The sequence below is a fragment of the Melospiza melodia genome, chromosome 3 (genome assembly GCF_035770615.1).
Source record: "Melospiza melodia melodia isolate bMelMel2 chromosome 3, bMelMel2.pri, whole genome shotgun sequence".
In the NCBI taxonomy this organism is placed as follows: Eukaryota; Metazoa; Chordata; class Aves; order Passeriformes; family Passerellidae; genus Melospiza; species Melospiza melodia.
Window position 1 is genome coordinate 1,337,888 of NC_086196.1, and position 144,179 is coordinate 1,482,066.

Here is a 144,179-nt window from a genome sequence, read left to right on the forward strand (position 1 = left end):
ATGGCCCAGCAGGTCTACTTTTTATTAACAACTCATCAGTAAGCAGGTTGTAATTCATAACAAAGAATTTACCCCAAGGAACACCACAGGACTGTGAGCTTTTTAGTTTCCTAAGAAAATACATATGTTGTTCCACTTGGTTTCCTTTCAATAAAACCCACCAGTTAGCACTTCATTTTCGAGCTGTTCTGACAAATCAGGTGAGTTAGCTTTGTAGAAAAAACAGAAGCCAACTTTTCAGCTGAGAATTTTAGGGAATTTTTTAATAACTTAAATAAATTTCCCAAACGGCAAGGAAGTATGATAAAAGGCTGTGAAATGAGTTTGTTTGGAACAGCTTGAAAGAATTTTTCTTTTAATTTGCTTCATTAATTTTTCCTGAGGAAATATTTAGGGATACATCCCTTACTGCTAAGGTATGTGCTTGAGACAAAAGGAATTTTTATGATTTTTGTTGTGTTTTTATAGTGTCTTGAAACCTGATTAAAGATACTGATGAAAACCTGCCCACTGGTTTGCAGCTATGTGCAAGGCCTGAAGGAGACTGAGGCGCCAAGAAATCGGTTTTGTGGAGGTCACTTGAATTACGATGGATCTCTTACAGGACACAGAATCCTGGGTTGTTTCCTTCAGCTGGTCCAGAAGGTTGTTTCCTTCACATAGAAATGCCCTCTTGAAGGAAGAAAATAATCAAGAAGGCAAGTAGGAAACCAGAGAGAATTATATCAAATTAAAAGAAATGAAAAGGAACCGAGGTGCAAAATTGGTACAGATCTAAGTAAATCACTCAAGTTTAAATTACTACGGGGCAGTGCTGGTAATGACATGCAGCATGTCCAGCCTGGCTTCAGTAACAGACCTGCCACAAGTGCCAGGGCCTGCCAGTTGCACCAGTTCTGTTATACCCGAACAGAATTGTCCATTCAGTCATTCTTCAGAAGCAAAAGAGCAGCTTTCACACTATCAGCCTTTCTGCATGGTTTGGGAGAGCAGAGTTCTAGTGCAAGGCTCCAAGAGACCACTGAGACCTTTCCCATCAACTTATCAGTTCATATACACTGCTTATCAAATACCACTGAAGGAGAAGGAACTACCTACTCCACTATTTCCAAGCATTATACTGAAATATAATTTGAGATGCAGAGGAGACTGTGTTCCTAGTTATTTATTATTCTAGAGTTGATGGGAGAAGCACTGAAAAAGCAAGGACTACTGAGGAACACAGATCTTACATGCAAAGACTGCCTACAGCCAACAGCACATTTACACTGAGGAAATGCAACTGGAAATTCTAAACCTTCTCCAGAAGAAGATATAATTGTATTTGAGAGTCAACTGTTTCTCTTGTATCTGCTGCGTCTCTGATGACCATCACTCCCCTGGGGGCAAAGTTCTCTCTGTAAGAGATGTGCAAAATTACAGAAATAGTGAGATGTGAGAGTGTGCTGGTCCATGAGTCACTACTGTAACTATGTGTGTTCCAAAAGCACCTACATCAAGTGGCAAAAGTCTCTGTGACACACATGTAGGTTATAAAGCTCACATGAATAAACCCAGTAAGACTCTCAGGCCCAACTGTAACCTTGTAGCAGGACTGACTCTCCATACAGCTGTTTAAAGAAAATATAAAGTTGTTAAGACTGTGCCTGGAGATAATACTAGAATTGTCTAAGGTGGTGTTCTTAGGTCTTTGCCTCCAGACCCACTTTGCAGGATCCAGCTGCAGAGAAGGACCAGCCCATCTTGTCAAAACCTATTTTGTGACTGCTGGGCTGGAGCAGAACATGGACATTGAGGTTTCCAAAGCACTTCATCTGAGAAATGCTGGTCAGGCGAGTGGTTAATGCTCAGAGACCTCTGCAGTGACCTGCGAATGGAAACAACCAACTCCCTCTTCCATTTCAACAGAAACAGACCAAGGTATCCTCCGTAATTAGAGACACTTTAAGTGCTTAAGGATGCAGTTCATAGCTTGGAAAGTGTAGGCAGCTGAAGCATTTAGGCACATGAAATCACTGCAAGATTAAAATACTTATTGTGTTCATCTGCTTTCAGCCAACCTCCAATTTGTAATCTGTCCAGAAAAAAATGAGATCATATATCTGCTACTCAAATTATTTTGCTATCTGCCAAAGAATGCTTCTGGGAAGGGTTTTTCTTCCCAGCAGAAATGTAGGAAATAAGTTGGAAAACATTAATTCATATTAATAAAAAAGGCCTGTGAAGACAACAGCTGTTTGATCCTTAGATAAACTGTAGACAGTTTTCACTATTTAAGTCATCATGAGTGATGTACTGTAGGCTTAGAGAGAAAAATGAGGCCAAGAAAAAGAGGAGAGAAAAGAAAAAAGTCTGGAGAAAATATTTACTCGCATACTTTTCCTAGGAAAATAGAAATGTAGCTAATGACACAGAGTTGTTTAGATACTCCGTAGCACTCCCCGAGGGATGTGCAGGGGATACTTCCCACCTACTGCCGAACTCGCCTCAGCAGGCGTGGCTGGGGTGCAGAGGCGAGACCCTCGTGGGCAGGGGCTTTGCAGAAAGCTGTATTTGGGGCCCTGACGGTGCCTTTGGGGCTGCAGGATGGCGACGTGGCAGCCGCTGGTGTTTGACAGGGCAGCTGCTCAGCCGGGAATCCAGCCCAGGGGAACCCTGCCTGGGGCAGCCGGGAGCTGCAGGGAGCCGGTGGGGATGGGGTGTCCACACCCAAACACAGCTACAGCACGAAGGGCGATCCAAAGCATGAATTAGTTTCCGTTGTCCTGCCACCTGAGAGGGGCTGCTGGTGCCTTTCAAGGTGGGCAGTGCTCTTGGGCAAACATTCACACTCTTTCCTCTGCTGCAGCATCTTTCCCTGTTCCCAGAGCACAGTCCTCAGTAGCTACAATTCAGATGTAGGTGACTTTAAATCAGGAAGTATACTGAAAAAGAAAACAGAAACTAGCGCATGGTTTCTGCTCCAGAGGCAAGCAGACACGTGTGTGACAATGAGGATTGACATGGCCCTTAGCTGCTCTCCACCGCGCTTTGTCCAGGGAAGGGACCTTCTCCCTGGTGTGGAGTAGCCAGAGACAGAAGGGAAGGCACTTTCCCCAGGTCCCAGCTAGGAAAGAAGGTGGCCCAATGCTGTGGTTTCCTCCAGCCTAAGCTCCAGAAGGAATAGCTGGGCAGCAGGAAAGCTTCCTCACTCTCAATCCTAACCTCTGCTTCTGCTGGTGAAATCAGTCTGGGTAATCTCTTTGTGGTTTTGTTACTGATTGCTCTGGATACCACATTGGCTGGATGTCTCATACATCCTAAGTTTATATTAAATGAAAAAATTCCAGCTTGGGGGTTGTTTTTCCCCATAATTAATATTTATTCCCTGAGGTCCCATGCAACTCCCTTTCCTGAGTGCTTGGCAGATGCTGGGGTTCACTGCAGATGCTCACACAGGGGTGGACCAGGTGATGTGAGGAAGCTTTGGGAGGCCTGTTGATAAATGTTTGTCAGTGGAACAGACAGCTCACTGTGGCTCCCATTTACAAGCTTCTTAAACTAGCTTCTAAACTAGCTTTTAACAAAGAAAATGTGTCAAAGTACCAATAAAACTGCTCTAATAAGCCCTCCATAGCAAACTCCTAATTGAAGCTCATAAAGAGAGCTCTAAACAGTATTTAAAGTGCAAAGAAAACATATTGGTCCTCAAGGCAAACAAGTAGATGTGGTGCTGATGCTTTTTATTTGACCAACATGAAAGCTGCAGAGCACAAAAATGTAGGTGTGGGATGTGTGTGGTTAGAAAGCTGATTATTGGACTTAGAGGCAGGTCTAAAACTTCTCCTTCAACAAACAGGCAGTTCAGCTCCAGTGCATTTAACCTGCCCAGAAAGTTGAACAAATGCCCATTTCACTTGTACCCTTTCCCACACACATGGATGTACCCGCAAATGCGGGACAGAGCATGCATGCATTTCATTGACTACTTGCTGATTTACTTTTGTATTTCAGCTACTGCAAATTATGCTTCACCTCTCCGTGCTCTTGTGCCACAGTTTAGGCTCTCCATATCAGCATGGAAACTGGAATTACTCTGCATCCCACCGAGGTCATGCAGTGACTCTGTGGCTCCTGCTGAAAGCATCTGGAGGGCTTCTAAACAGTCCCCTTTGAGAGCTCCCCATGAGTTACAATGGTAAACCTCCTCCAAATCCACAGGTTTTTCTGCAGCCTAAGGAAAAGAAGCACACACAGATGTTAAAGAGGAGGGAGAAGGAAAGGAAAATATGCCTGAGAACGGTGTTGTTTGGGAGAGAACATAGCATTCATGGCAACCCATCCAGGCCTCACTGCAACTCCTGCCCCATGAAGAAGCAAAACTAAAACACATTTTCCTCCTGGTTGTCTATCCAGCTATGAGCTCTACAGAATGATCTTCCCAACAAAGAGTTATTTCTTTGCTCTTCCAGCTGTTGCAGCGCTTGCTCCCACTGAAGGCAATGAGATTGTGATGGCAGGGTTATCAAATGTCCCGCTGGACAGGACGCAGCCCAGGGTGTGCAGGTGCCACTAAAGCACCTCAGGGAGCTCCAGCCATGCTCCAGCATGGCCCGTGGTCCCCCTGGCTGGTGGTGGGAGGCAGACGGAGCAGCTGGGCAGCCACGTGTGGAGGGGACTGGGGATGGGAGTCGGGGGGGGCCGGGAGAGCTAAAAATACCATGGGATGAAATTTTGGGATCAAAGGAGAGGAAATAACAGACTTTGACGATGAGGAAGGAGAGAAAGGAAGACTTAGAAGACACCATTAAAGTCTTTGAACAAGCACTCAGACCTTGAACAGCACATTGGGGCTGTGAGGCCAATACACCTGGTGGTGGCATCTCCTCACCTCTGCCTTCCTCAAGCTCTTTTCAAGGAGGAGCTGCATTAAAATCCATTGTGCTGCTGATGAAACACTGTGGTTTTGCCTCAAGTAATTCACTGGTTTCCACAAAACTAAAGGCATTTTTTATAGGTAAAAGCTGTCATTTCACTGTGCTAAGCTGTTTCTGCCATAAAAAAGGTGTGATTTCACTTCCTGCACATGTGTGAAAATTTAGGATGTGTTCCAGTATAAAAGAACTTGTTGCCACATGAAAAGCTGTGTTTTTAACAGCATTTGCAAAATCTCACCCTTGACCAAATCTGTCAGTTCTCACAGAATCTTGAAGACCAGACCATGACTTGGTTTTCTGTGAGTGCACAGAAGTGTTAAAATACTGCAGGATAGGAAAAACAAAGAAGATGGAAAAGAAGAAGAAAAATAAGAAGAAAACAAAACAATAAGAAGGAAAAGAAGGAAAAGGAAAAGGAAAAGGAAAAGGAAAAGGAAAAGGAAAAGGAAAAGGAAAAGGAAAAGGAAAAGGAAAAGGAAAAGGAAAAGGAAAAGGAAAAGGAAAAGGAAAAGGAAAAGGAAAAGGAAACCATATATGCAGGGACGTGACACAATTTTAAGGGTGAAATTTACAAAGAATTTCAGTGGTATGAAGAGCATCTACCTCAGATAAGGCAGTTTTCCTGGAAGATTAAGATTCTCTTACCCTTCATTCAGGAGGCAATGGGAGCCTGGACACCTCATGGGACTGGTATGCTAGAGAAGGAGGGGAGGAGTCCTTCCCTGAGGCACTCTGCCCACCTTAGGGATGCTGCAGGCTTCCTGTTGCACCCAGAACCTGGAGGACAGAACAGCAGGTTCAAGTGGATGATGTAAGACAAACAAATCTGAGTTTCCTTAAAATCAGCCACGTACTTCTGGTGAGGATGGACTCAAAAGTCTCTCCACGTACTGAGAATCCACAGACTGGGATGCATCATGTGGAATAAGGTTAAGAGAATAAATGTTTGGTGAAAGCTCTCAGGCCATCAGCACATCCTCTGAAATCATCATAAGACCGAAATAGTTTCTCATTTTCAGCTACAAGTCTAGAAATACTAAAACACAAAAGGCTGATAAAATTATTTGGTTACTGCAAACTGAACACTTCTGAAGCAGAGAATGGAATGCAGCTGTTTCTCCACATTGAGGGGGAAAAAAAGTAAAATGGGAATTTTAGACATTTATTTACTTCAAAGTAGCCTTGTTCTCTGTGATACCCATGTTGTACATATGGCCTACAGTATATTCTTCAGTGTCTTGCTAATACTCAGATGTACTCAATAATGCTTTATAATGCTTCACTGGGAAGTTTAAGAAATTATTTAAAACACTATGAAACAGCCAAGGCACTGTAATGGAATTCACCAAAATCAGCAAGAAGTTCTCCTTTTCAGTTGCAATTGTGAGTCCTAATAAAAAGTAAAATCAATAGAGAGCTTTGGATGAAGCTGTGAATCAGCTCTTCAAAACAGGTGCAGAACAGTGAGTTAGTCTAGGGCTGAAGTCAATTAGACCCACTCAGACTTGGTCAATTAGTCATTCTTTTGATCTGTCAATCTATCAGAAAAGAAAAAAAAATGCTCATTTTTACACAGTTCTTTAGCTCCAGGGAAGGGGGGTCCTCTCTTAGTGCTGAAGCAGAAAAACTTGTCTGGATTTCTTTATCTTTTCTGTCTCACACATTCTTGGGCTTCCTGCAGGAGGACAGGCTTGCAGATGCTCAGATGGAATACTGAGGAACAGGTTCCTGGAAGGCACTGGGGGCAGAGCTTCAGGATATTAAAGGAGAGTAATCTGATGTTAAAGCAGCATCAGCATCAGTGATGAGGCACCTAAACTTCCACACACTGCAGCCAGTGAGCTTGCTTCCTCAGCAAATGCACCCGGGGAATGAGCTGGGATGTGTCATATAAAAAGCCCCCACAAAAAAATGCTGCATAAACAGACTGGGCTTTATAACTGGAAATGACACAGGGAAGAGCATGGAGAAGTGGGCCCAAAGGAAAGGTATAGAATTGCCCTAATGAGTTCCCTGGGGTTCCTGTCTCCAGGTACAAGCAAGAAAATCACCCCAGCTTCCCTCCCCATCACTCCCTTCCTGGAGCTGCCTGGCATGGCAATTTCCAGCTCCTCAGGGAAACTCTCTCTGCCAAAGAAAAAGTAATAAACTCCAACTTTGCATGTTGAATATTCATTTTTTTAAACTTTTTTTTTAAGTTGTACTTATCTTGCAAGGTAAGTAGTTGTATCCTATAAGTTAGTATTTATCCTCTGAGAGAATAAAGGAGTTTCCCTGCTACTGTTAAATTAATGGAAGCGCCCAAGCAGAACTGCTATTTTAGACTAGCCAATTCTGCATGCTTAGACAAAGCCTAAGACTTTTAATAGATAAAATAATCATAAATGTGTTTCCCAAAGTAGACCCAAAGCAGATTCAAGGATTATTTATGGTAATGCACATAGAATTTTGCATTTGAACACAAAGTACAGTCTGCCTCACTGAAACTATTGGTAGAACTGTGGATTAATTTCCTGCGCCTTGGCATAGTAATGTGTACTCGAAACCACACGGACCTGTAACTTCAGACCACAGCTATTCCTGTGAAGAACAAAGCACTGGATGCCTTGAGGATGGCATCAACACAATAGTGAAGGCCTGAGCTGCTGGAGACAAGCCAAAGAACATAAATTGAGAGACATTTTACTGTCCTAATATGTTGGAACCTGTATGCAGAGCTGACCCTTTCTAGGGTGATTTGAAAAGCACGTGGCTTTGGATTATTTTGGTGGATTAGGTATTTCACTGAACTGTCTGTTTTAGCAGGTTCTAATTAAATATCAAAGAATAAAATTCTACCATGTTTTTAAATATTTTAAATATTTGTGTATTGTGGGATAAATGAAACAACTTGTAGAGTGAAAACTTGTTCCTACTGAAATGAGTAGGAGTTTTCCTTTTGCAATTTCATATTGACTTCTAAAACGGCAGAATTTCATCCTTGAGAAAATATCTCAAGACATAAATACCTTGAGAAAATACCTTTTTTCATCCTTGAAAAAGTACAGTGTGACCTTTCTTCCTACTAAAGGACTCTGGAACAAAAAAAAACCATTATACCTTTTTAGCAATAAATATATTTCATATGGGGTCCTTTAGAACTGAGGAGACAGAAGCCACATTACCACAATAAGGTTTCCGTATTTGTTCCCCATACAATTTGTAGGAAAGCTGCCACACAGTGTCTGTTGAACCTGACTGTCTCATCATTTGGTTTTTATCTCTGCGTGGACCCAGCCCTGACAGACCCAACGTGTAATACAGATGACCCTAATAAACTGCAGTTAGCGTATCAATTTTTGGGTAAGCAAGAGCTGGTATAGTTGCAGTGGGCTGGTTCCTAGTGCAAATGAGCAGCCTTCAAACATGTTCTTGTGCTTCTTCGCTGACAAGGAACACCTTGCCATAAGCCAAACAGAAAGGAGAGGAGGGCACAGGCGCAGGAAAGTGGTGGAACCACTTTGTGACAGCAAATTGGCCATGGCCCTGCTACCCCTCCAGCTGTGCCCACCTGCCCTGCAGGATGGGGTGGGCCAGGTGAAGGGGTGGCTGGCCGCCAGCTGGAGTGGCCCCCTCGTCCTTTCCCCCATTCTGTGGCAGTCACAGGGGCCAGCCGTGCACAGGATAAAACATGCCACCTTCCCTGCTGAGTCAGCAGTCACTTGTGCCCTTGTCACCTGCCCTTTACCACTCCAGAAAGAAATTTTCCAGGTCAGTTGTGATTTGCCAACAGATGAGAGGCCAGTGAGATTGTCTAAGGGCACTCTGCCCGAATTCATCGGCAGATATATTCCTTTATGTTGAAGAAGTCTTGTGTCTCCTGACTTGTGTGCCAAGAGTGGCTGGTCAGTTATCTCTCTGGGATAACTTTGGAATGCTATCAGGAAAGTGCTGGGCCTCCTGGGATCTGACCTGATGCCACAGGATGTGACTGCACAATTCCCCTTGGCTTTGGTCAAACCCTCATGACTCTGCTGAGGTCAGGAAACCCACAGGCACATCTCTAGTGGTTCTAGGACTGGCATGTTTTTATGTGCAAATGCACAGAAAGGCCAGAGCCACACAACAGATTTTAAGTACACAACCATCCTACTATTTGCTTCTGGAGGTCTGAGCCCAAAATTCCTTTCCTGTGAACTGCACTTGACTGCCCATCCATCCCCTCAGAGATGGGAAGTCCGTGTGTCCCAGTATTTCCTGCACTTAAAATCCCTGGGCATCCAAGAGCGTGCTGCTAAAGGTAGTGGGAAGTAAGAACAGTCCCAAATCTGTCCCCATCCATAAAGGATTTCTCACCCACCTGTGTTGGGGGATGCAGATGTCCCCCTCAAAGCTGTTGTATGACTAGAAGGCAGGAACGTTTCTCACTAATGTGAGATCCTGGCAGGCAGAGTGTGTAGCACCTACACCAGAAGCAAACAAAGATCTGCTAACTGTGCTGAGCAGCTGAACCTGCAGCTCCTGAGTCTTCTCACCATAAGGGGCAGAAGTGGTCAAGCTTCTCATCTGAAAACAGGACGGCTATCTCCAGCACTGCTCCAGGGAAAATGTAGTGTTGCATATTTCAATATTAAGCTGGAGATTTTCAGTGCCCCCACAAAATTGAATAGTGGTGGAAATAATTAGTTAAAATCTGCAACAATTATTGAAAACCTGAGAGAAGGCAGATTGCCTTTTTGCTCTCTCTACTTCTACTACTCTAAATCCTGAATTGCTTATGAGCTTATAATAGTGTATAAACTGGTGGCAGACACAGCTGTTAGCACTATTGGGGCAGCTGCCACTTTGCAGACGACCCCATTTACAGGAGTTAGTGCAGAAACATCTCCCCACTCCTGATCTTATAGTTGTTCTGGAAGGTGGAATAAGAAAGCAGTCTACAACATTTGCAAAACAAATGTCTCTCTTTGCAGTTGCAAGCTGTAGTTCCACTGAGGGTTTTATCAATATACACATTTCCTAAAGGCTACCATACTGCACACTGACATTTCAGCATCAGCAGAAGTCTCTGCACAGAGTCAGTCTCAGAAGCAGCAGAAGTGGGAACTCGCTTTTGCCAGCCCCTGGGGAGGGAGCTGTTCCATGAATTTTGTACATATAGAAGTTGTTGATAAGCCCTCTTGCAACATCAATGCCTTTCCCATAGGCACTGGAGTAACCACTTCCTTTCTTCTAGTTTGCAGCTGCCTGTTTAACTCAAGACAGAGAGCAGAGATTAAGACCAGCTTAATAGGAGAGAACACCTGGAGCAGAGCCTGTTAGCAGCTCCTGCATCCCCAGGAACAGCTCTGTGAAATGAAAAAGTCATGGCAAGGTCCATTCCTTTGACAGGGAACAGTGACATGATCCTAATTGCTATGGGGAATGGAGTGAGCCTCCTGGTCTCTCCACAGAGAGCTTGACCACTATAAATTTTTATTCTTGTGGCATTTTACTTTCCTGTGCTCACAAAGTTCTGCATTTGTTGACTCTGTGTCAGCTGATTAATTGGGTATTAGCAATGCTTTGGGTGAAATCCTGGTCCTGCCAAGCGGGAGGGGAATTACGCCAATGAATAAACTCAGGGCTTTAAATTGAATTCTCAAACTTTTACTTTATATATGACAGAGAGTGGGACAGGATCTCATGGTAATTCACAAACAGGAATGTACTTCCTAATTGTTGCGCCCATCTATGGATATGCTAGATATATTTCACATATTTAAAAAAGAGGAATAATTTGAGGAATAATTTTCCTTGGATTTGAAGATTATATGACAATGTGCAATGCAGTGTGGAAAAGTCCTTGGCTACCTCCTGTAGGAAGTATGTGTTATGTTATTTATTTCTCAGGGATATGAAAAGAGAGCCCAGCCAGGGAGAGCCAGGGCTGCTGCCTTTGTTTGTGCCTGAGTCAGACCTGGCGAGCGCGCTGCGAGGACTTGCTCTGTCTAATTTCAGTAGCCAGGCTGATGCATGATACACTTCCTTTGGCAGTCAAGTCTCATTTTTCCTGCTCCCCTCTACGTGCAACTGTTCATTTCTGCATGCTGTTTGCCAGCCCTTACCTGAGGAGGCAAGTATGCATGTGGGGACTATGCGTGTTTTAGACTGAAAACAAAAATGACCTTCTCCTGGAAAAGATGTGTTGGTACTTTTTTTAAGCTGGATTGTTATTGTTATTTTGGTTACAGCATGGCTCCCCAGGCCAGCCCCAGCGCCAGGGCAAGGAGTTGCGAATGGGGAGCAGAAGAGAGCAGCCAGGAACTGCTTTTGTTGCCTCTTCCTGCCAGAGAAAATGTATCCTGAACTGCCTGCAGGCAGGGAAACACCTCATCACTACCTGCTGCAGAGCAGGGACTGGAGATGAGAAGCTGCATTTAGTGAAGGCAGAGATGGTGTGGGATAAAACATCCCTGGCTTTCCTGAGTACAGAAAATACAGAGTGAGCCTTAACACTCCCGACCCCATTCAGGTATCCCCCAATTACATCTTCAGGTAATGAAGCCACATGCCTCCAGTTTGCTCCTCCACAATTCACTTTTGTTTCTATTTTTCAGGGCCTGAGGCTGTAGGGTACCCTTGAATCTCAGGCCTAGAGGGATTGTCTTGTCTGACCAAAATGTGAAGACAGGTAACTAACATTCTATATGGAGTTTGGAGTTAAACACTGATGCAATGCAGGATTTGAAAAATATAAAAGCTAAAATCCTAAAAAGCTTCAGCAGAAGTGACTGAGAGCCACTTCAAGGGCTGAGAAGAGCACTGATGTTCACCTGACAGGTTACAAATGAATAATGTCAGTATTCCCAGCAAGACACTGGCAAGGGAAACACCAGACCACGCTTGTTTTGTCAGCTTTCCTGATCAGACCAATAAACACACTACCTTCCAATAAAGTTTCTGTGAGAGCAACTCTCCCACTCAGAAAGATGCAGTTGTTTAGGGTGGCATGGAAGCAGTAAAAACAGAGTCATCAGGGAGCCCTTCAGCTCTACCCACTAGTTAAACCCCAGTGATGCAACATTAAGCACATGCCTAAAGGATATCTTAAAGAGTAGGTCCCCATAATATTTGCATTTATTTCTTTAAGCCAGATAAATCTTCATCACTCTAAAAATTACTACTCAGCTAGGCTCCAGAATTGTACACAGTTTCTTCTAATTGCCTTCCTTCATTGCTTCTTAAAGTAATCACATCTACATTTTCAATCAATGACCTGTGATTTTATTTTGACCAGGTTTCTTCTTTCACCCAATGATTTCTTTTTGCTGTTGTGTTCCAAGATACCTTCCCACTGGAGTTGGAAATTATGGGACTGTTCTTCCAATTACTGTGTGAATTTAGGTTTTTAAAATATTCAAAAATATTTGTACTCTATGAGTTTGACAGGCAAGAAAAACCTGGGGAAAAAAAAAGGAAACAAAAAAAGAAGAAAATAAGAAAAAAAGAGTGAAATAACAGCAACACAACAGTTTCATAAATTTGGAAAGACTTGGAAAGACGGTTTCTTGCCAGTGTGTTTTTATTAACTGTTATATAGGAAATGAGGCTCAAAGTATTGAAAAGATGGTGGGAGAGCAGGATCAGGTAAACAGATTGCAAAGCCACTCCAGACAAGTTTAAATTGGTCCATTGAAGAATCAGGCTTCACATGCCTGAGAATCAATAACCGAGAATCACCACTGGCTATAAAAATCCTCACAACTAACCAGTAATAACCAGTAATGACCATTTGATTCTTTTTTTTTTCTTCCCACCATAAAACACACTGAAAGAAACAAAGAAAACACACATATGAGTTCATGCTGTCAGCAGCCTGCAGGAGTTTCTGCCTGTCAGACCAGCGCTTTGCTGGCTTTCCCCTGGGATGCCAGGCCTGTTGGCATAAGCAGACTTGCAAGGACTCCCAGAGCAACAAGTGCAGGAGATTCTGAAGGGTACTACTGCCTCTGACAACTCTATAAACAACACGCTTGAAAGTAAAACAGACCTGAGGTGGTTTGGGAGGGAGAAGCCATTGGTGAAATCTGTCTTTCTGTTTGGGTTTTGTTACTATGGTTTTAGGACTAGTTACAGTAGTTGGTCATCTAATATCTTTCACAGAAAGTGCTTATTTTCCAGTTAAATTTTCCCTTTGATTTCCTTGTAAACCATCCTCGGCCCTTCCAATCAAACCCTAGTAATTTTGCATCATTTGCATATTAATCCTTCTTTCTGTACTTATTCCACAGATTTTTCATTTGAAATTAAAAGTGATTATTTTGTTGCTCTGTCATTTTCACCTGAAAAAAACCCCTATATTAATTTTTATATGCTATAAATAACAAAACATATTCTTGGATTCAATAGCAGAATTATTATTCAATCTTGGAATTTTTCTGCCATTCAAGAAGCCTCAAGTTGTACCCTGGTGGTTCCCCCTATCAGAAGAAGATTGTGATTGCATTCTACCCATGTAGTTGATAAGGGACCACATATTACTCAGGGTATTTCTATAAACAGCAGGTTTTGAATGCCCTGAAATACAGTGATAGAGGAATAGGATGTGAGTCATAATGAAGATTCTTTTTTACATGTTTAATTAGACTGTTGCATGGCTTGTTGTTTTTCTTTTTTCCTTTTCTTCTTGGGGAAGTAAATTATGACCTGCACATACAGAAATCATATGTAGATAAGAAAATGCTTCTCAGTTTACTGTCAAGGAAGGAATTAGCAGAGAAAGGAAGAAAAGAATGAAGGAAGGAAGGAAGGAGGGAGGGAAGAAGGAAAAATTAGCAATTGAGATGTGAATTAATCTCTAGTTTTCTGTTACAAAAAACCTCAGTAGAATTAGGAACAGGAGGGCCCTGAGCTGCCTGTTTATTGTTCAAGGTGACAAACATTTTTGCACATCTTTCTGCTTTTACTGGCTGCTCTGTGCTGAGTGCCCATGTCAGCAGGCAGATTTCAGGGGCACAATATATGTAACGGGCAGTCGCAGAGGGAACTGGTGGAGCGCTGTCAGATATTTCACAGAGTCACAGGGAGTGCTGAGTTGGAAGGGACCCACAAGGATCATCGAACCCAGCTCCTGGCCCTGCACAGCGCCGTGCCCGAGAGTCACACCAGGTGCCTGGGAGCGTTGTCCAAGGGCCTCCTGAACTGTGTCATGGCTGGTGCTGCGACCCCTTCCCTGGGGAACCTGTTCAGTCCCCAGCCACTCTCTGGGAGAAGAAACTTTCGCTAAAATCCAAACTAAACCTTCCTGACACAACCTCAGGCCACTCCCTTGGGTCCTGTCACTGATTACCAAGGACAGGAGATCGGTGCCTGCCCCTCCTGTTCCCCTCAGGTGGAAGCTGTAACTGCGTGAGGTGTCCCCTCAGTCTCCTGAAAGCATGAGCATGTGCTGTGATGCACAGGTGGGTCCATCACTGGAACTTCAAACGCTTTATAGAAGCACCTCAATGATTCACAGCCACGTGGGCTTTCATTTGAAAGCCCTCCTTATTTTTATAGTGGCAAAGAAGAGTCACAGTTGTGTTGGGGTAGGGCTGTTTTTAAGAGACTCACTGGAAGATTGTCAGATGATTCTTTGAAATATAATCTGAGACGTGTTTCTGGGAGCGGAGCTATTGCACTCTTGCTATGTAGCAACCTAGCTTCAATTTGGTATTGTGATAGAAAGACACATTCCTTTGGTTTTTGTTAGTTTGCCCAGGAAAAAAAAAATTGTACTCTTTCTGCGGCCTTCAGAAGTGACCTAGTCCTTTTTCAGGATATAATAAAGGAAATAATTAAAGTCCTGGGAAAGGTTTGTTATGGAATTGCTGTTTCTCTAGAGCCAGATCAAGTAATAAAGTATTTTACTAGGATACAAAAGGCTCTGGTAATTTAAGAGAGGAGCAAAGTTTTTTCCAATATAATTTCAGATTATATCATCTCTCAGGAATCCTTTGTGACTGGTCTTCTATTTAAAGAGAAATAGCCCCAAACTAATAGGATACTTGACCCCCAATTATAAATTGTTCTACTGTCATAGTCAGTACTATTTTTTATTACTGCTCATGTTTTTTTAATTTCTCTTTCAAATAAATCTAGTCTTTCCACTGTTTTCACCAAACGTGGGCCAAAAGAATCATTTTTTGATTCCAAATTCTGAAAACCTAATGTCTCAGGAGCTGGTTCCACAAACTCTTCCTCTGTGTTATTTTTAATCTTGGGAAAAAGGATCTGTGGCAACAGCCAAATCTTCTGTTTCCTGGGGTAAGTATCCACCGTCAATAGATCCCTACCCCTGCAGAGAACCTTCAGTTACTTTCCTGTGTTTATGAAAAGGATTGTGGCGGATTTTTTTTGTTTATTTCTGAGCGCCCTGTCGAAACTGTAAGATTTGTCCTGAGGCAATAGCTCTACTAGCACGTGGATGCATGTATTTATTTGTCTGACATTGCTGACCATATTTGTGAGAAAGGCAGCAAGAATAATGTCACAAGAAGTTTGTGAGAGCTCTTTGCCTGGGGCCACCCATCCCCTGCAGCTCCCTCCCAGTTACACACACTTTCCATACAGCAACACAGATGCAGGCCTCAAAATAGGTATTGTGGGGAGGGGCTTGCCTTAAATGTGGTGATTTTTCCTAGCTCTTTGGCTTATTTCTTGCAGCATTAACATTTGAAATAATCTGTTTGTTAGATTTCTGAGCCAATGATGATATTAAAGTTGTAATCATGATGTGCACCTAAACCTGACATAGCAGCGCATTCTAAATACCAGCTAAGCCAGCTTCAGCTGCTAAATAGGATCAATTCAGTGCAGCACAGTATTAACTGAACAATTATTGCTTGTGGTCCGGGTATTATTCTATGTAGTTCCCTTATTCAACAGCATAATTGTGTGTCCTGCATTATGGACCGGCTGCTTCTGTTTCTGCAATGCCCATAAAATGTCAAGGAATTTCCAAATGTAGAAGATAGGCACAGACTTTTTTCCCCAAATCTGGATGTTGTAAAATAATCATATTTGTTTAATTTTACCTACTGCCTTCTTCACCACCAAAAGAAGAGATGTATGTTTCTGTTCTCAGGTCTAAGCAGAGGGCTGAACCAAGGCAGCTGGGGAAGTGCTCAGTTTGGGAAAAACCCACATTGGTCCTCCTCAAGAAAGGTCAGAGAGTAAATCCTGTGTCCTGTAAACCAATTCTGAACCTGGACATCACCAAGTAAAGCAGCTCAGAGCATGCTGTCTTTTAAGGAAAAAAATTGTAGATTCTCATATTTAGTTGCCTTTCCATGTAAACCCAAATTTGACTCTTTTAACCCCATCTTCCCATTTCAACCCATTTAAGCTACTTTGGAGGTTGTTTTTTCAAGATTAACTTGCTAGAGTCTCTGCCATATTACAAAAATACAAAGTGGCATCTCACACTCCCTGCGAAGGGAATTGATGGGCCTGTCAAGGATTTTTTTCTGCTGGGTTAAAAATATTGTAATTTGAGAATTAGTACAGACTATTATATACCAATAGTCTGATTTTTTTTAATGTAATTGGTTTCGGTGGTGGTTAAAGGAGACTCACAGCTATGCAAGAATAGGTGCTAAATCTACTTTGCCTACAGAAAATTTATTCTGCTTTGGAAAGTCCCAGTTGAATTTTGAAATTACTTTACAAGTTCACAGGCTGCTTTTGTCAGTCTAATATCTGCAGTGCTTTGCAGAGAAATCTGTTTCTTGTGTCAGTTTCCTACAATTGCAATCTCATCTCCTCTAGCACCACTAATGCCCTTGATATTAACTATAACAAGTGAAGAAGTAGCTGCAGCTGCACTTCATCCCCATTGTACTTCATAATGGCTCACTTTACCTACAACCCTCCAAAGCTTTTCCATGAAAAAAATTTGGGTAAAATGTTAAAAAAAAAACCAGACTGTTTAAAACCAACCTTGTGTTGTTGTACCACATCCAAAACTGAGAACAGCCATTAGCTGGCCTGTCAACCAGACCTTTGTTTGGGCAGAGTTGTTCTGGACAGTCTGGAGTGCTCCTCTGATATTTTTGCATGACAGTGTCTGTGATTACACCTCTGTCTTGTCCACAGAAGTTATCTGAGGTGAGGTACTCTAAACTGCTGTTAAGACTGCATATTCATCATATTCATAGAGCTTTGCAGATTTAAATGAACTTATCAACACCTATGTCAGCTGGGAAAAAATCCTTTTATTACCATCAACATCTCAGAGGTGGCAGAGGTGAAGCCAGAGATGCTAAGACCTGCATTTCTAACACATCTGTCTGAAATTGCAGAACAAGACACACAAACAGAATTTTTAACAACCTTATATATAAATGGCAAAATAGTGTTGCCATTATGTATCTCCCCTAATTTCAATAAGCGTTTGAATAGTGTCTGTGAGATGAAGGACTCTCTCTGCCTCTGGCATTTGTTATAAAAAATAAAAATACTTTTGCAAGGGGCTTTTAGAAATTATCAAGAAATATCCCAAATCTCTTTCTAAATAAGAAAAATAAAGTCATAGTATTACAATTTTTTAAACAAATACAAATATTTCAAAAAAAGTTTTCAAGAAAATTTTTATTCTCTGGGATAGAATTACTCTGTGAGAAAACCACCTTTGTAAAGCCAAGATCCCCCATCTCACCTTGGATGGGGAGATGTCGGGTCAAGTTCCTCATCTGAACCATTGCCCTACCCAACTAGACTACTAAGCTTCTTTTTAATATGCCTATTGTTTTATTTTCTCCTCTCTCCCTTGAAAAAAAAAAAAAAGGAAGAAAGATCTCATATTCTTTCTACACTGGAATGAAAACAAATTTTGAAACCGCAACATTTTTCACAAAACAGAATTCTTGTTTTCTGGCCAGCCCTATTACTTATTATTGTTGACCTTTCAGAGACTCCAGTTTGAAACTTTTAGCTAAGTTTCAGAGGGAATCAGTGCCAGAGCTGCAGTCAGCTCTTCAAAATCCCCAACTGCCCATTCTGCTAGCTCTCTCACACCAAAGATGCCTCCCCTCCCCAGAAACAGCCCAGGAAGAAAAACCACTAATGATCTTCACTCTTGCAAAGAAAGCCATCTGAGTTTTGCATTTGGGCAACAAGAACTTCTTCTGTCCTTTCCCATAATAACCTGCTCAGATATTTTTTAAGCAGCTGTAACCAATGCCGTCCTCAATAAAGCAAATGAAGGAGAGGAAAAACGCGCCACGGCACATTTGACAGTCAGACACCTAGAAGAGAAGTTGGTTCAGGCCCCAGGGGACACAACATCAGTGCTCTGCTGCCTGGAGCTCCCCACTCTGACTGGAGTTGGAAAGTGTCATGTTTTTTACACCTTTCTCTCACAAGTGCTCCCCCGAGGCAGATGCTGCTGTGTTTAACATTAGGGAAGCTCAGGATGAGCATGACATCATTGTGATGTCATTTCTCCTGTCCCTGGGGCACGGGGAAGCAGAATTTCCACACACACTGCAGTACCCAGGAGCATCCTAAGGCAGCGACGCTTTTAAAGCGTCTCTCGTCCTCTCACATCCACAAGGCTGGCGTGAGCATCCAGGCCAGATTTACACTCCCCATTTTATTAGCACATCAGGCTGGGACATACCCTGTAGCAGAGATGTATGGAATTTAAGTGACTGTGTTACTTGGCAAAAGGAAATTTCTCTGAGAAGCTAAAGATCTGAGGGTTTTTACAGAAAGCATTTTTTTTCCCCCCTGAAGAAAGGTCAGAATTGAAGCATTTGGAATGGTCTAACACATTTCCCAGATCTGTCTGACACACAGTCCTGTTCCCATCTTGCTAACCACTAGTCCTCCTCCACCTCATCCTTTGTTGGAAGCTTAAGAACATCTTGTGCATGTACACATAGCTAGAAAGATGCTGAAGCCTTCAAAATAGTCTGTTGACTTGGAAAGGAATAGGGCAGGCAGTGCTTTTTTTCTTGGATCCTCTCCATAACGAGCATTTGATTAAAATGTTCTTGGCACCTCCCTTTTTTTCCATCCAGCAAATAAAGTCTCTTTGAATAAGTGTAGTTCTCCTGTATCAAAACTCAGCACCTTTTAGAGAAAACTTTGTTTGCTCCAGCAAAATGGGTCAGGATAATGAAGCACACTAAGGATTGAGTGAACAGTGAAATTAGGGGTCATGCCCATTCCTGATGGAATGCAATTACCTGAACCAACAGTCAAGGGCTGAATTCAACCTCTTAAAACATATAGGACTGGATCACTCTTAGGCAAGAGCCCAGAAAATTTCTGCCCTGCCAACTGAAAGCAAAATCGGAGCATGATCTTGTTCTTACTGCATATGCCTAAACATACAGTGAAAAATACTTGGGGCCCTCTTGAGCTGGCCCCAGGTAAGACAGACCTGATGGGTTTTTAAAACTTTAGGGGGAAGCATTTTGTGAACAACAGCAACAAAAAAACAACTAGAAAACCTGCCTGCAGTCAGTCTCCAGGAAACTGAGTCCTGGACATTCAGAACCAAATACAGATCACTTGTACATGGCCAGAACTCCACTGGTGTTGGTCATTTACCTTGGGTCTGACTGTGTCCCTGTAGGATCCTTGCATGTAAATGTGGGGCTCAAGACCTGGATGGTTTTAAGTCATTTGCCCCTTCTGTAAATTATAAATTCTGTAAGAGAGATTTCTTCTTTCTAACAGAGTGGCTTTCATATCAAAGGACTACTTTTGCTGTGTCATGCTTTTTAGTCAACTCAGAGGACACTACATGTCTGGCTTATATTTGGCATGTCCTCCTTGCAAAAGAAAGGTAATTCCCTGTGACTCACCACAGCTTAGAAAAAGTGTGCTGTGAACTGGCTTTGTCTTAGAAAAGACAAAACATTTCAGTGAGCAATGGTCTGTTAAAAAGACCTATCCTCTGGAGAATAGCTTTTCCATAAAGAGAAGGTGGCCACTGGAGAGGAAAAGTAGGAGGAGAGGTGCAGAGCATTGTCAGATGTTGAAACCACATGCTGGTTATAAATCACAGAGATATCCTTGGCTGTGATGAGGCTTGGACTCAGAACAATTCCCAACAAGGGGTTCTAGATGCGTGTTATTTCAGGATCTTATCTTGATGAATGGATGATGGCACTTCAGTGGATATTGCATTAGCCATTCTGCACTTTTACTGCTAATTGGCTGTAGGGTAAAGACAAATTGTCTCCTTTCCCCTCTGAACAGTGTCAAGATTAAACAGTGAAAGGACATGGAAAGAATAATTGCTTAAGGCTCTGGCGTGATGTTTTCTCCTGTACAAACATACAATTAGGCTGTCTTAACCTCCCAATGTAGCAATAAACACCACTTCACAAACTAATTTACAGGCAAAAGTCAGAGACGGGGCTGGAGCTGCGCTCTGGAAGGCGAGGGCCCTGTCATTCAGCCAAAGGGGCAGTTCCGCTAATTTAAGCCAGCAAAAATCTTTGTGTGCTTTCCTCCAACTCAAATGAGACTGAAATAAAGTCTATACATTTGAATCATTGAGCAAACTAGCTAATAAAAACTGCTTTTCTGACTGGTCATAAAAAAAGAATGTAATTGGTCATACTCAAGAATCTACTCAGAACAGGGAAGCAAGGGGAGCAAGGTCTTAATAATATTGACTTTTCTAACACTTTGACATTTTTCTGCCTCCATCACTATCTGTCAGTCAGTAACACGTATGGACAGGAACTGCCAGCACACATTTCTTCAGCCAGGCTGACAGCAGGCCTGGGCTTGCACGAGAGACACTGCACTGTTCATGCACCCCACGCTGCCCTCCTCTCACTGAGGGGTCACTCAAACCACATTCAGTGCTCTGTTTGCAAAGACAGGACCAGCTTTTAGTCCCTAAGTGCAAAGAGCAGTACAAACTGTGGAATAGGAATGGGCAAACCGTGGCATGGGTTCAGAAGGAAAGCTACCCCAGGTACCCTCCAGACTGGGGTCCCACACCCATCCCTGGGTCACACTGGGCACCTCTTGCAGCCACAGGCATTGCCTTGACTGAACAGCCACTGAGCCACATACAACTGGACAAAATTCTAAAGAGGTCCTACAAGGTTCCTGGACCCTAAAGCTTTCTGCTCCATTTTCCCTGACTTAGGTGAAAAAAGCCCCAAAGCCACCACAGCCTGAGTGAGCTGCTCCAGTCTCCTGTATAAACCTGGTGTTAGGACACAGGCATTGCCTAAAACCCAAGTCATGTTGTTTTCCCAGTGAATTCAGATTGAAAGAGCAAAGCTGGGTTATCTAGCCAGGGTTAGGAATGTACTTTATTTGGCAATGCTGGACCATCTGTGCTAGATCAAACCTGTGCTAGACCAAGAAATCCACCATGTAAACTTTGAAGACGTAAATAATCCCAGCTGTTACCTATGAGCCCTGTGGCGCAGATTCTCTGTGAACCTGACTGGAATCATAGTGTCACTGGTTACACTGGAAGGAATCCTGTCCATCCAGTCCTTTGGATTCTGACTTCAAATATGTCCTAGTTTCAGGTTTCAGTTCCTGTCTCAGGTAGCAGATGGAGCTCCCCTCATCCCCACTGCATCTCTGTGCTTGGATTCTGCTCAGGTGAAGCTGAGGCTCTTCTCCAATCACCTCTGAGTCACAACAGACTTCTGGGATGGTGTGTGTGGGGAGATGAGCATCCTGTTCCCAGAACTGGTATTTCTGGCCATGAACATTCGTTTCTCTGGCATCCATCCTAAGGGGGGAAGAACCTAGGGAATTCAGCTTCCTGTGAAGTTGGAAAAGTGGCTGGACTAAACTCTTTAGGTCTTAGGTTCTCTATTCAGGAGAAACAAATCATACACTGTATAAAGAAGCAACACAAAAATACTGCCTTCCTCAAGGGGATCTGCTCACTGGCTTAGGCAACGTGCATCACGTGTTATTCACCACATTCATCACTGACCATTCACTGCAGTATCATCTCTCTTTTCATCTCAGCCTGCACCATAGGTATTTTCACTTTCCATGACAAGTCAGGACAACCAATAGTTTTGCCACTTGCAAAGCCATAAAGTAATGACCTTTGTCAGCCCTCTTTGTGTCAGCTTCACAAAAGTATGGGCAGCTTTATTTCTTTCGTTTATTTCCTCCCATAAACTGTCAGTGTGGCCCACTGTCCATTGTCTTTTCTAATGTGTCCCCTACGGGTAAATATGACTCCAGATGAAAATAACATTTTGCTGAGACTCCTAACCAGCCCTTTCTGTAAGGCTCTGCCTGGTTTTGTCAAAACCGGTATCACTTTCTTCACTAAAGTACCTTTGAAAAGCAACAGCACCTTTATTCTCGAAGGTGAGCCAGCTCTAGCTGTGCTGCTGAGAGACCACAGTCTTTCCATTCTTTCACAGCCTCCAACAGTATAACAAACAATAAGGTTACCAGAGGGTATGCAGCTTAGCATGTAAAAAAACCCCTAATCAGATATCTTTATTTCCCATAAACACTTACAGCTGCAGCTTCTCTGCCAAAAATGAAGGGTGGGTTTTCCAATAGGGTTGCTAAATTCAGCATCTCACTGGGAAATTTCAGTGGAAAGGAGGGTAAAAGAGTGTGTGGCTAATGAAGGCAAATCCCAGGAGGAGTGAAGACCTATCCCAAAGTAAAGGCTACCTGTGCTCTGAATTGGGGTTCTACCATTGGAATAAAACAATGGGGTGAGCAAGCACTCATCCAGCAGCAAAGACATAACCTAAGAACAAATTTGTTTCTAAGAGTTATAAAACTGGTGCAGAGGTCTTTTTCTCTGAAATGTGAGCAAAGGTCATAGGTGATGTTGCATCATCAAGGTGGGACAGACCAACTTACCGATTTTCTCTTTTAAAGACAGCTCCCATATTCTGGGAATTACTGCTCATCATCAGCTTCCTGGGACTGAAGAGGTTCACCCAAATCACATTTGTGAGGGGTTTCAAGTTTTCATCTCTACTTGTGATAATCAGACGTGTATTTTCTGTTTGTTCTCATGGCAAAAGCCTCCTGGTGGAGTCTATATGAAAGGAGCTCTGCAGGTAAACTGTGCGAGGACACAGGCAGCCAGAGAGAGCGGAGAGCTGTAAGACCTCTGGGAGGACAATCCAGTCAATATTTTATCCCTGGTGCAAGTGCTGGACACATGGTCTTTCTGAAGAATAGAGCAATTTCCAAAGGGAAACCACAAAGGGACTCAGCTCCCTTGTCTGCCTCCTGCACCCATCTCACCCCACCCAAGCATCAGCCATCTGGATGAAGCCATAATGCAGTTGCCTGTATAAAATCATTGACTCAGAGGGTCTGCAGGTTGTTTGAGGTCCTTTGCTGAGCTGCTGTGGGAGATCCAGTCACTCAGCTTCCACTGTCTTCCCAGGCTTTGAATTGGGGGGGACTGCATCTTGTTCTGGGAATCAGCTTTGCCTGGAAGCATGCGCCCTCAGTCCCCGCAGGGCTAGCAAGCTGTTCACAGCACACAGTTTCAAAAGCATATGGGCCAAAAGTCAATGAGACTTCTTTCCTGAGTAATAAGACTGGGTTATCCAATATCAACATGCAGCTATTTCTGCAAATGTGTGACAACATGCCACAAACGTACAGAGCAGTCTTCCCAAGAAATGCCACCAATGCATTAGGCTGACTGCCATGATATTCTGGGCTAATGAACAGCAGCAAGGCAGCCTGGGATCAATGCAAGGGCTGAAGCAAGAGCAGGGGTTTTCCTGTGAGAGGCATTCTTCTCCAAATTAAAACTCTGATATTTTATACTGTGGAAGTCAGTCTTGGAAAATTGAGGATTCGTCAAGGTAAGGAACATTTTAATAGTTTAATTATGAGCCCTTTAATGTCTTTTCATAATCAGTTAATAAATACCTTAACAATAAAATTGAATTTAAGCTTTTAATAGGCTGTGTTGGATTGAACCTAAACAAAAGAATTAGCAGCTCCAGGCATTGTGCAATAACTTCTCACTGCTTGGTGCCAGGAGAAACAAAGCATTTCAAGTACATTTTTTTGTACCTCACTATAATAAACGCTTGTAATATTCCCCAATTTCTGGAGTGCAAGATGCAGATCTTATTTATCGCAGTATGTGACACATCTGGCACATGGATCAGGAAACAACTGTTTTACTTCATTTCTGTCATCACCTTCCAACAGATTTCTTTCACATTCCAATTTGGACGAGAGAACTTGGACTTTCTCTCCATAAGTTCTCCATTAACAGTTTCACAGCAACGAGCACCATTGGTTCTTTCTCCTTCCACAGCAATTAGTTACACCAAGCTGCATATTTTGACTTTTACTACAAGCGAACACGTAAAAATCGCTGGTGTTGACTCGGATCTGCTCGCAGTGCCTCCGAGGCAGGCAGGGCAGGGATGTTTGCTGACTGTCACTGCCTCTCTCCAGTGCCTCCTTCAAGTGGCATCGGTGCCTGGGTGTGCCTGGGCTGTCCCTGCAGGCAGCGTGTGCTGCATTGACAGCGTGGCTCTGGCTGTGTGGCTGAGCCTTTCCCGGCTGGAGGCAGCGCTCCGTGCCCTGCTCCGTATCAAACTGGCCAAGATGGGAGCCTTGCAAGCTGCACAAGCGACTCTGCGCTAATAAAGCTTGAAAAGCTTGAATTACACTGGAACCCACAAAAATTTTCAAATTAAAATTCCATATTTAGAGGCCCCCTGTGGGCCGTGATTTTATTTAGTTTAATCCCCTCTTGAGGCCAATTAGGTAGACACTCTTCTGCACATGCACACACTAGCACAAAAAAAATAAATATATAAGACTAGTTAAAAAGGACAGGGTAGTATATCACTCATCCGTTCAAAGACTAGAATTCTTTTCCCTTCTGTTGTCCCTGAAAATAGCATGGCTGTCAGAAATCAATAAAAGTACATGCAAACAGTCCTCATTTTTTATTTCTAGGCTGTGCTTTAACTTTTCCTTACTTCTTTCTGCAACATCTAGTAAATTTTCACTGTCGCATACTGTTTCACCAAATGTATAATAAATGCAAAACCTCCAGTGTTACTGGCAGAGAAGGGCTGGATGCCTTGTTTCTGAGCCTGGGAAGTAAAGAGGTGCTGTGAAAATAAATCCCTCAGGCAACTGATTGAAATTTATCATCGCTGCATAAAGAGCATGCAGAGGGTGGGATGGCGATGCACTGCACTCTCATAGCTGAATCCCATTAAGTCCAATAGGTTTGTTCCAGCAGGAAGCCCAAAGAAAATCTCGCTGTGTATGCACAGATTGAATTCGCCCACTCCCACAATGTTTTAGGGTGTTTTGTGTAAACAGTTGGGAAGGATCCAGCTTTCCCACTGTCACTCTTCGCATCTGAAGTGCAAACTTTGTCTTCTTTTTATCAAGTGGCAGACACCACATGCCCCATGTGAAAAGGGAGCTAATAAAATGCATGCTGAAAGTATGAAAGAAGGTCAGAGGTGATGTTTAGGTAACGAGGATTTCTCCAAGTGGGGAAAACAAAAGAACAAAGTTGATATAACTGTTACAGCTGTCTACAGCAAGGGAAAATAACAACTTGTGCTTTCACTAACCAAGTAGGTTCAGAGTCCAAAATTTTAAGCTCTCTGATCTTTGTCAGATATTTAGCAACAAAAGCACCTTTCCTGGAGGTAACACCATTGTGTTGAAGTGCTTTCAGGAGAAGGTCTGTCCTGTCTGGATGAGACAGCCACTGCAGTGTGCTCTGGATTGAGCAGACTCCTGGCATGGCTGGGGGGCTCAGGACAGAGGCAGCATGGGGGTCTGCAGAGTCTCCTGGCATATTTTGGGAGCAAACATGAGCTATGGCTGGGGGCTGCTGAGCTTCTACCGTGCTATAAGGAAAGCAACTCCTGGTATGGAAAAGGAAAAGCCAGTTTGTGAAATTCAGCAGCTCAACTGAATTTTCAGGATAAGCATCTTTCTGATTATCCAAGGGACTGCATGGAGTCTGTGCTCAGATACAGTGGCTTAAATCTTCGAGAACAACATAATGAAAGCAAGAGTTAAGGAAATGTGCCTGAAATAAATGCAATTTTATGGCACTTGGAAAGAGATCAGGGCAAAAAGTCTATTTTGTTTTACAGAGGCTCTCATCCTGTGCTCATTGCTGCAGCGTTGGAGCAGCATTTCGCTGCTCCCACATGTTGATTATTCTCTCATCTGCCACACAGGGGCAATGCATCTGCAACAACAGTCGTGTCTGGGGAGGCTCCCACTTTGCCTTTTTGGAGAGCTGCAGAGACACATGGAGGGGAGCACTTCTGCCTTCATGCTTGGTTTGGGATTTATGTTTGAGAATGTCAGGTGCAAAAAAGAAAGCTTATTAAACAAAAAAACCCAAACAAACAAACAAAAAAAAAATCCCCCACAACAAAACAAAATGAAACAAAACAAAACGAAACAAAACAAAAAACCAATAATGAATCAAATTCAACCTTTTCTTCCAGACCAAGGCTGAAGCTGCATGGGAGAAGCCTTATTCAATATATGCATTGGGTAAAAAAAAACCTCACCTAAAGGGAATAAGCTAAAAATAATAAGGTTACCATAACTTTGTGGATACTTTAAGGTATTCAACAGACATACACAGAAAATGTATATACCCATCTCTGGATCTGATTCAAATTCTGGGCAAAAATGTCTAAGAGACAAACCGAGATATGGGAAGAAATTTTGCTGCAAAAAATGGCATTTGGGAACTCAGTCACTGTATTGTAGCACAATTTTATCCTGGTCTTTCAGGAATCCATCTTTGCAGAGGGAGGAGGAGAGGGTAGAAAGCATCACCCCCACACACATACACCTGAAATCAGAGAGAAAACCATGGACTGAATTGTCAGTCTTCTCCTTTTCCCCCCACAGAGCCAGCATCTGCCTCCCATCAGACACTTTTATGCGCACAGGGATGGGTCTGGGACAGTCCCCAAACTCAGTTCGTGGGCTGAAAGAGGGAGATGATGCTGTAGTGAGATGAAGCAACAAATGCCACTAAACCTGCACCAGATTAACAGGTTTCTTTAGCTACTTGAGAGAAATTACACATCCCCTGTCTTTGTATATCTTCTCTATACATGCATAAAGTACACATAATATCAGGAGCATTAAACCTATCTGGCATAACTTTATGGCAAGAATGCAATTTCATTTTATTCAAAAACACAGCAGACCTCACACTGCCTGCTAGGACTGCAAGAACTCAAAGGTTGCAATTTACATCCAAACACTGTGCTGGTGTGAAGGTCTGCCAGGGTGCCTGGAGCGCTGCATGGACACAGAGCTGCCACCCCTCCTGTGCTAATGGTGACACTGGGACACTGAGCTCATTTGCCTGATGTTTTCTGAGGGGCATCTAATGGTGGCTGCAAAAGCAGGACAATTAACTGGAAAAGATGTTCCATCTGCAAGTTAGGGAGGCATATATTTAATTTGTTCCAAGGAGAATGCATGCACTAAGTCCTTACCCATCCCCCTCTCATGGAGAAATGAGCAGGAAGCTGCATGCTGAAATTCATTGAGTTTCCTCTACCCTGCATGTGTTATTCCCCTGGAGGGGAGAATGGGGCCCTTTAAACCTCCATAGCTCTGGGCTCTTTGAGTAATGAAGGGAACACATTTATTGGTACAAGGTTTGGTGTTTATTGATGCTACCCATTTTTCACCAGATTTAGCACTCTGTGGGGAAGGCACATGGACTTTCCAAAACACATTTTATAATCAAGCCATTTCAAGGTTTATGTGGTATAATACGTTTAACTGTTAAATTGTAAATAAAAGTCACTGCCCAATACTAAACTCCCTTCAAGACATTATAGTCAGCTACATCTTTAATTATCTGATTTATAAGCAACTCTGTTGCATGTGTTACATGCATGTGTTGTTTGTCTGACAGAGGTAGTGTGCAAAATTATCCTCCTAGAAAAGGTTGTGAGCTTAACATGCCTCTGCCTCACTGAAAAAGAGATGCCCTCAGCTGTGGAGTGTGCTCTGTGCGTCCCCATTCCCTCCCCAGCCACTGCCCTCCCTCTTGTGACAGCACAGACCCCAAGGAAGCCCCACAGCACAGGGGATTTACTCCAGAGAGCAGCCAGGAATACAGCACAGCTCTGGATGCATGGAGGAAAGGTGTTCCAGGAGGCAAAACCACGTGCATGTGCATGAAAGCACCCCCACCTCGCCCAGACATTTCCCAGACTGGATTCCTGATATAAATCAGTGGGGAATTGCCTTGCTGTGTGTAAAAACCTTGTGCTGTAGTTTAACAAAGGAGAGCCTCCTGCCCATGGCCCGGCAGGGAGCCCCCTGCACACCCAGTGGAGCTCCCCAGCTCTCCTTGAGGCCGTGCAGAGGGGTCCGTGAGGAGAATTAACCATTTCCACAATCCTGCATCCAGTGCTGATGTGGCAGTCTGGGCCTGGCACTCCCCAGCTCTCCTTGAGGCCATGCAGAGGGGTCCGTGAGGAGAATTAACCATTTCCACAATCCTGCATCCAGTGCTGATGTGGCAGTCTGGGCCTGGCACTCCCCAGCTCTCCTTGAGGCCGTGCAGAGGGGTCCGTGAGGAGAATTAACCATTTCCACAATCCTGCATCCAGTGCTGATGTGGCAATCTGGGCCTGGCACTCCCCAGCTCTCCTTGAGGCCATGCAGAGGGCTCCGTGAGGAGAATTAACCATTTCCACAATCCTGCATCCAGTGTTGATGTAGCAATCTGGGCCTGGCACTCCCCAACTCTCCTTGAGGCCATGCAGAGGGGTTCATGAGGAGAATTAACCATTTCCACAATCCTGCATCCAGTGCTGATGTAGCAATCTGGGCCTGGCAAACACTGCTAGCACAAGGAAGGCTCACAGGAGTTATTGCTCTGCCCTCATCTACCTTTTGCCTGCCAGCTTAGCACTGCCTGCTCAGAGACAGTCAAGAACTCCAACTATTTACTTGTGTGTTATTTATTCTCCACCTGAAAGCAAACCCTCTAATGGAGGAATAAATTAATAAAAACAAACCATCTCAGATTAAGGCTGAGAAACAGGTATCCCATCTGTTTTATCTAGTAAATCAAAAATCCCCAAAGACAATGAAATAGATATTTTTTTTTGCTCCTGACAGCACACCCAGATCAAGAACTTCTCATGGCAAGACAGAAACCCACAGTGGGAAGCTGTCCTTTGAAGAGATTCATTTCCTATCTGGTATTGATGTGCTCCTTAATTTATTGAACCACAGAGGAATGAGAACCTGAAGGCGGTACAAACTTTGTTCTGCTCAGGTTCTTTTGAAGAAAAGGGTTTTAGCTCCTCTTCTTTCTTGTAACTATTTCTGAAAATGGGCATCTCTGTCATGTTGTCACTGTATTGTCATGGTATAAAAGGTTCCAGGTCAGTTTAAATCTGACAGCTTGTCAATAGGTTTGCACAATAGACCTTACTCTGCTGCCCATTCCTGTTGTTCACTTTGTAGTACAAAATCTGCAGATGTTCATTTAAAGAAATAAATCAAATAACTTACTTGTAAGCATGGTCTGTGGTCCTTATTATTACTTTAAAAATCCAAAACCCAATCAATTTAATGGCAAAGCATTAAGGGGATAACCCATATAAAACATAGAGAATGGTTTAATATTTTCCCTTTTTTTTACCATTTTAGTGTTGTTCAGAGATTACAAATCTGTGCATGTGATGCTTAGAGCACAGTACAAAGGATCTTGCAAAATAAGGAAAAGGATCCTGCAAAACAGTTGAAGAAGTGAGAGGATGGAGGATGGAGGATGGAGAGTTCCACTAAGGCTTTGTCTTTCACAACATTCATAAAACTTAGTCTTATGCTGCTATTTGGGGTATTATGTTTTCCCCTAACCACCCAGGCAGTATTGACATCTTTTATCATCTGGGACCAAGGGCAGGTGTAACAATGAGTTGTCTCCCTCAGGAATGATTAACCCCTCAGAAAGAAGAAAACACAAAAGATGCTCGCTCTTTTCCCATTGCAGGAACCTTGAAAGATCAAGGGATACAGGGATACATCCTTTCTCCTATCTTCTTACCCTTCAGCCAGGTAAAAGGGAATAGACTCCAGCTGGGTTGAAAAATCATACCTCTGCAGAAGCCTGGCTATCACCTGAGCATGATCTCTTAATGTGCAAGGTCACAGCAGGGAGCTCACCCTGGCAGAAGCTGTGGAGCTTGCAAAGGCAAGGATCTCTGCAGCTTTCATCTTTCCCTGCTCTCAATGACCACGAATGTGGTGGCCATCTGGCCTCAAAACGATGCTGCTGTAGAAAAGCAACCTGTAAACAGCATATCACATTTCTTACCAACTACAATTCAACAAACAGAAGATGCAATTCAATACAGAACTCAGCAGCAGCTGGACAGCCAAGAACATGGATACTGTAATGTAATTCTTTGTATTGTTGGCATCACAAAAACATGCATTGATCTTGTACAATTTGGTACCTTTACATGTCAGTAATCTTGGGTGCTGGGCAGAGGGCATCACTACTACTCCTGCATGCCTGAAATCTCTGGATGGTGAGGACTCAGAGAGAAGGAAACCAAGGAGAAATCTCACAAATGTATGGACTTAATGCCTCCCATTTGCCTCTTTTCTGCCAGCAAGATATTAAACCTCTGAACATAAACAAAATATCTAAGAATTTTTTTAAAATTGTCCACCCTCCTCTTGCTCTCCAATGACCATTATTAATTGAAAGTCCAACATATGTTTGCATTAAAGTCTATCAGGAAGTGGTATGATCTCCACCCATCTTCAGTGGGATTTCATGGCTTTTTATCACCATGATTCTGCTCCCATTTCAGTGAGAAGTAGTTTTTCTTTTACTTGATCAAGGACAATGTTAGGTCTATACTGAGAGTTTTAAGGGAGAAAAAAAAAAAATAGCTGATTACAACAGGCTCCAGACAATAATAGTATCACTTTCTTATATTCAGAGAAGTAAAGCAAATATAAAACAAGCAACAAAAAAACTGACAAATAAAGGGGAGTTCATTCTAAGTTCAGTTCATTAAGAGTTACAACTTGATACTGTTGATTTCCCCTGAGTTCAATAAAGACAAACTCAAGAAAAAAAAGAACATAGCTATCTTTTTCCAAAAGACATGAATGAAGAAAGGTAATAATGAGATCTGACTTTATCTAATCAGTGAATAAATAGCCCCAGCCGTGCAACTTCATCCCCTGAAGTCATCAAGCTGCTGACAATCATAATGTTGCACGTAAAATTTCACGATGCTGCAGTGATGAAAACCACCTTTAAATTAGCAGGTTATCAACAGCAAGGGATTATCTTGACACACACACACACACACACACACACACACACACACACACACACACACACACACACTTAGTACACTGTGGACACTAACCACTGAGGAGTGATTACTGTCTGAGATCAAATTTCCTACATGGAGATTCCTACATGCAAGAAGAGGCTCAGAGTTTGTGCTGTATCCCATGGAGATCCCAGTACAGCTGGAGAAGCCCCAGCAGTGATTAATCTCATCCTTATCTTGGCACTGAAAGATCAGTCCCATTGTCTAACACAGCTGTCTAGCTCCACTTAAGACACTGCATGGTACCCAAGACACCCCCTGGGGCTGGCAGCTGTGACATGGGACCCTGGGGACAGCCATGTCTGCCTTAAGCAGAATCTGAAAGCTGGCAGGATGGATATCTGTGGGCAATTCAAGCACCTCAAGTGACTAAAGTTAACCAACAGACCCCCTTTACTGGTGTCCATGAGGACACATAACTGTAAATGATCAAGTTAAGCTGTCTTATTCTTGAACTTTTTCCATCAAAGTTAGATGGAATTACCATAGATCTAAAAGTCAATAATCTTAGCCAATAACTAGGGTTATCAGGGTTATTAATAACTAAATAACCCCATTTCTGAGTGCGTAACAATTGGTCCTTCCCTTCATCAGGTAAACAAGTAAAACAACCCAGATGCTATAGTATTTGCAGCCACCTTGGTATCTTGTCCCAGTCACAAAAAAGCCTCGACAGACCCAGCTCTTCACAATCTTCACTAAATGCTTATTATTTGGGGAGTAGAAATAAATTCATATAACAGGAAAAAATTGATACAGCTGAAAAAAAAAATCTCTTCCAGTTTCAGCAAAATCTTTGATACTCTCTACTTCTATCAGCAATCTGAGTCCACCTTATGCCTCTGACCACACATTCTTAATACCTTAGTGAAAAGAGCAGAATGTCTCAGTTCAGTTTCCAAAAGATTAATATAAACATAATCTATGGGCACTTTTGGTGGCAGACGCCAAACACAATTTGAGTTTATTTGGGAATTTGGGAAAATTACTCTTGTCTCTACTACTACTGTTCCCTTCAAACCAAATTGGAAGTAGATTGCAGAGATACTTTTGCCATATCTGGTCCACACACAAATGGAGGACAAGCACTTCTCATCATAGCATAACATTGAAGAATATGTTGAATTTAAGGATAAAAGGTTTTGGGTTTGAAAGGGGTTTAAAGATACCGTTGTAAACAGTGTTGCAAATAATCCACAGAACTCACCTTTGGCACACGAAGCCCTTGAGTGGCAAGTGGTTGGTGAGGTGACACATAGGCTTGAGAGGTGACACTCAGGCTTCACCTGACATACTCAATTCCAGGTACCTGGTTTTGGCCTTACTCAAAGGCTTAGGAATGCTTTTTGTATTTCATATTCATGCACACATGCAAGAGCCTGACAATACTGAAACACGAAAGAAAATGCAAGGTTATCTCAAGGAATAAAGTGAGGATTACTAGACCAAAGTTGCCAATATGTTTGGAAAACAGACACCCACACTTGGAGAAAATACATGTCTGACATAAATAGTTCATCTAAAATATACCATGAGCCAGTACTCAAGGGCAATTAATGAAACGTGCAAGATTTCTTTCCTAGAAATGGAAAATGATCTTAAAAGAAATACCAACATGCATGACAACATTTTTGTAAAGCTGGTAGGCATATACTGCATTGCAGATGACAAAGACTATCTGCAAAGCACACCTATTCATCTTTAAATTTAACCACTACCCTAAGGAATCCATGCAGAATCAGATGTAAATTTAGTAGTGGTATGGATGGTGTGAGTGAAATATGTTCACAAGTGACATCTTGGAAATACATGAAGTAAAATTTAATATATTATGGAGAATAAAGTCTTTTGCACTTTAGCAACCTGATCCAAGCCCTGAAGACAAAAGAAATATTCCCATTCACTTGTGTGAATGCTGGACCAGATTGATACTGAGAAAATAACAGACCATATGTTTCTGATTCCACTGGTCTTTGGGTGGTGAAGAACAGACACTTCTTTGACTGAGAAAGTACTAGGACTCTCAAAGAGAGCAATCCCTGATTTACTCCATTCTGGGGAGAGTGTGACCTGCCCTTGAGTGCATGCTTTCTTAACTCCTTAACACATGGCACTAAGTAAATCCTGCAGAAAAGCTGCTGAACTTGCACATGCAGTAACTTCTAAAGTAAACTCCATGGCTGCCAAAAAGTGTATGAGAAGTCAGGAATAACTTACAATATGGCAGGTGTTACAGTGCAATAAGGGCATATCTTAGGTACATTATAAAACACAGACTGAAGTGGTTCCAGGATACAAGAGTTATTACAATACAGACTGTGTGGTTGCTATTTAGATTAAATTCCTCCTACCATGTCTTCAAACCAATTTTTTCCCCTTTATTTGCTCCATTCACCACATTTAGGTGCCACCATCTTGGATTTCCTTCTCAGTAGAGGAAATCCCCACTTCTCAGCACGAAACCTGAAAAGCTTTCAGTCTTAGAAGGAGCTGCTGAGCTGACATCCTACAGGCAGGTAACCTAAGCCACATGGAAATACGAACCATTCACAGCCTTCAAGACCTTCACAGTGGGCCAAGCTCAAAACCTGAGCCAGCACCATTAATACCTCAAGCAGCAGACAGCACCAGTTAGTGGGGAAGTAGGAAGTCAAGGAAGTGGGGAGCATTGACAAAGCACCAAAGAATTGGTGTGCATTAAAGCACCACTCTTGGAAAAGAGATGCTCACATTAGTTCTGCACATGCTGGTACATCTCCACAACAGTGTTGATCCAGGAGATGCTGACTTTGTCCTGAGAGCAGGGTGCTGCCTCCCAGTTAATCAGACCTGTCTCCTGTAGGATGCTGCCCCTGACTAATGAACCTTGTTTCCCAGCCCCCTGCAGCATCACTCCTGTGCAGCAACACAGACTCCACCAAGTTGGCACACCTCAGTATGTGTGGATAGCACATCTCTATGTAGGGCATATGCTCTGCCATCCCCAAAGTCCAGGTTTTGGGGGAACTCTTGAATCAATTCAGAAGGACTTCACAGCTTTAAGAATCTGACTTTTAGGCCCTTTCAAAAAATCTCACACTAGATCTTACAAAACTGACAGTATTCACATATGCATTAGGACTTCAAAAAGAATTCCTTCAAGAAATAAACCCCAACCTTTCATCAAGCCAAGGCTCCATCCTGCAACAGCAAAATCCATAAGCCAGGACCACTTTTTCTCATCTCTAATGTAAACGAAGAAGAGATTTGGAAAGAGCTGCAGGCAGGATTTTGCTTCGCAGGAGGAAATCCAAGATGGTGGCTGCAAAGTGACAGATTCCTGCTTGTGCTGTTTAATTTCTGCTGAACCAAATGATCCTGTTTAACAAGCCTGGCATTAACATAAAGTGGCCTCTTGCACCCAGATGGCCTCATGTTTTTGGATCCGTAGCACAGGTATCATGAGAATCACTCTTCAGTTTCTGTAAAAGGTAGAAAGGATGTGGAATTATAAAGCACAAGTTTTCTTCTTAAACATGGAGCTAGTCTCCAATTTATAAAAAAATTCGATTTTTTCCATTTATTGATAGCAAAACTGCAGATCTGCAGATCTGCAGGTTTGTTGTCTTTATTTGTTTTATTTCTCAAGGAAGCAGAACTCTTTCCCCTCCCACCACACCCCTAAATGAATGCAAGGATGTGACTCCACGGGGCTTGTTTGGGGAGGAAGGCTGCTTGTTTATTGAAGCCACTGAGGTGGTCATTCCTTCTGTGGTCATTCCTTCAGAAGGTCATTCCTTCCTTTTTCCTTCTCCTTGTTGGAGATTATTCCTCATTGGCACCTTTCTTCTGTCAGAGATCTGTTCTGTTTGGCGTCTCCTCACACATTTTTCACTTTGCATTGCAGCACATCACATAACAGCTGAACCACAGAGCAGAGACACAATCAGCTCTGGAGGGTGGCTCCCTTCTCATCCAGCATTTCAGCTTCACTTGGCTTGTGATCAGTAGCCATTGACTCTCTAACAGAGAGATGGACTCTCTTATGCTCTTTCTGCCCTACTCCCCTTTTTTAAATCTTCCATTGTGCCAAAAAAAACCCCAAACTTTGAAAGGTATTTGGAAGCTTTTTGATTTCAACATTTTTAAAGGTGTTGGGCTGGGACTTTCCCCAAAAATAGCAATAGTTAAGTTAGCTAGCTATCATGTTTTAAATGTTTGTTATATTTTTTAAGAGGTTTTTTCCCTTCCTTCTGAAATGTGCCAGAAATATGGGGTTTCTGTTCTAAACAGTGGTTCCCTTCACTTTTATTGTCCTGTTTTCAGTAGGAACAGTAATTTAGGAAGACAGGAAAGAGGCAGAGTAAATAGTAAGCACAATCAGGGATGATTTCCTTTGTCTTCCCTTAAAAAATAAGTCTTATTTATTTCTGACTTTCTGTAACGAATAGCTAAAAGCATCCTATACAACAGATATATGCTAAAAGCATATATCCAACAGATATATCTTGAAGTGTGACAACCTGTTCAACCTAGTGGGACTTTATCTTTTAGTTAGGCACTAGAAGACAAGTGTCAGTGCCTGCAAGCAGCTGTGTACAGATGGTGATGCACTGAACCCACCCAGGACAGTTTGAGCTGCAAAGCAAACAGTGAATCCATTTGGGAGTATAAACACTTTTTTTTTTTTAAATTCCTTCTAATTTTCACTCATCCTGGGAAATTTTAGCCCTCAGTGAGCTTCAAAAGTCAAATCAGGCAAGCAGGACACTGCTTATTTTTCAACTCAAAGTGATGAAGGGTGGAGAAAGGATTTGTCATCGCACTAAGTTCTGGGAAGGGCTTTGGGTCCCAAACATTGTAGTCAGTGAAGAGGGATGGCAACTCCCATCTCAAATTGCAGGTATGTGAAAGCGTTCTTTGGAAAAGATCTCTTCTCTCTCCATGACTTTGGAAAGAACCCAGGTGATGAAGACAGATATAGATAGACAACAGCTGTAGGGGAAAAAAATCCTGGTTTTTTTTTTTTCATCTTTTTTATCAATCATTGCTGTACAGGGGAAAAAGCTCACACACACATGTACACACAGACACACAGAGTCCCCGCTGGACACAGAACAAGAATTATATCCCATGAAACACATAAGACCTCTGTGTGACCCGGACCAGAACTTAAATGTGCTACAAGTGCATAAATAGTTATATGTTTTACACAGAAAATATATAAGTGTTTGACAGCATCAGGTACATAACTCAGCTTTGCAGCTTTTCATTCATGCTACCACTGTGTTTTTAGAGCAAACTGGTGTCCTTGCACGCCAGCCATATGCGTGTCAGGAAAATTGTGACTCAGTTTAGCTTGGTGCAACTTGCACTGAATATGTGTTTAGGGAGCTGTTGCAGGAGGAAGAGAGCCTCATACTCCAGGCTAAGGCTGGGATTGTGTGTCATCTGACTTGGCAGCTCTGGGGCATTAACTGGCATCACATATCAGGTTAGATTAATAATCCACCACTGGGTTCTGCTTGAGCAGATCTGTGCGCCCAAGCTAGGGATCAGTTGACAAACCTGGAGTCCCAGGGGAAAAGGAATAGTTGCTTTGTGATCAGCAGGATGGCACTTGCACCACGAGATGTTCAGACCTAATGCCTGGATCTACCGTGAATTAGAAGCTACATCTGGAAAACAGCAGTACAAGTCCAGCTCTCCAGGGATGCCCATGGCAATGAAAGCAGGCTTGGATGACAAAATGACAGATACTGGCAACTGGGATGAGATATTACCAAAATGGGAGAAAAACTTAAAGGATATAAAAATACCTGCTTTTTTTAACAAGATACTCCAAGAGACTGGGAAAACTTTCCCTCACTCCAAACAAGTCGGGAATTACCTAGTAGGCAAAATGATCAACAAGGGCTCCTTTGCCAAGGTGATGGAGGGACTGCACATCCCCACGGGGGAGAAGGTAAGCTTGTAAGGAGAGGGGAACGGAATCACAAGTAACCTCACACTAATTTATGGCAGAAAACTTCAGATTGCTTAATCTGAAAACCACAATCTACTCAGTGAATTATCCTCTGAACCTTATCCTCATAAATTAACCTCATAAATTCAGTTTATTGAGTATAATCAATCACATGTGTGAATATGTACTGAGTGCAACTATTTTCACAATTATAAAATATAGACAACAAAGATATCCTCCTGCTGAAAGAGAAAAGGATGCTGGCATAAAGACAATTTCAAATCTGCTTTGCCTAATACTCCTCATTCAGCAATTAGTGCCATGCGTCTTTAAAGTTATGGAAGTTATGGACAACACTGACTGAAAAGCCAACCACTACAACAGCAAATACTTATATATGGCAGGACATGGATAGCATTAGTTATCTCCAGATATCTCAGTTGGTCTAAAATAACACACCACTAGACCCAGTGTGGAAAGGTGGGTTACTCTCAAGTGACTTTTTGGCTTTTACTTTTCTTGTGTCTTCAGTAGCTACACTGTCTGACTAGCTCCCCAAACTGCAATGAGTTCAACCCCAGCCCATAATAGCCAGTACCTGGAATGGCTTTTAGACTAAGAAGGGAGCATGTTAGGAAAAAAAGGTGGTATGTTTCTGATGCAGTTACAAGTCAAATATGAAGGGATTTTAATTTTTCAGAATATTTCATATATCCATCTTTATTAATGCAATGAGAATGACAGATATGACAGACTTCAGCCTTCTTGTTTTGGCCTTAAAGAGAAATAAAAAGAACATTTTTCCATCAGGGATATCTCCCTCTGTGATTCTGATTATCAACACCATGTCCAAAAAAGCCTTTCCCCCATGTCATCCTATTCCATATCCTCCTGAAAACCAATCCTTGTTGCAAAGCTTGCTGCTAATTTGCAAATATCCTGCCATTTAGGTAGCTATAAAAGTCATTGACAAGAGGAAAGCCAAGCAGGATTACTACGTTTCAAAAAACATGAAGCGTGAGCCGCGGATACACCAGATGATTCAGCACCCCAACATTGTTCAGCTCTATGAGACCCTGGAGACCGACAACTCCTATTACATGGTGATGGAGCTGTGCCTCGGTGGGGACCTCCTGGACAAAATTTGTGACAAAAAGAGGCTGGTGGAACAGGAAGTAAGGAGATACACCAGGCAAATTCTGTCTGCAGTAGAGCACCTGCATTGCCAGGGGATTGTTCACAGGTAAGATGTTTCTCTTCTTTCCGACAGTAAGAAAAGGAAGCTTGCAAGAACATGGAGTGCTTTTCTTCACCAAGAGCATTTCTTTATTTTTTCATCATTAAAACAGGGATTAGAAAGAAGACTATGTTCTCTCAGCTCATATTAACAAAATATTTTATTCTCAGCAGTGGTTAGTACTGTTATGAGTTGTTATGAACTCCTTGGGCAGTAAAGTAGAAAAGATTCTTATCCCAGGGACAAGAACTGATGAGCACAACAAACCAATACTTTGTCACAATTATCTTGGAATTAGTTAATGACAAATGTGTATCTAATTCAAATATTTCAGTGTGGCTAGGCATATAAATATTGTTGTTCTTTGGTTAGCCACAACATATCGAAATAACCATACATCAGTCAGAAGTGAAATCCAAGCAATCACAGCCCACTGCTTGTCACGAGGACACGTCCTGCAGATCCGGGTCTGTGACAGGCTGATGACTCTCCCTGTTGGCTTTTGCATTACGAGGACAGATCATGACTTCAGTCACTGCTAGAGAAACCTGAGCAGCCCACACAAGGAGAGCTGATCTTCCCCCCTGTCAGGGATCTTGGCACATGAGCCAAGAGCAGCAGAATGAGACTTCCATTTTAGCTGGAAGAATAGGCAAGACACAGTTATTTTCCCACCGTTTTTCTGTTTTACTTAATGATTCACAGTCAATCAGATTCTTAATTTTAAATGGTAAAGGCACTCACCAAGAAAGCCCAGAGGATCTAAAAAGTAATCCAGTTGACTGCATCGTTACAGCAACCATGAAACAAATACACTGTAAATGTGATGTCTCAGCATTTACAAGTGCTTTGTGACTCGAAATGCTTGCAATCCAGCACTTCATTACACTGGGTTTGTCAATTAACAAGGAATGGTCAAGAAAGAAATAGTCAGTATCTGACCTAGAGAATTTAAAGGAACAACAAAAACCCCCAGAAAACAAGCCCAAGGAGCTTCACCCATTTAGTCCTGGCTGACATCTCTGACTTGCTGGTTCCCTTACTAATCTATTTTACAGCAGTTCTTCAATGCTCACGATCATAACATTTATGTTCTTTCCATGATGACATTCACCATTAATTTCTCAAATCCTGTTCCCATCTTTTTGTTTGGAATAATTCTTGACAGAGAGCTGGAGACTAAGCCTGACTTCTTGCCCTACTTCTTCCTTTTTCTGTTGTTCAGGCTTTGTTGGAAAAGCTTCGTGAGAGAGAAGAACTTTGCTGTGTACCCTGAGAGTAGGCAGGTACAATGTAGCGTGGGCTCCTCCGGTGACTTGATTTACTATCAAACTGCCCTTACCAAAGGAAAATTCATCCCTGGCTCTCCAGCACTTTGTCATAGGGTTTATGAATTTCCATGGTCTGCCAGGAGCCCAGTCACAGGTGTAGGTTCAGTCAGCTTTACTGCAACTCCTGACCTGCTGCTAGCTTTGAGATTCAGAGCTGTGGCCTTGACCTCTTACCAGAAGCAGGTTGGGAAGGATCTGGAAGGGCTTCCCTGCTCAGCTCCAGCTGCAGTGATTTATTGCAATTTGCTGCAGAGGTTAAACCAGCAAGGATAATTTTGAGTGTATCCTCTTCTGAAAAGAAGGCATCAATGTTTCCAGAAAGATGAGTGAAGAAGTAGGAAAGTTACCCAGTCTGGTTTTCCTATCTAAGCATTGAGCAAAGCTCAACTCCTTGCACTGCTTTAACACAAGGAAAGGAGGAAACAGCTGCTGATCCATGGGGAGGGTCCTGGTAGAATGACACCAGTTATGAGTTCATGAGGTGGATAATTGTGTGCCAATTCTTGGGTCTATGCCGATAACTGAGGTGTCTGCTGATTGTAGGGCCTCATCCCTAAACTCATCACTTCGGAATGTGCTAATTTAATTCACTTTTCTCAAAAGTGTCTTGTGGGCATTCCTAATTTTTAACTCTGCATGTATCTCAGAAAAACTATGTTTTCTACTGTCTTAACAATATACCTGATGAAAAATTGGCCAAATTCGTAGCTGTTTTTAGTCCAAATTGATATCTCAACAGAAATTTGACACTGTATTCAGACAGCTATTTGGTTTCTTAACCTTTGCTTCTCCAATTCATCACTTAAATCAGCACTGATGCAACAAATCCTTACAGGTTAAATCGAGGTAAATTTCAGAGTAAGGGTAGTAACCTTTCTTGTCCATACAAGATCATGGCTGATCTTTTCTCACAGTCGCCAAAATGACCCAGAGGACAGAGCATCAACCCCCAGCATTTTCCTGTGCCAGATATAAGAAGTCTCAGGCACAAGATCTGGCTCAACAGCTCCACAAGCTAACACTCATCAGCTGAGCTCTGCTTACTATCCCTGTGCCTGCTCTGGACACGGCCAAGTGGTGAGGTAATGCATCAGAGCTTAGAAACCTCAAATAAAGATGTGTAAGCTGAATCCCACTGCCTTGCAACCGGACTGGGGCAGGGCGTGCGCAGGCAGCCACCAGCCCCTGCAGCTGGCGCGCGCGAGGTGACAGCAACTCGCTTGTTTGTACAGCTCCTCATTTTTCCTGGCTGCTTTTCCTGGATATTTTCCCTTCCCTCATATAAAAATGTCATGTATCCCTTTGAATCCCTACTGAACCAAAGTCCTGGAGAAACATCACAAGCTGCCCTCTAGGCTCTCTCTCTCTCCGAAGTCCCCATGGGAATGAGGAGGAAAGAAATCATGGTGTTGCTTAAATTTACAGCATTCCTTGGAAAGTTTCCTTTCGGAAAAAAAAGAGAACATGATGTATCTTTCATGTAAGATAACTTCTGACATTACGTAAGCTTTCATAGTGACCATTATCAGGATTTTCAGGCGAGAAAATCTACATTTTTATTAACACTGTGAGCAGTCAGCTCAGCCTATAGAACAGCAGTTGTAGCAGTCCAACATAACATTATTTAATGGCAGTGAGTAAAAGTCATCAGAGTGCACTGTAGGGTGATAAATCTGATAGAGATTTCAGATTTGCAGAAGCCTGAAACACAAATAGTTTTAAACTGCAGCATTTCAGTGCATAGAGTTGTGACACAGGTAGGCTACGAACAAATTTACTTTAATTCTACATCCCAGCTTTTGGGGACTGGCTAATTTGCCACTCCAGAAAACATGCTATTCAAATTAAAAATATTAAAGAAACATCACTAAAACCATCCCCATTCTCAGCCTGGGGCAGCAGAGGGTTTTGAATGCAATGCTGTCCCATCCAGAGTTAAAAGGATGCTGCCCTAAACCCACCCATCCTGACCTCCTCCAGGCTTGATCCCCTCCAGCAATGCAGTGCTGATCATGCAGCACCAGGCCATCCAGCCCTTGTTCCTTGTTCCCATCACTTCTTTTGCTTTGTCCTCCAAGGTCTTTCCCAGAGCTCACAAAAGCACTTCACAACTTCAGAGCAGGTGGGAGGCAAATCCAGGACTTAGCAAAGCATCACAGGCTCTTTGACTGGCTCCCTGCTCTGAAATTACACTGGCTGAGGACTCCTCCATGATGAAAAATATTTCATTTACCACTGCAGGCACTCCCCACAGCGAGGCACTATTCTGGTTTTTGCTTTTAATTTGGAAATATGTAAATGTTCACACAAGTACCTGAGCCAGCATTTTTCTTGCAGCTTGAATTACATCCTCCTGGTGGGGTGGCTGATACTGGTTGATCCCGTTTACACAAACAGCACTGAAGATGTCTCCACTTTCAGGGTAGCTGTCTCCATCACAGCTTTGGTACATCTCCCTTCTTCTTCAAGCCAGGCGAACCTCACTTTCCAGTTCCTCTCTCATCCTTCACATTTCCCAGGCACGATTTGCTTGCAAAGAAACAGAGAAATATTCAGCAGTGCCATGTACTTGAAAAAGCCAAAAGAACTGTGGTCCAATATGTGCAACTTTTTTACTCAAAAGAAGAAATAAATTCAATTCATTTTAAGAAAAGTCTAAATCAATAGAACAGATGTTTCCTAAACTTAATACTTTATTTAAAATATATATTCATAAAATATGCCCTGAAATACAGACGCAGTTTCCATTTTTCTGACTGAAACCTTCAGGAAGGAATAAGGAACTTGTTACAATTGTAGGCAGAGCTTTGCAGAACTACTGTTATAATTTCGATCAAATTTTTCCCAAAACTATCTGCAAATGTTTATCTGGGAAATCAGGCATCCTAAAGTTTGTTTCTGTCTTAATTTCAGGGACCTAAAAATTGAAAATTTTCTTCTTGATGAGAACAACAACATCAAAATCATTGGTACGTGCACCATTATCTTTGAGGGTTGTTTTCTGCTTTTTTTGTGTGCACAGCTTCAGCTACTGTTCAAACACCATACTTGATGAGTGAGCTTGTGATTATTCAGTAAACAATATTTGAGCTTTTAGAATGAATTCAAGTTATGAAGTATACCTAAACATTTGGTTATTTGAAGTTTGGGTGAAATGTATTTTTAGGAGAACGAGGAAAACAATTTTGCCTATTGTTCTCCCTTGTGTATTGTTGGTAAACCAAGAAACAATTACAGCTTTTATGTGTAGAAAGCTGTTCCTAGCAGAAGTGATTTGTGGACAAAGAAGTAAATCTTCTGGGGTGAAACACAGGTATGGACACATTAGTTTCTGTTTAGTCTTACTTCAGCTATAGACCTCATCATTTGGTATGTGTTAAAAAAAAAAAAAGTTTGGTCACTAACAAAAATCTTGCTAGGCCTGTGAAGCAAACATTTATAAAAATGAGAGAATTTGCACCAAGCAGTTAACACAGCTCAGAGAAACATTAATTTTATTCTATGGAAACCTCACAGAAAAATCCCTACAAGGGATGCTAAATCTTAGAGAAGCCACATGTTTAAGCCAGTGTTTCCCAAACTTTTAAAAGCTTAACACCTCTGAGAAAAAAAGGCACCAACTCTTCACCCCTGTTTTATAGCCAGCCAGTCCTCTACAATCACACCTTTCTCTTTCCTCCCCCTTGCACACATGCACATACACAGAGAAAAACACTTAAGTTAGCACTTTTCCCCCCACATTTACCATGGGCTAAAGCACACAGAGCTGAGCCCAATGTCATAGCTCATTAAGCCATGCTAATGTGCCTGTGTTCTTAAGCTCATGCAGTCAACAGAGCTCATGCAGTCAAACCAAAATAATTTAATTAAAACCAAAATAATTAAACCAAGATCAACCAAAACAGGTCCATGGATGGGTAACTCCACTGCAAGGCCCCTGCTAATTCATGGCATGTTTATTCAAACTCAAATTCACATCTGTGGCTGAGACATCATTAGATGCTACAACTAGCTGCTGGTTTTGTCTTTCTCCTATCTTTGGATAACTGGTAAAGTTAAAGTAATTTGAAAAGAGACCAAAACTTATTTGCCTTTGGCTTTGTTACCATCAGATTTTGGACTGAGCAATACTGCAAGATTTGAGGGTCTCTCCCAGGAGCTGTTACATACCCAGTGTGGAAGTCCAGCTTATGCTGCCCCAGAACTCCTTGCTCATAAGAAATATGGTCCAAAGGTAGATGTCTGGTCCATGTAAGTAGATGTAAAAATGTACTTATTGAAACGCTCTCAGCACAGATTGGTTTAGACAAGACTGATACAAATAGGTTGTTGGCATTCTGTTTTGGGGCATTAAAGGCAAAAGCAGAGATATGTCAGGGAAAGGTTGCCAGCAAAAAACCAAACAGAGTATCCTGAATTGTGCCTCCATTGCAAAACACTGGAGAAAAAAATGAATGGTCAATACACATGCTATTCTGGAGAAACCGTGTGCCTCAAGAAGCCAGCAGAAGGTAGGGTATATCTGCATGTGTAGATAGGAACCTGTGCAGAAAAATCAGAGAAAGAATTTTACATATCAGCCCCCTTCCCTACCCTCCTGTCCTGGCAGGTGGTATCAGCCGAGAGCTGAGCAACTTCTGTCAAAATCAGACTCCTTGAAAGCCCGGGACTGACAAATGGGCATTTTCTGTCCAAGGTGTATTTTGCCTAAAAAAAGAAATCTGTACAGAAAAATTGAGTCTCAGGGACACACAGGCCAAAGATGTGGCTATAACAGAGCTATGAGATCTTCATCCATGTGTTAGTGAGGTCCTTCATACTGAATTATGATAATAAAGTGGAGTTATTTTCTGTCACAGATGACACATACCTTTATGGACTCTATTGTCCTTTTTTTATTACATCTACAGGATACGTCTCCTGTAATAAGCAAGAATGCAGAAGGTGCCAGGAGAAGAGCAGTTTTTCACACAAAGTGTCTTAGACTTTTCACATGCACTTGAAGTTTGTAGTTCTAGTAGGCAAATTATGGGGGTTTTTACTTTTTTTCCCTAGGTGGAGCTGGGAAAATGATGATTTATTAAGTTGATTAGTTGATTTTTATATTCTTTAATCTTCATGGATCTGGACAGGAGAACAGCTCTCCATGTCCATCATTTTGCCAAAGGCAGTTCATGTTTATCTGTATATACATGTGTGTATGTGTGTGTATACCTACATATATATTGTTTCAGGGCATGGCAAATGAGCATGAGTAATAGACTAAATCAAAGCTTTGCTTAGAGCATTAAGATGAAAAAAAATTGGCCTGTCAAATGCACCTTCATCTAGCCTCATCTAGCCTCCTCCCACTTATTTACAATCATGGCCATAACTCCTTACAGTTTCCTGACTAACAAGTGTTAGGATAAAAATCCAGCTATTGAAGCCTGCGATAAAATCCCATGGATTTCAAATAGCTCACAAGGCTTTTAAGAGTGATAGCACTTTTTGGTTTAGAAATGCCCCCTCCCATCCCAGCCCACAAGCCTATTGATTTAAAGGATGCAATGTTATGCTTCTGGAGCAGGTTGCCTAAAGAAGTTGTGGATGCCCCATCCCTGGAAGTGTTCAAGGCCAGGCTGGATGGGCCCTGGTCAGCCTGCTCTAGTGGGAGGTGAACCTGCCCATGGGCAGGAATGAGATGATGTTTAAGGTCACTTCCAACCCAAACCATTCCATGATTGTGTTTAACACACAGTGCTGCATTTGATCTGAACCACTTCATTCAGGACACCTGCAAAAAAGGAAAGGAGGGCCTGGATGTACACAGCTGCTCTGAACTGGGGTGTCACACTTGCCTGTCCATCTGCAAGGACATGGAGGCTCCTTGAGGAGTTCTCAGTAAAGAGTGTAAAGAACAGTAAACACTGAACTGTGTGTTCACAAAGGACAAAGTGTTTTAATTTGCTCTAAAGGGTTGCTGGTACTACATACAGGCATCTGGTTCAGGTGCCTAAACCAGAAGATTAGTTTGCCTATGTGCTCAAAAGGTAAAAAGGATTTACATACATGTATAAAGTATGTTATTCCTCTCAAGACCTGCTTTGCCAGACATACTATATATTTTGGGTTTTATATAACCATGATTCCTATATGTCAGCTTCTTCTAAATGCACAGGGTATGAATGGAACACAATGTTATGGATGAAGGAACACACACTATGAAACTGCTTCAATATATGTCTGGTATTCAAGAGTGCTACTCTGAATTTATGTAAGCATAGCACAGATTAATCAGGTATAGAGGAGGCTGTCAGTACTTAAATAGGGTAATACTGACTTCACATTTCAGATATCTGAATGAGGGCAAAGCAGTAACCTTAGAACAATTTACTGATCTTACTCTGTTAATAAACAGTAAAAAACAGGTAAAGGTGCATATAAAACATCTAAATGGCCCTTGGTGTTTAACTCAGACAGGTTCTGCACCTCAGGCATAAAGTATATTTAAAATTTAAATTGGAATTCTTCACATTATCATACTGGGAAAGGGAATTCTGATGGACTAAAATATTAGTTGAAAAGATAAGTTGCTACTATTGCCACAAAATAGGCAAAGGACTACAAACTCGTGGGGCTCTAGAATCAAAATATTTCAGTATAATGCAGAAGGACTGACTTTATGCAGCAGAACTTACAAGGAGTCATTACAACAGGAACCAGAAAGCCAGTCAGTCAAAAGCACACTCTCAACCACACAGAACCCAACCAGATCCAGCTGCAGCACAGCCAAGGCTCCTGAGCTGCAGCACTGAACTGCAGCGCCTGTTTGCCTAGCCATGATTTTTGTGCAGAAGATTTTGGAGATTCTTTGGAGACTGCAAAGTGATTGGCTTTCATGCAACAGCTGAATTGAGGAAACAGCTGTTGTATTCAAAGAAATCCAGATAGTTCAATAGGACAGAGGAGAAGCAGTTTGTTATGGCTGATAAACCTTCATGTTTAACATGCCATCAGATTCCATCTACAAGTAACTACCAAGTGTGCTAGTGTTTACTAGCTGTAACTGTGTGTAACATTTTAAAAGATATTTTAGATGGCAGCTCCATCTCATGTTTTTCTATTGCTTGAACACATTAATAAAAATTATAGTTGAGCACATCACAGATTTGTTTTACAGATATCATCTGCACTAGTGTACCAACAAGTCAATTAAATTAGAATTGCCTGAATTCCTAAAATTATTGTCTCTGCTGAGCTCAGTAGAGAAATAGTAAAGGACAATTGGAGGGAGGTCTGAGCAACCTGGTCCAGAGGAAAGTGTCACTGTCCTCAGCAGAGGGATAGGAACTGCATGACCTTCAAGATTCCTTCCAGCCCAGGCCATTCTATGGTTCAATGGTTCACTCCATGGTGCAGAGCAGTGCTGTTGGGGTGGTGCAGCTCAGCTGGAGCAAGGAAGCACCATGGAGAGTGTTCAGGGAAGCCTCCCTGTTCACAGACTCAGGACAGCTGAGCAAGTTTTCCAAATGTTGGTACTTTTCCAGAGTGAATGGCAAACCTTCACAAAGCTTGCTGATTGCTGCTAGCAGACTGTTAGTCTTTTGCAAGAGTTAAAGATTTAAGTCTTTAGCCAACAGCAAGCTGTTACCAAACAAAAGCCTTCTAGGCATAAGTCACACCTAATTTAGCAATCTGAGCAAAGCAAGAGAACTGAATTACTATTTGGAACAAGATCTATTGCATCAGTCCTAGCTCTGTGTTGTCACTCAGCCTCCAAACCAAAATGCTTTATTCTGATGGGCTGGGTACATTACACTGTCACTCCAATTAGCTTATTTTTAAAATAAACACCAGGTCTCCACTTTCAACACCGCAGGCTTTCCCATCACTCACTGTACACTCTATTTCATGCACACTTCCCACAACATTCTTTTCTAGATAAAATGGCATTTACACAAAGAAAAAAAGGCGTAAGATGTGTAGTCAGTACAAATTTCTGCTTGGGGGTAATTTGTAAGCTCATTTGTGGTGCTGAAGGCAACTCTAAAAACTGACTCATAGCTTTGTGAGATTTTTAAATAAGTGTTTATTAGCATTATATGGAGCTCTGATGTTTTTCTTGTCTTTTGCAGAGGTGTGAGCATGTTTGCTATGCTAACTGGCACATTGCCCTTTACAGTGGAACCTTTTAATATCAAGAAACTACATCAAAAGATGTTAATTGGAGAAATCAGCCCTATTCCATCAGATATATCCCCTGGTAAAGCACTTCAGTTTTTATAAAAAATACCAATGCAAGAAAGTTTTAATCTGTGTAATTATGTGAATTTAGCAATAACAAAGCCTTCTGGAAATCAAGATGTACCTTTTCCAGTTGCTTTGTTTGCATTTAGAAATAGCTTTCTTGAGGTTGTGGCAATATCATTTTATCTCAGGCTACAAGAAAAATAACATTGTTGTCTTTTGAACAGACCATTATTCTTGGTTCTTATTTACAGGGGAATAAAATGTACATTGCTTTTACATGAGTGGATCAGCTTTGTAATAAATGAGAATAAATGAGAACACTGCCATGTTTAGTATGTTCCATGCTGTGTGTCACAGCCAGGCATTCTTTCCTGGTTTTCCCACAAATAAGTTATCTAAACCTTAGATATTTTTTCCTGGAGACCTTATCTTTTGGCTACTGACAGACCCTGCAACTCTGAGATTATTAAAGACATGGGAAGACTATTTTTGTGAAGAGCCTGTTCATATTTTTCATGAGAAAAAACTGAAAACTAGCATTTTTCAGTTAGTTTTACTGGCAGTCTTTAATGAGGTACAGTCAATGAAGTATTTTTGGGACAACTGAGAAAGATAATTCTGGAAAATTCTAGCCTGAATTACAATCCATGTCTCTAAACCCCAGAATTCCCATTGGTGTGCATTCACTCTCAGTCAGCAGTACAAGGTTTGCTCCCTCAAAGGTCAAAATCCTGCTGCTTTACAGTGATTCTTATCCACCTCTGGCTTTAATCCCTATTTTCTCTCCACCTGGAGTAGCATCCTCTCTGTTGACCACCACAGGCTCAGGCCCCTTCCCACAGCTGTTACCTGCACCGCCCAGGTGGGACACCCGAGCAGAGTGAGACGTGTCCTGCCCAGGTATCCACCAGCAGGTGCTCACATCTCCCCACGGGTCTGAGCACCAGGGCTGTGATGTGAGGCAGGAACGATCCTAGGAGCCAGGATTAGCTCCAGTGGCTGCTGCTTCGGGCACTGGCAAGCAGCACAGCAGGCAGCTCCAGAGCAAGCTAGCTGGATCTAGTCTGGAGTATGAAGAAAATGTGATGATTCAATTTCTCTCTCTCCCCTAGTAGATGGAATAAGGATATCTATCCATAGCTGTCAAGAATGTCTGTGCATTAGTCTCTCATTTCTCTTTCTTTGGAGATCAGTTGCCAGATAGCAGCTTCACTTCTGTAGAATCCCTCCATAGTTACAGTTATTTTATTTCTAATTTTTCTTGTTTATGTTATTGTTATAGTTTCTACTAATAAATGCATTATCTCTGCTTTTCTACAAAGCGCACACAGTTAGCAGAAGATTGTGGATAACTCCATTGTTCTCTTACCCACTGGGAATTCAGTGAGAGAGCAGTAATAAACTGGCATTGCATACTTTAGATCTAAGTTCTTCTGAAGGAGATTACAAGGGAAAGGAGCAGTATGTTCCCAGTTTAATGGTCACTTTGTCCCTTTCAAAACTTCCCCAAGGAATATGGAAGAATTCAGTAAAGTTTTCACAAGAAGGACAAAAAAAAAAAGAGAGAGGGACTGCATGACTGTATGCAATGTTGGAGTGATTGACATACAGGAATGTCTGAGCTCTCTCTGCCCCAGCTCCAGGGAGCCAAAGCACATCCTCTGGGCACAGGAGTCCATCTCCATCCCTCCTTACAGAGAGTTTTATCCATGCAATTGGCTTCTCTGGGTGAGGAACACAACTCCCGTGCAGTCAGCTGGCACAGAAGTGCCTTCTCAGAGGCTGATCAGATGCTGAGCGAGCACAATGCTGAGATTACTGCTGGTATCATTGGCTGCATTCACTGGGGTAAATCGACAAAAGTAGGAACTGAATTCCAGTACTGTGTCTACAGCAGCATCCAAAGGTCCCTCACAGGCATCCCAACGTGGTTGGGCCACTGCTGCCCACCCTGCTCTTGGGGGAAAAGGGTCACCCTATGGGACCACAGCAGACTCAAAGGAAAGCCCTAGAGACTGAATATTGCCTGAGGCTCTTGCAATGTGGAGAAGCAGGGCAAGTGCCCCATTTCTGAAACAGAAAAAGGTCAGATAGTGAAATATTTCTGGCAAACAAACCATTTTCTTGGAATACTGCACAGGAGCTGTACACTTCATGCAGTCTCTACTTGAGCCAGACCCTGCTAAGAGGCCTGGAGTCAAAGAAGCAATAAAAGACAAATGGTTGAATGAAGGTTTCACCAGGAAAATGCTGAATGCTGCTGCCTGCAAGAACAGGTAACCGTTTTGACATCTGTCCTCTACCCTGGGATTTCAGGAGTAGGGATTTGGGAGGGAAGGTTTTTTAGGATTGGTTTGTTTGTTTGTTTTAGAAGATTTTTGTTATCTACTGTGTGCTGTTCCAAAATGACAGTTTTACTTCAGAAAACACCACATCAACACTTCTAACTGTGGGCAAATTTTATTTAAGAGGAAACATCCTTATAGAAAGGTTTATATACATTGTATTAAGAATTTTGTTTTTAACATGCTTCACAGCTGCTACTAATTTCAGTGTGCTTCTAATTCTTTCCTACAAAACTAGGTCTCACATGCCCACCTGAGGAAATAGTTTCATATTACACCCAAGTTCTTGTTATTCTAATAATTTTTATTCTCATCCATCTTTGTAACTGGTTTTAACTAGTCTCCATTTTTTTCTTAAAGCAAAACTTTATGGTTTAAGACTATTATAAAAGTTTGAAGATAAGCACAATGTAACACTTCACATAAATGTTGCCAGCTTTCAAGATGTTATTAATCTTTCATATTGGGAGGCTGCAAAGCATACTTTTTGTGTCTTTAAATGCCTTAATTCAATGATGGACCTTTTACATCATACTCACAGCTGAAAGTAGCCAGTAATGGGTCACATCTTTTATTCCCAAACTGTTCTCTAAAGGTCAGTATTTCACAGTAATTGGAAAAGAGAGCAATTTGGCCTGTGTTATCTGCACCATCTGCACTGGTGTCTAGAGGACACTTAGCAGGTTTCCCTACCATGGTGATCCACTGCCAGTCACAGCCAGAACTGTTAGAAATCTATGTGCAGTTTCTGTGAGAATTGCCACTGCTCCTGCCTTTGCCCTCCTTTCTTCCCTCACCTGGCTGTTCTCATTCACACTGAAATTTGAAAAAACGTTTCAGGACTCTTATAATCTAAGGATGATTTCTAGAATTCCTTTGCTAGACTTTGCTACTCACAGAAGCCCATGAGTAAAACAATTATCCTTATAATGAAACGCTTCATTTCACAATCTGATTTATGTAAACATTAGAATCCTTCTGTACTTTCTTTCATTCTCTTTTGTCCTTCCAAGTTTTCCTGCCTTTGCTACTACATACACACACACACACACACACACACACTCTCTCCCTTTTTATCCATGTGAGGCTACTGTACTGAGAACTGAAAAACACACACTTGATTAAAATGAGAAAATGCTGTTTTCCATGTTTTAATTTTCCAAGCTTAATCCTGGTGGGTGTCCTTTCAGAGTAATCAATTATATCAACAATAGGATGTTTAATGATGCAGTAACAGAGCCCCAGCCCAGCAGTGAAGTTAGCACAGCCAGACAAGAAGATTATTGCACAACTGTGTATCATAATTTGCCTGTAAAAGCAACTTAGCCAACTCCAGCTGCACCACAAGGAGTCTATTGTCTGCTTACTCTAAATTCTGATATTGTACCTGGTTGCATCATTTGTATTAAAATACTTTTTCCTAATATTTTAGATTTTGCCCCAGTGGATTGAATCCTGTCGTTTTAAACTACATGACAAATGTTATGGAGTTCAGTCTTTCAGAAGTTATCAGCAGTTTAATAAATAACAGACCCTCTCCTGCCATGTCTTCTTATTGCTTGTTGCTGAAGAAACTGCTCAGGTACCAGAAAGACTGCAAAAGAGTTCAGGTAAGATATTACTGTCATAAGAGGCATAAAGTGCTCCCTGGATTTTTATAAGGAACAAAGCAGCAGCTATGTAGCACACATGAAAAAGGTGATCATCCAAGGAATGGGGGAAAATTAATCAAAAAATAGTTATGAAATTGCCGATCCAAGTGCAGTCTTAAGAAACTTACATTCTGGCATTCTCAGAGGTGATTAATTTATGAGATTTTTTTAATTCCCAGAGATAAATACATCTTTTTTATGACTAATGAATTTTTTAAATAAGCTGCTGGTTGTAATGGGATTGAGAATTATTTTGTTTTACATATAAGATTACTTTTCCATTGGGAAAAAGAGCATTAGCATCTCAGTGACCTTGCCATCCCTTTCCCTTCTGACTGGTCTGGGGAGGTGAGTGGGAAGCTGTGAAAGTTGTAAAAACTTTTCCCAGCATCTTTTTTTTTTCATATTTTTTACCTATATACTTTATTCTCACACTTCAGCTCCAGCTCACTCAGGAACATGGAGTGAGATCAGAGAGGAAAAACATTTTAAAAATAAATTCAAAAAAATTATGGTAATCATTGGTAAGGCCACAATTAGTCAAAAAGGCTGTAAGCTTTTCTTTTACAACCGTCTCCACTAAGGGGTTCACAGCTCAGCCATAAAAATTTTGCTTCAGGCAGAAACTAGGCAGACAGGAAGCCAAATTCCAGCTTCTAACACACAAGTGCAGTGGGAAAAGTTTCAGCTACAAAAACACACACATTAGCGATTAGCCTCCCATTCAAAGCCTTCACCCTGGAGAAGCTGTATTTTGAGAAGGTCCAGTTGACTCCTCTAGAAATTATTCAGATGAGCTTGAGCAGATCCAGATCTCCATGCCAGCACACAGCCCCAAGGTCGCAGCAGTCTGTGCAGTGTCTGCAGACAGAGCCATAACTCAAAAATATGAGTTGGAGAGTGTGTGTGTGCATGCTTAGGGAGAGGAGGCTTTTCTTCACATGTGCGAATTTTTTCATATTACGATTTTAAGTAGGATCTGCTAACTCATAAGTCACTCAAAAGGACCCATATTGTGAAGGCTATTGACCAGCTTTCTAATACCTCTGGATATCAAGCTGATTTACAGCCAGCAGAGATCTAGCCTTCCAGGCAAGTGGCAGTGTTTCATGTCGTGTATGACCTCTTTCAGCATCTTACCCGGGTGGAAGAGGGAAGTGATCATGTACATAAAGTTGCAAGCTGATTAAGGGTCTGTGATACTTCCTGCCACTCCTGACATCCAAAATGCCCTCTTAAGGCAGAGACTCAAACTGAATTCAAGCATGAACACTTAAATTAGCTCTAATTGTAAGTTAAAACACTAAAAAATATTGTTTTGAAGTCTTAGTAAATACATTTCCCAGGCAGAATGAAACTTTTTGTAGAGCAAGGCAGAAAAGAGGGGAAGTTTAAGGAAGGAGCGAGTGACATCTCTTCTCTTCTCTTCTCTTCTCTTCTCTTCTCTTCTCTTCTCTTCTCTTCTCTTCTCTTCTCTTCTCTTCTCTTCTCTTCTCTTCTCTTCTCTTCTCTTCTCTTCTCTTCTCTTCTCTTCTCTTCTCTTCGTTGACATTTTTCTTGTTAAAAGTTTAAAACCAAACCAGTACTGATGCAAAATAATCTGACCAGCTTCCAGCTCAAAACACTAATGGCTTTCACAAAATCACAGCATTGCAGGCAGGCTGAGGTTGGCAGGGATCCCTGGAAGCCATCTGATCTAAGCCACCTGCTCAAGCAGGGCCACCCACAGATGGTTGCCCAGAACCATATCTGGACAGCTTTTTATTGTCTCCGAGGATGAACACCAGCATCCCTGGGGAACTTGTGGCAGTGCTTGGTCACCCTCACAGTGAAAAACTGTTTCTTGGCGTTCAGAGGAAAACTCTTGTGTGTGTTTTAGTCTCTCAATCATCTCTGTGGCCCAGAACTCTCTACAGTACACCCATGTCTCTCTTACTGAGGAGCACAGAAGCAGATGCAGCGCTCCAGGTGTGGCCCCACCAATGCTGAGCAGGGGGGCAGCATCACCTCCCTCGACCTGCTGGCAGCACTGGCAACTCCTCCTGCAGCCCAGGACACCATCAGCCTTCTCTGACCAGCAGGGCCACATTGCTGACTCACAGCCAGCTTGGTGCTGGCCAGGACCTCCAGCTGCTTTCCAGCCCCCAGCATGTGCCGGTGCCTGGGGCTGCCCTTCCCCAGGAGCAGGACTTTGCACTTCCCTGCTGGACTAAACACAGCAGGGACACATCCAAGCTTGTAAACTGGATATGGGCCCTGGGGTATATTAAATTGTGTCATAGCCCAACTCCCCATTTCTACACCTTCCCCATGACTCCCAGGTGTGTAGAGCTTTCTTCTGCACCACAAATCCATGCCGGTCTGCAAATTTTCTCATGATCAATGTGGGGAGTTCTTAAAATTGCAGACAGAATCTCCCCTTGATGGTTGCACAGGGAAATGACTCACTGTTGGTAGGACATCTTTGTTGAGAATTTGAAATACAGGCACAAGATAAATGTCTAAATTCGGCAGAGTGGATTCTGCCACAAATAACACCTTCCAATATCTGTTGCTAAGACATACAAATTAGGAAATTAGAACATTCCAATTTATACCATCTTTTCATGTCATTAAAGGTTTGTTTCCCTTTTTCCATCAGCACTAAGTTTGTAAATGCTACTTTTAAACTCATGAACACAAAGCCTTCTACTAGCACAGCTTAGAGATCATTCTGTTATCTAAGACTGTGGTAAACTCACTTTTTTCCCTGGATAATCACTCTACATAACTTTTTTTCTTATTTTGTCCCTCTATTACATCTTACATCCTTCTCTATTACGAAAATTAATATTTCTCCCTTTCTAATTGTTAGGGTCTGCAACTTTTTGCAGTTAATGATGATCTCTTGATTGTTTCTTATTCAAGCTTTTTGGATAATTAACCTGTGCAATCAGTCCTCCCCAGAAATTCTTAAATCATGGCTATCAGTGCTACCACTTTATACCAGTTTTTCCAACGTTCAATAATATTCGTATTTCCCAGCAAGGCTGGAATTTGTGCAAAACCAGGGAAGAAAGAGAGGAAGGCTGGCTAAGAAATCGAGCTGGGCATTCTTACTCAATCAATGCTCGTATTTTTCCAGTATCCTCTGGCCTGTTCTTCAGCTAAAGCTACTTTATGCACATACTTGCACAATGGCAAAACTTAGCCCTAAGCATATGCAGAGTATATAGGGAAAAGGAAAGAATGCATCCCTGGGATGCCAAGGCGGAGCCCCACAGGGTGGCACGGCGTTGTTGGGCAGAGGCAGGGCCGAGAGCGGCCCCCGGCTTCCCCGGAGACTGGCCCACGCTGCGCTGGCACAGCAGCCGGCAGGCATTATCTGGTGGGGAGCACTCTCGGCTTTGATCTCAGAGAGGCCGGGTTCAAGCACCTCTTTGGCAGGCCGCAGCGCGCTCCTCTGACCACCCAGCCGCGGAGAGCTGAAACTGAGCAAGAGGCGCTGGGATTGTTAACTGAATGCAAGGGGCAAGTTTCCCACTTTTTATTCGTCTTCCTTTTGAGATCCTGACGTTACTAGAGCTTAATTACAACAGCATGGGTATTTGATATTTGTGTTATAAATTATGCCAAGGGTATTTCAAAATGCATAGATAGATGTTCTCTATATTCTGTATAAAGCCAACTATTTGCTATTTATTGCTAGCAGTGTGTGATCCATCTTTAAATCACATTATTTCCTTTCAGCTCTCCAGATCTTGCAAATGTATGCATCTGCTTTAACTTTAGGGATATGGATAGTTTCACTGAGCTCAACAAGACAGCTTGTGTGTATAAAATTAAAGCAAAAAATATTAGAATTTGCATATGAATCAAATATAAATTATGGAAATAGACATATAATAATTGAGAGTCACTGGAAAAATGAGGTAACCTGAAAACTAGTTGCCATTTATTTACACTATTTCTTTCTAGGACCATAAAGTTTATTGAATATTTTTATCTGCCTATGAAAAGAGATATTTACAGGACGATAATATCTATAGAAGAGCAAATTTATAGTAAAAAAAGTACTCTGGTATTTTTGAGCGAATTAGTAATCTCTTTTCCTCTAAGTAACTAGTAGAAAAAGTTGGCATCTGGCTCTTCTGCATATTCTGTCCAAAAAGAAGAAAACATATCAAATATCAACACAAACAGAAAAGTAATTGCATTCATGATAATGCCTATGAATAAAATGCAATAAAATATTCTACCAGCACAATCAGCCCAGATATTGTTTGGAATTCAAATGCATATTCACAAAACAGTACATTCAACCCATTCCAGGCAGCAGAATATGCTATGATTTTTCACACAATACCAAGAAACATACAATTTCCTGGGGAAAAAAATTCAGAAGAAATTCTAACCTAAAACTGGAAAAAAAAAGCCTGTGGAAATTACTTTTAATGTACAAAGCTTGTACATTTGTACAACCAGTATGAGTGATTGTATTTGCACCCTCTCCTTGTATACAGAAGTTAACAGTTGAGCATGCAAATAGTAGTTTTGTTGGATGCAAACAGATGTGATTCTCATTTTTCTGGCTGCAATTAGAAAAGTCTGTTGAAAGCTTTACCCTTAAAAAAGCATAAGATCCTTTCCATGTTCAAATTCGAGCCATAAGTCATTGGATAAACTTAAAACACAGCCTGTCTCCTTTTATGCATCGTAGTTTCTCCAAGCAATGTATTTACATTTTATGTGTTCTGCTGTAGAAGAGGGAGCCTTAATGATTACAATTTGCCATCCAGAACTTTATAGCTAGTCCTTGCAGAAAATAGCATTTCTGCCAAAAAGCTTCCTGCCCAGGTGCTTAACCAATTAGCTCTTAAGAGGTCTGGCAGTAAAACCAGTCATGGCAAGTTTTCTGATATACTGTATATAAGGTGACAGCTTGCAAAATGTAAGATGAAAATTTGTTTTCTTAACTAGCAGTGTGTAAAATCCTGGGAGACTATTTGATTGCATAGGCTAAAATACTTATGACATCTCAAATTCCCAATTGATCTAGTGTGGTTTTAGCAATATGTTGTCAACTTGAACATATTTTGTTTCTTTTTATAAATACTCTTAAAATGATTTCCCTAATTTAGATTGGGTACTACAAGTACATAGGAAGGATGGGGTGACCCCACAAATTTGAGGTTTGGGGCCCTTCAAATTTTTCCAAACATTTTTGCTAGCATTCAACCTATTAAAAGCACCTTTTCTCCACAAATTACACCCACTTTTTAAAATGACATGTTAGATTAAAGACATATTTTTCATAAGGAGAGCATTTTGCAATACAAATATTAGAAGAAAACCATGAAAAAGATAAGTACACCATAGTAAACTTAATTACCTCTGATTCTGGAAGCAATAAGTCTGTATTATGTGGAGATGGCAGTAAAAAAATCAAAATTCACTAGAGAAAATCCTTAAAGTGGTAGCCATGTAACAACAAAGCAGGTCTGTCAAAGATGATACGGAGAGCAGCAAAAAAGCTTGCTATTGGACTGGAATATCCATGTGGGTAGTTGTCTTGGTTTCAAAAGCTACATTTCAGAAATTTCTTTTGCAGGAGCGCCAGGCCTAAGGGAGATGCTCTGTGACAGAAGCAGCACACAGAGCAGTCAGCTCATCACAGGACTTGGTTCCGTAGGAAGGAATTTCTTTCTTCTATTCTTTGCTTCGCAAAATGCTCCCCTTGTGAAAAATATATTTTAAATCTAACATTGTCTTTCACAGCCCTTGCATTTTCACGAGGTTTTGATAACTGAAACTCAGTGTGCGTGAGGCTGACACAGTGAGGAATCTGAAAACTTGGATCATAGGACAGACAAGTGACCTCCATGTGAGAACCTATCCCTCGTGCATGGAAGATGCTTGCAGGAGTGAGAGAGGTAGCACTGCAGCAAGGAGTGAGTCCTGAAGCCCATGCTCTTGTTGGGCTGAATGGTCCAGTTCTGCATGGAGGTCTTCCTGTTGCAATTCCACTGCAAAACCTCCCCAGATCTGTTCTAGGCCTGTGCTGACCACTTGCCCTCCCAGCAAATGGCAGCTTGCCCATGACAATCTTCCTTCTGGATCAGGGAGTGCCTCACATCATCCTGTGATGCTTCTGCTTTGCAGCTCTGTGGTACCTTGACCTTCCTGACACACCTCGGGAGACTCTGTGAGCCACAAGCCTCAAAGGAAGTGCCGTGGGCACTCCAAAGATGGCATTCTAGAGCCCAATGGATTGTCATTAAAACTTTCTCCCTACAGCCTGCATGGCAAAGGGAAAAGTCTGCCAGCCCATGTACAGCTGGGTTTCAGGAAGAACCTCTGGCACAGGGTCTGTTCAAATGAAATACTGATGTGTGTAACTAAGGCTTGTGTGAAGACAAGATTTCCTATTACACCTTATAGTGTGATTTCTTTACAGTTTAGGGGCATTTTTGTTCCCTTCATATCAAATGGTGCCTGATCATTTTACAGAGAGAACATGAAGCAGAAAAACACAGTATTAGTCCTGATAAACAGCTGAATAAGGAGTCAGAAACTAAGATTTCCCCGAAGGCTGAAATGGACACTCTGGAAAACCTCAGAAATTATGGCAATAGGGAATTTCCTACTGTATTAACCCTGGCGGTGCCAAATGCTGTTCCAGAAGATGAGATCACAATTGCATTGGAAAACCAGGAAAACTTGTCAAAAGGTACTGTTCTGAAATAAGCATGTTAGTTCAAAAGGGTAAAAGGGTATCTGTCTGAGGAAAAAAGGGAACGCAATCCCTGAAAATGCTATAGAAATATCTTTGAATTTTGTTTTGAAACCATGAGTATTTTGAGCAATTGCTTCCCAGGCCCAAATCTGGTAATATATTTAATTTTGATCAGGTGAAGTAATTAGCAGATGAACACCTGATCCAGTGCATACTCTGCAGATACTGACCACAAATAACTGGTCCATGTCCATGTGTAGGTTATTTCCTCCATGAGTAACCCCGAGACAGTACTAGTACCCCCAAGGCACTTCCAAGAACAGACATTTATGAGTAAAAAAGAGCATTTAATTACATTTCCAGGATGAACATGAGCAAGGTGCAAGTGTCACAACTTCACTATACTCAATGAGGGGTTGTACTCATATTCATGTGATAATTTTCCACAATCTCAAAAATATAGAAGATGCCCAGTACTGGATAATCAAACTCCATATCTGAATTTATTTCTGCTCCAGTTATTGCACCCTCATGACTATTTAGATATGTGCTATGTTTCAAATGGTGTGATAAATATCCCCAGAAGCATACATGCATTTGTTACCCAGAGAAGCTGTGGATGCCCCAATCTAAAAGTATTCAAGGCTAGGATAGAGCTCTGAGTAACCTGATCTACACAATGGTGAGTGGGGATTGGAATAAGATCTTTAAGGTTCCTTCCAACCCAAAGTATTCTTTCATACCTTGATTTCATTGTACTCAATAAAATAAAGCCAGACAATTTTTATATGGAGAGGCTCATTTCAGACTGTTCACCCAACCAAAAAACTGACAATTGCCTACCTGCAGATCACCATCTGCCTGAAATCATCAGTGCAAAATTGCATTTCCTGTCAAGATTTAATTTTATTTATGCCTTTACAAATACTGATTTTGTTGTGGGATGAAGCTGATTTGATAATAATATGTTGTTTTCTTGCAAATACCATTCCAGCAGAAGCTGATCTGATTTGTTCTATATTCTATTTAGTTTCCAAGTTTGCAGGCAGAGAGTTGGTCTGCTGTGAACCTCCTAAGTCACCAAGAAAAGGTATGCCATGTGAGCCCATTTATCAACCACTTTTGGAATCTCAGAAGAATCAGAATGGCTTTGAAGACTTGACAGAGACCAGAAAACCATGTCTTCATGAGAAATCCCCATCCACACCAGCAAATAAGAAATCTCCCTTTTCAAACATCCAAGCAATGCCAAGTACAAGAAAAGTACCTCCACCGTCCCTGATGAAAAATAGAATTATTACCAGAAGTCCTTTGCCTGGTCAAGACATGAGGTTTAAAGACCTTCTGAAGGCGGTGTATGACAATATTCACACCCCAATGCAGAGGCACCTTGATAAAGATGGTGCTGCCATCCTCGTGACTGACTCTCCCCAGTTCTCACCTTTCCCCAGGCTGCAACAAGCTACCCTAAGAGAAATCCTTCCTAGAAAGATTTCCTTGCAGGAGGCAGCACAGGAGCGTGCAGATATCTGCCCTCTTGTTACAGTCAATGGCTCAAAACCACCAGCTTTCCCCATGGCCCAGCAGCAAAAGTTTACCATAAGAGGTATGAGGCAGTTTAAAGAAAACCCAACTCATTTTTTCAATAAGAAAACTAAGAAAAACTTTATTCAGCTCAGACACATACCTACAACTACAGATGTAAATCTTCCAGTTTTATGCCCACCATACCAAACCAGGTCAGGTAAAAAAACAGAGAGTCTAAGATTAAATTTTGCATAAATGAAACACCCACAAAGCATCAGAAGAAAAAAATGGTGAAGGAGCAGGTAAGAAACAAAGGTGTACAAGAAAGAGAGAGCAAGAAAAGGAAGATGAGAGAGATGAATTCAATATTAAAATTAGAATCCTCCAAATACAGAAGAATTATATGATTTAAGTTGCATATCCTCTGATATTGATCAAACACAATGCTACAAATTTTGTGGACCACACCAAGGAATCAGAAAAACAGATGCCACTGTAACAGGACAACATCATGTATATTTAGGCACAAAAGTGGACACTGAGGGCAGAAGATGTGATTTAAAATATTTTGCACCAATACAAATATTGTCCTAAACTTGTGTTACTTGTACTTCTGCATTTCATCAGGAAAATAAACCCAGGCAGACAATTTTTATTAAGCTGTGAACATCATGCAGAAGGTAAAAAGCCAGCAACAATGAGGGAATAAACAACAGATGAGGAAGGTGGGGGGGATTGCAATTACACAAAAAATAGTCATGGCAATGATAAATTATTTGTTTGTTTCTTTGCTTGTTTATTAGTTTTAACTGTGTGTATTACAACTAATAGACACCATACATCCTGACACCCCTGAAAGAGAGTTAGTTGCATTTCCTCTGTAAATTTAACAACTTAATTATTATTGCCTATTTGTAACTGTTTGTCTTTGCAATGTTTGTGCCTTACTACTAAAACATGGATTTGCTTTCAGTTTCAATATTGTGGTTCTCAGTTAGACTGTCATGGTTCTAAGCTTTAAGGCTGTTTCTGTACTCAAACAAGTTCTACATCAGTTTAAATCCCTTAAGCTCAATGGATTTGAACTTGACTGACATCAACAGAGGTGAGAATACAATGGAATCTTCATATTTGCTGCTTTGTACACTCGTACATAAAAGATGTGCAAAGGTTTTTTCTCATAAAATCCAATTTCCTAATAATTTAGGAAATGTGTATGCCTTGAATATGTTTTAAGCTTTGAATTGCCCTTAAAAACTTTTCTTTTTTTTTTTTTTTGGACATACATTTCGAAACAAATTGATTCAGCTGAAAGTTTAGATTTGAATTCACTGTTTCTTTTCACAATGCTGAAATGCTTCATTCTGGACATAAATCATAGAATCATAAAATAAAGAATTGTTTATCTTGGAAAAAGACCCTTAAGATTATCAAGCCCAACACTAAACCATGTCTCAAAGAGTCACACCTACACATCTTTTAAATACCTCCAGGGATGGTGATTCAACCACTTCCCTGGGCAGTCAGTTCCAATATATGACAACCCTTTCAGCAAAGACATTTTTCCTAATATCCAGCCTAAACCTGCCCTGGTGCAGCTTGAAGCCATTTCCTCTTGCCCTGCCATTTGTTATCTGGAAGCAGAGACTGACATCCACACGGCTGAGCCTCCTTTCAGGGGGGTGTAGTGAGCCACACGGCTCCCCCTGAATCTCCTCTCCTCCCATCCACGCAACCCCAGCTCCCCCAGCCACTTCTCACAGGACTTGTGCTCCAGACCCTTTCCCAGCTTTGTTGCCCTTCTCTGGACATGCTCCAGTGCCTCAATGTCCTTCTTGTAGTGAGGGGGCCCAGAACTGCACCCAGCACTCGAGGTGTGGCCTCGCCAGTGCTGAGCACAGGGGAACAATCACTGCCCTGGTCCTGCTGGCCACACTATTGCTGATCCAAGCCAGGATGCCACTGCCCTTCTCGGCCACCCAGACATGCTGCTGGGTCACGTTCAGCTGGCTTCCAACCACCACCCCCTCATCTTTTTGTGACATGAACTTTTCTCCAAGCCTGCAGCCCTGCACAGGGTTTCTGTGACCCAAACACAGGAACCAGCACTTTGCCTTGTGCATGTCAAGCCTCATAAAACCGGCTTAGGCCCATCTCTCCAGCCTGTCCAGATCTCTCTGCAGAGCCTTCCTGCTCTCCAGTGGATCAGCACTCCTATCTAGCTTGGGGACACAGGGAAATACCCATTCCCTACTAAAATAAACCCCAGAGAGATCAGCATTAAGTGTCTGTGCACCAGGACCCAAGTGCAGAAGAAGTAGCTCCTCTTGGAGGAGCTCTGAATTGTGATGCCTCTCAGGGCCTCAGTCCAGTCTCTTCTCTGTCTGTGACAGGGAACAGGGGTTTCCAAGGGGTGAGATACTTACCAGTGGTCAAAAAAACTTCAGGTCTTTATAGGGCTCAAATTCAAGGTAGTACAACTTTTCTTGTGGGTGAGCCTGGCTGGCTGCCAGGTGCCCACCAAAGCCACCCTACCATTCTCCATCTCAGCTGGACAGGATAGAGAAAATATAATAAAAGTCTCCTGGGCTGAGATAAGGGCAAGGAGGCATCACTCACCAGTTATCATCATGGGCAAAACAGACTCAGCTAGGGGAAATTAGTTTGATTTATTACCAATCAAATCAGACTAGGGTAATGAGAAATAAAACTACATTTAAAACACCTTCTGCCCACCTCTCCCTTCTTCCTGGGCTCAATTTCAAACCCCTTTTTCTCTACCTACTGCCCCACAGTGGTGCAGGAGAACAAGGACTGAGGGTTGGCGTCAGTTTTATCACATTACATCTGCTGTTCCCTCCTACTCAGGGGGAGGACCCCTCATGTTCTTCCACTGCTGCAGTGCGGGGTCCTTCCCTTGGAAGGCATCCTTCCACAGTCTTCTCCAACATGAGTCCTTCCAACGGGCTCCAGTTCTCCATGAACTCCCAGAGGGTGCAGAGCTTCAGGAGCAGGCTGCTACAGTGCGAGTCCCCCAAGGGGTCACAAGTCCTGCCACCAAACCTGCTCCAGGGTGGGTTCCTCCACCCACAGGTGCACAGGTCCTGCCAGGACCCTGCTCCAGTGCAGACCTCCCATGGAGTCACAGTCTCCTTTGGGCATCCACCTGCTCTGGTGTGGGATCCTCCACAGGCTGCAGGTGGATTGCTGCTCTCCCATGGCCCTCCATGGGCTGCAGTCTAAGGGCTGCCTCACTGTGTGCTTCCCTAAAGGCTGCAGGAGAGTCTCTGCAGCTCCTGAAACACCTCATCCCCTCCTTCTTCACTGACCTTGGTGTCTGCAGAGCTGTTCCTCACAGCTCACTCCTCTTTCCCAGATTGTTCAACAGGGCTTTTCCCCCTTCTCAAGGCTGTTATCCCAGAGGCACCACCACCATCACTGATGGGCTCTGCCTTGACCAGCTGTGGGTCCATCCTCGAGCCCCCTGGCACTGGCTGTGTCAGACATCGGGAAGTTCTGGCAGCTTCTCACAGAAGCCACCCCTGCAGCCTCCTGCTACCAAAACCTTGCCATGCACACTCGATGCAGGTTTCTTATACCTAGGACTCTTTCACTAAAAAGCAAGGGAATATCCCTTCTCCTCCTGTCCATCCCTTTAAAGGTAACAAGAGGTTCGCAAAGAGAGAGTTTCTGAAGGAGCATTTGGCTATTTCATTACATCAATAACAATTCCTTGTACAAAATAACTTCACAGAGATTTGCTGCTGGGATGAAACTGGATTTGTCTTCAGGTCCTTCAAGTCAGTCTCTATAAGTGGATCCTGCTATTTTCACAGTCTGTCAATGCAATCACAAGAGATTCCCAGACCTCAGTTTCATAGGTTTTCCATTTACACATAGGAAATGACACCTTTTACTTCTATCCTGTTTCTGAGTCATATTAATAAGTTCAACTGCTTTGTGTATTACCAGTTTTAATGCTGATCTGTTTTTCAAATCACAACTGTTTTCATGTCAGCAAAAGAATTTCAAACCACAGGAAATTCTGAGGATGAGGTACAAATATACACTTGGAGCTATCTGGAAGCAGAATCAAACCTGCAGTTGGAAAAATATTAAAAGAATGTCACTGCTTTCATACTCAACTTTTAATTTCATCGTTCTTTAAAGACATAAATGAACAAGATTAATAATTCAGACAGTAAAGGAAAGCCTTTGAAAATCCCTGAATAATTCAGAACTTCTGACATTATATCATTATATAGCCTTTGTCATACTGATCCATCCAACCTGAGTAAGACTCTGAAGAGAGAATGAAGAGAGAAGAGATTCTCTCTAAAGAGAGAATGCAATTCTCTCACAACCCTCTCATATTATGGTTTAGGAACAACAAAACTCTGCAAATCAGAAGGTCACAAAAACATAAAAATCAGCTCATGTTCACCAGGGTCTGTACCAGCAAGATGATGAGAAGGGGTAAACAGGAGCACTATAAACACAGTGTTCAAACTATAACACCTGGCCTGCAGCCCAGGAAAACTCACTCCTGTGACCTACCCAGGCTGTAATCATAAGGTATGTGAAAGGTTTGAGAAATTCAGAAAATATTCATCGTACAAAAACCATTTAAAAACAAATCAAGGTTTGCCAAACTGAGAGGGAACCTGAGAAAAATATAAACATATATTTCTTTCTATAAAGCAGCACTTGGAATTTTTATGTTTCCTGCAATTAATATGCATTTGCCTCATCCATCTAACTAAATTAAAAATCTTTCAGTATTATAATGATAGTGAACTATATAAACCTTCGACTCTTTCACCTCTTTTCAGTTCTGGTCAATATTTTGGGTCACAGCTCATATAGATGGATACCACAGGAAAATGTCAGTTAATGAACTTAAGAAACTTTGTCTTCTTAAGAATAAATAATTGAGATTTCTGCTAGGATTCCTGGCATAAAATATTCCAGAATGGGAGTCATCCACCACTTGCCTGGCTGTAGTATTTGCGCACCAGTCACTTATAAACACATATTTTGTGGCTAATCCTTTAAAGAGAAAACCAGAGGCTGCTTTCAGAAAAGACTTATTTCCAACTAAGCTGGAAACTTCCTAAACACTCTGTCACAAAGTTTAGGATATCTGCCACCACTCAGGAGAGCGGGCTGAGGGGCAAAGGGATTTAATAGAGCTAAGAACCACCAGGCATACTCAGATTTTTTTGAGATTTTGAGGAGGTTCTGCAGCAGGACTTTGCTTACCCAGCATTAAACAGAGAAGACATCTCTGACTAAGCTGATTGTCCAGACTCTTTTGTAGTCACTTGAGATTATAAACATCTGGAAAAGAGGGAAAGTATACTTCATTTGGAGGTCCTTAAGCAGACTCTTCAAAGGTTGCCCGACGGCACTGCCATAAGGATGACTCAACCCAACATTTGGGGCTTTCAGTTTCCACAGACTGATGAGTAGGAGCTGAACATTCATGTCATCTCACAAAAACTTTAGATGGCACAACTCTTTCCTGACCTCTGCAGGAGCTCAATAGTAGGAGTTTAAGTCTTTATCTGCAGTATATATCAAAGGCTCAGAAAGGTAGAAAGGAGGATCAAACAGGTCCTTGAACTTAATCAGCTGCTGCTAGGCAGGCAGATATTTCACTTGGGACATCTGTATTAGTAATGGTAACAGCCTTCTGAAGCCAGAAAGAAGAGTGTAAACCACGTTTTCAAAGCCTTTCTTAGAAAGTAAGTCCTCTGTAATGCAGAATTAAAGTGTTCCTCTAGACAAAAGAAGGATTTGAGTATCAAGGCTATCCATTGTAACGGCTCAAAAAGGCAATGAAAGCACAAGGGACTATGTTACACAAGTCTTTTCTAAGCTAATAAATACTTAACTCTCATCAGCAGCTTCTACAGAATTCTTCAATGGGACCAGAATGGAAAGCAAGTGTTCCCCCAGCAAAGAGGAAGCTCTTTGGTTCAGACCTTCAGAGTCTCTTTCCAGGGCAGCTCTGCATAGAAACTTGTGTGGGTGTAGCGGTATTTAAAAATACTGAGAGGTCTCTTTCACAGAACACAGTTTATACATCTGCCAGACATCCACTCTCAGCTGGCCTACACCCTTTCCCATCAGGACTGTGAATTCCCACAGCATGGAGACTCTGCTCTTCCTAGGCATTCCTACCTGCTGCCTCCCATATGCTGTGGTAGCACCGCATTTCTTCTGCCTCTAAACCAAAAAGCAACTCCCCAAGATGATTGATGTCTATTTACATACATTTACAGGTCTTTAGACATAGGCTAGCACAGAGAGGTGCAGAGGATACGGTGTTACATGACGGATATGAAAGATCAAACAACACACACTGTGTTTGCTCATCCTGCCTCCCTTTTATTGCCCCAAGACCATCCCTTTCCTCAGACATCAAGTGAGACGGACAAGCCATAGAGATGATGGTACTGCCTTGTTATTACAACCTTCTAGAGAAAGAAAACCGCGTTCTAGTCTCTTCACTGTTTTCATCAGGAGTCACTGACCCAATCCTGCAGCTGAGAAGAAAATTTATGTTTCAGAAAACCCACCACAAACTGTTGGAAACACTGTGAGTATACCCGGCTCCAATGTGCCTGATTTTCTTCCAATAAGTTAATTATCTTCCTTCCACCAAAAAAAAAAAAAAAAGCAGGCAAGCATCCCTTGAGTTCCCAAAGGCAATCCTTTGAGAACAATGGACATTTGATAGACTTCTGTGCTCATTAACCATATAGTAAAGATGAAAAAAATTCCCATAAAGCCTGAAAAATATTTAGCAGTGACTGAAAGTCAGTAAAACCATGACTGTCATACAGCTATTATGTTATCCTGACAGCTCTCAGTCTGTGAAGCTATCAGCTATCAAACATCTGAGCTCAAAAGTACAGCCTCCAACTACAGATTATATATGACACATGTCTATGCAACACCAAAAAGAATTCACACTCTGCCACTGCTGCTGTCTCTGCAGGGATCCCTCTGCTTCTATGTCTAATTCTGCTTGTGCCCTGTGGATACGACATAAGAAATGCCAAGCACAGATTTCAATGTACAAACATATTATGTGGCGTGGTAAGAGAAGTACCTCATAATAGCCCAGTTTGGAAGCATTTACCAAAAATTTGCTTCCTAATAATGAAGAGCTGGGACTTTGAGCCTTGTACAGAGACAAGGAGAGCAAACCGTGGCTTCAGGCTTAACCAGTTGTATTGAGCTCAGCACCACTCCAGGGACTGGGCACATTTGTTATGCTTTATGCCCTCGTAGCCTGTGCTCTCTGCAGATATTTTAACTTTGATTCACCTTGTGAAAATGAACGCCTGCCCACTGCATCCTCGCTTTTGCTTCGCTGTGTCTATCCTTGACTCAGAATTCACATGTTGGAAAAAACAAGCTCAGTGCCTGAAATAAAAATAAAAATAAAACCTCCTTTCAAATGGCACAAAGCTGCTTAAAAATGTTAATCTCCCTTATTTTTATGATGTGTTTAATATTAAATGTTCCCATATGAGTACAACACAGAAAACCACGTCCTTCCATTTAAATAACCTGTTTACTTTAAAATCTGAGACTAGCTACAAATTGAAACCCTTTTTGCTTTTTGTCCACCTGGAAAAAATTATTAAATTCTTAAGTCTGCATTGTAATCGGAGCAAACACGAAAGAGTGTGAATTCTTAAGTTTCAATATCTATTTTTAAATTGTTTTGCATGTAAGCTTTTAATTTAGATTTAATAAGATTCTAATTGCATTTTTTCAAAAATACCAGTTGATTATTGAAGACATATTTCTGTAGGATTAATTTACAGTTTAGACTTTCAAAATATTGTTTTAAATAATAATTTAGTACTTTTTGATTTATGCTACTAAATTTAAATATAGCTAATGTAAAATAATTATTGAATGATTGCAAGAAATTAACTTATTGAAGATTAACCATTTTATGAGATATGCACATCTCCTGTGTAATTATTCCATGTCATTAAGTGTCTTCAGAAAGCTGTGGGCAATTAATGTAAGAAGAGTGCTTAGTTATAATTTCACATATTGTGCAATTAAAGGCAATCAAAAGTTTTGCAATTTTCCATATAGCTCAGAAACAGGAAGAAAATATATTAGCGTGTTAAACGAAATAAGCTGTGCAGTTTCAAGTCTCAGGTCTGTCTCAGCTGCTTTTTGCTACTTCAGCAGTGCAAAAGAGCCAGAGACCCAGCAGTCTTTCTCTCCTGATGGTCTTTCCTCAGGGGAAATACTGGGTAATTCAAAGCAGGAATAGTGGCTGCATGCCACCTCCTCTTCTTCAGCTGGAGGGTGCAGTATCAACACCACATTCCTCTCTTGCTGCCAGATGTACTCTTCAGGGTCACAAGTAGCCAAGATTAATTTATAATAGCTTTACAGCAGCCTAAAGATCTATAAAGTAATTTTTGCCTCACTAATCTGGCACTGACTACTATGGAGGATCTGGGCCTTTAAGCACAGCAAGGTCTTAATTAACTGTTGTCTTGGGCTAGCTGTAGGCTTCAGACCCGGATTGAGAAGGCATTATGGTCACCTGGAATCCGTTCCTCTCCTCACTGGAAGCAGCACAGACCCTCAGCGTGTTGCATGCTCCATGGAAACACCCTTCTTTTGGCAGGCAAGGATCTCCTGGAATAGTTATTATAACAGACATTATGGAAGGACTCCACTAGCAGAGAGGTTATGGAGATAACCTCTTTCTTCTTTTTCACCTATTTATTTTTATGTTCTCAGAAGTAGTACTTCTTTTCCCCCTCACTACTGTCATGACGCCCCTCACTATGCCTCTCCCCAAATATTATTTAGAACATTCTCTTCAGGAGTCTGAAGGTAGAAACTGTCTTTTGCTCTGTTCAGATTAAGTCAAATGTTTTGATTTTTTCCATTAAGTTTATGTCTAAAACATGAACAAAATAAGGCATTCAAAAGCACACCCAGCATTTAAGAGGCACTGAGCATTGGAAGAACCAATAAAGATAACATCTACCTCTACTCCTGTGAGTAAAACTGCCCCAAAAAGAGCACCATTGCAGAACAGCAGCAGAAGAATTTCTTAAGTGCTTCTGAATATGTTAGAGGCACCTTCTATACCACCTTCTCCTAGTGCTAGTTCATGAGAAATTTAATGTTTGACATCTTTATTTGACATAATAATGCCACTTCATGTCAAAGTTAAACTTCCAAAACTCCTGTATGTGACAAGTAAGCCAAGCACATGAACCCCTGCACACCATCAGGAGCCTCCAAAGAGCTGCAAGACTTCTGGTGATCCACATCATCACAGGCTCAGCAACTGCTGGAGACTGCGCTGATGATGGAGCTGTGTTCCCCTGCCATGAATCACTCTTCAAATAATTAAAACCATTATTCAAGTCAGTACACAACAAAGAATAAAAGCCTGGAACCCCTGGTTTTGTTGCTTGATCAAAGCCCATGCTTCTTGTGCAATGTGGTGGCACTAGCCTGCCGGGCTGCTGAAGGCAGCTATCAACCCTGCAAATATGCCAACAGCCCAGTGCAGGTTGGTAATGGCAACAATCATTCACAAAACAAAGGGTTATTTGGAGCTGAAATACAATTGATGTCATTGTTTTCTAGGCTTTTGAAAATTAATGAAGAATAAGCTAATCAGTCTGCTCTGGTTTTATATTTATTGAAGAGCAGTATGTCCAGTTGGGAAAAGATTCATGTGAATGTGGGCATGTTGCTCAATGGAGTAAGGGACTGAGTGACAACAGGCATGAAAAAGGCAGAGGTTCTCCATCTCTTTTTCTCTCCTCATTTTTCACTGGGCAGATGTGCCCCAGGCACTGCAGACACCAAAGGCTGCCAGCAGAGTCTATGGGAATGATGTGGAATCTGCCGTAGAGGAAGGCAGGGTCAGGGACAGCTTCTGCAAACTGAGCACACGCAGCCCAGGGGAGCAGATCAGCTGCACTGAGGGGTGCTGAGGGAGCTGTCTGACATCATTCTAGAATGAGATGTTATCTTTGAAAGGTCACTGCACTCAGGGGAAGTTCCTGATGACAGAAAAGAAGGTCAACATCACACCCATCTTCAGAAGGAGCAAGGAGGGTGACTCAAGTCAAATAGCCTCACCTCAATTCCTGGCCACGTCATGGAGCAAATCCTCTGGGAAGCCATTGCTGATCACATGAAAAGCAAGAAGGCAGAGGGGATCTAGCCAGGGCAAATCACAATGTAAGAATGGACAACGGAAGAACAAAAGATGTTTTACATCTTGACTTCAGCAAGGCTGATACTGTTCAGTCTTTACTAATAAATGAAGACACTCAGACTCTTTGCAGGTAATACCAGACAATATACAGGGGCTGCAGTTCAGAGGGACCTGGACAAGCTGAAGGAATTGTGCTGATAGGAACCTTACAAGGACTAAGGCAAAGTCCTGTACCTGTGAGAGAATGGCTCCAAGCAGCAATAAGGGGTGGGGCTCAAGCATGTGGAAATCTTGGCAGAGAAGGACTGGGGCACCCTGATGGACAATATGCTGAGTGCAGATTGGCAGTCTAAAGAAGAAGGCCTTTGCAGGAAAGAAGGCCAACTGGACTCTGTTGGCAAGAATTAACAGTGCCTGCAAGTCAAAATATTTGCCTCTATTTGCCCTTGTGAGACTGTGCCTGGAGTAGGACACCTAGCTTTAGGCTGCTCAGTGCCAGAGACATGGACATGCTGCAGTGAGCAGTGATGCCCAGAAGGATGAGCGGGATGCCAATGCCCAGGATGCACAAGAAGAGGCTGCCTGAACTGGGTTTGTTCAGTTTTCAGAACAGAGGCTTGGGTGGACCTTCCTGTTGCCTGTAACTAGCTCAGCAAAGGGAATAAGAAAGACAGAGGGAGCCTCACCTCAGAGGTGCACAGGTACAAAATAAGAAGTAAGAGAAGCCACTTGGAGCTCAGTTGAATCAGAAATTCTGATCACATAAAAGGAGAAAACTTTTTACCACAGGCTGATCAAACACTGGTTTCCCAGAAGATTTTCAAAAACCGGGCTGGACAAGCCCTGAGCAAGTGGCCTGGTTTTGAGCCAAGAACTGGATTAGATGAACTCTAGAGTTTGCTTCCAGCCTGCACCACTCTGTTGTTCTGTTTTAGGAAAAGACAGGCACAGATGCATTTACTCCCTGTGAATGCCATTTTTTTCATTGAATATAAATGGAGATGAAGCTGACGAGGTTAGGTGTTCACTTTTCACATTTAGATAGGGTCAGTTGCAAGAGAGAAATATCACTTTTAGAACAGAAAAATTCACTAAAATTGAGACACTGTAGAGCATTATACTGGTAGATACCTTTATCCTCGAAAAAGTTCCTAATTGAAGGTTTCCAGGCTTTAACTCTTAGTTATACTCAAGATAGGAGAATTCAATGGTGGCATGGGCTTAAAATCCCAGAAATCTGTATGAAACATATAATAGATCATGATATACTTTATAAGTACATATAAAATCTACAATACAGAGAAACATATATCCTCAGTTGTGGGTTTCAAACAATTTGAGTAGTATAAAACAGTTTTCTATACAGTTCTAAATGTCATCCTTAAAAATCTGGAATTCCATGTAACAGGACTAGATCCCAATTTAAATAAGAAAAGATCGTATTAAATACAGGACACTTTGAGTAAGAAAATCTTGATTCTGAAGTTTTTTTTCCTCACTTTTCCCCCAAAGTCTAATTTTGCTGCTTTTTATATCTGTTGTACATCAGTGTCCCTTTCTCCAAAGTATCCCACAGTGAGGCTGACTGGAAAGGGCTGTGGGGAAGTTTCAGTCTGCATGATTAAAGTAGATTGCTAAGGTGTGCATTTTAGTTTACTTGGTAACTTGAATTACTTTTTTCAATTTAAATATCTATTCAGGTTTGATTTGGGGAAGGAAGCAGAAGTTTTGTCTACCAACACTACAGTTTAGACTTGAAGACCTATTGCCTTCTACTGGTGCCCATCACTGTCCGCTGACTGTAGATAACTTCCTGAAGAACTTTTCTCATTATTCCAGCATTTCAGCTGAGTGCTTATGGTGAGGGAGTGTAAACCAAGCCCTACAAGTAAATGTGGTAGTGTATTGTGATTTTCAGTTATGGAGCCGTGCAATGGAGCCATTTTATTGTATTTCCTTTGTTATTATTTTTAAAAGGAACATCAGAGAGGATGTTGGCTCACACTCTTGACATGTTTGATGACCTTATTCCTACTCGAAGGGGCAAATTCCAAAGAATTGCTCTTACCTATTGCACCCTTCTCTGAAGCATGAAGCATTTTCTATGTTTTCTGGGAACAAAATCTGGAAAAAAGTTTCCAGGCTCATCCACAGAGAGGATATTAATACTAGTTCATTTGTGAGCAGCAAAGGGCAACAGAGTATGGCATGTGGTTATCTGAACATCTGATTTCTACAATAACCACACCTCAAAACTGAGAAATTGAGCACCTACTTTAAAAGTGTGTTTATTTATTCATCAAATGGGTCTGGTTTTGGATAGGAATGACCCATGTGTATGTCTGTACTACATTTCCTGTAAATGGTAATACTTACATGAAAACTGGAATATTTCTGAGACTTTCAAAAGGTATGCTATATTTTGTGCTTTGAATATCTAATTTGGCCCATTTCCCAGACCACTAAATGCTTTCTAGACTTAGGTACCATTTTCTCCATGATGTCTCCCTGCATTTCCTGACACTAGCTAGAATGTGGAATTGAATTATCAATAAAGCTACGAATCACTTGCAATGTACTTAACCCCCATCCCTCCCAAATAATTTAGTATTCTAAATATAACTTAAATAGAAAGAGATTCTTACAGTACTTCCAGGGTATTTCTGCAGGCCTTGCATCTTGCACTGCTATTTTTATCTGTTAGAACTGTTTTTAATTTATAGTATTTTGCAAGTGAAGTTTAGTTAGTTCGGAGGAAACTTGGGGTACACATGTAAGGAACTGGCACAAAAAATTATGTCACAGTTTTATATTTTTCAAACAAACTCGGTCTACATAAATCACAGACCTTTGGATGCAACAAATCAGCACAGCACTACTGCAATCAGCTTTATCTGCAGCTGGGTCTCTGGCATGAGTAAAGCCTTTCTTGTTGAATTAATAGCACTTCTCCTTGTCAGCATCTCCCTCCCAGACAGTCGTTCTCAAGAGCACTGGTTATGGCTGCTCAAATATTTTATGACTAGAGAAGTAGATTAATAATGATAGGCTGCACAGTAATGATATTTCTTTCATTTCTTTCCTTTTTTTTTTTTTTTTTGTTGAAAGGAACAGGTGGACCCAGGTCCCAGCCCCATATTTCATCAACTCTGTCATTCCAAAGGGAAAAAAGGCAACTTTTAATCAAACATCAGGATTATGCAGGTTGGGAAACAGAAAAAGCCTTCTAGTGGGATTACCTTGTCAATACTGGAATAGATTTCCTGTGGGAATTACAGCCTCTTTAGTGGATGAGCATAATAATAGGAATGATAAACTCCTCAGGAGCAACAGAGCAATGCTGCATCCTGCCTCTAGACAGGATAATGGACAGGTGATGTCTTAGATCCTTCCAGACTTATTTTCCTGATTCATTAATGCTACCAATTACCCTTCAGTGTATGTGAATACCACATGTCTTTCCTGTGTGCCATGTCAAAACATTTGTTCCATTTAGATCTCCTCTGACATTGCAGTGTCACATTTAGTCCTTATTTGCAGTTGTTTATTATGCAAATCTGTGACCATTAGTTTACAGAATCTCTTCTAAAATTTCTAAATACCATAAAATTATTAATTTGTTAATTTATTTATTTCATAATTCCTTTCAAACTGGCCAAAATGTTGCTCTCATTTAACCAAAATTAAGGACATGTTACAAAGCACCAAATTATCAGATGTCAGAGAGCAACCCAAATTGAAGTTCACAGCTAGCTGTGTATGTGGTCACAGATACTGCACCAGGGAATGGTGAATGATTCAGCCTCCCTCTGGGGGATTATATGCAGGAATCACTGCACAATTCTGGATACTTTAATACCAGTAAAAGGCAGTGGAAATATGGGCATGTGGAAAAAAAAAAAAACCAACATAAAAATAATTGAACAGCTAGGGGTTTCATTTATGAAGACATTAAAGGAATGATGTTTGATTGTCTGCACAATGTCCAAAAGCCATATGTTAAACACTTCAAGTATCTGAAGAGTGTAAACAGCAAGCAAGGGAATAATTAGCTAGGCTACAACAAGAAGGTGTAACTAAAAATACAGAAAATAAATATATTAGGGGAAATTCTTAACAATGAGCTTTGTTAATTACAGATAAGTATCTGAAGAAAAGCAGCAGGAGTCTCATTTTTCCTTGTAACTTAGAGAGTGAACTGGACAAATCACTGAAAAAAAATTAAATATCTATTTGGGGCTTGTTGGCTAGAGAGTTTGACAGCTATTATTGTTTGATAATATCTTCCTTTGTGGTACTTATAAATCAAAATGCAAAACACAAGTGGTCACTCAATGAATTGAAAGAGCCATTTACCTCAATTAACCCTACTTTTCTAAAATGTTAGAGCAAACAAAATAACACCCTTATGCAAACTATACTCATGAACACTTCCCGGAGGTACTTTCTGTCAGATATTTTTCAAAATAATAAAACCAATAACAATGCACATTTAAAACAAACCAACAAACAAAATTGTTCCTACACAATTGTTTAGGACACAAAGTTGGAACCATTAACAGAAAACCAGCATCTTCTGCACTTGTAATCCAGAATTCAGGGAGTCTTCTTTTCCTCTGCAGCTTCAGAAATGCTCTCTTGTACTTCTCCTTTGCTACTCAGCCAGGCTGTTGTAAGAAGAAAAGTTTGTTCCTTGTCAAAAGGCTGTAATTCCCATTTATTTGCAAAAGAGGAACTTGATATTCCCACTCCTCTTACACAAAGAAAGCCATATCGTTATTTACTAATTCCCTCTTAGTCCTGCTCCTGTGTTTTAAAGATGGATTAGAAGGTGCAAAAGATAAAAATGTACTCTAGGTGAACTCCTGGGAAAATTCACCTCAAAAAAATTCTGCTTTGAAAATAATTAAACTTAAGCTCAGCCAAATAAAGGTCACAAGAAACAGAAAGTGTTGGCAGAAACAGTTGGGTTGGAAGGGACACTTGAAGGTCATCGAGCTCCAAACTCCCCTGCAATAAACTGGGACATCTTTTACTAGAACCAGGTTGCTCAGAGCCCCATTCTGCCTGGCCTTGAAAATTTTCAGGGTTAGGGCAAGCACCAGTACTCTGGGCAAGTTCTTCCAGTGCATCACTAGTCTCACTGTCAAAAATATCTTCCTTACATCTAGTCTGAATTGACCCTCGTTCAATTCTGCCCCTTGTGCTATCACCGCAGGCCCTTGTAAAAAGTCCCTCCCCAGCTCTCCTGTAAGCCCCCTTTAGGTACTGGAAGGGGCTAAAAGGTCTTCCCAAAGAGAGGAGAGATCAAAGGCCTTACAGAAGCCCTTTGGGAGATTGACTTCCATGCTTCCATGCTTCTGATTGTAATAGCATGAATTATAACATCTGTATTGTCTCACCCTTCACATGAGACCGAAAATAGAATAAAAGTTTTTTAAATGCCTTTCAGTTGCCCCATCTCTGGGTCAAAAAAGAGCTTAATCTGACATCAATCCACTACTCAACAATGCAGGAAAAGAGATTAAACCAAGAGCTGTCTCATTTGAGAAAATTTAATTCCAGTAGTAAACAAGTGCCTCTACAGCTGGGAACCAGGGTCTACAGCCAAAGGAGGGAACAAGCCAAAGGAGCTTTGCTGTCATGCTGGTACAGCCTAGAGTACACACTCACAGCTTCACCTATGGGGGACAGACACCCAAATGCAAAATGCTTGTAAGAGTATCTAATACAGAAAGGAAAACCCATTTTCCAAAAAACAATTTGAACATAGGTGGAGAATTGTCGCTTCAGTATGCTTATTAAGATTACAGCTACCAACATTATACGTTCAAATCATTTCTAAAAAGCAGAGACTGCTTTTTCAAATTGAAGTATTTTGTGTAATTCACAGTGCTCTTATTTTTAAGTTGTTTTTTTCTTACTTTCCAGGCCATCCCAGAAGGAATGAATCTAGAAGCTAAAAGCAGAAAAAGTGAGAGGAAAAGGAGGAAGAAAGATGTGACAGAGAAAACGAAAATTGACCATGGAAAATGTATTTCAAAATACCAGAAAAAGCTAAAAACAAAAGTGGAGAAGTCTCATCAGGATCCAATGAGGGGCTTTCAGGTTACTATCTCATCTCCTGGTGAAACTACTCATGGAATTCTACCAAAAACTTTGGCAGAGCAATTAGTAAATAAAGGAGCAAATGGGTGGAAATCCACAACTGAGAAAGAGAATCCATCCTGCCAAGCTGGCACCACAGCCATGAGCTGCTGGCTCCAGCTCTCTGCAAGGTTTAATGCCCACATCCTTAAAAGCAGTTAGTGCATTTAATAGGGGTCAGTGGAAATGAAGCACCTACATAATGGTTAGTCACCTAAATATCTTTGCAGATCCAGGTCTTATTTCAGCAAAGGGCACAATAGGGCACTGTTTGTCATGGAAATTGAGATTCACATTACCAGTGACAGAAATTTCTGAAGGTCCCAAGCTGAGCAGCTTTCTTTGGAAATGACCATGTGTACAGCAGCAGCTACTTTTCTGAGCAAATGTGCACATTTACACTTGGTTCCCAGGGAAACAGCTTACAAGAGCACTGAAATATGGAAAGAGTTTTGCTGTATCAGGTGTTTTCATAATAGAAAGTTTGTAAACATAGACCTCCAAAAAGAAAAAAACAAAAGGAAAAATAAAGGAAGTGTGACTCAAGGGAAAAAAGCATCTAGGGCAGAACAGAAAGTAAGCTGACAGGCCTGTGAACCCAAAACAGCCCCCAAAGAAGATGTGTCTGCCAGCAGAGCCAGCCAAAGAACTCAGCCACAAAGCCAGACACGGCTGCTGGAAAAACACATTCCAGGTCCCACACACCGCTGCCAAGTCCACCCCATGATTATAGCCACGGATTTTGGAGAACCCAGAGGAAGAAGGTGAAAAGGAATAGGATCAACACTGCCTACAGGGAGAAGAGGCAATGCCAAGGCAACACAAAAATTACTGGTTTGTCCGATTTTACTTTGTTCTTGCCCTACTTTAATGGAGAGTCTAGCTACGGTCTTTCAAAGTTTAAAGGAGACTTTGTCATTTTTGGCAACAAATCCAGCTTTCATAGCAAACATGATAATGGCCTTGCATTACATGGACTTATGGCCCAATGGATTCCAAAGTGTTTTACAAACTTCAGCTGATGCATGGCCAATGTACACAGGGACCTCTTCGTCCCCCACTGAAATGTGCTCAGCCTCTAAGATATCCTGTCACAAATGCTTAGCAAAGCACAGAGCTCTCCACAGCATTTAAGGCCAGGATATGGTGAATGCTCTGCGCTACTGAATCTGAATGGGAAGGAGGAATGTAATTATGTGAGCAGATATTCAGTTGCCATCACACTCCTTCTGCTCTACACCTGCTCTTAAACTCTTACTACAGCGCCTTTCAGTGTCACAGTTTGATGACCTTTCTTTTCCAAAGTCTCTCTGGGTAACGCCCTCAGTTACACCTTGGATTCTCCTTGTATTTTGACTGTGCATATTCTGGGCTCACACCAGTGGTTACCCCTCCACACACGTGTCCCAGTACAGTTCCCAGCCAGAGTCAACTTCTTCTGGGACAGAGATATATAAAGGCCAATAAAATTCTGGGTGAAGTCTTGTAGATCTCTTCCCCTTTGCTTATTTACTGCACAGTGGTAATTTGCCATGTGTGATGCTTTATTTCATTTCATAAGCACTGATGTGTTTTAACTCTCTCCTCCAAAAAAAGAAAAACAAACAAACAAAAATAAACAAACCACCATTTCACAAGCAGTACAAAGTTTGTCAGGCCCAATGTCTACCTGTCAACATGAACATTAATCTTAGCCACAATTTGATTTCTTCCCCTAATTCTATAACAAAATGATCATTTTTACTCTAAGATCTCTATTAAGCACGTAAATCTTGTGGCTTTCCAAAGCCAAGAGAAGGTCAAATTATTTAATCCTGTTAAAAAAGCTTTGTATAGCCAAGCAGATTTGTACAACATCTAGAAAGTTTGATGGATTTTGAAATGTGACAAAATATGTAATGCAGATTTTCAGACACAACAACAGAATCACAGATACTCTAAACAAAATAAAATCCAGCACACTTTTAAACTTCACCTCCAAGACAGGGATATAGACACATATTTCTCTTCAAGGGTTGTTAGGGAAAAATATTTCTAATTATATTTGTTTTCAACTTTCTTTTTCTTCTCTCATTAAGTATTTTCTCTGGTAACAGGAATTTTTACACCTGTCATTCACACTGCATCTAAATTTGGCCCATCCAGTGCCCCCATGGACTCATGTCAGGATAATCATTGTAAGAATGTCAAACTCTGATTATTTTATTTTAGCTTTTGAAAACAGATGGTATTTTCCAAAGGTAAGATATTTCTGGTCATGTGTGAGAAAGAAATATTAACTGTCATTGACTGAAAATTTCATCCTAATACTGAGCAGATGGTCCCACCCCTTTCAGTTCACCTGAGTGCGTCACACAGTCCTACATTGTGCATCCAAGAACAGACTCGGGCCTTCTTCATATGGTATATGTACTATCACTTCACAAGGATCAGGTAGGAAATCTGTACCAGTCTAGAAGAGGTGATAAAAATATGACAAAACTGACTACATTTGCCCCAGGAAATGTCTACAAATCAGGTGCATGCTAGCCTTGGGAAACTGCTTTCAGAAGCTCATACACATCAGAAGAACCGAAATAAAACTATTATACCTCAAAACTTTGCCATTACACATCTAATAAAATCAAGCACATGTGAAAGTCAAGCCTGTGAATCTCAAGCTGGGTTGTATCTCAATGTTCTTATTTTCTTATTTAAAAGCTTCTTATGCCCAAAAAGTGAGGATAATGTGCTAGACCTGGATCCCATGGCCTGACTTTACAGGTCTTTAACTCACACCCAGTTCCTCCTGTGCTGGGCTCAGCAGGTTGAGCTTGGCTGACTCCTGCAGCACACCCATCAGGCACCAGGGCTCTGGTTTGATTTGCAGATATCCAGAGATGGAGACACCAACATTCCCCACAGCGGTATTTTCCAAAGGTTAGTCTTTTCCCTGTGAAAACTTGTGTCTTATTTCCAATATGATTTTGTCTGGCTTCAGTTTCAGGTTATTGGTTTTCATTATTCTTTGGGCAAATAAACCTGTTCATAATCATACCTGTAGATATACAGCTCCTATCCTGCTTTCTCTGCAGCTCCCAGAGATCTGAACAGATGGCAAAGGCAGATTAGCTCATGTGTTAAAAAGGGGAAAGCCCAGCTAGGGAAAATACTGCACTTAAGAAAGTCATTTGGTTGTTTGTTTTTTGTTTTTTTTTTTTTTTAAGAAGACAACAGCACCCACAAAGACATGCAGCATTTTGAGACCACAGTCTTTTGTTGAACTTCTCACCACCAGCTCCTTGCTGGAGAGCTGTCTCCACAGAAGCCCTCCCCACAGCAGCTAGAGGTGAAAATACCTTTCCTGCTCCAGTTTTTCTTGACGGGGGATCCAAATTTATTCCTCGGTTTGCCACATTTCAAAGGGAATTGTACAATGCCAATCTCTTCCAGTGCTTCTTTGTTGGACTGCTACTCTTAGCTGAGGTGGCTGCAGAAAATCACACCAGCATTTTAATGAGGAATTTGGAGAAGTTAAAAGACCTTTCCATTGGTGTTTAAATCTCACACAAACACCAGGCTGCAGCTGTTGCCTTTGCTGCTTATGGATAAATGTATTATTTTAGAACATGGCCAAGACCTCCTTCTAGGAGGTCCTGCAGGAGTGGAGCCAACAAGTGATTATGAAAGGCAGCCTAAAGAACATTTGACACTGTTTTCTGCCTACGCTTAACAAGCACCTCGTAGTTCGGGCTGCAGTTTGCACGATTTTGGCTTTTAGAAAATATGAAACACCTTAGTAGATGGATTTTACGTCTAGGAGATTCCATCTGAGGCACTGAACCCACCCAGTTTTATTACTTTCAAAAGGTTGGGAAAAGCTTCAAAGTCGCATCTGACAACTTCATGAACTTATTCTAAAAAAATATCTGGAACTTTGGCATCCATGCACTTTTTTTAAAAATAAACACATACAAAAAAAAAAGATCTATACTTCAAATAAATCTCACTAGACTTATTTTCTTAAGCTAAAATCAATGAATTTGTTCACTATTATGTATTTCATTTCCTTTGAATAAATAAGCCTTTGTTTACTACCTTTTGAAATACTACCCAGTATGTCACTCAGCCCTAGTCTGCCTTGTGATCCAGTGGCTGGGATGGGAGAAGCAGCTGGCCACTGAGAACATTTGAGTGAAATAAAAGCAAAGAGCAGAAGCTTCAGAGCGGGCAGAGCTACAAAGGTGAAGAGAAGGGCATCATCCACTCCCGGAGAGAAGCTGGGAGCACTGTTAGGAGCAAACTTCTGAGGACTGCACATGGATTGCCTCCCTCTCCAAGTCTTTTCTAATTATTTTAGTAAGACACACACGCCTTCGCCCACAAAGGCACTCAGATAAATGATGACAATCTTACGTAGCACACGGCCATTAGTGTCAATTCCTCAGCATTGAACAGCCACTGGTGCTCTCTACGTTCTGCACAGGGCTCTCAAGCAAGAAGACTGGATTGACAATGAGGACCATACTGGAAAACCAACAGAAAATGCTGCAGAGAAGTAGCCTAGACATTTGGGATTTTAATTTCAGGTAAAATAGTGTAGAGCTTTGAAAGACTTGATTAGTGCTCAGTTCTGGTCTCCCCCAAGTAACACTCACTTACTTGGACCCAAAGATACCTATCAAGTTATATGAAATTCACATTTATTTCTACAGAGCAGCCCAGCCACAAAAGGAAGATTGGAAATTGCCTCTTACAGTGTTAATTTGGGCAATATCCTTCTTCTTCAGAGTTCTTCTGAGAGAAGAATTGACCTTGGTTTCCTACTCTTTATCAGAGTTATTTGTCCTGGGATATTTGTCCTGACCACACTAGTTTGCACTGGAGGTGTCCATCAGAGGAGCACCACCAAACCTGAGGATGGAGGTGGTGTACCCTGATAAGAAAGGCAGCGAGGTTGCTAATTTTGACCATTGCAACTGTATGTACTCTGCTGACGTGCTGTCTTATGAACTGCTTTTAAATATATTGCAGTTGTATGCAAAGGTGTTTTCTGCAGCATTGCCTGCTTCTCACAGCCTTAGCCCAGAGGGACTAAATCGAAGGAATAGGAAGGAAACAAAAGTCTTTTGCAACATCTGACCTTGGCACGCCAGAAAAGCAGGTGTTCATCCACAGGATGAGATCAATAGAAGTATGGGGGCAAGGGACAAAAGAGAAAGAGCAAGCAGAGGAAGGCAGTACAAAGTAATAAGTAAAGGGGAAAAGTGAACAAATGACAAAAGGATCATGGCAAATTTCCACACAAGCTTGAAGTCACAAATGAGAAAAGAAGAAATTAGAACCTCCAAATTAGAAAAAAAGAAATCTGAAGCTCCCTTTGAGACCATTAAGGAAGACAGAGTCTGGACAAGCAATCTAATATATGAGAGGCAAGGCTAGACTTGGGCAGGCCTTCAGAATTTAATTAGGAATGGAGCAGGCTGACTCTACCCAAGAAGGAGCTCAGAGGCTAAAAAAAAGAATGGAGGACAACATCTAACAAGGAATTGTGTAGGGTTACTAGCCCACCATTCAGAGATTTGAGCCTGGCAGCTCAGACATCCAGTGACTGAAACACTTCACAGAGATGCACAAGACAGCAAGACCACTGGAAGGACCATTGCTAAGCAGAACTCCAGACTGAGAAAAGTCAGCAAGCCAGACAATGATGTGAGGAAAGAGCTCAACCACACCCATGCAATAAAGAAAGCGGTAACATCACATTTTGTTGGGCCAGTCAGCTTTCCAGCATTCCAACACTTCTCATCCTCTGGAATCTGGTATCAGAAAATATGACTAATTCAAGAATTCAGGTAGAGAACAATTGCAGTTGGCACTGCTGCATTTCTAAAAATATGCTCTATTAAACCAAAAGTGCACAAAGTCTCCACAAAGTCACTATGCCACTCTACCTTCAAAATGAATTGTTATTAATTGTTACCTGCAGGAACCAGATAGTGTTTTCCACCATCATACTCCAAAGTCTGCAGTTTTCTGGGACTAGCTTAGTTATTCCAGTTAGCCTTGGAACAGGTTAACTCTGGACTGTTTAAAATCCTAATTCTTGAATTCAAATACAAGATTCAGCAATTTGCCATCAAGCTGCTTGAGCTTTCAACCCTTCTACTCTGCTACCCCTGGATGTGAAACTAAACATATAACAGCTGAAAATAAACTAAAATGATTGGTAGACTGTGGGAGTAAAATTATAAGTAACTGAGTATGTCTTGCAAGAAAAGGTGAATGATATATGAAGCAAGTTAGGACAAGTATGCTTGAAGATTCTCAGTTGAGGTGCTAAGACAGTTATTCATTTATTACACAGTTCACAACTGGGAATGGCTTACCTTGTTTTCTCTTCTTTATTTATTTTTTCCATTTGATGTGGAATATCAGGACAGGTACTCTTTTCAAGTTTGGAGAGGAGGATGAAAGTGTTTCTTTAAAGTATTCTGTCCTTTTTGTTCATGTACATAATGCCTAAAGCAGGACTGTAATGGAAATTATGGTTAAAGTATTTTCTAGAGGAAAAGGTCAGCCTAAGCAAGAAAGAAGGATGATCTCATATTTCGGACAGCTCAGATACAAGCAAATCTTAGCACCAATAAGTTATGTCATCTGTTAAATTCACATAAGCAGAATGCTTATGTAGATTTTACACTGTTATGACAAGGCTGTAGAGAACAGGGGTAAATATTCCATATGAAATAGCTATCTATACAGGGTTACTTATATCTATTATTATCTTTAAATAAATCAACTGAGAGTTAAGGCCAGCATGGTTTTCTGTTCTGTCTTCAGAGACCCAAGCTGTGCCACATTAAAAAACATAGAAAGCATAAATTTATGTTTGGCCAGAATAACAGAAAGCCATACCTTAGTATCTTACTCACTGAGATACTGTCCATCCTGACCTTGGCTGTAGCTCCATATTTTACACACTATTACTGTCATAGTAACAGACAGAGCCAACAATAATTTGCTTATACAATTTACAATACTTTGTCTCCCAGCCACACTGAGGTCTCTTTAACCATCAGCAGATGTGTTGCTTGTATTAGCTGTATTGAACAAAGCAGAATCTATTCAGCCCTAAAGTCCCCATGGCTGGTTGGCTGTGTTTTGAGCTTAGAGCATAGCTAATTTGGTGTTCATACCACTGTAAATAATCACAGCACAGCTGAGGAGGTCTAGAAGTTTTCGCCCACAACCTGCTGACTTAATTTCATGTGTTTCTCCCCTTGCTGGCATCTGAGTTTTAGGATGCCATGATCAGAAAGGTTAACTGACAATTAATACTGTAGATGTTCTGTGACATTCAGCTCTTAAAGTTCTTTCTATGTGAATAATGTCCAAAATTTCTTTCACCATAACCTTAAAATATAAATGTCACTCATTAAATTCTCAGTATTCATGCTTTGTAATTGAGCCACAAAATCTTGTACAAAAAAAATCTATATGTTCACCTTAATAATCCTGAAAAATAAACTAGTGCAAAGAAGAAAAATACCACCACTGTTGTCTCACAAAAAAGAGAGAAGGGCTGTGGTTTTTTAATGTGTAGGTATGGACTACTTCTGTAAGCAAAGGCACTAAAGAAAGAAAAAAGCAGGCTCCCCCAAAGAAAAGACAGGTCTTTTGTTCCAAATTTGGGTTCCTGATACAGCAATACAAATGTACCTAGCACAGTGCAATAAAGAATGCAGCTATAATTAAATTTTTTCTCGGTATAAAGTCATTCTGACTGGTGAAAACAGGTTGATACTAATACTTGGTTAGCATCAGCAAATAACTTAAACTAGTTGTCCCTGAACTCAAATTCATTTGGGCAGAAAAGCTGTGTGGTTTCAAGGCTGTTTTTAACGGTAGAAGTAGACAAAGAATTGCCTCCCCAGAAGGTTCCCCAGACAACTTTTGCTTCCTATTAAAAGAATAAAAAGGAAAGAGAAACAGTTCCGAAAACTGCAGTATGTTTTGCCTTTCTTTGCTAATTTTTGCTCTTTTACTTTTCAGAATTAGAAGACAAGGAACAAGGCAAGTCTGAAATAGATGGAGTTGACTTGAGCAGTCTGTATATCCCTCTGCTTCCTTACCCCTTCTTCTATCAGTATTTGCTCACACATTTTACCCAGCATACAGCCTTTTCTTTTTAATATCTTTATCCCATCCCATTTATTTCCCTTCCTGGTATCCATAATACCCATCTTCGACATCTGGCTATTAAACCTACCATTATAGCACAATGGTAGGTATAAACTCCATGTAAAACATGGGGTTTATAAAGCTTGTTGATTATTTTGATGGTGTGGCTCCACAGCCCAAAGGTTTTGCTTTTAAGCCTGACATATCCAGTCTGCAAGGGATTCATACAGCTTCATACAACATCCCATACAACATGTAGGGATGTTCTTATGCCTGCTAGAAAATGAGAAATTTAGGTTCAGAATTTCCCCTTCTTCTTGCTGCCTCCACAGGAGATAGTATTTCTCTAAGCTGATCCCCAGCTGCTTTATTGGACCCTTGAGTCCATTGCCAGATAATACATAACCCCAAACAGCCTTAAGTTTGCTGGAAGTTCCTGAAGGGTCTGGATGCAGGAATACTGCAACTCAGAAAAAGGCAGCTTTATACTTCCTCCCCTGGGCGTCCTTTTTGCTCTTTGGACATAATAGAGCATCCGGACTTCATATTTCACTTCTTTCTCTCTGCTTCCCTTTCTGGAATGCCAGTGTACATCAGGCCTCGTGTCTAAAAATCTAGGTGAATTTGCTGTAAAGTTAGATGTTGGTCTAATTGCTGCAGCCTGGGTGTTTAATCCTTCTGCTGCTTCTCTCTGAAAAATCACAATGCCTGAACTGTCAAGCACTGGCAATGTTTCTCTAGCATCTTTTGTTCTTATATAATAATATTCATCTTAGTGGAGATGATTATGAAATGAAGGACCTTATTACTTTTCCTAAGATGGTTTTGCTTAGTTCCAATACGTCTCCAAGTTTTCTGAACTTCAGGGTAGTAATTGTCATCAAAATAGATAATTCTGTTCTTATACAGCTCTTCATTGTTCTTCCCAGATGCCTGAAAAAAATTATAGCTGAGTTTGATAATTCTGGAAACAAAAACCAACGTATCTTGAGGGCTTTTGTGCTTCTGCCCTTTAAGATCTTTACATAAGACTATCAAAATGCAAGGATTGTATAAGTGACAGAGACAGCATTCCCACATTTTAGTTATTTTCTGTGTTTTTAGGAATGCCATAAATCCTGTCATTGCTTCTCCTTTGAGCTGTTTCCTAAATCACCACATTTTGCTCTTCGGAGCCTGTTCTGTTTTACCAGGAAAAATGAGATGTGTGTTCCCTGCACAAGGTTAATCGATAAAATCTTTACAGTCTCTTCTCATCTGGCCAGCCTCACTTTAATTTCAGTAACAGCGCTGTCAACTCACTCAGAGAGGCAGTTTAAGCTTTCTGAAGCCTTTGTACTTCTTTTCCCCATTCTTTTACTCTTTATTGCCAACTCTTTTGAATGTATTATCCAAGTTTCTGATAGCCAATTGTTTTCACAAAACCCAAGCTCTTCAAGTCATGTTACCTCGTGAAAATCTCAATTTTTGAGAGTATCTGTTAACCCTCAAAGGTGTGAAAGATTACTTGGAGAACATGTTGTAATATATGGGAAATACTGAAAAAACAGGGTACAAATATCTTCAAATGCATACTGTCTCTAAAAGTTCTTATTTTCTTCTTAATCTTGTGATTTTTGAGGCCTGGTTCATGATTTTCAAATGCCTGAGACTGGCAGTGATATTTTTTCTCAAAAGCAGAGCAAATTTTATTTTTTGCCAGCTGAGTACCTCAGGACAGTTCTGGACAAGAGTCACTCTATGTCTCACCACTTAAGCCATTTTCCCCAGCAGTTGCTTAATACCATACTTCACCTTCCTTTCCAATGGAAAAGACTCTTACCAATGTTCCAAGTCCTTTTACATCAATTTTTTCACCATCCAAGTGTTAGAATGGATACAGTGAGGCAGGCAACATTTATTTTAAAGACATATTTTCCAATACCAGTCACATTTACACAAGCATCTCTGCAGCTTATATACACAGAGACACGTCAGAAGACTGGGTGATCAGACACAAGAGCAGAAATGAATGCTCAGGGACTGTCAGGTTTGGTTCTGCCAGACTGTTTGGTGCTTGTGCCAAATACCACACCACAGCCTGGGATTTGATGGAACTGAATGTTTTGGAGAATGTTGTGAACAGCTGTCAACATTACCCTTAAAATTAAAAAAAAGTATGAAATATTGTATTTCATTTTATGACTCTGAGAAAAGTAAGCTATTTATTCAGGATAAGCTTTATGACTGAAATAGATTTTTTTAATTGGCAATTTCACTGTACCTTATTTTTTCAGATCCATCTGTCTGAAAAAATAAAGGGAACAGGACCTGAAATGGTGCACAAAACTAAGCAAGGTACCAGGGCTGTTCAACATTTGTAATATTAATGCACTAAAAATATCTACTATGTACTAAATGTACTAAAAATATCTGCTCTTTTTCCAATTCTCTCCTTGTAATATTTGAGAACCTGAGATTATATATTCATAGCATTCTAGTTTTTAATTAAGGCAATTAAATTATGGGCATTAAAAACAAGGAAACAAGAATAGTGAAAAACAGTTAAATATAATTCAAAATGAATCTTCCTTCTATCATGGCCTAAAGATTACTGCATAGGCAACAAACTCAAGGTTTTCTAAATAAAAATTACCCTAGACAGACCTGACAGGAAAGTTGGGAGCTGAGTTGTTAAACACTGAAAGTAGTGCAAACACGAAAGCACAAAAAGGCCTCTTGGGCAAGTCTGTAAAATACATTTGAAAATGCAGCCTGAGGAGATCTGGGAATCACTGAAGAAATTTAAAAGCTAACTTAGGCTGGTTTATACTGTAAATTTGGTGGGTCTACAGTTCTGGATAATATGAAGAAGGGTTCAAATACACATGGCAGCTTCCACTGCAAAGAGCCACAAATGGCTATCAAAGGGCCATCAAATGCAGGTAGTAAGTGCCACAATTGAAACAAGCAGGATGTGGCAGCAGCCTGCAAACTCATGCAGCTCCTCAACTAGGAGCAAAACAAATTTTACATTCTGCAGCCTCATGCACCTAAATTTTTATTAAAATTAATTGTTATTCCAATAGTAATAAATTCCATCTTTAAAAAGAGGTTTTTTTACAAAACATTCCATTTAGAGATATTTTAAATTTTTAAAAAAACCCTCTCAAAGTGAAGATTCTTCTTTAAATAAATAACAAATTTTAAGGAGATTAGAACTATAATGTGTTTTAAAACCTACCAGTTTGGTGTGTAAATTAAAAAACACGTAATACAAGAATAGATCTTTCTCTGTTCCCAATTGTCTAGAAGTAATGTCAAAAATCTTTCTAAACAGCAGGATTAAAATACTGCACATTACTTATTATGCTGCTAGCAGCTGTACTATCCTCTGCAAGCTTAGCTTTTCCAAATGATTAGAGGTACATATTACGAAATCATGGTTTGTTTACATTTCTATCTAATACCTTTAATTTGCACTCTGAATGGAAGTGCTTTAGGTTCCAACTCAAATAACAGTAGGTTTTGAAGCTGTAGCCACAAGGGCTTTAATCATGTGCTATATGGAACAAGTTCGAAATATTGAGGAGAATATGAGCTCCACCAGCTAAATAAAAGGCTGGGTTCCAGCAATACTTCTCTGCAAACACAAACTGAATCTCACTCTCTGTGTGACCTTGAGCAAGCTACTTGATCTTTTTGTGCCTTGACAAGACAATTATTAAAACTTGGACTTCTCTGACTAACAGATGTTTCCGTACATCAGCATAGAGAATACTAGAGTAAACACATTACTGAAAACATTCATGACAATAAAACGATGTGGAACCAAATTTCTTTCATTCCCTGTGATTTGCATCCTCATAATTCTTACTGCACTCACTGACAAAGCCACTTAAACCATGAGATCACTTGTTTTCCAACAAATTAAGTCCCAATACTTGCCAATCACTCTGCTTCAGAGGTCAAGGAAGATAAAGTCCTTCTCTTCCTTGCATAGATCCTTAAGACCATTAGAATTACATCTATTTGCAAGAAGGGCTCACAAAGCTAACAAGTTCCAAATGTTTCCTTTTCTTAAATGCATGTTTGTTTCAAATCACATGTTTTTAATCTGCACGAACTGCCCATTTCTTGCTTATCTCTAGTATATGCTGTCCAAGAGATAGCATAACTAATACAAGTTAGAAAATACTTTTTCTTGCTATCACACAAACTGTTGAGCCAGACAAAAAAACACTGTCTTCTCATGATCAAATTATGGAGTCTGTAGTACCGCTTAGTAAAATACTAGTTGCAGAGAGTATCATTAGTAGAGCTGATTACTTAAAATAGGCCTAGCCATAATTAACACTAAATGCATCACAGTAAAAGGTTTCAATGCTTTGGAGTCACAACCACATTTATCTAATCAGTGTAGGTTCATTATACGCTATCCCAAGGTGATCATTCAAAGGTTAAGTCCTTATTCAAAGGACTTAATCATCCTTAATCATCCTAAATTCTAGATGTATTTAAGAGAGGAAGGGAAATGCTTCTGAGGGTGGGACATCCCACCCTGGACCAGTTGATTAAAGTCACCTGTCTCAGTGTAGAGACAGTCTAGACAAAATTCCTAGTTGAGTTATCAGGTTGAACACCTAAATTCAGGTGAGAAAAATGCGAGCCAAATGTGGGACTGTCTTTTTAATGATGGCAGGCAAAGAATGTAAAATTAACCAATGTCAATAAGTCTGTTAGATAGCAAGGTCTCTAATTCTTTTATGTGTAATGCTTGGTCATTCTTGTTTGAGAAGAAGACCTTTGAAGCATCTTAAAACTATTTGGTTTTTGGATTTTTTAAATTTATATTCAGATTAATATACATATATTTATGTAAATAGAGAAATAATATGCTTCAACATGTGTTCAATGGTTCTACTGTAAAAAGAGCAGTGTTGAAAGAGATAATGCATAAAACGGGGAAGGGAAAACATTAAAATTCAGACACAGAAGAAGCACCATTCCATAATTAATATGTCCTCTGATAGGTTCAGATTATTGCTCTTCAGGCTAATGTAAAATAAAAACCCATTAGATGTTGCAGACTCGAGATGGTTCCATGAAACTTGCTCTTCCAGTGGATATCATTATAGATTTTGGGCATTATTTTATTTTCATAGCATTGATAAGATTTTATCACAGGGCAATTCAAATACAAGTGTTTAAACAGTGATTTGGAGAGTTTTGAGGGGATCTTTCTTTGCTTTGCTTAACATAAAAACATCCAATAGAAATTATTACTTCCACTTAGGTTTATTATATGTGAATCCATATTCTCCCAAGGACACAACCTTGTTAAACAACCTTTCTAAGGTTGTTTAACTGTTAGGGTTTGAAAAATGAATTCATGTATATATTATATACCTAGACATATATATACACATAATGTCTAGGTATATAATAATATAGGGATTAACCCCTCTCTGGTGTCTCAGACTGATTCCAGAAGGTCATCCAACAACAGCAATGATTGCATATGTTATGTGTCATATACGCATCTTGACCCTATTTCATACCAAAAGGAATAATTTTGGCAAGGAAACTAAAGAGATTCTTAGGACATGTCAGCTGCTGCTTACATGCTCTAGTGTTATCCATTCTTCCAACAAATTCATGGGGACTAGAACTAGCTGCAGAGCTGGGAAGGAAAGATAAAAGGGCAATTTAAAAGAATTTGTGAGCAGCATTGATGGAATTATGCTTCCAATTTGAGTCTGGTATGAACTCTTATGAGGTTTCCTCCAGACAAGTGGAAATTTCTTTGCCACTTGTATCAAAATAGCTCCAGTAATTTGCACTTAACTCTAGCTGAAATGTAATGAGTTTTCTCTCCATTCTTATCTAATTCTTAGAGACATTGAAAATCTAACCATGCTAAGTGCTTGAAAGATGTCTTCACAAGACAGTTTCCAGCACATAACATTGTCCAGGCTCTCACCCATTTTCATGCAGTGAATGAAATACTGACATATAAAGACATTAATCCAAGAAGCATTTTTTCACTTCTAGGTTAAAAGAGCCTCACAACAAAACTCTGCTGTATGTCAATATCACACAGGCAGTTGTCATTACAACTGGCTCTGTCCAGCTTTCTTTACTGTGATCAGAGCTTGATATGAAACCTGAAGCCTTTTACCACACTTTTCGAGAAAAGAAAAAAGGCAAAACAGCCAAAAAACTGACTTATGTTTCCCAAAGCTGTAAATGCAAAGTGATTAGCAGGTTTCTAATGAGCTACATGAGTAATTAATCAGTTTCTTCTGGGAAAAAAACAAATCTGTAAACAACAGTTACACTGTTGACCATGGGAAGAGTTAGGTTTTGAGGGACTTTTCTAAGACTGTAAGAGTAGAAAACCATATGGACTCTTCCTATGGATTGGCTTCACCGTCCTGTACATGGAAGTAAAACATACAGTTCTTTCCCGCGCAGAGAAGTCCCAACTTAAATTATTTTCCTTTGGGAGCCCCACTGCAAGGCAACTTCCACAAGTCTCCTCCGCAGTCACCTCCTGGCCCTGGCAAAGAGGGCACCCCAGGTCTGCAGGAGGAGCATAAGTGACAGCAAGGCTCGCAGCAAATTCGGGGTGATGTGCATCCCCTCTTTCACTCCCCTTTTTGAGTAGAGCCTGGCAAGCTCCCACAATTTCCCTGGGGCACTCCCCCACCCCATCCCTTAGCAATCTCTTTTCCAACCTTTATGCCATGGCATTTCATCTTCCATCAGTCCTCTTCCTGGCTTAATTCCTCTGTTTCCTTCTTCTTGGCCCCTCCCAATTGGTGAGGACTTGGTTGGGACTGAACATTTGTCTTAAAAGGAAAACGACAAAATAACCACAATCTAGTGGTTACAGATGCTCTCCTACCTTTCAGTCTGAATGTATCCATACCATTTTTCAGCCCTGTGCCTTTCTTCCAGAGTTAGGTAAGACTGAGTAGATCCCAGCTTTTTTGTTTATTCTTATTGCCCTAAGCCACAAAATACATCTATGAACTATTTACATCCCTTATCAATCTTCATCAATCAGGTTAAATACAAAATTTTTTTTTCTGCCTTCCTGAAGCAGGCTGCCTCCTCCACCCTTCACCGCACCTGTTTCAATTTGAATATTTTTTGTGTTTTTAAACACAAGAAGATAAAATTGTATGAGAATTCAGCTAAGGTCATATTGGCACCACACAAAAAAAATTCCTCTTTTGTTTAATGCTTCTGCTAGCAATATTCCACTTGAGATTTATATTTACTTTTTTCTCAGCTGTGCCACATCCTTGGCTCAGTCAGAAACTTTTGTCTTTCCCTGCTTTCAACTGCAGCTTCCTGCTTCACATAAAATTTAAGAGAAGCTATGGCAATGAATTGAAATGTGTTTAATAATGTCTTGCTTCACTTAATTTAGTCACAATGAAGATTAAATGTTATTTATAGCGCTATTTTACTTGTTTAGATTAGAAGAATTTCTTATTCTTGAAATTCTAATAACTCAAAAATTATACCAACAACTATAAACCAAAGGCAGGGTGAAGAGCAGGCATCTGTGCTGGTCTGGGACTGCAGTTCCAGAAGCTTCAGCTTTGCTACTGTCAGCTTCAAAGCCTGACTACAGTTTCAAAGATGTCATCATCTTGCTGTAAAAATTAAGGCTATTTTAAGAGGTTCCTCAGCTGTTTATAGGGATTCAGCTCTCAGCACAGACAACTCAAGAGGTGGGGGCACATATTTGAGGACATCTCTGGGCTTCTCAGACGTGCATTGGACTTTTCCCAGTGCATGTTCAGTATCCTGTAGAGCCTGAGACTTATCATGGAAATTAGCAATGAGCTGAGCAGCAAAAGCCACAACCATGCTAAACTAACTCTGGTTGAAACATGAGGTTCTTTGCTTTTTCATTCTCCTTGAGAAGGTCTTGGCAAAATGGCAGATTTACAGATCACATAATCTCTCTCCAGCTGCTGCTGAAGCCGTGTCTCCTCCCATGCTGGATGTGGCCAGTCAAGCCAGCACTGTTGCTGTGAAGCATTAGTAGATCAACAAGCCCAGGAACCAAGGCCTTTCACAGACCATGATGCCAGATAGATTATCCTTTGTAACTGATAAAATTCCTCAATCTAAATATCTTGCAGCTGAAGTAGCTTTATCAGTGCTGTTAAAGTTTTCCAGAAAATGCATAATTTCCTGTATTATTTTACTGGCAAAGTATTGTTTACTTTGCTGATTGCTGGAGTGTGTGCACATTAGGAAGCTGGCCTTCCAGGCCATGCTCTCAATTTTGTTTTTATTTTCTTTCAATGATTTGTCACTGGATAAAACAAAAGAGCCCTGGGAGCATGATCTGAAATCCCAATTCTGCCCTTGGCCCAAGCAGAGTAGAGAACTAGTCAGGCTCCCTTCTACCTCCTGCTCTCCCCCTCCTACTTCTCAGCTGAGTGTCTTCAGCACTACCCCATCATGCAAGAGGCAGATGGCAGCATGTCAGATGAGGAAAGTTGCTTCCCTGACCAGATACAGCACCAGAATGCCTAGAATTTGAATATTAGGATAGTTTTAAGTGGGAAATAAACTCATCTCTTGAATGAGTGAGAAATAGATTCAAGACTAGACACAAGTGACTAAATAGAATTCTTCAGGCTGTCTGGGTTAGTGTCTAATAAATCTGCTTTCCTATGGGGCTGCCACATAAAAAAGTAGGTAGATTGGATGACCACTTGACCTGTTCCAGAATATTTCTGCCTTTTATCACTCCACTGCAAGGGTTAATATGATACGGGCTGTAATGAACTGGCCAGCTCCTGACATGAACAGAATCTGATTGATTATATGCATAGTGCACTAACTCTCTGCAGATGATAATGGCCATTCATGTATCATGCATTCAGCAATCACCAACATCTTTAATACAGATGTAAACCTTTGTATTGATGCCAGTTATGCTACAATGAAGAGAGAAAGAATGTCAGAGAACATTCATTTTATTTCAAAGGGTCACTCCCAGCAGTGCAGCATGCCATTTTGTGCTGCCGTTGTTTCTCAGAAACATAATTCCCAGGAATGTACTGTTCCTAGTTTCAGAAGTAAGGACACAATTAAACAGAGAAATACTGCAAACAGATAAAATCCATTGCAGCACAGCTCTCATCCTTTATGCAACAGCATGACAATGCAATGGCGTTTGTGACAAGATGTCAAAGGGGAGAGGGTGACCACTGTTCCCTGCTGGACCATTTAGGATGAGCTGGACACTAAATAAATTCCAGCATGTTTTTCTTACCTTCAGTTCACAGGAGCATTTGCAAGTACCATGTCATGGCATTTTCAGAATAACGTCAGATCCTCCTGGAATCAATGAGAGACACAGGCAGATATCACAAAACAAATCTGCAGAAGAATAACTCACGGAGAAACTTGTGCAGGGAATGGAAATGAGGTGCAAGTGGAAAAGAGGATAATATGCAAAAGAAACAAGAAACATGCAAGAGAAGGGAAAGAATGGTGAGATATCTACATTTCCTAGTTTTCAGTATGGCAATATCACATAAAAACTTGCACGACAGACTAGACAGGCACGGAACAGAGAGCAGGAAAACATGGGATGGGTCATAACAGAAACCTGAAATTGCCAGGACAACTAACTTGAGCTGAAAAGAAAGGTGAGATAAATAATAATTTCAAAGGATATGTTTCTTTGCAATTTAAGCTGAGATCAGTCCTCCTAGGTGCAACTACTACATCACACTGCTAAATCCTAGCCTTGTGTTGAACACAGGTAGGGCTGGAGACGCTGGCATGCCCCAGACGCTGCCCTTGGGTTGCTGTCACCCTGTTTTGTTTCACTCTCAGCTCTTTTCTCTCCCGTGCAAGCACAAGCACTGAGGCAGCAATGCACCAAAAAGCTCGCCTGGATGAGAAGTAAGAAGGAAAACACAGCCATTCCTCACCTGCATCAGTTTTCTGATCAAATTCAGTAGGAGCTGCTGCAAATGGTTCTGTCAGCACAGCACAGGAGTCAGCAGACAGAGACTGGCATGAAGAACGAGTGTTCGTGGAATGGGGCACGGACACATGCAATGAATTACACCCTTGACATTTGCTGCTGCTGCTTCATATCTGAAAGAGGGCTTGTATGCCTGAAATCTTGTCTGTGCTATTTTATCAGTTAGTCTAGTAAAAACAATAACAGAGAAGGGTCAGAATTAAGATTTAGAGCAAAACCAGCTCTAGTTTGTAACTACAATAGTTGCTCCCTTGAATAATTGGATTCACAAAGTTAGCTCTGCTTTGCCTGCATGGTTCAGTACACTGTAAGCCAAATTTTGCAGCAGTTGGAATTATATCACAGTAATGGGATTGATCAGACAACAAATTATAAAATAGAGTAGCTTAAAGGTCAAAGTCCCAAAGAGTTAAGTATTCTTTGAGGAATATTTCCATTCCCTAATGTAGATGGGTGTAACTCTCAGGCTTGAAGTCATTGATAGGAGTGGCTGATTGCATCAGGTGCATGAATATGGCTCCTGAGAGGCCAAAATATCCCTCAACACCAAATTAGATAAATGGGAGATTTGATTTCTCTTTCACTCTCCAAGTGGTACTTCTTGCTTACTTCTTCCTCTCTACCCTCCAGCAAATGTGTTAGTCCCTTTTCATGCCAAAATGTCCAACAGGGTTACTTCTCCTTTCAAGACAAGCTTAACCTATCTGATGTGCCATACCAAAAACATGACAGATATTCAGCAAATCTACATTTGCCCACACGGCACTTAGGCAATATTTTGACAGAGGTCATTTAACACTGGGACAAATGAGATGGTGTTAGGTGTCTGTACTATATGAAGGAGGGGAAAATATTTACCACAATTATTTTTGTATGTATGTAATTCTGAGAGACCTCTGTATTCTGGTACTTAATAATCGTATGTCCGGAAGAAAAAACAGTCACCAATTCAGTTTATTCAGCAGTTCTTGCTGTATTAAGACACTAAGGAAAAAAGAGAAGCAAAACAATGTTCCATGTGCTGGAAAAGAACAGTCTAGGACACCAGAGAGACAAAGGAATGCAAGTCCACTTAATGTATAATCAATTCACCTCAGTTTATAATGGGAATTAATCTCACTTCCTCCCATGCAATAAAAAGAATGCAAACAGAGAAGTGTACCTGATGAAAGTATATAAGAAATGTCAAATATTCCACAGATGCAAGCCAGGAGCTCAATTTAATTGGCAAAGTACAATCAAGAGAGAAAATAGATCTAAGAACTTACTGTACTTCTCTTTTTGTATAGCTAATTCCTGTGTATGTTAATGCCCTGCAAAAATTCTTTGGCCTCAACACATCACAAAAAAATCCAAATTAACTATTTCATCCTGAAGGTGTAATTTTAGGATACTACGGTTCAGCATTTCCACCTCTCAGCAAAATCATTTAACATCAATTAATTTGTCTGAAATTTTCTGGGGGAGATGATTACTGAAACTAGGATCTGTCACTTTGTTTGTTTGTTTCATTTGTTCGTATCAACAATGGGGATTTCAGACCTCTGTGTTTCCTCCCCAGGAAAGTGTCCCATTTCTGCCATGGATTCAGTCACCTGTAGGTCTGCCCAGACTCTCAGCCCTTCCACTCAAGAAGAGACATAGAGAAACTTCCTACAGCACAAATTCACCCAGAAATAGCTGAACATGGCCACCAGGAACACAAATAGCTCCAATATATAAGATAACAGTGTTGGTGAATTTGTCTTTTTCTCCTCCAGAATGAGTCACACAGAAACTGATGGCAATACTGTCCCTGAAGACGATGATCCAATCATAGGATCATAGAATAATTTGGGTAAGAAGGGATGATAAAAATTCATCTAGTCCCTGCTTTGTGCAGGAACACCTTCCTCTAGACAGTTTGCTCAAATCCTCATCCAGCCTGGCCTTGCACACTGTCAGGGATGGGGCACCCACAGCTTCTCTGTGCAATCTGTTCCAGTGCCTCAGCGCTCTCATAGTTAAAGAATTTCTTCCTAATATCTAATCTAAACCTACCATCTTTCAGCTTAAAGTCCCGTGTCACTACAAGCCCTTGTAGAAAGTCCCTCTCCAGCTTTCTCGCCAGTCCTTTTATGTACTGGAAGGTGCTAGAAGGTCCCCCCTGAGCTTCTCTTCTCCATGCTCAACAACCCCAGCTCACTCAGCCTGTTTTTCACAGGAGAGATGCTCCAGCCCTCTGATCATCTTTATGGTCCTCCCCTGGACTTGCTCCAGCAGGTCCACATCCTTCTGATGCTGGGGTCCCAGAGATGGGTGCAGCCCTCCGGGTGGGGTCTCGCAAGAGCAGAGCAGAGGGGCAGAATCACCTCCCTCAATCTGCTGGTCACAGCCCCTTTGACTCAGCCCAGGGCACGGCTGGCTGGCTGGGCTGTGAGGGCACATTGTGGATCATGTTGAGCATCTTATCACTAAGATAATCTATCACCCCCAAAGCCTTCTCCTCAGGGCTGCTCTCAATCCATTCTCCACGCATTCTGTGTTTGTGCTTGGGATTGCCCTGACCCGGGGCCAGGACCTTGCACTTGGCTCTGTTGAACGTCTTGATGCTCACTCAGACCCACCTCTCAAGCCTGTCCAGGTCCCTCTGGATAACATCCCTTCCCTCCAGTGTGCTGACTGCCCCTTGCAGCTTGGTGTCATCAGCAAACCTGCTGAGGGTGTGCTCAGTCCCACTGTCCCTGTCACTGACAAAGGTGTTAAACAGCCTCCATCCCAACACCAGTGCTTGAGAGATGTCCCACTCTTTGAGCATGGCCATCTAGCCAATTCTTTATCCACTGAGTGGTTCATCCATAACATCATGGTTCTGCAGTTTAGAAACACAGATCTTGTAGGATGAACAACTAAAATAGGGAAAGATTTGTGTATCCTTAGTTCTCTACTTGTCTTGATTTTGAGCAACTAGTTGAGATGCAGAAACCCAGAACAACTTCAAAATAAGATGTAAACACCTTCAGGGCTTAGGATTCCAGCCAGCAGCAGATTTCCTTGCAGGACACAGATATTTTTTAGTGTCAATCCTGCTGTCCCCAAAACATTGAGTAGCCAAGGTCTCTAACATTATAGTTTTTGTTACAAAGTTCTCCTGCTCTGTCATATCTCAGAAGAGGTATTGGAGAGGTCTCTTGCCTACTTCAGAATTTGTTGAGCCTCTCTTGTAGATCATTTTCAGAGCTACGTGCCAAAACTGCAAGTCCAAATAGAGCCTATGAGCACCACTATTATATCCTACTATAACAGTCATCCTCATCACCACAACTTTCTTGGCTAAACAGAAGGAAGAAGTACCCACAAAGAAATGGGACACACAAGAAAATCTAGGACTAATCTCTGAAACTGCAGGATGTTCTTCTTCTTGATGTCCCCAAATTACATCTCCCCTGAAGCCCTTCAAAATTCATTTCTGGCAACTACTGGGAAACACCACAGGATGAACTACCTGACCAGCTCAACACCTACCTAACACCTGAACTTTCTTCAGATCCACAAACCAGGCAACCTGTTAATGTCTCCTGAGACACTCAATCCAGCAAGTGCTTGAAGGAATATGCAAAAGGCAGTGGAGGCTGCCATAGTTTTCCAAAAGAGTTCAATTTAACCAACACTGGATTTGCTCACTCTGTTGCTGCCAGCTATGGAGACCTACCCTTCCCTTTCACCAGCTCTTGCATTAATTTGACCCCTTGGAAAGTGAATTTAGCTCACTAAACTGGCAGAAATCTAACCCAACAAAACAAAACAAATCAAGAAAAAGTGAATACTTTTCACCACTTTAGTGAGCTAATGGATCAGACACATCCCAGGGATGACAGAAGGGAGACAAATGGAGTGTGTGTCCAGGAACAGGCCTGGCCCTTTCACCAGCAGCAAATTCGTGGGCTGAATCAGCTGCCTCATGAAGCCTCACCCACAGGAGAGGATAAAGCCTGTTGGAGAGGCCAGATACTCTGAGGAGGACTGGGAGAGATAGAATGAGACCTTTCTGGTCCACCTGCAGTGCTGGAGGGCCCAAGCTGCTAGAAAATCAGGGCCAGGTAAGTCTTCTCAGAGGAGAGTCGTGACACCCTCTGGCTTATGGTTGATCACCCACCAGCTCCAAATGGAAGGAGAGGCAGGAAGGAATGGAAGGAGAGGCAAGGGAGGCTGTCAAAGCCCCTGGAGCAGGGGTACTGCTGGACTGGTTGTGCCTTTGAAAGGGTAGTGCCACATTTGGCTGTGAGCACAAAAAATGGTGTGTCCTCCAATAAGAAAATTAAGGACCAATCACAACAAAGTTTACCACAGTGATTGAGGACATAAAGGCCTGAGCTGAAATAAAAGCCGATCTAACACAGCAAAACTGGACCACATGCAACATTTTCTGGTTAGTATATACAATTGAGAAACATCAGAGAGCAAGAAGTCTGGGTTGACAAAGCAAGTAAATAATTTGTCAAAGAGAAGAACCTGCCCCGTGTTATATCCATGTATGGATATAATTGACCACATTTCATCTTAGGAGAAAAGAAAAGTTGTGGCCAACTTCAAAGGGAACTGAACAAAAGTATCCTAATGATTAATGAATTAGCATCGTTGAAGTAAACGAGCTATTCTGAATGCCTGCCCAGAGGCAGTCATGGGAAAGTTTCCAGAACTATTGTCATTTTTCCTGGAACTCATTGACTTTAAGGACTCCACAGCTGCAAGAATTGTGTGAGCATTTCAAGACTGTCATTTTCACCACCGATTTTCTGAAAAATTCTTCCTGAACTGATTTTTATTGGTTTCAGCTGGGGAATCCATTGCACCCAGCCAGGAAATGCCACATGCCTCCTAAGCTACTGCTCTATTCTTCTTGCACTGATGGTATCAGAGACTCAAATTCACTGCAGGGAGAATGCTGGGGGCCAAATTTGCCCTCTGATGTATGCACACAGCTCCCATAGAGCTAATGCAGAATTTTTTCGCCTTTGATGCCTCTTATAAAGAAGCCTGGAAGTATTGCATTAGAACAGGGAGTTCACACTATTGGTGGTCCCCATTGTCATTAACACAGTTAGTGGCGTTCCAGTGAAAAACACAGAACAACTCTTTTGTTTGTTTGTTTTATAAGCAGATCTTCCAGGGTGGGATCTGGCTTGCTCAAATCCTGCCAAAGATGAAACTTCAGCCTCTAAAATCCACGTAAAGCAAAAGTGATCCATTCTGCCTTCTTTGGAGAACTCTCTTACCTTTTAGGCACTCAAATAAATCAGGCACTCTCCTCCTCTACCTGAAAACTCCACGGGCAACTAATTCACAGCTCCATGATCAGCAAGGCCAACTGAGCACACTCCCAAAAGGAGTTAGGGAGGGTATCTCACTGCTGCTCCCACTCTTACTCCCAGCCACACCAAACCATCCCTTCTGTTGTGCTAACTGTGACGCTCACGGGACCCTTGCTGTAGCAGTCTAACCCACTGCACAGCAGAAAATCACCCACTTGTTTGCAGGGCTTGTTTTCTGGTACCACAGTGAGTTGGATCAGCCCCCAGAGCGTCTCAGTCCCACAGACAGCCCTATGTGGCTGCACATGCAGCCAGGAAGTGTGAAAGATACCACTCTGACAGCATTTTTGGCTCATGAAACTGGCTGCTCAATTGTCAGTTCATGTTCAGAAGGTCCATTTCTGGGGAGAGAGGAGCTCTAAGTCATCTGCTGCAACTTGCAAGCAGGAAACTACCCCAGATGTAGCCCTGCCCTCAGCAAAATCTGCATAACCAAGTAAGGCCAAGACTACAGCTACTGTGAATCACTGACTCTTGAAAAAACCTACATCAGGCAAATTTGTTCAGTTGACTTGGCTTTTCTTTGATGCAGTTTGGACTTTTTCTATGAAGCTGAATAAAGGCAGACAAATTAGAGCAAATCGTTAAAGCGAATTAAATACATATAAACATAATTTCACATTGAAGGAAAACATAAGTGAAGACGTGTAACTTGGAGCAGAACTGAACTCCACGCCCACCAGCTGCAGCCAGCTCACCTCCTCCTTCCCGCATGAGCACACAGCCCGGGTGTGCTGCTCTGTGGAACTGCTCTGGTCCTGCGTCCAGGCCCCCAGCTTCAGCAGAGCTTTGGTCGCAGCTCCTTCCTGAATGCATTCTTGTGTGCTGCAGCAGCCATGCGAGGGGCCTGGATGGGACTTGAGCGCTGAGAGCCGCGACAGAAACTCATTTGGTTTGATGTGACAAAACTGCTCCTCAGACAAATGCTCCATGGTGGTCCCATGGTAGGAGCATGTGTAGAAGGCCTTGCTGAAGTAATAATACTGAAGTAATTTCATGCCTCCGCCCACTTCCAGGCCTTGAAAATTTGTCATCCTCAACTGGTATAAATGGATGCAGCTTCTCTGAATTCAGTAAAGCCATGGTAATTTACTGAGGATTCAGATTTCCTGAGGGTCTGGTCTTCATGGTCTTACAGTAAACTACCATAATGAGCTTTATTCTGCGTCCTATTTATAAATAAAAGCTTGTTCTTCGTGAGCTCAATCTTTCTCAAGTCACAAAAATGCTCAATTTTTTCTAGCTTCTGATTAGAGAATAGACTTACAGATACATGTATTTATAAGTATCTAAAGACTTAAACTCCTATTTCACAAAATTAAGGACCAAGTTTTGTAGGAGATATCCTACAGAAAGAATTCTTTCCCAGATCTACAATGACGCTTCAGATGAATCTGATATCCTAAGATTACAAAGAAGAAATATAAACACCTAAAGCAAGTAAATCAATGTATGAACTTTTACAATACTTTCTGAAGCAGTTATTTGTATACCTGTATTCAGGTTCTTATGAGCTCATTTGTTAAGCAACTCCATTGCTTGCACAACTGCCATCAGTAACATACAGACACCTCATTTTGGCAGTCTAATTAATTACTGCCAGCATTTGTCCAGCAATTTTTCAAGCACACAGAAGGTCTAGATTCCCAGGACCACCACTGGTACAAAAGAAAGAGGATACAACAAATTCCTCTGCCATCAATGGCTGTTGAAAGCAGCCATTAATCCATCAGGAGTCTTGAGCAGGACTCAAAAACTAGTTTAGACCAGATTTTGGTGCAACAGAAAAAGTTCCAGAGAGCTAGATGTGACACAGGCTGAAACTGCAAGCTCGGCTTTGGTTCTCCACAAGGAGGGGCCAATGTAATCTCATATCTTGCTTGCAAACCTGGTGTTCGAACAACCATCTGAAATTCCAAAATCAATGCAGAATGTTAAAACTGTTAAGCTGCTTAAATCTGATGGGATGCATTCAGTGGGGCCAGTTCTCTAGTAAGCGGATATGAACTGAAATTCATTGAAACTATAGTCTCTTCCAGTCCAAGCCATTCTGTGATTCTCTGAAACACTGTTTAACAGCTATTTTATTTAATGAAGTACAATCACAACCAGGTTTTACATTTTCCTAAGGCCAACGGAAAAAGTTAGAGCATTAGATAATTTCATTGCCTGCTTAGAACACAACATTTCACACTGGAGCAGGATGGAAATCACACAGATCACTGCCAGGCGTGCAGATTTGTTCTTATTAGATCTCTGAGACTCAAACTAATTTTAGAATAAAGAAAAACTCTCCTTCAAACTACCCTGCAGTACAAAAGTTCCAGTGACAAGCTTTTACTCTCTTCTTTTATATTCCACATACCCTTTCAAGTCCTTCTCTACTCCACTGTCAAGTTCTGTTAGCATCGGCACACTGTGAAACAGACTGGAAACTAACCACAAGAAAACCTGTCTTGCTAAAATAAACCTGATTTTTCTTTTCATGTGAGATGACTAACTAGCATTTAAAACCTAGCATTTTACTTTAGTTTAGTGAAGAGTTTTGCCAGAACTGCAAAATTTTGGATAGAAACTTGGTTTTCAGTTTTGTTTTTCAAATTTCTGTTTATACTTTCAAAGTCAAATGGATTTAGGCTTGTGTTCTGACCTCTTCTGCAGGTTTTTCCTCTGTGGCCCACCATTCCACTATCTTTCCTCAGAACCTAAGCTTCCTGTTAACTAAGAACAATATATTTGCACACTGACTTGCTAACATAATGAGCATCGTTTTAAACCAGAACTGCTGGACACTTGAAGTTCTCAGCAAATGGTTAAATGAGGGCAGCCACAGGAGGGGCTTAAAATAATTAAAGGTAAATTAGCACTACAGTTATAGAGGCTAAAGGACAATGGTGAGCAAGGAACCATCTCTTTTCCATGAAGCAAATAAGGGGAAAAGATAATTGAGCCCAAGGTCTTATTGCAATATTTCATTAGCAGTGGATGATCTATAGAACTGGCATATTTAGAGAAGGTTACCGTTTTTTCAGTGGAAAGGAAAAATCTGACATACTAATCATGCATACACTTTCTTTTAAGTCCAAACAGAGAGAGACTTGCTGCTTTAAGATCTCTGGACAATATTAAAAGGGCTAGAAGACTATTGGGACTGTCTTGGATTAGAACACAGCATAATATCACATTGGGAAATTCACACGGCAAGGCTTGTGGCAGTTGCAACAAAAATTACCTCAAGTGTATAATTTGGTGTTTTGAATTTCTCAAACTTTAGCTGAAAAAAAAAATATATTACAGGGCCTGTTCAAGTTGGCCAAATATTCAAACACTTTTATAGTCAGTGAACAGAGATAAAATTTGACATAAGCTATTAATCCTAGTCAGATATTCTAAATGGAGTCAAACCATCTTGGGAGTGGTCCTATCTACCGCCTGAAGAAACAGCCTGGACATCTGGTCCAGAAATCCGATGTCTAGATGTGTAGGAAACATGAGCTGACTCCCTCCCAGCAATTTCTTGAAATGTATCTGTCCTGGAGCAAAAAGGACAGTACTTGCCTGGACTCCACTCTAAGGAGTAGGGAGGGATGGGGTGGAAAATGGAAGTGGGTTTGTGACTGTGGATTTTTAGAAGACAAAGTGGCAAAGAGCAAAACAGACAACGAAATTTAGAATGGAATTTAGGAAAACAGCTATCAAGAAATGCCATATTAACAGGTTAGAAAAAGAGTCCAGTTCAGGGCATTGTCAAAAAGCAGTAATTCTTCCAATTCTTCCAATGTCTCATTGTCAGATGATGGCACATCACAAAAGATGCCATCCTCTTGTGGGGAGTCTGAAGAAGTCTAGAAATACAAGGAAAATTAGGAATTGCTGAAGGAACTCAGAATATTTAAGTCTAGGAAAAAAACCCAGACTGATTTACAAAATTGTGATAATATTCTAAAGACAGAGTAGTGCAACATGAAGGAGATTAACCAGTTAGCGTGAACATGTCTGATTTTGAATTGGTCAAAAATGCTCTGAACTTACAGCAAAAGAGGTTTAGGCTGACATTAGAGATTTCTTTCTCTAGCAAGACTAGTGAGGTTGTGCAGTGGAAATTCAACAGTCCCAATCTATAAACAAAACTCCATTAGAGTTTTATGAACAACTTTCATCAGGGCCTGCAATAAATGTAGATAATTGCCTTGGAGTAAGTGGTGGAGTAGATGAGCTGAGCCATTTCCTAAAGCAGAGTCCAGTAAAGCTAATTTTAGCCTAGAGATGCTAATTCCTCTTGGCTCTCTCCACAGTTAGCCGAGAGCAGCTACTAAAGATGTAGATAGAGAACAGAACTCTCCTCACTGGCCCAACATGAATAGCTCCAATATTTCCCGAAAGCTAAGTACATCCATCCTGGTGCCCCTCCCTCCACTGCTGCCACAAATAGTTTTGGTGCTCCTTTCAATCCACTCACAGTCTTCTCTTCCTGATCTTTTCAAATACCAGACCTTAGCCTGTGAAACCCAAAAAGATTCCCATTCCTTCTCACTGTTATCCTTGTTCCTTATTTCTCTGTTTTGAAGAAGCATAATTTATCAAGAATTCTTACAAAACACTTGATCAGAGTGACAGGGCTGTGTATGAGAAATGCCTCGGTCTGAGTTACAGTCTGGTCTGTTTTTCAGGAATTGCAATTACAATATCACAAGTGTCCTTTGTCTCAATTTTTTTTAAATCAACACTAACTAATTGGCAGATATTGGTGCTCTCTGACATATTCCCTCAGGTTTGAAAAGTAGTCACAAGTCAGCAATCATTCTTAAATACTTGCACGAGAAAAAAAGTGGCCTCTTTGCCTTCCAAGAAAACGTCATAGAGCCTTAGAAATTAACTATAGTTTAGTAGGGTGTTATGAACAAAAATTCAGTTGATTTTTTTCTGTGAGAAAAAAAGTTACCACTACTGCTGGGCTGCTGCCTGTGTTATGGTAATTACGGGTCGTTGTTGTTAATGGTTGTTTTTGCATTAGTAAAAGCCCTGGCTGGGGCGAGGTAATGGCCCTTCTCTGAGACAGTGAAGGGTGGGCACCTTCCCGAACAGTGAGGAGAAGAGACCTGGAGGGGGGGTTATGCAAAGTGACTCCAGGACCAGCATTCTTTGTGGGACCCCCGACTCCAAACCCATGAAGAAACCCCAAAAACAACGAGCCAAGTAAGAGTTGAGAGACTGGAGTGATGTCTGGACGTGAGGAGCCAAGTGCTGGGCCTGCAGAGATGCTGAACACCCTTGGAGCCTCTCGCCCTGACCGAGGGAGTCGTCCCCGGAGATGAGGGCCTGCTAAGACAGCTGGCCAGAGGAAGCTCTGATGGGGATCACCGTGCCCTGAAAGCTCACACGAGGACTGGGTCCCCCAGATGTGCCCCTAGTGCACAGAGCTGCGCGTATTCTCCTCCTCCTCTTCTGAATCACCCTGGGAGACAGGATGGGGACTGCAGCCTCGCCGAGCTGCCCAATCCTGAGCTGGTCACTTTTAATAAAGGCATTAAAAAGGAGAAGAAGTCTCCTGGCCCTGTTTATTTCATAGGGCATATTGCCCACTTGTGAAAACAAAAACATAATCCCTGACAGACAGAGGTCAACAGCTACAACAGGCTCACAGTCGCTCTCAGGTTTCTGCCAGGGATAGGGTTCAACTTCCACTGTGCAGGTTATGTGCAGGATCAGGGCCCACAGAACAAGCCCTTGAGCCTGCCACTTTCCTCAGGATAAGCTGGCTGCAGAGTGCTCCACCCAGTGCTGTCCTGCGCAAGTGCTTCAGCCTGCATTGCATGGGCAGGACTGACCAGGGACACTGATCACTCAGGGTGACACCACAGCCAATTCAATCCCAGAGGCACACACACAACCTCTGTGCTGTGCTTCCTCTAAGAGCAAGGCAAAAAAAAAAAACCCTTTGTGGCCAAAAGCATTTTATTAATTGCTTTTGCTTGCCAAGAAACACTTGGGGACACCTAGTTCAAACCCTCAGTTCAGAAATAAAGATTCTATCTAAAGCCTCAGGAGATAAAGCATAGTACAGGGTAATCCAGACACATGCAGGTTTCAAAATTATTAGAAGAGTAAACACAAATCTCAAGTACTGCTCAGCCCTTAACACTATGGTCTGCTAACTCCAGTATTATTCAGCTGCAGATCCTGTCACTTGCTTCTGTCCTGTAAGCTACCATACTGGGAGTCCCTGGGTGAGCCACAGCAGGTGATGTGACAGGGCAAGGCCAGAGCCCAGTATGGCACAGGCAGCACAGCCTCAGCGCTGAACCCACCTCACTCACCCTTACATTCCCACGAGCCAGCTGCAGGATAAGAAGGGCTGTGGATAACTGCTGGGGGCTGTAGCAACGCAACCACAGAATCATTAGACCTCCAAGATCATCAAGTCCAACCTTTTGGCTGAACGCCCCCTTGTCAACTAAACCACAGCACTAAATGCCACGTTCAGCTGTTTCTTGAGCACTTCCAGGGATGGTGAAGCACTTCCAGGTGATGGCTGTTTCTCCACCACTTCCCTGGGCAGCCAATGCATTGGGTGTGACAGCACTTTCCACGAAGAAACTCATCCTGATGTCAAATCTAATGGTTTGGAAGGAAGCAAAGTTATGTTTACACTGTCAAAAAGGTCCATAGGTCACGGTTTCTTCCTTAGGAGATGCTAAGCAGTATGAAGCCAAAGCAGACCACTGGGCTGAAGTGTTGTTGGCAGGAGAGACTTGAGGCTTGGCAGAGGAACCCAGCTATTCAAGAACTGTGGAGGGAGTAGAGTGAATGAACAGCTACAAACTCATTCACACAAGAACATTGAATCTGAATTAGATACCATGAAAAGGTAAAACCACATTATCTGTTGAAAATCAGACAATCCTACTAGGTCATAAGGGGAAAAAAACCTGAAAATGGCAGAGAGAGCACATGCATTGCTCTCTGTGAAAACCAGAATGAGAGACACAAGAGATAGTTTGCTTAAAGTAACCAGACAATGGCCAGAGAGAAAGAACTGGCTAAGAGAGAAAAGCAGAGCATCACTTGGTGAAAAGGTACAGTCAGTGGCCATTTCTGTAAGCAAGTACCAGAACTAAGGCTCAAATAAGGAAGAGGTCAAGATGCAAGAGATTAAAAGGTCCCTTTAGCTGCACCCCCAGCTGGAAAAGGGAGAGTGTTCAGGAAAAAGGAGCAATCAGTAAATAGGTACAAAACTTACTAAGAAAAGTAAACAAACCAGGAAATATCGTTCAACAGACACATTTGGTTTATTTTTCAGCTCATTGAATTGAACTCACTTAACCAAGTTTATGAACAAGTTTATGATAAATATTAAGACCCATGCTGCCTAAGAAAAGCAACAATGTATTAACATAAGCCATGCCAACTGAATACTGAATGCACCATAGGAATGCTATTGAATAAGAATGAATAAGAAATATTGAATGCCTGGAGATTATTATCTTGATGATGCCTCTATTATTCATGTCATAACCAGAGCTCAGCACTCCTACAGAGTAGCCCTGCATAGCTTCCAGCAAACCCCTGTTTCTTTTCTATTCCAAATGGTGAGGTTTTGCCCCAAGATTTTAAAAAGGTAAAGGACAGAAGACAGGTCTTGGTGAGGTACATGATCAGTCATTCACTCTTCTGACAAATATTCACCGTAATTATGATTTTAAAACAAAATTTCTTTGAAGCACTTTCAGGCGTTGCTTTACAGTTTTCCACACATAAATTTTGGATACAAATAGCAGCAGATTCAAACACTCTGCTGGCATTTCCAGTAGTCCACAGTCATCAAACTGGCAGCTGTACGGCACCAGCAACACCACCTGTAATTTAAGATGCATACGTAAATAGTCAAGGGTGTAAAAATAGGCTGTCAGCTTTCCTGAATATGAATGCTAAAGAGCAAAGTGTTGCAGTCCCTTTTCTCAGGTGATTCAGATTTATAATGAACAAACTTCTTATGAATCCTCAGCAAGTATGCAGACAACTGAATGTTAGCCAAAGGTCCAGCACAAAGGTAGGTTGAAACACAGGAAGAGAAGTGTAATAGTAGCAATGTATAATTTATTCCAGTATCCCAGTTACACTTGTATCTGCTTTCATCTCCACCCAGATATTTTCCTGCACCCTATAAAGAAATGTCAAGCACATTCCTAATCTGGTGTTGAGTGTAATCCGACATTTGGAAAAGTTTGGTAACTAGAAGGTGAGGTCACATACACCCCTGAGAGAATCTGGATACTTCAAAGGATGAAGTTACCAAGCAAGCAGAAATTATTTTTGCAACTTGTACCACAATACTAAGATTACATCTTTCTCCATTATTACTGGATGGAAAATAATCCTTATTCAAACACTATTCTTCAAAGACAGACAGAGGTTCTAGGCAGATAGCGGGGCCCTTTTTGAAAAAAAACCCATGAAAAATTATTTTTAAAATTCTGATTACATTTCTAAAAGAGGAGGAGGAAAGGTGCTCCATAAAATACCCCAAATAATGAGCAACATAAGAGGGTGAGAATGGCTGTGTATGATGGCAGAGTAGCCCAGCTTTCAGTGGGATCATAAAAATTCCAGCAGATCTCTTGGTTCCCCCTGTCCCTGGCTGTGCCAGAGCAGCAGTAGTGCTGTGGTCCTCCCTTCTGACCCACCAGGCTCCAGCTGTGCTTTCCCTGTATGCAGATTCCTGTAGCCCACCGACAGGGGGGCTTCTCATGACTCAGTTTTCAGTCTGCCCAGCACATTTCACATGCACCTCATGCTCTTCCTCACCAGTGCCTCACAGCACCATGGGCATTCCTCAGGCCCTTTCCCATCAGAAGCCAGCTCCACACAGACTCCCTCAGCCTTGCTTGCCTCTCCCTGTCTACCAGCCGTTGTGGAAGATCCATTTCCCGCTTGATGAGAGTAAATCATTAAGTCATCACCATTTCTAGCCTGTCTTTTACTAGAGATCAGATCAACTCCCCCTGCTGTTCCACAGCTTCATTCTGCTTCATTCTGTCTTCCCTGCTCACAATTTCTTTTGTACAGCAGACAGCTTCAAACCTCATTTTTGCCATCTGGAAGACAAGTCAGCATGCTTTGAAGAGTTCCCCTCCACCATATTTAATCCAAATCCTTTAGCCTTGTGGGGATGAGTTGGTTTTGTCAGTAATTTGAGTAGTAAGAGCACAAACAAAATTGCTAACTGAGCCAAGCTGTTTCTGATCTTTCCTCAGTAAAATTCCTGTCCTAAATCACAGCTCCCTGTGTTTTAAGAAATAATTGCTCTCCCAACTCAATCTGCCTTACAATCAGAATGGAGTCAGTGTCTTTTACCTGACTCCAAATAACAAGATAAATGGAGGAACCAGAAATTTAGCTAACAAGAGGGATTGAGAAGATCAGCAGTGCCAACTTGCTATAGAAGTTCTAATAAATGAGAACAGTCCAATTAATAATGGCCTTTTTAATTTTTCTTTCATTTCTATTTAGTAGATGAGAAATTCTTTTCAAGAAAGATATTTCTAGTTTGGTTTGGTATTGGACCCCCTAGCTAATATTTTTCTTTAAATTCTGTGGCCTATTTGCCTTCATTCCTGAAGATTTCTTTTTCTTTTTTTTTCAAAGCCCATGAAAGCTCTTATTAAGCGTTCATCAGAACACACACATCAGTGCTTGTGTGCTGCCTTCTAGCAGAATGCTTTTAATTGAAAGGAAAACCCGGCCTCCTGCTAGGTTTGGGTGGGCTGCAATTAGTTCCATACTAGTTAGTTTTTCCAAAAAGTCATATAACTCTTCTACACAGGCATTCCCACTCTGGACCAGCTGCAAACAATATGCTGAGTCAGAAAAAAAGAAAAAAAATAAAAAAAAAGGGGGGGAAGAAAAAAAAGGCAGCAGAAGGAATTTTTCAATGAATTAAGAATCCATTCTGTCCTCAAATCTTATAAAATACGTGTTGTATTCCATCTGCCTTGGAAGATACCCACTCTGATCATGACATTTCCTGGCACTTGCATGGGACCTGTGTGCCTGCAGTGATACTACAAATTCCCTCACTGCATGTGCATGGAGGCTTTGGACTCCATCAGCCAGGGACAACGCCTTGCAAAGCAATGGTGTGGACCTGTGTGGGAAGCAAGATACAAATGTCCCCTTTTGCCTGAACCATGATGCTCAGTGGAAAAAAAAAAAAAAAAAAAAAAAAAAAAAAAAGTTGGCAAATTCAGATGCAAATGAAAGTTGGAAGAAACCTTTTTCAGGGTACTTCTGGTTTATTTGAAGCCAACAAAGCATAAAATGGTCTTAGCAGTTTGTTATTTTTTGATGTAATGTGAGGATCCAGAATCTCTTGACAAGTGGAGTAGGAGCTCGAGTTTCAATTCGTTGATTGGTGGTTTTCTGGATTCGTCCAAGAAATGTATTCAAACAGCATGTGCAGCAGAAACGGTTGTAGTCATGAATGTCCAATAGCAAACATCTGAAAGTGGACATCAGTTAAATAAATAATCATTTTCATTTCCAAAGACAACTGTTAGAATTGGGATATGTTTTATCTTCTCACATGCACCAAGGAGCGTGCTAGGATTTTTCTATGTTCTAACAGAAAACCATGAGTTGCAGGCACATTCAGAGCCTTTACTAGACCTAAGAAACACTTACGTTGAGACCCATTAATTTTGTGGGGTTTCATATCCGTGGCTTGGATCAGCACAGTTGGTCCTCCAACATAACTACTGCATAAAAATTCAAAATAGTCAGCCCATATTTAGCTTATTCTTTCACAAGCTTCTCTTGGTAGTAGTAAAAGACACCAGGTAAATTTTGCATTGTTAACTACAAGTAAAAGGAGTGTGTCACATTTTATTTCACATGGGAAGTGAAAAAAGGAATCTTTATTTGAACTTTTTCCTTTAAAGTTGCAGTGATTTAGTATGAAAAAAAAACTTTTGGAGGTATTTGCTCTGGGAAATTGAAAGTTTCCAGTGGAAATGAAGTAACGCCATAAAAAATCCACAATAACAAAACAGTATTTTTGGTAAGAAAATATTCTGCACTAAATACTGTGGCCAAGAGTAATTACAATTTATTCAAAAGCCTGAGAGAGTTACAATGGATTTTTGGAACCTTTTAAATATCCCACCTAGTGCAGTAATAATGTTGCACAGTGAGAGCGTGAAAAGATTATAGTGAAAGGTTCGTATCCCAGCAGCACCTGAATATAAACAACATGTTTGTTTAACTGACAACAGCTTTTTCCATACATGATTTTCAATTTGCAGAAAACTATAAATAGATAGCACTTTCACTGAAAGCATTAAATTAACCAACTGGGTACTCAACTTCGTAATGTGGAGCAATGTGGAGTGATAATGAACACCATGTGTGTGTGATAATGGGGGTTGTAGAAAATAGATCTGGCCAGCTGAGTGAAAAGGAAATGCTAAAAAGGAAAAAATCTGAAGTCCAAGCCAAAACAAGTGACCTAGTGGAGCAAGTAAAGGTTTGTATTTGGGGCAGGCTAGAGGCCTGAGAGAGATCAGCAATTCAGCAGGGTATTTTTAAGCACATGCTCAAGGCCCTCCTTATTCAGCAGGAAACTTAAGCATATGCTCAGAGGTTAAGCATCAGCTAAAGTCCCATTGATGTCAATGGGTCTTAAACACATGCCTGGAGATACATATGTGCTGAAGTGCTTTTACAAATAAGAATGGACTGGGGATCAGGGCCTCAGTCCCCTGGTATTCCATAGCAGGCTAACCCTGCAACCTCCTGGCTTTCCAAATTCTTCGGAGTAGATCTCATTTATTATACACACAGGACCAGACTTAAGCGTTAAGAACTTGCATTACTGTACATAACTACCATTGGCCCTTTGGTACCAAAATAAATAGGAAAGTACAGATACATTTACAAAACACCAGTAATTTCTACTGCAATGTGTCCAAAGAATTCTCTTCATGATAACAGGGAAAGCATAAAATAAGCAGAAAGACAACTTTTGAGCAGGTCATTTAGTCTTTCCAATACTGATGTAAGAAGATTTCCACAATAATGTATTTAAAGATAAAACTGAATATTAACTGGAAACTGACTTTTAGTAATTTATTTTGAAAGAGCACATGGTGCTCTTAATTTTAATGCAGCCAATGGATCTGTATTTCCTTATGACCTTCTGTGCCTGATTAGTCCCAGATAAGTCCACTTATAAACCACAGAGCTGACTGGACATCACTGCAACAACAGAATAGTCACTCTGGCAATCCAACTTCATATAGGCAAACTGCAAAGCATTACCCTGCCATGATACAAATTCAGAAATCCACAACAATTATTCTCTGAATCTCAGATGGCAGGTTAACATTATGAAAAAAGTCTCCAAAAATTTTAGGTAAGTTATGTCAAACTCAAGTATGGCTTGCCCTTCTTGAAAACTGAATGAAAATATACCATAAAGTGGCACGGGGAATTCTATGGTCAGGCTACTAATGATATTAAATATTTTTTCCATGAAGTTACTTCAGAATTTAAAATTATCAATGGAAATCCTTCCTGTGAATTTTAGTGAACCTGAACAATCACTTGGTCTTTGCATTTTGTAACTCTCCAAGGACAAATATGCGGCAGAGGAAATGGTAATAAAGATGAACTGCAGGGCCAGTTGAGAACTACTTTAGATGGATTCTGTAAATGATGGCCCATTTTAAAACACCCTTAATGCAACAGGAGCAAACTGGGGTGCATTTGAGTATCAGGACACTGCCAGAGTACTGCTGTGTGCAAGCATTCCATTGCTTTTCTCTAGTGATGCCACAGAAAAAATTACAGCAAAAAGCTAACTTAAACAAACAAACAAACAAAGATAACTTCAATAAAATTTAGTAAGAAAATCTATTATTTGCATGTGTGTTTTCCTTCTGTCAGAGGACTCATGTCTTTAACTGGAGAGCATTACAGTTTGGCATTTCCTGCAAATGCACTGAGGAAAAGCCACAGCAATATAGTACTCCTTCCATAGATGTTAACGTTTAAAGACTCACAGAAGTGGCTAATGTTCAATTTCTGGTTAACATTTGATTACTTTCTTGCTTTGTTTTTCCAGATGAAGACAACCTGGTGAAAGCATTCCCACATTCCTCTTTGCACTTCTGCTATGACAAAACTTAGCTGAAGTAGGCAAATTCAAGTTCCAAAAGCATATATCTTAGTCCAATTTTGTTTCAAGTTTCTGCCTCTTTATTAACTAGGGAAGAGCACCTCTTCCTTCTTGCCCAAGAAAGCTGCTGGTTATCATTCCCATCCCTCCGGTCGGTCGAGTAACACATGATGCTAGCCTAGTATAAATAGGAAACAGGTTCCTATGGAATCTGAAATACTGTTTGTACATCCTACCACTGACCACAGCGGAACAATGGTGTGCCAATGACAGAGAAAAAAAATAACTCTATTTGCTTGCTCTTTCTGTGCCTCTGTCTGAAATATACCTAACTCCAAAGCTATTATTTATAGTTATGAGGTGACAACTGAGAGCTAGCAGTCTGCTGAGTGAAAAAATGTTTGCATTTATCCTTTCTAGAGATATCTTATATATGCACACACATGCATGTGCAGCAGCTATTCATACATACTGGATAGGGAGAAATACCTAATCAACTGCAGTGCTTATTCAGTGCTATGAAAGAAAAGAAAAGTTCTTTATTTGGTGTGAATTAAGTGGCAGAACTTCATTTTTTATGATTTTTCAAAATGAAGATAATTTTAATCAAAGCCTACAGCTACATTGGCGTTGTTTAAAACACTGAGAAGGGTTGTAAGTTTTCTGTGAACACTTCTGGGTATCAATTTTATTAAAAAATCACCTCTTCAGAGTTGCAATATGTTGTAACTTGCAAATATGGGGTTTTTTAAGTCAATCTTGGGGAAAAAGTTTGGACTGGATAGACATTAGGAGGAATATCTTCACAGAAAGGATTGTCAAGCATTGCAATAGGCTGCCCAGGGAGGTGGTGGAGTCCCCATCCCTGGAAGTTTCTAAGAAAAGACTGGACATGACGCTTAGTTCCATGGTCTAATTGACGTGGGGGTGTTTGGCCAAGTATTGGACTCACTGATCTCAGAGGTCTTTTCCAACCTAATCAGAGGTTTTTTCCAACCTAATTGATTGTGTAATTTTTTGGAAAAAAATTTACATTGTTCACACAATCACCAAAATGCTGATGTTGGAGGGGTCTTCTGGAAGTTATCTAGTTTAGCTGCCTGTCTGCAGGATTATCACCAGCACCAGACCAAGCCACCCATGGCTTTCCTTAGTCAAGTCCTCAAAACCTTTAGGGATAGATATTCTGCCTCTTCTCTGGGTGCCCTGCTCCAATCATCCAAAGCAAAAACATTATTCCTAACCTCCATTCTAACACACAATTTGATGTTGTGACCCCTTTTTGGCCACTTGAAGCTATGAAGAAGGGTTTAGCTTCATCATCTCCATAGCTTGCCTTCAAGCAGCTCCAGATTGCCCATAGCACCTAAATCCCTCAGAGGTCATTTCCAGTGGACTTTACCTCTGAATTTCAAAAAATGTATTTATTCCTGGGTCATTTTTCTCCATGAATGGGTCATTTCAAGGAAAAATAAAAAACAGTTCTATGATCAGATGCAGCCTAAGTCTTATGACTGCTCCGCTTGATTTAAGAGGAGCAGAAATCCCCTACACAACTCTTTCCAGCAGAAAAGCATTTAATAAATCTTGTGAAAGTGTGAGATAAATATGGGGGAAAAGAGACACTGATAAGAGAAATACTTTCAAAATAGACAGTAACAACAGACAGTTTAAAGTAATTTTCTAGCCAAGTAATTACAAGAGTTCTCTGTCGTAATTTCCCATGGAGGAAAAAATTAAAAAACAAATAGGTAGTAATTTGCTAGTCTGAACCACAGAAAATCTGTTGTACTGTCCTTCTAAGGGAAGGTTAGAACTTATGTCAAAATAGGAGGTCTCTGTTTTTCTAATCACAAGAACATGAAGTCTACATCAGTCCTTGGCCCCTGATTGCATGGATTATGGTGGATACTACCCCTCTCATGAGCAGTGCAACTGACTCTGGCCTCTTCTTCAGCAGTTCAGCTGCATGTTTCCCTCCTTAAGGTGGGAGAAACAACTACTGAACAGAAGAGCTACATTCTAATAGCTGTGTTTCCACCCAAATCTCATTTTTCAGCATGTCAGGACGTTGTGTCCATGTTTCCTACAGAGCAAAGCTAAATCCACTTTCCTTTAGGTATCTCCCTGCTCAGTGCCTTGTTTATGCTCTCTGGGCTGCTTTCCAGAAGCCATCAAAGCTGCCTGGCTCTCCCCACATGCTAGGAAGAGGGGATGAGGTGGGATTTAGGTTATCTGACCATGGCCTGAAGCAGAGGGTCCAAGTATCCCACCAGCAGGTGACAATTGCTTGGCTCTCCTCACCTCAGCTATCATGCATGCCTGACCCAGGCCAAATCCCACCCAGCCCGGGGGCTGCCCATTCCTACATGCTTCCAGTCAATCTTTGGGAGCTCAGTGTATACACACACACACACACTCCTCAGGCAGATCCCTGAGAGTGTGCCAGGCCATTAAAATGCTTCTTGTTCCCAGCTTGGAAATATTTGACCAGTTGAAGAGAAATATACTTTTGGCATGTACTTCCAACCCACACTTTGTTTTCATATTCTTTGCTATCAGTAAAGACATTTTAATATGCCACAAAAAAGCTCTGGATGAATTTGCTCAGTTAAAAGTATTTCTGAATCTACATCATAAACAGAAACAGAGCTGACTCAACAGCAACACTTCCTAAAAGCCCAAAACTCAACAGCAAGTTACGTACAGGAAACAAGATAGTTTTAGTCATAAAAAGCAAACTCTAATCTAATATTGGGTATTTCTGTCATCTATATGAGACACAGTAATAAGTAATCAGACCTTTGTCATGTTATTTTCTCAATGCCTTAGGATGCAAATTAGTTCTAGAGAAATAATGAGCCTATTAGGAAAATATAAGGAGACATCTTTCCTTTTTGCACACCAGGAAACTTGAATACCACCTCTGAAGATGCCTACGTACACTTGCTCTCCAGCCATAGGCTGACACTGAACAGCAGTGGCAAAGGCCAGCAAATTCCCTCCAGAACTCTCCTGGAGACACACTGATGGGATGGGATTTAGGATTTTGAGTCAAGCTAGATGTCAGCTCAATCTGTGCCATCACAGCTTCATGGAGCAATTACAGCACTGAAACCAGTGGATCAGCCATGTGAGCAATTCCTGCTCTGTCAGATCCCTCTATGTAGTCTGAACATGAGTACAAAGGAGACCATGTATAACCAATTGCATGTAGCTGCATATTCTCAAGGAATAAACCTTCTAATGCCCTGGGAGACTGAGGCTGGAGGTAAAACCCAAGGTTTGACAGCTTCCTCCTCCCCTTTTATGCCTGTCTTAGGATTAGGGGTATATTGGGTAACCCCTTCTCAAGGGAAAGGGATAAAGAAAAGTTCTGGTAGTTGATCTGTTAGTTTTGTGAACATTTTCTTCTAAACTCCTGAAATTGTTTTCAAGAAACAGAAACAGTTTTCAAGTTTTTGCTTTGCAAGGACAATTGTTCCCCTTCAAAGAGAGGATAGAAGTGCATAAAAAAAAAAAAAAAAAAAAAAAGAAAAAAAAAAAAAAAAAAAAGAAAGGCATACTTTAGGAATGTTTCTCACAGGAAAAAAAAAAAAAGGACACTCATACAAAAGGACATATAAGGCAAAATTCACAGGGGTATAAGATCATAATAAAGGAAATATTAAAGCTTACCAAACTTTTCTGGTAATCGCACAGCTAACCTGTCTGACTCCTCTCACACACGACCAGACAAGCTGCTCCCAGGTGAATGTCAGTAAGAACAGAGCCCACTACAGCAGGCTCAGCATCTTGACCCAGACTAACACTCTTACATGGACACTAAGGACATTGCTAAAGAAACACAGGCCCTATTGTTAATCGTTGCTTTTAGCAAACTTCCCTCACAGCCTGAGCTAAGCACCATATTAAATTGTGAAGAAATCACTAGAACTACTATGCTGCAAGTGACTTTTAAATCAAGTGCATCAGTTATACGATATTTAGCGCTGTGCTGTAAAGGGTGGTAAATGGAGGTGTCATAAATATCTGACTTTATCATCTGTTGACTCATAATCCAGATGCCAATGGGATATAAATCATGTAAAGCATGTTTCCAGATTAGGAAAGTCTGGCTGTTCACTATTGTTCTAGCAAACCACATTATTTCTTTGTAGGATCAGGAGTGCCCTCTGATGGATAGCAGCTATTACTGGGAAGTAAGAGTTGACTGGAAAGTGACACATCCTAAATTGTGTATGCAATACAAGATATTCTCACTTCCTGCATTTACAGTCTTCTGTATGCTTAACTACTATAATAACCATTTTTTTTTTTTTCTTGGAAAGAACTTTTTGCATATTTCTCTTTCCATTTCCATCATTTGTATTAGTATTAGGAATGCAATCTGGGCACTGTATATGCATACATCAAGTTGCAAAATAAATAAACTGAGAGAAATTTAAGACATAAACTACAAAATTTGTGTAACAAACTTTGAGAAAGGTCTTGAAAGGCTCTGACAAATTCAGACACCTGAAAATTCAAATATTCAGCTGAATATAAAAAAATATGTAACTGGAGAAACAGGTAAACTCTCTTAAGTGCTTATATGCATGTAAGAGCCCAAGAGCTAGTATGTATGTATTTTTCTAGCTCTATAAGGTCTATAATCTAATAAAGCATGTTACCTCTCTCTGCTAACTTTGCCTCATTTATATCCTTAGGCAATCACAAAAGAGCTATGAGAAAACAGGAAATATTTTTTTTTTCCTCTCTCATCTGTTACTTTACCTGTGTGTCAGCAGCACCTTCAGGCTACTTAAAATTTTAAATTTTATCACCTCTGATATCAACTGCCCTTTCCAAACTGATTTAGAATCTGGAGAAGAGTCACAGACATGGAGTTTTTTGTGAAGATGACTGTGCCCAGTACCTGGTAATGTCTCTCCCTTCCACTAGAGTAGCAGGACTGGAGCTAACTCCTTTGATGAAACAAAATCCCCTCAAACTGGTCTCAAACACACACTTTCCCTATTTTACACCAAAAAAAATACAAATAGAAATTTGAAATATCCAAGCCCTTACGATACTCATGAACAGAACCTTAAGGTTAACAGCAATTAATACTAATACTGACCACTCAAAGACCCTTTAAAAAGGCAAAATATAAGAACTGCACATTGTTTAGTAAGTTACAAATGCAGACACCCACAAGTTTCAGAGCGAAACCCATCTCCTTAGACGTGCAAAGGAGGATGGGTGGCATCAAGGAATGTGGCTGAGGAACAGGGAGCTGTGTGCATTTCCCCACGTCTCCATCACTGCTGCTGATGCACAAAGGCATTTGTGCAGCCATCTCACCCCAGGTCTCTGTTGGCAGAGACCCACACAAGCTCTGCTCTCTTATTGTTACTTTATTTTATTGTTATTGTTAAGATCTAAACCAAATGTCACTTTTAGATTTTGCCTCTGATGAGCAAAGCAGGAGGAGATAACAGCTTCCAATGAAAGACACCAGCAGAAAGTTTTTCTGTGACAGATTTTACTCGAGTTTTGCATATACCATAGAACCATAAATGTTCTGAAATAGCCAACACTTGGATACTATGACTGTAGCGTCCCTTTTCCACATGGAATTGCAGCCAGCCGAGACTCAGACTGGGATTATCGAGACACTGCCCTGGGTGGGGTATGAGGCACGTCCTCAGCACATCCGTCTGGGAGAGCTGCCGTGTGGAGCCCAGCAGCCCGGCCGGCCCGGGGAGCGGGCCCGCTGCCGGCAGCGCCTCCGGGCCCCTGAGGGCTCTCCCTCGCCGGCAAAGGACGTTCCTGCCGCTCGGTCTGAGGAAGGACTGCCCAAGCCCTTGTCCCTGAGGTTTTCTACACCTCGGCGGAGATGCTCTGCAGCGAGCGGGAGGAGGCAGGCGCCCTGCTCGGGCCGTGATGAGCATTGATGGCCTGCCCGGCCCCTCCTGAAGACACCGGCCCCTCACGGAGGGCGCTGCAATTCTCCGCTAGCGATGAGGAAGGGGAAACCTCCCGCAGTGTCCCCTCAGCTGCCCGCGGCCCCCAGTTAGCCACATGCCGTCTAGTAGAGCTTCACGCAATCGCTCCCGACGGGCTGAGCCCGTCCCAAGGCTCCAGCCTCCGCCGCGATCACCCCAGGCTGCGAGAAGGAGGCAGCGGGGCGCAGGCCGGGCCCTGCAGCTGGGAGCCGGCAGAGCCACGGCCTTTTCCAGCCGGAGGGTCTCCCCCCGCCGCTGCCAGCAGTCCCAGGGCGATGGGCGCGCAGGGCGGCGCAGGAAGGGCCCGATCCCCGGCACCGCCGCGCCTCCACAGCGTGTGCCCTGGGAGCGCAGGGCCGCGGGTGCCCGGGGTGTCCTGGAGCGCTCCGACCCGCCTTAGAAAAGGCCTGGAAAATCGCTTGGAATTTTAGCTAATTTGCGCTGATTTGGTGGAAGAGTGTTAAGGTCGAAATGAAACATCCTTTCCACTTTTCAGTGGGGCCCTTTAATGTTATATTCAGATTCGTGAAAATGTCGAAAGCGGTGCCTTTTGGCTGGTTTTAGAGCAGGATTTTCATTTTTCGTGCTATGACCTTTCCCGCACATTACCACTGCCACCCCCACTGCGCTATTGAAGGCGCTGAGGTGCCGTGCCGAGCCTCGGGGCCATGCCGTCCTTGGCGCCTCACAGAGCTTGATCCCAGCCCATCTGAGTCCAGACCCAGCCTTCATGCCTAAATACCCCTCCACATTAATTTTGTATTTTCTTGCATTTTCCCATGTGGGGTTGGGGAAGGTTGGGGAGCCCAAGTCTTACGAGGAGTGGCTGAGGAAGCTGGGGATGTTTAACCAGGAGAAGAGGAAGCCCAGAAGTGACCTTATCACTCTCTCCACAGCTCCCTAAGAGAAGGGTATAGCCAGATGGGGGTCAGCCTCTTCTCCCAGGCAGCCAGCTGCAGGACAAGAGGACATAGCCTAAAACTGCACCAGGGGAGGTTTATGTTGGACATTAGGAGGAATTCTCCACAGAAAAGGTGATTAGGCATTGGTATGGGATGCCCAGTGAGGTGGCGGAGTCACAATCCCTGGAGGTAGTAAAGGAAAGACCAGATGTGCTGCTTAGTGCCACAGTGTAGTTGACAAGGTGGTGTTCAGTCATGGGTTGGACTTGACGATCTCAAAGATCTTTTCCAATGCAATTGATTCTGGGATTCTGTTGCTGTCACCCACAGGCCTGCTGTGATCTGTGAGCTTGGTGGATAACTTGCATATACACACCCCAGGCAAGTGGCACTATAGCTCTGCAGGAAAGATTTGTAGCAGAAAACTGAGTCTTGTTCTAAAACTAGCCAAAGGGCACCACTTTAGATATTTTCATGAACAAATAATCTGAATAGAAAATAAAATAGATCCACTAAAAAATGGAAAAGTAGTTTTATTTTGGCCTTAACACTTTTCCACCAACTTAATAATAAATTAGCTAAAATTCAAAATTATGTGCCCTTCTAAATTAAAAAAAAGTTTCCATTTAAAAGGTGAAATGGGTTATGCTCTTAGCATTTCTTCAAAACGCTTTGCCATTCAGATAAATCGGAACTAACCCTTTAAGCTTGACATTTTTTTCCAAATGTAAACATTGTCCAGTGAGATAATAATCATCATAATAATCATCATTACAATATCACCAACGCTACTCAGCATTCCAAATACCATGAGATCCCAGTTCTCTTCTGAAATCTCAATGTCTCCACTGTCTAGATGTAGCAGTGTGCAATACCTGCTGTTACTGTTTAGCTATGGCAGTAGCATCCACAAAATATAATCTGTTTTCAAAATGTGAAATGAGTGGTAAAAAAAATTGGGTGAATTTTTTTACCCAAAAATTTTACAAGGGAAAATACTTGTGGTTTTCTAAGAGAAACTAAGCTGTATGGGAGTAGCTCAGAAACAGTAGCTGGCTTATGAGTATGCAAAATAATATGGTAAAAGAAGATGCCTACTGGGTCCTTCCTGTGTTCAGGGCCCTTGGTGAAGTGCTTATGTTATGAACAGTGTCAGAAGAAAAGTACTTGAGCTGGAGCAGGGAAAAAGTGTTACAGGTTTTTGAGGTTGTCCTTCAGTGAAAACAATATAGTTTTAAATTGTCCTGAGTTTCTTTAGAATAAACTACCGCCTTTTGTTTTTGCATAGCACTGGAGAAGCAAAATTACTGCATTTGTACTCTTAAGTGATCAGGGTATTATCAGTTAAATAGTATGACACCATTCCTATGTGAACACATGGTTTAAATTTATTCTCCAAAGTTTGACTGGACTTACTCTTTATAGGTGAGGCCTTTCAGATCCTGCATACCTGTCTCTGCCATAAATAAGGAGTCAGAAGTGCAGTGTTGTACTTTTCATTTTACTTGTCATTCCTCTGATCTGAAATCTTCTTTTGATTTGCTGACAATTCAGGGCAATTGTGATTTAAACCCAATAGATATGAGAAAGGCAAAATTAAAAGCAGTCCAGAAACAGAACTCTATGGACAAAAGGCAGTGAATTCCCTAGTCACTGGGATGGATGGACTTTAATTTGTCAATAATTCATCAGTGTTATGGAGAAGTATCAATAATAAAATGATATGAAAATACCAGTCTTGTTGCTTTATGGACAAATCGACCTAGCCAGTCCAACACCTTGAATGAGGGGAGACTGACATGCAAACTATGGTCTATACATCTTTACCCTTCAGGCATGCTGAGGTGATGGCAAGATCAAAGAGGCTTTTGAAATGCCAAGTTCTGAGAAAGGAAATTGGGAAATATAACTCCAGAGTTAGCTGGAGGGGGCAGGGATGAGGGTCATGTTAGAAGGTGTTAACCACTGTAGAGAGAAGAGAGACTCTTATCCCAGATGGTGCGGACATTTCACTGTTGAAATACAACTGTGACCAGCGCTTGTTATAAGGTAATGAAATCTGCCACAACTGGAACATCAAAAGTGGTCACAGGCTATAAAGGAACGGTGTTTGTGGGAGCAGTAGGGGCAAGCAGTGCCGGACACTGGAGGCTGTGTCTCTGAGATGCTGCAGTCAAGAGGATCAGAAAGGAGAGGAAGGAAGAGATTGTCTTGCTGACAGCTGCCCGAGGATAGGAGCAGAGGACAAGTAAGATATTGCTTCCTTTGTAATGAATCCAAGATGTACCTCCGTAGCCTGACATTTACTGAGTAAACTGAGTTAGTTGCTCACTCAGACAAGTCCTTTCAGTCCACTCTGGTTTTCCTATACATTCTTAGTACATTCTGTTTTAATTAGACCAGTTGAGTCCTTGATTGTTTGCAAATTTCATGCAGACCTTTCCTTAGCGGTCCTTCTAAAGAAGAGGAACTGCAGAAAGATGCCTGGAGCCTGTCATAGTTGGGATGTTTGGTCAAGGGGGCTTGGACTATGGAGAATTCTCACAGGAGATGGCACTTGCAGAATTGGGGACTGGCAAACACAAAGGAAACACCTGGATGGTCAGATGTCTTTTTATCTTCCTCTGATTTTCTTATGACTTTGAATTTGAGAATAATGGAAGTCAATTCAGAAAGAGGGCTGTCAGTCAGCTTTCATGAAAATGGATGCTGCAAAGTAGAAATGTATTGAAAAGTGCAAACTGATTGCAGGAAAATAGGGGAGAGCAGACTAAAAAATGCAAGTAGCAGAACTGGACACTTCCAGCAGAGTGCAGCATCACCCTGGATGAGCTGTGCATGAGCATGAAGGCTGAGAACCACTTGCCTGCTGATAAAAGATAAAATAGTAGGTGTCTGTTGCAAATAAATCTCTCCGAAAACTGATTACACCTTTCAGTTTTTGACTTTTGAGTGATACTTAGATGCTCTTAAATTATTGACTGTGTATGATAAATGTGTTGGGGATGAAAAGTAGGAGGAAGAATCTGGGACTGGAATTGGAAGTGGGAGCCAGGAAGATCCAGGCCAGACACGTGGGTAGGAGTGGAGGGTCAGCCAAAGAAATAATGGGTTGACTGGTAGCCTGGTGATAGGGCAGGACATTGGAAATAAATGAACTCATGGAACTGACTGAGCAGAGAATGAAATGAGAGGAAGTACAGGCAAAGAGAAGGGATGAGTCCGTGGAGCCAGAGACAGGAAATAGACAAGCATACTGGAAGATATGAGACAGGTGGGATCAAAGAGAGAAGGAACAAGCAGAAAGGATATTCTGTTAACCAGTAAAGCCCATCTCTCTACAGAGACCTTGGGATGCATATGTGGAATTATTCTGCTTCCTGCGAGTCTCTGTGAAACCCCATGTCTGTCATAATATAATATTGTCCTATCAAGGATGAGAACATATTGTCGCTGTATCTCCTTTTGAAAAAAGTCCCCAGGATTTAGAGGTCTCAAACCAACTGTGGTATCATGGAGATAGTAGAATGCTGCCACGTGATAGAACTTATGATTTTTTGTTCTCATTTTATTTAAAAAAAAAAAACAAACAAAAAAACTAGGACATTGCAGACAAAATTATTTTTTAAAACCTTCTTAAGTTTGCAGAGTCAAATCTGAAAAAGTCAGGCAACGAGACAGTCAGAGGATTTTACCCAATCCTCTGTGAAGAAGCATTGTGATGGGTTCTTGAAGCACATGGCCACCTGGGTCTTTTTCCACTGGAATTCGGTTTCATTTCTTGTATGGAGAAAGCTTGTTTTGGGGGTGATCAGATTTGTACAGTGAAGGAGGGTGACTTCCCTCCCTTTATACCTCTTTTGTTGCAGAAATACAAAGGACATAAGACATGTGGAGAGAAGTTTATAGAGAAGGACAACGATATGGTAAGAGTCACTGGACAAACCCTGAATTTTACTTCAGTGCCTTAGCACCTTCCTAGCTTTGTGATATCTGGGAATTCAGTTAGTGAAACTTTGCTAGTTGTTTTTGTTTTCTTCTGCTTTTTTCAGCTCACTTTTGTTTTCTACATGGTGATCATGCCATAGGGTGCTTGGCTTGAGGATCTGTGGTGTGCAGTGTGTAGCACTACCAAAGGCTACAACTGCAGCAGTGTCGTGCTTGAGACAAGGACTACACCCACCTGAGTACTCTGGAAAGCCAGGTATCAGGAGACTGAAGCTGGGGAAAGTGACAATTCTAATCTTAATTTCTGTGCACCATAAATTCCTGATTTATAAAATTGTCATGATGGTGTCACTGCATTACCCCAGAGAAGCAATCTAAAAATTAAATAACATTTAATTTCTAGATTGGTGCAGCAGTGAGGGATTCCATAGTCCATCTTGCACATGAATCAGAGGTGCAATTGAAAAGCATATTTTATGATCTTCTCATTAAAACCTGATCATAATACACACAGAGTGAAGTGAAATTAATACTATGTGGCCAACATGGGATTCATCTGACCTAGTTTTAGTCATCTAGACTTGCTCCAGTCAGTAGGGATTTTATTCCAAAGCAGTGTCTGTGACAGGCAGGGCACTTATCTCTCTATGTCTACTTGCTAGGTGCTTTCTCAGAGAAAATTTATTTAAGAACTAGGTATTTTGCTTCATGGCTTAAAAATTACTGTGCTATTTCACATTGTTTGTGAAAACCAATGTGTTTTATTAATGGCAAGTGCAAAATACACAACAACACCCAGTCAGTCAAGAAGAGAAACAGCTATCTGGTGAATTTGATTTCCAAACTTGATTTTCTGACCAAACAAAAAAGGTGTAAGTAAAATCCAACTTTGATCTCAAAACTTGTTTTATTTTAGATTCCTACATTATCTTTTCCAGACCCTTTTTTTTCTACTTGATACTTTTCCCTAGACAGTTCTTTGTTTAGCAGTTCCATGTACTCTTAATCTGGACTGTAAACTCTGGGCTAGGGTCTCTTTTTTATGTGCTGTCTGTGTAACACCTAACATCTGAGACACCTCTTGGGTTTGAAACTAAGCATTTCCATAGAACAGGTAATAAATACTCATAAACCAGTATCATAATGATTTCAGTCAGGTAGAAGTGAAGCAGCATAGGTCAGATCCGTAGCTGAATCTTGCACTGCATCCAGGAGATCTAAAGAGTACTGTTGAAATTTCTACAGTGAACCATTACATGCAGGTGCCATAGGAATGGAAACAGAGACTGAGGAAGTTAAATCTGCTTTCAGTAGCAGCACAGGGTTCAACCAACCACACATGGTTGCTGTTCCATTCTCAGGGAAGAAGTAGTGACTGTCCCATAGCAGCTGGAAGGGATGCTATGAGTCACTGGTACCTTCCCACTCAGATCTACTCTAGTGTGGAAAGGAAGGGGCATTTTTCTAGAGTTTTCTTTGCACATTTCTGACTAGCTAAACTGCCTTAGAAATTTCATTATAGAACCCCCCCCAAAAACTAGGTGTGACAGATGCTCTCCTTTCCCTATCTCCCCAGTCATATGCACAGAGCAGTGAATTATCCTCAAGGAAAGCAAAGTGTCTTCTCATTTTACTAAATTAAAATCACTATACTGGACATAAAGCAGTAGATATTACATCAGTTAATGCCACAAGGCTAACAGCAATTAGTGCTATCAGCAGAAACTGATGCACAGAAAATTTCACATGAATATGAGAAAGAATTTCTTTACCATGCAGGCGACTGAGCACTGGAACAGATTGCCCAGAATGGGTGTAGAATCCCTCTGACTGGTATTTGAGAACCATCTGGATGCAATCCTGTGCTTGAGGAGGGAAGTTGGACCAAATGAATCACTGTGGTTCCTTCTAACATGCCCTATTCTGTCATATAGAGAAAAGTAAAAAATACAGCTGCATCAAAACGGACTGAGTCTGTTTGGACTAAACATTGCAATGAAAATTCATACTTCTAAGACACAGAAGGGAGAGACAGTAGGTGAGGGTCCCCACTTCACCAGGATGGAAATGAGAATGATGTCCAAAGGATTTACTGGGGGAAAGAACAGTGTGGAGGATTGTTTTGTTTTTTAGACATGCCTACAAGCCCATTACCAGAGGTGTGAGAGTGTGCCCAAGGAGAGCATGCTCTTGTTCAGCTCTGGAAAAGCAATGACAGCATCTCTCAGAGATTATGTAAACCAGGGCAAAATGAAGCCATTCTTGGAGGTGATGAGCTGTATGAGAAGCCAAGGACATTTTTTATGTCCCTGATAGCCTTCTGAAGTTGTTGAGACAGTTCATTGCTCAGTTCAGACTCCCTCTGTCACACAGCTAGAAGGATAGCCTATGTGAAGGCTGAAGGCTGAAGTCTGGTTATTCCTGTAATACCTCCAAGGAAAGAAATGCTGTGAATCACCATTCCTTGCAGTTTAGTAGATGAGCCACACCACCCTGGAATCTTTGCAGTAGAGCATGAGAAATTCCACATATGTGGGACATTTACCCAACTGGCTGACAGGCTCTGTGACGGCTCTTGCTTGTCTCAGAGCCAGTCCCTGAAGAGAGGACTCTTCTGGCCTCACTGCTCTGAGTTCCTCATCCAGTACAGCTGAGTGGCCCTGTCTTGGCCCATTTCAGAACATTTGGAAACCAAGTATTTTGTAATATCTAATGTGAGCTGCTAGGAATTGCAACAGAGTTGTCAGGAAGGAATACAGTGACTAAACAAGGTTTTTACCCAGAAACCCTTTGTGGACATTCTAGAAATTTCTTCTTAGCAACATTTGAACCCCAAAGTCAAAATATATAAATTAGCCTTTGTTCCACGCTGGCATCCAGAGTAAGACCAAGAGTTTGTTTCCCATCCAGTTCTGCTGAGTTACCTAGAAGGACAATACAGAGCAACCTACTCCATAGAGGGAAACAGCAAAGGAGAGCAATACCCATGGTCTCTCAAGGTACTGCTGGCTGGCCGTGGAGGTCACCAACCAAGGTTTGCAACACTTGCCCATGTCAGAACTAGTCCTGTGTGAGAGGCTTGGAGGTGGTTAAAGGAACTTCACAAGAGCATTTATGAGATATATGCCTGTTCTGAACATGAAGACTGATCTCCACTGTCCTGGGACGTGCCACTGACATTCTGGAACAAGTCTTAATCACTTCTTTCTGAGGAGCAGAAGGGAAGGAAGGAAGGGAAGGAAGGGAAGGAAGGGAAGGAAGGGAAGGGGGGAGGAAGGGAAGGAAGGGGGGAAGGAAGGAAGGAAGGAAGGAAGGGGGGAAGGAAGGAAGGAAGGAAGGAAGGAAGGAAGGAAGGAAGGAAGGAAGGAAGGAAGGAAGGAAGGAAGGAAGGAAGGAAGGAAGGAAGGAAGGAAGGAAGGAAGGAAGGAAGGAAGGAAGGAAGGAAGGAAGGAAGGAAGGAAGGAAGGAAGGAAGGAAGGAAGGAAGGAAGGAAGGAAGGAAGGAAGGAAGGAAGGAAGGAAGGAAGGAAGGAAGGAAGGAAGGAAGGAAGGAAGGAAGGAAGGAAGGAAGGAAGGAAGGAAGGAAGGAAGGAAGGAAGGAAGGAAGGAAGGAAGGAAGGAAGGAAGGAAGGAAGGAAGGAAGGAAGGAAGGAAGGAAGGAAGGAAGGAAGGAAGGAAGGAAGGAAGGAAGGAAGGAAGGAAGGAAGGAAGGAAGGAAGGAAGGAAGGAAGGAAGGAAGGAAGGAAGGAAGGAAGGAAGGAAGGAAGGAAGGAAGGAGTCAACTGCATTGCACATTAAGCCCTTTCCTCTCTCCCTTTAGTTCTGTCTCTTTCTCATAGACTTTCTAGACAGACCCTCTCTGATGCTCTCTTGTCTTCTCTCACTTCAATTTCAGCAGTGTCAGGTTTATTTCTGTATATTTTCGTGATGATACTCTTTTCCTTAAAGCATCGATGATAGGCTGGAGAGGCAGTGATAATAGCAGATGGATTAGGTATCCAGGGACATCTTGTTCTACTAGCACATCCCTTGGCTCAGATACCCTTGTTTGGGGCATCCCTGCATGATTCTGGAGTAGACCATTTTAACAATAAGCTAGTCCTACGCATTTTCCTCTTATTGCCTGAATTAAATCCAAGAAGCTATTTTCCAGCATAAAATTGGCATCAAAGAGCCCTTCCCACAGCAAAAGATGCCTAATTATGCATCGATCGCATTGTAAATGGATGTCACCCGAGATGGGACCTTCACAGCAGCAGAAGGAGCAGCTTTCTAAGAGAGTCATCATGAACAGCCAAGGCCAGCAGACACAAGTGCCAGGGTGACCCCCCACGAGTGCTTCACTGTCCACCCTGTTCCATGAGGTGCAGGGTCAATTCAGGAGAGCCCAGGCTGTTTCTGCTTCGCTCTGCCCAACCAGACTAAAGCACGAGCGTTCCAGGCGTGGAGAGCTCTGTGGAATTTGAGGTAGGGCTGTGCTGTACAGGCCAAAGACAATATTGTGTATACAAGTCCTCTTTGCTTCCTTTGGGGTTTTGCTGTCTCTCTGTTTGCACACAGCTGTGGTGGGCAGAACCAGCATCTGTTTAGAAATGGTGTGGCTGTGAATGGGGATTGATGAGAAGAGGAAACAAGGCCAGACAGATGCCAACGAGATAAATGGCGTTGGTGCGCACAAACATCCAGAAACAGAGTAACTGGCCAGAGTTATCTTTGTTTCTCACACAGCTGACTTCCTAGCAGATTTGAGACACTTAGTAATGATGGTGTTGCTATTTGTCGAGCAGACTAGAGCTGGGCCACTGGATGAGGATGAAGTGGATGTGACTAAACTCAGGCTCAGTGTTTACTTTCAACATATTGCGAGCCATCCAAACTCACCAGGTCAGCAGAGACCTAGTCTAGGGAGTGCACCCCAAAGAGCAATCCACGCCTGCCATGGCGTGAGACACTCACTTGTCCAAAAACAGCCAGCCAGACACCCAGGCCTCTGCCATATGACGCTGGTAGGTAGAGCACAAGATCCTCCTTACTGAGGGAAACCTGGAGAGCACCAAGCAAAACCAGCACCTTTGTGTGAGTGATGAATCCCACCCAGCTGGTGTGTCTACTTTAGTGTGACCAGATCCCTCTCTGACTGCCCATGACTGTCCCAACCAGATTTCCTCTGGCCACAGTGAAAGTTTAAGCGAACTAGAGCACATGTAGTCACCTCCTTGTGGACACCTGAACGTGTCCTGGCTTTGAACTGAATCCCAGCCAGGCTGCCAGCAGGGGCCAGCTGAGGAAGAAAGCATAGCCAAAGAGGATGTGAAAAGGAGGGCAGGAAGCACAGCTCCAGATTCTGCTAGCATGCAACTCATGCCATTAAGAATTGCCCTGTGGTGAGGTGGGCAGTGCACAGTGCAGTCACCAGGGCAATAACAAGATACGAAACAGCTGTTTTAATTCAAGTCACGTCTGGGAGCACAGGGACAGCAGAGCATAGCCATCATGGAAGAAAACTCAGATTCATTCACTTTCCAGCCATCTGAGGAAACAAACAAACCAAATGAGTCCAGATTCCATTCTGTGGACTTTGGGTACTCAGGAAACTGGGGCATGACATCATCCAGCAGAAAGGAGACAGCAGCTCGTTCAACTTCTGTAGTGCTGTAAGAAACCACCACTTCTCTGCACAGTGGGGGAGCTCGTGTTTTTAAGGGAAAGAGTGACCTGTCAGTCACCACTTACAATGTATGATTGTCTAGAAGTTCCAAGGAACTGTACAGAGGTGGCAGCGCTTCGACCTTGAAAAATTTCTTTCTCCAGATAATTTTGTTGTTTAATAGTGGAAGAAGATGTGGACTGTCACTGTGAGTGCATGACTCAAAGAAGCAGGTGGAATCCCCAGTCAGTCTGATTTTCCCAAGAGATGGTCACCCCATGCTGTACCCCTAACAAGCTGTTTATTTAAGGCATTGGCAGATTTTCCCCTCGCCGTGTATTTGCCAAACCACAACTAAGAGCTTTCCATTTAGCCACGGAAGGAAAATCTTGAAAGCAATTCATGAGTCTACACTAAAACCACTAGAGCTATAATTAAATCAACTCTTAAAGTAGTGTAACTCTTTTTATGGCTGAAATAGCAGTCTTTATTTTAAGCATCTTTGGAGAAAGAGGAGGAGAGAGGCAAACATTTCCATGTGAAGGGTTGGAAACTCCTTTCAGCTTACTAAACATTCACCAAGGCTTCCTGTGAGCACTGGAGTTTGTCCTTTCCCTGCTGGCTGGATTTTCATTCCGTTTGACCTCCAGCAGCCGGCTGAAAGCCCTTCTCCAACCCGACAGCAGCTACCTTCGGGTCAAGGACACCGGTGGGACAGCGGGGAGCGGGACGGGCGCAGGACACTGCCCGGAGCTCGGAGAGGACGGGCGGACAGCGGGAGAGCCGGAGGGGCGCAGCGGCAGCGCGGACAGCGGGAGAGCCGGAGGGGCGCGGCGGGCAGCCCGGGCGGCCCCGCTCCCGGCCCGCGGGCGCGGCGCACCTGCGGCGGGCGGGCAGCCCGTGCCTGGCGGCGGGGCGGTCACGCCGGAGCTGCCCGGGGCGGCGCGCGGCCCGCGCGGTGTCTCGGCGCGCTCGCCCGCTCCCCGCCCCAAAGCCGCGCCGCTGCCCGGCCCCGCTCCCGGCGCGGCCAGCCCGAGCGCGGAGCGGCGGAGCCCCCGCGGGATGGCGGGGCTGTGCCTGTGCCTGTGCCTGTGCCTGTGCCTGTGCCTGTGCCTGTGCCTGTGCGCGGCGGCGGCGGAGCTGCGGCTGACCCTGCTGCACACCAACGACGTGCACGGGCGGGTGGAGGCGCAGGGCGAGGGCCCGCGGCGCTGCGCGGCCGGAGCGCCGGGATGCTTCGGCGGCGTGGCGCGGAGAGCGGCGCGGGTGGCGGCGGAGCGGGCCGCGCACCGCAACGTGCTGCTGCTGGACGCCGGGGACCAGTACCAGGGCACCGTGTGGTTCTCCCGCTTCAAGGGCCGGGAGGCGGTCCACTTCATGAACCTCCTGCGCTACGATGCCATGGTAAAGCGGGCCGGGGGACGGCGAGAGGCGCGGTGGGGTCTTCCCCTCCTTCTCTCCCCTTGGCTGCTGGGTCTATTCCTGCCTCTCCTCGCCCGATGCCGGTTTTTCGCGTTGCCGCCTCCTCTAGTGCGTAAAGTTGCATCAGAAAAGGCTGTAGGTAATGCTAAAATCGTGGCCAAAGGCAGGTGGGAGGCAGGCGAGGAGAAGGGAAGGGATTTGGTAATGGGTAATGGGCTCCCGGCCGAATTAAGTCGAGAGCTGGCAGCCCCGCGGGCAGCCAGGAACCGGGAGATGATGGCAAGGCTACCCAGAGTGATGCAATGGAACTCTCCTTGGCAGATGCGGGCAAGGGGCTGGACGGGCTCTGTTGGAGAGGGGTTGGCAAGCCGTGGAATGACCCCGGCAAAAGCCAGGCAGAGTCTGGTCTGAGACAAGGGAGTTAACTCTACCTGAGGCTCAAGCCTGTCCTGCTTCGGTCCTGCGGGAGGGCACAGGTGGCATAGGTTGGCAGTGCTATTTCAAAGGGTGGAGGTTTTTAATTTTCATCAATCCCGCCCTGCTTGTGTCCAGTGCCCTCAGAGCTGTGGTATATAAGGGGTATATAAGGGGCTGTGTTCAAACAGCCCAGGGATCACAACAGCGCCTTAGTGAGGAAGGTCTCTGAGGCTGTGCTAACCGCGCACCTTTACTCTGCCTCTTTTGGTCATGCAAGTGCTGAGAGGAAGGCAGAATTCGTGGCTGAGGTTGGGGGATGTCACTCCATGTCCTTAAATCTTTTGTCGCAGGGCAGTGGCTTATTTTGCTTGTGTACAATCCCGGAAAGGAGAGAGATTAAAGTCATGTTTGAGCATGACTGCTGTTGTGAGAGTGACTGGAACTTTATTTTATCCCATCTGTCAGCTTGAGGGGAAAATCTTCTGGGCATATCACATTCTCTGTCTTCATCTTTTTTGCTTTGTCTGGAAAGGAAGGTGCTTTCATTTGCAGGTGAAAGTGGCTTCACCTGTGTATTCCCTCTGCCTCAGGACAGCTGTGGAAGGGAAAGTCATGCCCCAGTGCACTTTCTTAGGCTAAGCACCAGACAGACAGGTCTGTGAGTGATACTGCTCCCTGTTCACGTGCCCTAGTGAACGGTTTTTTAATTGTGAAACATTAACAGGGTCTTTCCTCCCAATGGTGATGGAGAGTGTGTACATTCAGGACTTATCCTCACTGAGAGCTGGAGAGCACCTTGGGATTCTGCAGTGCAAGAAATAGCTTGAGGTGTTTTTTCCTACTTTCTTCATAAAGCTTTCTGCTGTCTGTCATTTCTCAGTCTTGTGCTTGCTGGTATAACTGGTTCATGGGCAGCCTGCGAGCCTGTACAGTTCCTGATTTTATCACAAGAAGAAATTTTTTCAGGCAGTGTTGAAGTACTGTTCAGTTTTAGAAAAGTTATGTAGGAACAATCCGGATTTGGAGATACCATGAGTTTTTTCATCAGAATAAGCTTTAAAAAATAAACCCACCCCATACCAGATATCCAGAGGCTTGTGCCAGATGTGAATGCCTTAGGTGAAGTAGCCAACCACTTGTTCTCTGTGTAGGACCAGTATTCTATTCCAATTTAAATAGAAGGTGACAGGATAGGTGCTAAACTTTGTGTAGCTTTTCAGTCCTTCTCTGCTGCCAAAGACCCTGAGGAACAGATGCCCAGTGTCGGGCAGTGCTGCAGCCTCTGTTTCTATTCTTCTCTCTGTGGACCGTGGGGTCCGTGCAGTGGGGATGGGGGCACAGGGAGCAGGGCAAGAGCCGCACTGAGAAGGGTGAGATAGTGCTTCTTCTTCAAACAGAATTTGGGAAACCACATCCCTGACAGTAGGGGTGGGGATTACTGAAAGTTTAGAAGTGGGCTACAGGACTAGGATTACAAACAGGGTGAAGGAGGGAGCATGAGTCATTAAAGTTGTTACAGGATGCGGGCAGGAGCCATAGGAGGATTTAGGACAGCCTGGAAGCATTAGAGGTTTTCTCCACAAATAGGAGAAATTTCCTTTTTTGAGTTTCTTTTTCTCATTTATACCTGTTATCACCTCCAAACTGTTTTCTCCTGTTTAATTTCCTCCCAAAAAAATTTCATGACACCAGCTTTTTTTTTTCCTGGTGTAATTAAGACTAAAATCCAATATAAATACCTCAAAGGCAGTAATTGCAAAGGCGATACAAGTCTACTAGCTTTACTTTTAAGTTTCATCCTTCTGTTAATTTGTATCCTGATTTTTGAAATATTTTTAGACTTGCTGCTTGTGAAAAACAGGATTATATAATCACATGTTGTGTGCCTGAATATTTCTGTTTATTCCCCCTTGTGACTTGCACTTATGCTGGCCAAAAGATTCAGATTTGGTTAAGGGATATCGCACAGGTGCAGAGTCCCAGGAGCTCTGAGTGTAAGGGCAGTTAGTTAGAATATAGCAATCCAAAATGGTCCACATCTTCCTCCTCAGAGAAGGAGTAGCATCAAAAGTAAAACCATATTTTAGCCATCAGTGATTTCTCATCAACAACTTAGTAACCACCCGCAGCACAGGAAAAGTTTTGATTAAAGCTAGTGTCCTAATGGATGTGAAATAATCCAAATGCAAGACAACAAAGCCAAGAGAAACAATCTTTCCTAACTGGTTGGTTGGGTTAGAATTCTGGGATTTTTTTCCTCCAACAAGCTGGTGGCAGTTATAGCCCATTCAGTTTCTTAATTCATTTGCAACCTTTTTTTTTTTTTTTTTTGGGGGCTTAATTGCATATTTATGAGAAACAAAGGGCATGTGCACTAGCCAAAAGGAAAGAGCTTTTTACCATTCCAATAGACTCTACCAGTCCATAGATATCTTTTCAGAACATCCAGACAGCATCAAGATTAATGTTTTTTTTTCTCTCTCTATTAGTATTTTTTTACGGCAAATTAGATTGCAGTTAGAATACAGTTAGAAATGGAACATAGTTGGAGTGCACTGTGTTTTCCCAAGTGAGGATTTTTTTAAAGATAGTTCTTGGTTCTTTTGGAAAAGTGCTGCAGCAGCACACAAACAATTTGGCTCCTTCCCAGGGGTGTGAGCAGTGTTCTCACCAGTGTCAGCAGGAACAGCTGATTTCCAATGCAAGTTACTGCTGATATCCTGAAATTTCCACCGAGCCGTTGACTAACTGCCTGTGAGGATAAAAGGAGACGGGAATCTTTATTTGCCCAAGAGAAAAACACTGCCAACCAATTGACTGAAACATTGAGCTCCCAGACCTGTGGTGGTTTAAGGTGCTCCTTGGTTTGGAACATGATCAGGGTTCATGCAGCCAATTCCAGAATAAAAACTGGGGCAAGCACAGCTGGGTGTGTGGGCTGTTTAAGTAGAACAGAATGGTACACAAGCCACCTGAGATGATGAATGCAGCTTTACCCATTTAATTTCAGAATGAAATTTTAGAACACTTTTGCCTGGAAGAGTTGGCCCATTGGCTTTGGTACCTCTTATGTGCTTTGGTCCAGCTGCAACCTGAAACCTCATATAGATTTATTATTTACCAGGTTATACAATTGTAGTGTTTCTGTGGCTACATATTTTCCTTGCCTAACACCTAAACATGCTACAAAGTCCTGGCGTGTATTGTGCTTCTGCAAAATGCCATCTATGGAGGTTTTGCTGCCTTATCACCAAACTTGCAGGCATGAGCATGTGGCAAATTAGGCTGAGTATGAAAAAGGGGTAGGTAGGGGAAATTTCCCTCGAGGTAAGTCCCTTTCCAAAACAAACAGTCTCATCTGGGTGGTATTGCCTTGCTAATAAACAAACAGGACTGCTCGTTTTGTGTGGCAGTCTCAACATTTCACGTGTTAAGTGCACACTCACCTGTGTGTACACACATCCACTGTGAGTTGGCTCTGGGGACTCTCCCTGACTGATAAACATTACATCTTCCATAGGCAAGTAATGATATTGATGGAGGATAGGAAATGATATTTTCTTGTTGCATGGTAAAGCACAAAAGAACCTTTACTAAATGCAACGTAAGTATGTTTTAAAAACTGTAGTCCAAGCAAAAAGCTCTTAAAATGCAATTTTTATTTAAAGAACATGCTATATATCAATGACAATATTTGTTTTCTTCAGTATTTAAACGATGTATTTTCCATACACAAAATATATGTTTTCCTTTGTGGTTATTGTTAATACTCATTTTTAGAGCTACAGGATGTAAAATGAATGGGTTTTGATCTGATACACTGTCACAAACAGATAGGTTTTGGATTTTGAAATCTGTATCATGTATCTGTATCACATCATCTGTATTTCACATCTGAATCCATGTAAGAGAGTCTGAAAAACAAAAACCTACATCTAAAAAGAAAAACAACCCAACCACTTCTGTGTTCACGAGAAACAGGAATGTGTTGGTTTAGAAAAGTTAGGATTTTCTTTCATAGAACATAGACTTTATTTTCTTGAACATACCATGTAAATAATTATGAGACAATTTACACCGAATATTTGAGGTAGGGTCTCATGTTTTCTTCTTGCTTTTTGCAGGCTTTGGGTAACCATGAGTTTGATGAAGGTGTGAGTGGATTATTGGATCCTCTTCTTAAAAATGCAAATTTTACAGTCCTGAGTGCTAATATTAAAGGGAAAACTCCATTAGCAAACGAAATGATGAAATATGTTCATCCTTTTAAAATAGTTCATTTTGACTCAGAGTCAGTTGGAATTGTTGGCTACACTACAAAGGAAACTTCTTTTCTTTCCCAGCCAGGTATGTTTTCTTTAGTATGTAAGTTTTTGTCCTTTGTTACTATTTTGCTCTTTGCCTACTTTTTTAAATCCAAAGATGAATGTTTGCAGCAGAAAAGTAGGAAGTCTGTTGTTTTATCAGAATTTACTTGTATTACTCAGCTTTGGATGATTTTTAACCATAAAAAGTCTTGCTAACATTAAAACCCTCTTTTATACAGACCTGGACCGTATTTGTGAATATCAGAAAGTCACTGAGATTGCAGGAGAGCTCAGAGGTTGTTGGGATTCTTATTCTTGCTTGGGTTTTTAAAGTTATATTCCATGATATTTTACAGTTATTAATCCATTTAAATGAAAGTTAAAGCATGAATACAGCTTGTCTCTAGCATGAAGTGTGACATTTCTCTGTGTGTTGAAATTTTGTCCTTGGATGCCTCCATGCCCAAAACCAAGAAGAGGTTCCTACTTGTTTATGAGGCAAAAGTTGCCCAAGATGTTTTTAGCCTCTCAAAATATTTGCAGAAATTTGACTACAGAAGAAACACCCATCCAGCTTTTACCACAATTGCTTCATTCATGAGTAAAATTAGAATTGATGAGGAAGAAGACTTCTCAATTTCTGACTATTTTTTCCAGCTTTTTAGGGGGTTTGGTTTGATGAGAGTTTTGTTTGGGTTTGGTTTTTCTGCTAAAATAAAATAGTCTACTGGAATTAGAAACACATTTAAATCAGCTGTTGGAGATATGAGTCACTGCCCACTCAGAGTTCAGCCTACATGTAACAAAAAACAGAGTTTCTTCCCTGGGTTTTGCAGTTAGGGATACTCTTAGCACTGCTTTGAAGCACTTTCACATTGAAAAGGGACTTCATATTATTATTTCATGTTATTATTTCTCTTTCTATTGCTTAGTAATACAGAAATAGTGCATTGTTTTCCTGGAAAAAAGGAATATTATATTCTAATATATTCTAATGGTTTGAGGAAGTATTAGAATATAAAACTCTTCCTTCTGTGATTTTTAATTCCAATGCTGTATGTTTAACCTGTCAAGAAATGGACATCTGAGGTCTGAATAGACTTATTGACCTCACTTCTATTTTTTCAGTGATGTGGTTTTGGGTTCCTGTCTTTTTGTCTCCCCACAAAAAAAGAAAATGAATCTGTTTTTTGTGAAGGCAATAGAATTTCACCTGTGCCTGAGGGCATGAGGGTGGATATCATCAGATGTCATGCTAGGTTTGAATAATGACAGCCAATATTGTGTTCTGTTAGGGAGTAATAAAATCTGCTGCTGCTTTTCTTCCAAACACCTGTGTCAGGGCAGTGAGATCATCAAAGTAACCATCTTGCAAATAAATACACTAGGTGAAAATCCAGATAGTGCTGGAATGATTCTATGAAGCATTTGAATTTCCAATAACATTCAGACATCATAACCAATGCCTCAGTATGCTGAGATCCTGTAAGAGACCACAGCTAGATGAAAAAGCAGTGGTAAAAGGGAAATCCTGTTAGCTCCATTGAAGGAGCTGAAGCATCCCTAAGGAAGTATATCCCACAGTGTAACTGAGCAGAGGAAGGCAGAGGAAAATTTAACAGCAACGTTTATAGTGATCAGAGTTTTTCTAGTTTTCTTCTTTGCCTTTTTGTTGTGTGGAGGAATATTTAGAAGCTTTGCAAATGTGAACTCAGGACACATTAATACACCCCAGTGACTATATCTTGCCCGTGACCTAGCAATCCTTCAGACTGGTGAAATCGTGGCAGACATCAGGCCAAATAATTATCAATCTAATTCCTTATATTCAACTGATAAGGGACCTTGCTAATTTTAAATTCAGCACCTTGCTTATCTCTACACATTTCTTCCAGATGATTCCGTTTTCTCTGCCTCTGTGTGCTTTGGCATACTCTACACTCTTAGGGCATTCTCAAGGCAAACAGGAAGCTTGAGAATGCTGAAACATGAATTCCTACATTACTGCCTTCTGTGGAAGTATTTTGTGAGTGTGATTTCTTCTATTGTTAAATCTCCATAACTTCCACCCAGCTATGAAATTATAACTTGTACTTTTCTGAGTCTGCTTAAAAAAAGGTTATCAAAATACTTGAACAGAATATAAAGTCCTTAAATCTCAGTGTTTGCACTGGAAGGGACCAACTAATCTCTGCTGAAGGTACTGTTAATGCCACTGTTTGGAAACCATAGGGATTGGAAACACATTTATAGATTACAGCCACCTGACAGTTTTTCTGGAGTTCTCTGTTTTGCCATGTACAGCTATCTCAGCTGAGTGCCCAGCAGGTTTTTCCATGTCCTGAAAGAGTAGCTCATATCTTGGCACACAGACACAGTTACCTGTGTATTTACTTTCTAGTATTTGATGGTTCCAGCCTACTTGCTTTAGTTCTGTAATGTTGTTTGGTCCACTGTATTTTTGTATAAGGTGTAAATGCAAACCTACTTACTCCATAGTAACCTTACAGGCAGCAAAATATTTACTTAAACTATCAACTTGGCAGAATTTTCAAAAATGGAATTTTAAATTGCATTTATTCCACTTTATTTTGGCTATCATGCATAATATTTTTAACAGGCAGATGATTTTTCTCCCTTGTTCAGTTGTAACAGTTTGGCTGTTTTTTCTGAAACTCCACCTCACCTAAAAAGAGGATGCCAAATCAGCTTAAAACTTTGAAAGAGAAGTGGAAAATTGACATGAGCAATAAGTTAGTAATTTTGATTCAGATTGTTTTGAAAAATGCCCAGATGAGTGCTAAGCAGTATGCTGCTTTTTGCCTGGTTTCTTGGAGAACTGAACGCTGTGTAATTGCTCTTACAGTGCCCCACTGTAAAACTTTCAAACCTGCTGGCCCATTTCATCCCAACTACATCAAATACTGCGGTGACCAGGCCGCAGAGCTGTGTGCAGTGCCATGGCTAGGCCACGGAGAAGGGCTGAAAGAAGCCCCTGCAGCCCCAGGCAGAATTCCCTTTCCGAGGGCAAGACAGACAACAAGGACATCGGTGGGTGGGTGCGTTGGCAGTGGGATGCCCCACCCGAGCTCTGGTGTCTGTCTGTCCTGACAGGACAGTCCTGGGAGAGGGACGGGCTTACCTGCATGGGATGGGCCTTGTTCTTCCCCTCATGATGTGACTGGGTCAGTTTGTTTTGATACCTTTTCTCTACAACTGCCTGAAAGAAGGGTGTAGCAAGGTGGAGCAGTGTCCTTCTCCTAAGTAACAAGTGACAGAGGAAATGCCCTCAAAGCTTTTCCCGGGGAGATTTACGTTGGATTTTTGGAAAAAATTCTTCTTGGGAAGGGTTTTCAAACACTGGAACAGACTACCCAGGGAAGTGCTGGAGTCACCATCCCTGGAGGTGTGGATGTGGCACTCAGGAACACAGTTTAGTGGTGGAATTGGCAGTGCTGCATTAATGGTTGGACTCTATGATCTTAGAGGCATTTTCCAGCCTAAAGAATTCTATGATTCTGTGGGTTGAAGACTAATAATAGCATGTCTTCAGTGCAGAAGACTCATTTGTAGGCTGCAATGGCGTAGATGCATTACAGAGCTGGTGCTGATGGGGACAGTTTTTTGTCAGGGACCACCTGGCTACTGGCCATGGCACAAGTTAGCCCACAGGCACCTGCAGGCTGGCACAGCCTGTCAGTGGCCTGTTCCTGCTCTCTGTTTGAAGAGCTCAGCTCTCTTTGCAGAACTGGTCCCCACACCAGTGGGGCGCAGCTGGTCCATGGTGGAGGGAGGAGCATGTGCGGAGCCTGAGCTCAGGGATCAGTTCTTGCACTCCCCTTTCTGCCAGCTGCTCTGCATCAGGCCCAGCTGCTGTCGATGCCAGGATGTGCAGAGAGGGGCCAGTGGCTTCCTTCAGCCTGGAGAAGAAGGCTAAGAGGGAACCAAACACAGTCTTCCACTGGTGTAAGGGGATTTTTTAGAGAAGACAGGGACAGAGATTTCCCAGAGGGGAAGAGAAAGGACAAGAAACAATGGGCTCAAGCAGTAACAGAGGGAATTATGGTGGGACTTAAGGAAAAAATTTGTCATGGTAAGCATGGTTAAGCCATTAAACATGTTGCTTAGAGAGACTGGAATTTCAGCCAGCTCAGACTAGACCCTGAGCATCCTCATTTGGCTTTCAGTTCCTGCTTTGATGGGTTTTGGACTACATGGCTCCTGGAGGTCTCTTCCAACCTCAATTAACTTCTGACTCTTTGATTCTGAGAAGAGGTCCACAGGAAGAAAATGTGGGGATGCACTGCACAATTCACTCTGCAATGTGCAGTACAAAGATTCCCTCGGGCACTAACAGAACTATTGAATGGGTGTGGTGCTGAACCAACTTATGTAAGCCTCTTTTATCTCTTCCATTGTAGCAGCTTCCTCCTCATTTCCTGAAACATTTTGCAGTGGATTGTGGATTTGTTTCCCTCCTCCCTTTGTTATGAAATAATGTAAATCTTCTTACTTTAAAGGCATTTTTCAAAATGATTTGATCAAAAAATTCTGCAGGAAGGAGAGGAATTAGGTAGAAGAGGAATTGGTAGAAAAGTCACTTGGTTGTCTTCACCAGAAAGTCGAAGTTGAACCTGTCCTTAAGCTTTACTCTTAAAGCTTTGTCAGGGAAATTATCCTCTTACATAGGAAGTCCTTTTGTGCAACCCAAACCACTGTGCCCAGGATAAAAACGCCTGTCATTCTAGTGTTCATGTAACTGTTTGTCACATTAGAGTAATTTCAACAGGCACAGAAAACTTGCAGAAGGACTGTTGGTTTCCCAACATCCTTGTCCGGAAAAGGTCTCCCCTTTCCAGACTTTCCGTTCCTTATGCTGTTGTTTCAGGATGGTAGCTCAGACGTGTGCTGTGCTGTACTGGCATTACTGAGCCTGGTTCACATTAGGTGAGAGTATTTGTATCAAAAGGCAATTCAGAGCTTCATGCAGGACTTTGAAGAAGCTGCTTTTTAAAGCCTTGAGGAGGGGGGGTAAAGGAAAGAACAAGATGAGCATGCAGTAAAAAGGGAGATTTAACTTGGGAAAAGATAGATGATCTGCAAGAAATACCGTTGGGGAAGAAAAAAAACTTTGTGATAGAATACAAGTGTTTATATGCAAACATTTCAGTTTCCTTTCCCTAGTATAAATAATAAAAGTCATTCAATTTTTGATCCTACCATTGATGCCACTGAATTTTTTTACAGAGTTATAACTTTTTTTAATCTAGGCAAGTACATACAGCTTGTTGCAGAAATGTTGTATTAGTCTAAGCACACAGGTGCTCCTGAGAGGCTGAAAAACATTGGGTCAGATCAAGAGCTTGAACCAGCTGAGGATATTTGAATGACACTGCCATTCAAAGTCCTTTTAATTATACAAACTAATATCTGATGTCAACTACTTTATTTCAAAGTAGCAATTAAGGTACTTTGTAAGTAAATTCTTTCCATTTATTTTCTTTTTTTAAGGGGATGATGTAACCTTTGAAGATGAAATTGAAGCATTGCAACTGCAAGTGAATAAACTCACTGCTATGGGAGTGAACAAAATAATTGCACTAGGACATTCTGGTTTTACTGTGGACAAAAATATTGCTCAAAAAGTAAAAGGAGTGGATGTTGTGATTGGAGGACATACAAACACATTTCTCTATACAGGTATTTTACTTCTTACTAAAATGTTGCTTCTGAAGCTGAGCTGAAACTGTTTTTAAACTTGGAGAACTTTCACTAATGTAGTTTACTGCTGGCTGCACTCAGCCAGGTTCATAGCTGGTACATGTCCATAACTTCCATGGAAGAAACCAGTTCAAAACAGCCTGTGCACACCAAGAACCACAACTCACTGAGAGCTTCCATAATGCCATGGAGGTTCAAGGTGACCTATGCAAAGTGGGGAAGAGGAACAAAGGTAGTAATACCTGTAAATTACTGCTAAACATACCATAATTTAAGCTCACATCTATAAAAGAATAAATTGGTTGTCTACTTTTAAACATGCATGTGACTTAGTCAGAAAAATCAATCATGGAAGACTTCAAAACTGCTATGGTGTTGATTTTCTCTATAATCTGATTCTATATTCATAGGTCTTCATTTGGTCTTACATTAAAATACTTTCCCCAAGTTTCATCTGTTTTTTTCAATACCTCTTTTATTCTTCTTTATTCTTCTTTTCTCCAAAGGCAGATGTCATTCTAGAGATAAACATTGCTAATCTGTTTTCTCCTGCAGTAGTGCTACTTTAGGCAACATCTACCATCAGCAACTTCTCCAGTGCTGTTACCTTCCCCGGAGTGTAAGGACACAAGTCAAAGAGAGGCAGTTTTGTTGTTCTGTTTGATTGAATTTTTAAAATCCTTTAAATTTAACAGAAGCTTTAATAACTGGTTGAGACTATAATGGGAATTTTCTGTAATTTTTAGAAAAGTTTCCTATGTGCCCTAGTCACAGGGATAACATTAGGTACCCTACCCTAGGAACTTGACCACTTAAAAGGTTTGCACTATCATCCTCTCCTCTCCCTATTCATCTCCTCTCTTTCTCATGCCCTTTTTTTCTTATCTGCACTCTCACCCTTTTGTTATCTCACTTTTTAAAAAGAAACAACTGCATGCCACTGTTGCACACTGAGCAGATCAGAATATCTCTTGAATTTGGCCTCGGGGAATAACTTTGATGACTAATCTGGAGGCACAAAGCATTTACACACCTACCTACAAGTCAGAGCTCACAAACACTTTGCATGGCGGTGCAGCAGAGAAGTAGCCAAAGTGGAACAAAAAGCAGGATGGAACATCCCAATACCATGTCTCTAAGAGTGACCGAGGGGGATGGTTGAGGGTACTGGGTGAGCCTGTGGAGACACTTCACTCAGATCTGCCCATGTTTCCCACCAGTTTGCAGCTCAGGGACTCCCCAAGATAGAAATTATATTTTGATATGTGCTGGCTCCATCTCCTCCTGACTACCTTCAAGTTCCACAGCTGCCTGTAGCAGGGCCTTCCAACACTGACCTGCCCAAGCCACAGAGATCTTGGTCTTGTCTTGGGATGCAGCATGCAATTTTACTGAATTATTTTTGAGATGGGAAAAACAAGCATGGATTCCATATCCAAAGTGTGCATTCCTTGTGGATTTACACAGTAGAATCCATATTCTTTTGCACTGTGTTGTGCAAAATGTCTGTAGAGAGTGTGCTGTGTTGGCCAATGCCTGTAGAGATTTTGTGCCTCATCGTGGTAGCCACAGTAGTCAAAATACCTTTGTGGGTGTGATCCAAGGAGGTGCCACATGTCACAATTTGGAACCCTGATGTGAAGTGCTGCAGGAGCTGAGATATCTGAGCTCGTATCTTGTCTAGATCTGCAGGAGTTTGCAAGCACACCTCTAGTCATCCCAGGGAGTAGCCTGCTCCGATCAGACTGGATTATGTCAAGCTGTTCCAGCCCTCCCCCTTTGTGGCTGTCCAAGATTCACAGTGCCAGAGAGAGCACACTGCAGGAGACTCTGCAGCCTTCAGGTTAAAAATCTCAGCTAGGAATGAGTTCTGGTCCCTTTTCCAAGGGCTCTACTCTTTCGATGAAACAAAACTCTCTTAATACTTTTATTAATACTGGCAAGGTGAGAAAAATAATGTCTGGGGGAGATACACCAAAAGTATCTATTTAGTCTAAACATGATTTTTGACAGAATGTGGTCTGAGCGTATAATTTTTATCCCAAGTGCTGTGAAACACATGCTCACCCATTCAGGAGCATCCTGAGTGCAGTTGTGATCCATGCCCTGCTGAGCCAAAGCCACCAGTCAGCATTCCCAGAGAAACAGCCACATCTGTGGAGGTGATTGCACTGCAGAGTAAAACATCTGATCCGAAACATCTTTCTGCATGTCTCAAGCTGCTTATATTAAGCTTATAAGCTCTCATTTAAATCAAGAGGTGTAATCAATAAGTGTCAGCAGAATCTGGGTGAATGTTCCAGCTCAGTCTAAGTGGGGATGTATGAGCTGTTCAGCCTGTTCTGTCGTGGAAGTTTAGAGACATGGAGGCATTTCCACAGAGAAATCTTAATGTAAGGGTTTCATCTTGGACTAGTCCAACCTGTCTCTAAGATATTTGCCAATCTCCAGTTTATCCACAGGTTATAAGGCAAATATTGTCCTGACTT

The 144,179-nt window shown here is 41.8% G+C and overlaps 2 protein-coding genes and 1 long non-coding RNA gene across 4 annotated transcripts in view; 2 read left to right on the forward strand and 1 right to left on the reverse strand.

Moving 5' to 3' along the window:
• Positions 1-4,004: 4,004 nt before the first annotated feature.
• LOC134416649 (uncharacterized) lies at positions 4,005-94,863 on the reverse strand. 2 transcript variants are annotated; one of them, XR_010027309.1, is made up of 4 exons: positions 94,757-94,863; positions 94,090-94,154; positions 42,100-42,314; positions 4,005-4,213 (listed from the first exon to the last, which is right to left on the reverse strand). It is a non-coding gene; the product is annotated as an uncharacterized LOC134416649 (long non-coding RNA). The 2 variants fall into 2 exon arrangements; XR_010027308.1 differs by lacking the exon at positions 4,005-4,213 and adding an exon at positions 39,096-39,342.
• Positions 36,796-44,040, forward strand: LOC134416648 (hormonally up-regulated neu tumor-associated kinase homolog A-like). Its single transcript, XM_063153402.1, has 4 exons — positions 36,796-37,217; positions 38,168-38,460; positions 42,699-42,754; positions 43,898-44,040. The coding sequence occupies exons 1-4, from the start codon at positions 36,885-36,887 to the stop codon at positions 44,038-44,040; spliced, it is 825 nt and encodes a 274-aa protein (XP_063009472.1). The 5' UTR covers positions 36,796-36,884.
• A 34,806-nt stretch (positions 94,864-129,669) lies between the features above and the next one.
• NT5E (5'-nucleotidase ecto) overlaps positions 129,670-144,179 on the forward strand; it is a 27,016-nt gene continuing 12,506 nt past the window's right edge. Inside the window, exons 1-4 of the mRNA XM_063153555.1 lie at positions 129,670-129,830; positions 130,921-131,227; positions 135,787-136,009; positions 141,481-141,669. Coding sequence (XP_063009625.1) covers positions 129,670-129,830; positions 130,921-131,227; positions 135,787-136,009; positions 141,481-141,669 — 880 coding nt within the window. The remainder of the gene's footprint in view (positions 129,831-130,920; positions 131,228-135,786; positions 136,010-141,480; positions 141,670-144,179) is intronic.

Bases quoted from the DNA above. Each gene is read 5' to 3' on its own strand.
- LOC134416648 (XM_063153402.1), top strand. From the start codon at position 36,885: ATGTTCAGACCTAATGCCTGGATCTACCGTGAATTAGAAGCTACATCT. The intron at 37,218-38,167 runs GTAAGCTTGTAA...CCTGCCATTTAG, and splicing joins ACATCCCCACGGGGGAGAAG to GTAGCTATAAAAGTCATTGA. The intron at 42,755-43,897 runs GTACGTGCACCA...TGTTACCATCAG, and splicing joins CAACAACATCAAAATCATTG to ATTTTGGACTGAGCAATACT.